Source organism: Desmodus rotundus, chromosome 4, assembly GCF_022682495.2.
Source record: "Desmodus rotundus isolate HL8 chromosome 4, HLdesRot8A.1, whole genome shotgun sequence".
In the NCBI taxonomy this organism is placed as follows: Eukaryota; Metazoa; Chordata; class Mammalia; order Chiroptera; family Phyllostomidae; genus Desmodus; species Desmodus rotundus.
In genome coordinates this window covers 166,632,444-166,775,706 of record NC_071390.1, presented here as the reverse complement: position 1 = coordinate 166,775,706, position 143,263 = coordinate 166,632,444, and the positions used below count along the sequence as shown (strand labels likewise).

At 47.2% G+C, this 143,263-nt stretch overlaps 2 protein-coding genes and 2 non-coding genes across 6 annotated transcripts in view; 2 read left to right on the top strand and 2 right to left on the bottom strand.

The window, feature by feature from the left end:
• SLC34A2 (solute carrier family 34 member 2) overlaps positions 1-10,753 on the top strand; it is a 14,676-nt gene extending 3,923 nt beyond the window's left edge. For both annotated transcript variants that reach the window (XM_024573664.3, XM_024573665.4), the window contains exons 4-13: positions 919-1,047; positions 2,148-2,291; positions 3,526-3,637; positions 4,745-4,940; positions 5,706-5,801; positions 6,198-6,318; positions 6,474-6,641; positions 6,989-7,105; positions 7,198-7,322; positions 8,484-10,753. In XM_024573664.3, coding sequence (XP_024429432.2) covers positions 919-1,047; positions 2,148-2,291; positions 3,526-3,637; positions 4,745-4,940; positions 5,706-5,801; positions 6,198-6,318; positions 6,474-6,641; positions 6,989-7,105; positions 7,198-7,322; positions 8,484-9,107 — 1,832 coding nt within the window. In that variant the 3' untranslated portion in view covers positions 9,108-10,753. The remainder of the gene's footprint in view (positions 1-918; positions 1,048-2,147; positions 2,292-3,525; positions 3,638-4,744; positions 4,941-5,705; positions 5,802-6,197; positions 6,319-6,473; positions 6,642-6,988; positions 7,106-7,197; positions 7,323-8,483) is intronic.
• Positions 10,754-26,013: 15,260 nt separating this feature from the next.
• On the bottom strand, positions 26,014-121,786 carry SEL1L3 (SEL1L family member 3). 2 transcript variants are annotated; one of them, XM_024573608.4, is made up of 24 exons: positions 121,382-121,785; positions 108,460-109,030; positions 97,509-97,635; positions 95,720-95,841; positions 95,252-95,367; positions 92,680-92,738; positions 86,763-86,895; positions 85,110-85,242; positions 83,488-83,616; positions 70,373-70,584; positions 69,005-69,184; positions 62,576-62,695; positions 60,655-60,795; positions 56,941-57,003; positions 53,011-53,187; positions 50,343-50,470; positions 49,131-49,214; positions 41,850-41,940; positions 41,632-41,716; positions 40,154-40,263; positions 35,173-35,300; positions 34,466-34,568; positions 34,312-34,384; positions 26,014-27,055 (listed from the first exon to the last, which is right to left on the bottom strand). In XM_024573608.4, exons 1-24 carry the CDS (start codon positions 121,547-121,549, stop codon positions 26,916-26,918), a joined length of 3,393 nt encoding a protein of 1,130 aa, XP_024429376.2. In that variant the 5' UTR covers positions 121,550-121,785; the 3' UTR covers positions 26,014-26,915. The 2 variants fall into 2 exon arrangements, with proteins under 2 accessions (XP_024429376.2, XP_045038702.2); XM_045182767.3 differs by lacking the exon at positions 53,011-53,187 and having other exon boundaries at positions 121,382-121,786.
• On the bottom strand, positions 72,693-72,829 carry LOC112316954 (small nucleolar RNA SNORA42/SNORA80 family). The gene has a single exon (XR_002976056.2). It is a non-coding gene; the product is annotated as a small nucleolar RNA SNORA42/SNORA80 family (small nucleolar RNA).
• An 8,015-nt stretch (positions 121,787-129,801) lies between the features above and the next one.
• On the top strand, positions 129,802-129,908 carry LOC112316947 (U6 spliceosomal RNA). The gene has a single exon (XR_002976052.2). It is a non-coding gene; the product is annotated as a U6 spliceosomal RNA (small nuclear RNA).
• The last annotated feature ends 13,355 nt before the right edge of the window (positions 129,909-143,263 follow it).

Sequence of the window (143,263 nt, the reverse complement as noted above, 5' to 3'; positions counted from 1 at the left end):
CCCTTCCCCATTGTCCTGCTGTCCTTTCAACAGAGGTCCTGGCGAGGGTTGTCACCCAACAGTCCAGGAGGCTTAGAGTCAAAGCGCAGTGTGATGATTGGGGAATTGTTTGTTCTTTCTTTCATTCATTTGCAAATGTGCCACTGCTGGGGTTATAACCAGGCCAGACATGGTGCTGCTCCTTAGAATCCATTGCGTGCTGACCAGGTCCTGGGTATTGTCCTGGGTGAACAGTCAGGGCCCCTACTCTGAGAGCTCCTGGGTGGGTGGTTGGGGTCCCCTCACCTAAATGTGAGCATCAGAAGAGGCTTTTGGAAGACAGAGACTGTACAGCCAGAATAGCAGGGCAAGCAAATGCTGCACTTTTCCTGATGGCAGGGAGTAAGGTCTGTCTGGATCACACAACTGGGAAGGGAAGGGGGTTGGGAGGGAGTAGATGGGACCCATTTTAAGAGTAAATAGCCATCAAGGATGCAAGCCCTCCCCAAATGGAGGCTGTGATTGCTACCTTGCAGCCACGTGGTAGAAAATAATCTGTGCTGTTGAGAAGGTGCTTAGCAGAGCCATTATCTCTGACCCCACCCTTAGCAGGTGATAATTGCTTTTCACTGCCTCACCTGGTGATACTGGTTCAGCTGGGAAGGGAGCCTGGTTTGCTTGTCCCCAGACAACCCTGAGCCCCTCCTCCCAAATGCAAATCTTGTAAAGACCCCTCACCACGGATTTCAACTAAGTGGACTCTAGTGGTGATCTCTTTGAAATGGCAGCCTTGGCCACCCACCACCTCTGGGCCTTGCTGTCCACAAGAGCTCCCAGCCCCCTGGCCGGGGTGGGGGGCGGGGAGAGCTCTGAGCTCATTGCCAAACTCCTCAGGGTTTCAGACACTAAAAGCCTTCGTGCCTTTTCCACGCCCCCCAGAGAGAGACACCAAAGGGAAGATTCTGTGTGTCTTCCAAGGGATCGGGAAGTTCATTCTGCTTCTGGGATTCCTCTACTTGTTCGTGTGCTCCTTGGATATTCTCAGCAGTGCCTTCCAGCTGGTTGGAGGTATGGCTGAAAGGGGCCAGGACGTGGGGGCGTTCCTGTTTGGTTCAGACCCTTGTGACTCAGCAAGCCCTCTCCTGCTGCCTCTGAGGCCTGGGAGCCACCTCATAGCACCTTCTGTTTCACTGAGGAGAAAACTGAGGCCTGTAGGAGTCTATGGCCATCTTCGGTGGCTGAGGCCAGGCACTAGGGCTGGAGCCCCTTCCAGGTGTTCAGCCCCTTTGTATCTGTCCACAAACCCTGGACAGGCAGCTGTTTGATGTAAATATCTATCTCAGGGATCCCATCTTTCTTTGCCCCCTGCCCTGCCAACTGAAGGGAGTATTGGATAAGACTCTTCTTAGGCCAGAGCAACCATGGAAATCAAAGCTGGACCTTTGCTGGAGAAGGACAAGGGGTCCCTGGCCTAGTGCACTCTTCACCCAGGGCTGAGTGTGGCTGTGCATTGTGAGGGGGCCCAAGTGAAATCACAGTGAGCTTGGTTGCCTTTGTACCCAAAATGGGTAAGAACACTGATAAGCCAGGTAGCACTTTGTGTGCCTGCTGGGTACAGATATTTTCAGGGTCACTGTCTGGGTTTCAGTCTTCATAAAATGGATTGGGGGATGGCTTGGGGGGTCTCATGTCCATACTCAGAAATGACACTCCCAGCATTCAATTACAGGCTGCGGCTAGGGCTCGGGGTTTGGGGCACGGTGGATAGATGAGAAGACCTACTCCTGGAGTGTGAACCTTATGAACTGGAATACATCCTGGAGATGGGACTTGGGACAGGAGGTTCACTGGCATCAGCCCAGGTGCAGAGTTGAGGCCAGATTCCTGATCAGAGAAGGTGAGGGCAGGGCTTGCTGATGGAGAGGCTGAGGACGGAAGGGTGCAGGACGAAGCCACATGAGGAAGGAGGTCGAGGGTGGGTAGGGCAGGCCTCCTGGCATCAGGGCAACTCGGGGAAAACCCAGAAGGAAGCAAGATGCCATAGGTGTGGGGGCCAGGCTGGGCTCCCCTACCCACGGCCCACGTTGGCCCAATGTTGGCTAGAGACTCTGGCACTCGGTGCCCACCTAGCCCCCTGTCATGTGGCCGTGGGTTTTTGTTTTTTCCAGGAAAGATGGCCGGGAAGTTCTTCAGCAACAACTCTATCATGTCCAACCCCATGGCGGGGCTGGTGATCGGGGTGCTGGTGACCACCATGGTGCAGAGCTCTAGCACCTCCACGTCCATCGTCGTCAGCATGGTGGCCTCCTCACGTGAGTCCAGGCGTTTCCCTTTGCAGCTGGGGTGTACTCGGAATGTGCCCGGGTGTGTCACCATTATCTCCCTATCTTGTCCAACTATGATGTCTTCCGCAGTGGAGCACAGACGGCCTCCTAGGTCTATCGCTATAGCCAAGTCTGAGAGTAGGCCCCGGTACATGAACTTGAACTGCCTAGAGCTGTACTGTCCAGCCCAGCAGTCCCTTGCGATATGGGGCTATTTCATATTATTTAACCTTAACTGATTTTAATCTAAAATAGAAAACTTAGTCACTCAGTTGCATCAGCTATATTTTAAGGGGTCAGTAGTCACGTGGTCAGCACTTGCCATTTTGAACAGCAAAGACAGCATTTCTGTCACTGTTTAGTGCTCGAATAAAGACATCCAGTCACATCACACGTTGGTTGGGGAACAACTGAGCTTGGGGAGCTGGCTTTCCAAACTTGAACGTGACTGATACTTGCCCTGGCTTAGTGGAGACAGACCCCCTGAGTGGAACCAGTGTGAACACATGAATTTTCAGCCCAAACCAGCATTTTAGCTAAAATTAACTAGAGTCTTTAACGGGCCAAACTGGAAAAAGGTATTACTTCTTTAAAGTACTTATACAGGGTTTGGCAGAAGTAACGCCTCCTAGAGTGTGGTTGGTGGGGTAATAATATGGGTGTAATAATTTATAGTTTTAATTTGAACATTTCACCTAAAATGTCATATGATGTGCTTGAGTGTGGTATTGTCATGTTACAGTGATTTTGTAATAAAAGATTCTGTAATAAAACAGGGGTGTTATTTGTGCTGGACCCTGTATATGCTAGAATATTGTGGCAATAAACTAATTTTGTAGGAAAAAGAAATTATACTGCCAGAAACTTGCCATAATAAACATGCAAGTCTGTAAATGGTGTCTTCTTGTCTTTAAGATGGTCTTGCATCTGAGGAATTCAGAAAGGCACTTTTGAACCAGGGCCCACCAAAGGGCTTCTTGGCGTCTGTGGATTCCCTGAAATTATGTGCTAAAATTTTTTTTGGTCCATGTGTCTGTTTCTATGGTGGACTGCCCTAGCTTTCATCAGATTTCCTGCAAGGTGCAGAGCCCTAAGAGGTTAAGAACTGCTGCTCTAGGGAATCACTAGCCTGATGCATTCAGCTGCCTGGGTCCCACCAGAAGCTGGCCAGGCCGCCGTCCCGCACTTGCTAGCTTGCTGACTTGTGTTCTCTGCTCCCCAGTGCTGACTGTGCGGGCTGCCATCCCCATTGTCATGGGAGCCAACATCGGGACCTCAATCACCAACACCTTCGTGGCGCTCATGCAGGCAGGAGACCGGAGTGTGTTCCGAAGGTAAGAGGCTCAGAACAAGCCCTTGCTGCCCTCAGGCCCGTCGGCTCTGGCCAGGTTGCCATGAACTACCTTGTAATAGCCAATGAGATAATGTCCGTCCTTCCTGGGTCGCTTATTACCGGCCACAGTGGAGTGCAACTGAGGGTAGGGATCACATACTTTGCCGGCCCCCGATCTGCATAGTGGGGATAAAAATGGCATCACCACTGTGCTGTCTAGAGGAGTAAACACAATCGTGAAGGTAAATACTTAACAAGGTGCCTGGCACAGAGTCAGGGCCCCCCAAATGCAAGTCCTAGCTGGAAGCTCACCTGCAGCAGGGCATAGTTAAAACAAGGCCAGCTAGGTTAGGACTTCCTGTCCTGCTTAGTCAGAAATAATTGCAACCCGAAGCTTCCATTCTTGGCCAGCTCAAACCCTGCCACTTCTTTGTTCTTCACGTGCCGGCCAATGACAGGCAGAATGTAGCTTCTGTGGTTGTGGGAGATACGAACGTGGGGCGGGTTGGATCCAGGCAAAGAGAACCCTTTCCTCCCAAAAGGTTAATGTGAAAATTAAGCACCTTTCCCAGCCTCTCTTCTAACAGGTGACAGCTTTTTCAGCTTTTGTACTTATTAAGGCAGAAGAGCAGTTTTCAGCTTGTGTATGTCACACTCGTGCTGTGTGGGTCACGCACATGGCTTTCAACAGGCTGGTTGGGGTGCCGCAAACACCCCCACCCTCCTTTGGTCCCTGATGAAATGCTAATGCACATTACCCAGGGGGGGTTGCTAAACTGATCTTCTCAAGAAGCCAACTAGGCTTTTCCACGCCCCATTTTACTGATGTAGAAAGGCAAAGAGGTTAAAGTGACTTCCCTGAGGCGCATGGCTGGGAATCTAGGTTTTCTTATTCCAGATTTTGAATTCACTGTTACACGAATTTTGGCCTCTGGATAACCTATGAACTAGAAACACATGCTCTCTGGAGGTGCCTGCACATAGGGATGTTACTGACTTTGCTCACCCCTGTTGGCATATGTTTAAATTAGACTGATCTTCCTAGACTATGCCCACTTGGTCATTGACCAATCTGGCTGCCGGCTCAGGATGGGGTTCCCACCTGTAGGGCTTTTGCGGGGGCCACCATCCACGACTTCTTTAACTGGCTGTCCGTGCTGGTGCTGCTGCCTGTGGAGGCCACCACCCATTACCTGGAGGTCCTCACCAACCTGATCGTGGAGTCCTTCCACCTGAAAAACGGAGAAGACGCCCCGGCGTTTCTGAAAGTCATCACGGATCCCCTTACAAAGCAAATCATCCAGGTAGCCTGGCTTCCTCCTGAAAGGGAAAGGCACGAACTCCCTCCCCCTTGCGCTTCACCCTGCTCAGCCGGGGATGGACAGGGCTCTATGAACACCACTACTTGGCTGCCTCTGAAGAAGGCCAAAAGAAGCGGAACGGGGCGGGGGAACGCTGGAGAGAGTCATTGGCCTTCTTTGTTTGCTTGACTTCAGTGTGCACAGCATGTTGGGGGGAGGGAGGAGGAGGCGGTCAGGGCTTCTCAAGACAGGCGCTGCCCACTGGACACTGGGGCCACTTTGTTCCCACTGCTGGCCTCAGCACCAGTGGGCTCACTGCTAAAGTACTATCCTACTTCTCACTGAAAAGAAAGGTCTCTGGCCTTCCCTTCCAGCTCACAGCTTTGGGCACCAGGGTCTGTCTGTCCACATTATTAAAGTGAAAGAAGGCTTTGTGTGTGCCGCCTTGGGGAGAAAGGGCCAGCTTAGACCTTGTGCTTTCACTCTCACTTTTTGATGTCCTTCAGTCACGAAGTGAACATCTCCACACTTTCTAGAGAGCAGCCCACCCACTGTTCACACGGTCATTCGTTTATCTGTCAAGCACTTGTTGATGTCCAGGTGCGGGGCTGCCCCGGCTGTGAGTGCAGAGAGGGGGAGTCCCAGCTCACCTCTGCAGGGCCTCCGTCTGTTCGTGTACTCCGAGCCTGTTTACGGAAGCCCCTGCGCATGCCTCCCCCGTCGGTTCTGAGGATGTGCTGACTCTCTTCTGTCTGTTGCCTTCCTCAGCTGGATAAAAAAGTCATCAACCAAATTGCAATGAACGATGAAGCAGCTCAAAACAAGAGTCTGATCAAGATTTGGTGCAAAACTCTTACCAATGTGGTAAGTTTCTAAGAACGCCGCTGGGTGGATGAACTCTTGTGTCTGTACTTTAAGCAAATTCCTGCATTCAAAGTGGGCAAATGAAAGGTAAGGGAAAAGAAACTGGGGACTTCTGAAAAATCGGAACTGGCTGGTGAGAGTCCGTAAAGAAGCAACTCCTTGAACGCTGGACGGACAGACAGAATGCAGTACAACAGAGACCGTCTTTTGCCCTGCTTGGCAAAATATACGTTATTCCCACTTGGCACTATTTCATGTCTCTTGGCTTATCCCTGGCTGCCTCTGTCCCCATTTCTGGAGGGACCCGCGGAGACAGGTGCACACGGTCTCCCCCGACTCCTCACCAGAAACGAGCGTTACGGATGACCCATGCCATTTCTCATGTTTGCCATCCAGACTCAGATGAATGTCACCGTCCCCTCCAAAGAGAACTGCACCTCCCCCTCCCTCTGTTGGACAGATGGTTTCCACACCTGGACCATCAGGAACGTGACCCACCAGGAGAATATTGCCAAATGTGAGTAGAGCTCACAGCATCAGTCACTGGGATGTGCTGGCGGGTGCTGGCGGCTGACAGCCAAGGTTCCACTGCTGGGAGACAGGAATAGATAACAGCCTGGCCCCGGGGGTCCCCGTGCCCTTCGATAAGGACTCCCCCCATGGTTTCTTCAGGCCACCACATCTTCGTGGACGCCAACCTCTCGGATGCTGTCGTTGGCGTCATTCTGCTGGCCGTCTCCCTGCTGCTGCTCTGTGGCTGTCTGGTCATAATCGTCAAGCTCCTGGGCTCTGTGCTCGGGGGGCAGGTAGCTGTTGTCATCAAGAAGACCATCAACACCGGTAGGTGCCCTGCCCCCTGTCTGGGGCTTTCTGGGGGGGGGTGGCATCATTGTCGCCACTTCAGGGGGGCCCCTTCAGCTTCTTGTCTAGCAGTGGCCTCTCCATGTGGAGTCATCTCAGATTTGAAAAGCTGCAGAAGATTTCACCCTTAGAATCTTTCTGGGTGTCATGGGTGGGACCTGGGGAGCAGGAAGAAGCTACCACCACCCGTTTGCAAGGTCCTGAGAAAGAGGTCTTCCTTCCTGGCAGGTTTCCCATCCTAGTTTGTGTGCCTCCCTACCCCCAGGCCTCCAGCCTGTGCCTTCCTAGAAGGATCGTGACAGACCTCTTTTCCTTCTGTCTTCCAGATTTACCTTTTCCCTTTGCCTGGCTGACTGGCTACCTGGCCATCCTCGTGGGGGCAGGCATGACCTTCCTCGTACAGAGCAGCTCCGTGTTCACGTCTACCATGACCCCACTGATAGGTGAGCTCCTCCCTGGCTTCTCGTCCTAGCCACCATTACCTTCTCCTGTCATCCCGTGGGGCTGATGTTAAGGGCTTTGTGTTCCCCCCCAGGTATTGGTGTGATCACCATTGAGAGGGCGTATCCCCTCACGCTGGGCTCCAACATCGGCACCACCACCACCGCCATTATGGCTGCCTTGGCCAGTCCAGGCAGTACGCTGAGGAGCTCACTCCAGGTCAGGACATGCTGCATGGGGCAGGGGCTCTGTGGGTGGGGCACAACCTCCTCCATGGCCTTGCAAGTGGACAGTCTCTAACAAGAGCCCAGCTTCTCTCTGGTAGGTCTGAGACTGTGATGTGGAGGAGAAGCAACAGGGAGACAGAGATAGTGAGGCTCCTGGCACGGGCAGCTATTTAACCAAAGGTGGGGTGGCCACCTGACAGCAGTAGGAGAGGTCTTCAGGAAGCACAGACCCCCATTTCTCTCCCCACTCCCCTCATGGGGACTCAGCCTGGGCCTGGCATTAAGAAGAATCAGGGGGACCTGCCTGGCTGCAGCAACTAGGCACCACATGTATTTTATACTCTCAGCACATCTCAAGGTGAAGAAGCCACATTTCGAGTGCTCTGCTGCCACATGTGACTTGTGGCTAATGTATTAGGCGGGGCTGGTCCGAAGCCCCTAGCGTGATGCCTGGCACCTAGTGGGAGGACACGGGACCGTGCGTGGCCGTGGAGCCAGGCTACAGCTACTTGCGTTTGAAACCCACCTCTGCCATGTCCATCTGCTTGGTTTGGGGGAAAAATAGCTTAACCTCATGGGTGCCTCATTTCCTCTTATATCAATTGGGGATGAAATTGATAGCCACCTCACAGGATATTGTTTTAGGGTTGAAGTAATTCACATAAAGTGCTTAGGACAATTGTCTCGCCCACAGTAAACACATAAATGTCAGCTGCTGAGGCTGCTGTCACCATCCTTCCTTCTCTCTCCTCTCCCTAGAATGGAGCACTGAGCCAAGAAAGCCAGCTATCCTGTGAGCCTTTCCTTCTGCCCCTCCAGCTCTTAGCCGCTCAGCTGGGAACAGCAGGGCCCTGATGCAGGCTAGCAGTGGGCACATTCATGAAGTCCATTGTTAGAGTTTGCCTAAAGGACTTTGGGCTCTGAAAACTGAGCTGTGATTCAGCTGGTCCCTTCCCCTCCTGCCTCCCCTCAACCCCAGATGCCTCCCCTCAACCCCAGACGCATCCTAGGCCCTCGTGCGATACAGGTCCCACCCATGCTGAGCTTTGGAGACAGAGGACCTGTGACTCTGCTGCCGATGCTTGCTAGGTGACACCCCTCTTCTTCCCACTACGCAACAGACCATTCACCTGTCTAACCTCTTGTGTTTCAGATTGCCCTGTGCCACTTTTTCTTCAACATCACAGGCATCTTGCTGTGGTACCCAATCCCATTCGCCCGCCTGCCCATCCGCCTGGCCAAGGGGCTGGGCAGCATCTCAGCTAAGTACCGCTGGTTTGCCATCTTCTACCTGGTCGTCTTCTTCGGCTTGGTCCCACTGACAGTGTTTGGCCTCTCGCTGGCTGGGTGGCCAGTGCTCGTGGGCGTGGGGGTGCCCGTCATTCTCGTGATCCTTCTGGTGGTGTTGCTCAAGCTCCTGCAGTCCCGCTGCCCACGCATCCTGCCCAGTAAGCTCCAGACCTGGGACTTCCTGCCTTTGTGCATGCGCTCGCTGAAGCCCTGGGACCGCATGGTCTCCCTGGTCACCCTTTGCTGCACAAACCCGTGCTGCTGCTGCTGCCGCGTCTGCTGCCGTGCCTGCTGTCTGCTCTGCTGCCCCGCAAGCTGCCGCTGCAGCAAGTGCTGCCAGGACCTGGAGGAGGTGCCAGACATCCACATCAAGGCCCCGGAGGCCTTCAATAACACCATCATGGTGGGAGAGGCACAGGATGGGGTCCCTAAGTCCCAAGCGAATGCCCTGGACACAAACACCATCTCCGGCAGCACAGCCTTTTAGCAGCTGCCCCAAGGCAGGAGGAGGGGCCTCAAGTCTCACGTGCTCCCTCCTGGTTCTGCATGCCATTTTCCACCTCGCTGAGGAATGGCATTGACCTCAGCTCTGACTCATTTCCCTTCGCACCTCCATGGCTAGAAAAATGATCCCAACATCCACCCACCCCTGCACGCAGATGGGTTGGCCAATAGAACTTATTTTCAGACTTGAACCATCCTTTTCCAAAGTCCTAAAGGAGGGATTTGTGGGGGATTCTCAAAGATGCATTCATACACACATGCTTTTCTTGTAATAAAATTCTCCTTTTACCAAAGACTGGCTTCAAGTAAGAGCAGCTGCCCCTCAGGTGTCCTTGCCCCAGAGCAGCCCAGGTCAGGGGAAATAGACCTTGGAGAACACAGGTGTGGGCCTTTTTCTCTTCCTAGTGCTCCCCACAGTCCCTGACAAAGTTGTCTCACCTGGGCAGGTAGGGCTAATCCAAGCATTTTACCAGCTGTGCCCTCAAGTTTCCACGTGAGAGCTGCAGAAAGATCCAGGGTGTGTGTTGGCTCACCTGTTGCTTCAGCCTCCTAAGAGGAGGGCAGTCCTGTTCCTGAGCTGGGCAGACAGAGGATGAGAGCAAGGCAGTTCTGTGGTGGTACACATGGCGGGCGGGGGAGAGGTTTATCTGCTAAAAGGGCTGAGGGCTCTTTTTAATATGGCTATTTTGGAGGCCAATTGACTGTCATAGCTAAAGCCTAGTGCCACTCTTGGTCAGATTAAAATCATCCCTGTTGAGTCTTCTGGATTCAGGTTCTGAGTCCCCTCCACTGTCACCACCGTGAATCCCAGGAAGCATCTGAGCATGGGACAGTTCTACATACCTGTCTCCTTGCTCTCTGTGCAAGATGACTGGGTCAATTCCATCCATCCATCCATCCATCCATCCATCCATCCACTCTTCCCAAACATTCTCCCATATCCCCACAGATGGATGAACTTGATTCCCTGCCCCGCTCCATGTCTGCAGAGCCAACTTTTCTCCGAGGGTGGAAGTGAGGGCCTGGCTGGACTCCCACAGAACCCTGGTCATCAAGTGGCCATAGGGTCGTGTGTGTCGGTCCAAGGGGTGTGCTTCCTGCCCCAGTTGCCTTCTGTGCCTTCTAGATCCCCTGTTGTATTTACTCCTTAACTCCCCACCGCTCCTCACCTCCAGCTCTCCCTGGGGAGTGAGCTTTTAACCAAGTCTGGAGGAGGCAGGGGGCGGGGCCACCATGCTCCCAATCAGCAGCTTGGGATACCAAACCGAGCCCTCCCCTGACCTTTGCTGGTGTAGACACAAATTCCCTCACAGCCACTCAAGCTCCGTATTTATAACCGTGCACCTGTACGGTGCTTGCTTTTTCTTTTTTTGTAAGTTATATAGTGAATGGCGCGGTATATTTTGGGTTCTCATTTGGAAATGTAAACGAAAAACCATCTTTGTATTTTTTGTAATACCTGCTTTTCAACATGCCTCTGTTAGCCGTGCTCCATGCCTCACTCTGTAAATACGTAAGCAACACCTGGGCGGGGCCCTTTGCACTCTAAAAATTGGGTCCTTGTGTCTGTATTGATGGTATTTTTTTAACGGGTTGTAGGAAGGGAGAAATAAAAAGATAAACCCAAAAGGAGTGTTTTGCTTTCAATTACAGGGAAATAAGGGCCTCCTGGGTCTATTGCCTAGAAATTGAGGCCATTTTCCTCACTTAATGTGACTACTCACCACCAGGGCCAGCTCCATAACTTGTTGGACCCTTTCGTTAGGAAGCAGGAAAGTGCGATTACAGGTATTAAAGGTAGAAAGCTTTCCTTTCTTCACCAGTCTCTCTTGACTTGTCTTTGTAAACAGTTGCTATTTACAGATCCTTCTCAACTTGTGATGGGGTTATATCCCTATAAACTTATTGTAAGTTGAAAATGCATGTAATACTGAACACCATAGCTTAGCCTCACCTACCTTAAATGTGCTCAACACAGTTTCCAAACAAGGTGGCACCACCATCCACCATAGAGTACGGGTGTTCGCCTCCTGGCCATGCGGCTGACAGAGCTGTGGCTCCCTACCACCGCCTGAGAGCTGCGTTTGGCTGGCCCATAAAAAGACCAAAGTTCAGGCTTCCAAGTAAGGTTTCTACTGAAGACATATCGCTTTCACACTGTCATAAAGTCAGAAAAGCATAAGTCAAACCCTTGTAAGTCAGGGAACATCTGTAATACTGTTCCAAGTAAAATTTAGATATTAGCCTGGATTTTCTGTTCATACTGTGTGATGCCAGTTTTAAATGCAGAATCGCTAAAGTCACACCACTCATATTTTGTAGCTCATACATGCATTTCATTCCTTCCAGAACAGCAGGGAACTGCACAGAACTAACTCGATTGTCTCGATTTCATTTCCTGGTGCCTGCACATTGCACCGATACTTCACCTTACTGATGAGTGAGGAAGAGTGAAAGGAAATGGAACCATGGCTGCCCTTGGCGTGGACACTACTTTCAGCCTAGGTTGATGACCAGCACAGGAAAGTGAGGAAGGATCCAATAAAGTCTGTGTTGTTCAAGGAAAGTTCTGGTTTAAATGGAAAGCGTGGCCTCGGGGTTGTCAGTGCCCAGCTCACTCAGTTGCAGACCTTGTACTTGGCTTCGGTCTTGCTGCCTTCCCACTAGTGGGAGTCTATAGGAATTCTGTACTCGGGCATTGCAAATGTCCAGCTTTCTCCCTGGCTCACTTCCCTGGTGCTCAGCCAGCTAGCTCCCTCCTCTCAGATCTAAGCTTCCTTTCGATGCCCCCTCCCCCCAGGCGCAGGGATCACCAAACACTCTGTATCCGGGGTGTCCTTGGAGGAAGCCCCAGATCAGTAAACATCCTAGCAGGCCAAGGCGGCACACCTATCCTTTCCTGCGCAGAATAATAGCCTCTTTCTTCAACAGGGCAGGTGTCCAGGCCAGGCCTGGGGATAAGCATTGCAGAGGTTCCTCTGCCACCAAAAGCAGCTCCCTCCACTCCCCTATCCGAGGATGACTCCTGTGAGCCACTTGTTCCGGAATGTTCTCAACTTTGCGGAGCTGGTTTGCCAAACCCCAGGCCTCAGCCCAGAGACCACGTTTGAATGGGCTAAGGGCTAGGCATCTGCGTTTTTAGAAAAATGCTTGGAAAATGTGATTCTGATGCAGGTGATCATCAAATCATGCTTTGTAAGAACTGTGCTCCAGCCCTGACTGGTGTGGCTCAGTGGATTGAGTGCCAGCTTGCAAACCAAAGGTTTTGGTTCGATTCCTAGTCAGGGCACATTCCTGGGTTGTGGGCCAAGTCCCCAGTAGGGGGCTCATGAGAGGCAACCATACATTGATGTTTCTCTCCCTCTTCCTCCCTCCGTTCCCCTCTCTCTAAAAATAAATAAATAAAATCTTAAAAAAAAAAACCCAAAACTGTGCTCCAGCAAAGTACAAAAATTAAGCCCAGTGTAAACACAGCTTCCCAGGCCTTCTCGTTCTCTCTCTCCCCCTTCTTCACTATGACTCTCCTTCTCCCCCCACACTCATCCTCCATTCCCACCCCCCGCACAAAAAAACGTTAACAGTCCTTTCTGGGTAGTAAGAAATATTTATTAAAAATGTATGTATGTACTTTTTGTCTTTATATATTTATGCTACATTTTTATAATTATATATATAGTTATATGTACATTAACCTAATAATAAAAAGCCAAAGTGAGAGGCAACAAGCATGTATCTGTGATGAGCAACAGTTTGGAAGCTGTGATTCAGGCAGGAACCCAGGGTCCTGATCAGGAGGCGAAGCCTAGAGGTGTTGACGAGGAATGCAACAGAAGGAAGGAATTTCTATGGATGTGAAGAAGCTGAGGAAGGACTTTTATAGGCACAGACAAGCTGACAGAGTGATCCAAATTCTAAAGGCTGCCTTTAGCTGTCAGCCCAATATTCATGATGAATAGTTGTCTGCAATACAACTTCTAAATGCTGCTCCAGACCCCGCCCACAGGTCGTTAGCCCAGTTCTAACGTCCAGGAGGCTTGACGGGTTAGATGTGCCGGCGCTTCCTGGGGAGGGCAGTTCTGACTCTATTGTTTTTCTTTAATAAATTTTGTAGCTCACCCAGCTTTTTAAAAAGGATTTTATTTATTTTTAGAGACAGGGGAGGGAGGAGGAAAGAGAGGGAGAGAAACACTGAGAAGTACATCAATAAATTGCCTCTCACATATCCCCAACTGGGGCCTTGGCCCTTAACTCAGACATGAGCCCTGTTCGAGAATAGAACTGGTGACTTTCAGGTCTGAGGACTGATGCCCAACCAATGGAGCCACACCAATAGGCCACCAGGCAGGGCTCTGGTTCTGTTTTGAAGGGACTCTATTTATTTTTTATTTTTAAAGTTTTAAAAATTTATTTATTTTTAGAGAGAGGGGAAGGGAAGGCGAAAGAGAGAGAAAGAAATATCAATGTGTGGTTGCCTCTCGCACGCCCCCTAATGGGGACCTGGCCCTCATCCCAGCCTTGTCCCCTGGTGGGGAATTGAACCGGCGACCTTTTTTGGTTTGCAGCCCACGCTCAATCCACTGAGCTACACCAGCCAGGGTGTGACTCTGTTTATATTATGTCTTACATGTATATACATATACAGTATAAGAAAAATACAAATACTTAAATTTTTCTGCTCTCCTCCCAGTATTTTGACCATGAACTTACATTAGTTTGTCACTAGTAAGAAAAAATCTAATGAAGAAAAGAAAAAAAAACCCTCGAATGACACCTCCAGGAACTGTGTCAACTGGGAGACTGGATTTGAACTGGGAGATTTCCCTTGCTGAAGGACAAAGCTTCGTCTCCTAATATCTAAGTAACCAGGAGGTTGTTCCTCTGACTCCAAAGGAACCTCCTGAGTGACTGTCAGTTCTCACCAAGAACAGCAAGTTCCTCTGGCTTTAGCCACGTGCTCCAAGCTTGGAAGGGAAAAGGTACTCTGGAGTAAAAGGGTCAAGGTCATCTGCCTCAGGTCTGCCAGGTCCCTTGGTTCCCTCCCTGCTCTGCCTGCCAGCCTCCTGCCCCACCCCAAGGTCCTGGAGCCTTTGTGTCAGCCTGGTGAGTTTGACCCCAGTCAAGCCTGAAGGCAAGACTCAGCTCAGCAGTGCCCACTGCCGGCAAGGCAGCAGGGATGTGGAGCCATAACCCTTTCTTCCCACGTGTGTTGGCAGAATTAAATGACAATCAAACCTTGTCCTGGAAATCCTCCTTCAGGCATTCATTGTTTCTGCAGAACTTCAGCAAATTCTGCTGAGGACTGACAAGGGCCCTGGGCCTGGGGTGTGTGTGTGTGTGTGCATGTGAGAAAGAGAGAGAGAGATAGAGGGAGGGCGAGAGGGAGAGAAACAGACAAAGCCAGTGTATGTGTGTGGGTGGAGCCAACCCAACCTGAGGGCAAACCCTGCCCCCTCCCGAAGAGTTCTGTAACTTGGGCAAGTGTTTGAACCTCTGTGACCCGTGGGCTTGCATCACAGAAATGTAAAGATCTCTATGTCGCAGGGTCATTGTACAGATTAAATGAGATTTCCCCAAACCTCGGGTGTTCGCATCTTTCTTTTATTTATTTGCTTGTTTTTATTTTGAGAGCACATTTATTAAAGGTGAGGACAGCACATGAAAGAGGGGCTTAGCACAGAAGAAACAACGGGGAGAGCCTGGGTGGGGCTGCTTTGGCTCACCGGGGAGTCAGAGAAAAGGGGCCTTGCAGATGGGTTCAGGGAGGGGATTAGCGGAGGACGAGCTGCCACTGCTCATTGCTCCCCTGGTTGCAAGTCTTGTGGGGACTCAGAGTTCAAGAAATGCATGCTTGAGAGGGAAGAAAGGCATGGGCATGCTCCCAGTAGGGAGAAGATGCCAGAGTCTTTATTTTAACATGTTTGCTGCAAATCCCTGCAACCTCTACAATTACAGTAGACCCTTGAACAAGGTGGGGTTTAGGGGTGCTTACCTCCAGGCAGTGGAAAATCCATGTATAACTTAAGTTGGCCCTCAGTGTACAATTCCTGACCACACACCCAAAATACAGTTGACCCTTGGACTGCCTGGGTCCTTTGTATGTGGATATCAGCGCCCCTAATGCCCAGCATGTTCAGGTCAACTATAGTTCATTGACAATGCTACCCACTTTCCTTTAGGGTTTTTTTTTTTATTACGATTTTTATTTATTTATTTATTTTTTAGAGAGAGGGGAAGGGAGAAAGAGAGGGAGAGAAACATCAGTGTGTGGTTGCCTTTCTCACACCCCCTACTGAGGACCTGCCCCGCATCCCAGGTTTATGCCCTGACTGGGAATTGAACTGGCAACCCTTTGGTTTGCAGGCCAGAGCTCAATCCACTGAGCCACTGCAGCCAGGGCTCCTTTAGTTTTAAGTTGCAATATTTGTGAAATTGTGGGCTTGATGATTGAATGCTGTTTTTTCCCCCCCTAATAAACAGTAAAACAAAGGCATAGCTATTAAAAATTTAGAAGTTCATTCAGCTACTTAGAAACAATTCACGTGCCTTGAGGGGTATAAATACTACACTTAGGGAGATGCGGAGATTCATCATGAAAGCACCCAGCACATTGCTTTGGGGTGGAAAGGCTTACAAGCAAATTTTGTTGATTCTGAGGAGCACAGAGGTGAGAGGACCCAGTGCCTTGGAAAGGGGAGGTGGGAGGGAAGAAGGGCTTCCCGGAGGGGTGGTGCCTGAACATAACACTGAAGCCTCAGCTGCCCTCAGACTGGTGAAAGGGCTGCGGAAGGGAGGAGGGGAAAAGAGCCTGGACCTTCGAACATTTGAAGAATTGCCTGCAGGGCAGCCAGGCTGGGCTATAAGGCGATGACCCTGGAGCCCATAGATAAATTGGCTCAGATAAAGAAGGCACTGCCTGTTCTCTGAGGAGTCTGAATTTGATCCTGAATGATATGGTGAAACACTGAGAAATCACGTGGTCCTATTTATAGCCCGAGAAGACCTCAGAATTATTTAGAAGTGGCTGCAGACAGAAGGTCCGCAAGGCTATATACCAAGGCTATATACCAAGGTTGCCTGACAAGTCTGTAAAAACACCTCTCATGCTTCTCATCCCTTCCGTCGATAACTGGGGCTTCCAAATAAAGCAGCCCATATGGAACTATTACTTCATTTCAGCAGAAATGAGCAGCTTCTGCTGTCCCAGAGAACTTGGCTGTGACAGTCATCGTTCACCCACCTGGTGGAGAAAGCCAGGAACCTGGGAGCTGTTGTTCACTCCTTCGTGTGCCCCGCCATCCTCAACCAGGTCAGCAGCCTATGAATTTCCTTTTTTTTTAAATTTCCTTCTCTACACGAATCAAATCCTGTACCTCCTCCACACCCCACTGCCCCTGTAGGTCATAACCTTTTTCATCTCTTGCCTCAGGGCTCTGCCGTAGTCTCCAAACTGGTCTCCCTGCTGGTTACGTCTGGATTCCTAGACGTAGATAGCTGCAAGATCCTCAGCAAACCCTCTAATTTCACTAACTCTCATTCCCTCATTGGTCAAATGGGGATAACAGGTGCATATACCTGTCTCCAAGGGTTGTTATGGGGACGTGAGATACTGAGTGTGAAGCACTTACTACACTGCATGACACATAGAAGTTCAATAAGGATTTGGTGGTGTTATTACAGCACCCCCCCCTTCTGCAATCTGTAGCTGCCTGAAATATGCCGACTTTTCAAGTGAACACGTCGGCCTTCTGGTATCAGTCACCAGCCTCCTGTCCAGGAGAGCCTGCCCAGAGGGTCCAAGGAGCCCTCTGTGTGCAGATTGCTGAGCAGTGGGACTGAGGATCAGCAGGGGTGAGACCAAGGTGAGGCAAAAGAGCCACCTGGGGTGCAAACTTGAAGGAGGCTCTCACTCTCCGGTCACGCAAGTGCTTTCCTAAAATCTGCGCTCTAGACGCAAAGGTGGAACTGCCATCTGTTTTATTTTCTTCCAGGTGGACGGCCCTTTACCTGAGAACCAGATTCTCTAGCTTTTAGGAAAAAGCAAGCAGGCTCCTATGGTCCAGGCCAGATTCCCCAAGACCCCAGGGGGTAGGAGGAAGAGGACTGAGACCAGGGGAGGGTTAGGGTCACAGTGACACTACGTGAAGGGAGTATTAGGGAAGAGATGAGTATCAGTGGCCCAGGCTCCCAGGCTGTCCAGGGACAGAGTCTACTCTGCCATCAACTCTGAGTATACACAGGCTGGCTAGTAGGCTGTAACTTTCAGTATAAAAGTCCTATACTTGAGTATTAAAGTATCTCTACTTTCTCGAATCCCAGCTTCACCTTCCAGCAAGGGAGAAAACACCACCTCAACTCATGATCACCCCAGCCCTGAGCTACTAAAGCACATGCTGATTAGCTTGAGCTCATTCTTCTGTGCTTTGACCATCATGCACTTTTTTAATTTAAAATTTTTATTTATCGATCTTAGAAAAAGAGAGAGAGAAACACTGATTATTCTTCCACCTAGTCATGCATTCATCAGTTGATTCTTTTTTTAAAAAGATTTTATTTATTTATTTTTAGAGAAAGGGGAAGGGAAGGAGAAAGAGGGGGAGAGAAACATCAATGTGTAGTTGCCTCTCGCACACCCCCTACTGGGGACCTGGCCCGCAACCCAGGCATGTGCCCTGACTGGGAATTGAACCAGCGACCTTTTGGTTCTCAGCCTGAGCTCAATCTAGTGAGCTATAACAGCCAGGGCTCATTGGTTCATTCTTGTATGTGTCCTGACTGGGGATTGAACCTGCAACTTTGGAAATCATGACAATGCTTTAAACAACTGAGCTCTCTGGCCAGAGCCTCTGACCGCCTTTTGATTGCTGCTGACACAGGCAACGCTAGATCCAGTAGGCAAGGTATGGGGATTTGGGGGGTGATAGAGGGCAGGGGCAAGGCACCATCCTCTAGGGGGGTGATCTGGGCAGACTTCTCTGTCTTGAGGCTCTCACACCATCATGAGTAGGAGCTTCTCTTCCAGTATTGGGTGATGCAGTGACAGAGAGATGTCTCAGGTGTCCCAGGCATCTGTCGTGGCCCATATTTTAGAACTTCTTTCAAATCAGCAGGTTGACGCACTGAGGTGAGGCCACATCAGGCAGGTCCCAGTCTGGTGCTTGGGACTAACGCAACATGAAAGGAATCAAGGATGTGGCTGAGGCTAATTAGAAAGCCAGCGGTGCTGGGACTCCCAGACAGCAGGGTTTGCACACCCTGCAGAGCTTTCCCGGTCTTCTGTGGGTTTCCCACGTGCTTGGCCCAGAGAGGAGCTTTGGGCAGGAGAAGCAATGCAGTGAACCAGGAAGCTTATGAGATTTGGTAAATGCCAGACTGGCTTTGATTTCTGGATCCACCATTCACCCTCTGTGAGGTATTGGTCAATTTCTTCAACCTCTTTGAACCTCAGTTTCCCCAGTGGCACAATGGGAATGGTATACCTACCCAGAAGATGGAAAAATGAATGTGGTCGTATTTGCAAAGTACCGGAGAGTAGATTCCACCGACACCAGGGACACTCAGTTTGTCCTGTCCCACCTTTATTTTTCAAATGGCAGGCTATTGATTTTTTATAATCTTAATAGGAATAAAAGAGGAAATGGTTTGCAGTAGAATTTTTTGAGGAAGTTTTCTAGTGGGTGCTGTGGGTAAGAATTAACAGCGATGACAGATAATGTGCAGGGAGCATTTACCTCGTGCACAGCCCTGTTCTAAATCCGTTACAAGGACGAACTCATCTATTCTCCCTTGAGCTCTGTGAGGCAGGAACTACTGCCATTCTTAACTTGCAGATGGGGAGAAACAGCCACGTCTCCTGGAGAGCATGCTCACCTCTTTATTCCTGCTGGATTGTTTGTGTGTTTATTAAAGAATGCCTTTGGCCCTCTCATCATTTAAACAAATAATAATTTATCGAGGCAAATTCCTGCAACATAGCATCAACTATTTGAAAGTGAACAATTCAGTGTCACTTCGTACATTCACGATGCTGTGCTACCGTCACTTCTGTCTAGTTTCAAAACATTTCTGTTCTCCAAAGTCAAACTAATCCTCACCCATGGGCAGTTTCTCCCCCTTGTACACCCCCTTTTTGTGTCCTCTCCTTATGGATTTATATATTCTGGGTATTTTATACAAATGAAATAATGTATGGTGGCTTTCTGCTTCTGAATTTTTCTGCTTAGCATAATGTTTTCAAGGTTCATTCACATTGTTTCATGTATCAGTGCCTTTGTATGGCCAAATAACACTCCATGTACGTTCATTCCACAATCTGCTTATCCATCCACCTGCTGGTGAACATTTGGGCTGTCTCCGCCTCTTGGTTACTGTGAGTCCTGATGCTGTGAACGTACCGTGCATTTACTTGTCTGAGTCCTTGTGTTCAGTTATTCTGGGTATATACCAAGGGGTAGAATTGTGGGGTCATACTATAATTCTACATTTAACTTTTTGAGGAACCTCTATTTTCCACATTGGCTGGTGGCTGACCCATTTTACATTCCATGAACAACGCATGAGGGTTCCAAGTTCCCAACATCCTCATCGACATGTGTTATTTTCCTTTAAAAAAAATGATGATTATCCTACTGGTGCGAAGTGGCAACTTATTTCCCTAATGACTAAGGGTGTTGACATCTTTCCACATGCTTGTTGGCCATTCGTATATCTTTGGAAAAATGTCTATTCAAGTTCTTTGCCTGTTCTTTCAATTGGATTGTTTGTCTTTCTATTGAGTTGTAAACGTTCTTTATATATTCCGAATACTAAACTGTTATCAGGTATGTGATTTGCAAATGTTTTCGTCTATTCATAGGTTGACTTTTCACTTTCCTCATAATGTCCTTGGATGCACAAAAGTTTTTAATTTTGATAAAGTCCAGTTAACCTATTTTTCCTTTTGTTGCTTGTGCTTAGGTGTCTCACCTAAGAATTCATTGCAAAAACAAACAAACAAAAAAGAATTTATTGCCAAATCCAAAGTCATAAAGATTTACCCGCAGTTCTCTGCTCGGAATTTTATGGTTTTGGCTGTTATATTCAGGTCGTTGGCCCATTTTTGAGTTAATTTTTGTATATGACGTGAGGTAGGAGTCTAACTGAATTCTTTGGCATGCGGAAGTTCAGTGGTCCCAGCTCCAAGTGTTGCAGAGACTGTTCCTTCTCCACTGGATGGTCTTTCCTTTGTGGTTTTGATCTACGTGGAAAGGCTATCACATCTGTAAAGTGGGAATCAGAGTAACTCTTTCATTGAAGGCAATGAAAGAACCACCAGGCTCCTTGGCCTTGGTCTGGGACCAAGGGCAGTGGTCAGGACAGATGGCTCGGCATGTCAAACAAAGGATGGGGAAGAAAATTTCTAGAGCCACAAGGCTGCTTGCAGGTGGAGGCACTGCTTCTTCTATGTGGTTTATCAAACACAAGCTGAGTGATCCTTTCAAATTTATTTGATTTATAAAATGCGATGAGAAGAATGAATAATGCACCTCATTGTGGTAATATTGAAGCCCCAAATCAGGGCTCTGAGCATGGGACACACAGACAGACAGGCAAGTTTCGCCTTTGCAGAAATGAGGTGATGTGATTTCCATCATTTGAGTGATTTACTTTGTTTGCTTTTCTAGTATTCCTGACTGGGAAGAACTTTATCCAAGCTGGTGATTAGAGTATAATACTTTATGGTTTTCAAAACCTGTTCACATTCTATTGCAGCAAATGCTCAACTCAAGTAAGACCTCACTCTAATACTCGATAGTCAATGAACTTGAGATTGTAAATAAAACACTTGGGAAGGATGGAATGCTTATAATACAAACATCACACAGAGCTGCTGCTGAACTGACAGAACAGGAAAAGAGCGTTCCTGCTTTCTAAGTATTTACTATATGCGGGGCACGCTGACAAGTGCACAGCCTTTGTTTTCTCCTAAATTCTTGCAGCAGCCAATGAAGGAGTTACTCTGATTCCCATTTTACAGATGTGATAGCTGAGACACAAAAAAGTTACGTCTCTCACTAAATGCAGATATCTAAAAAGTGAAAAATCCAGGATTTTAGCCCAGATTGTATGGTTTCCTTTTTTTAAAAAAAGATATTGTTTATTTATCTTTAGAGAAAGAGGAAGGGAAGGAGAAAGAGAGAGGAGAGAAACATCAATGTGTATTTGCTTCTCATACACCCCCCACACTGGGGACCTGGCCTGCAACCCAGGCATGTGCCCTGGCTGGGAATCGAACTAGCAACTCTTTGTTTCACAGTCCAGTGCTCAATCCACTGAGCTACACCAGCCAGGGCCAGATTGGATGGTTTCAAAGTCCACATACTCTCTTTTAAAGAGTGGAAACAGCCCTGGCTGGTGTGGCTCAGTGGACTGAATGCGGGCCTGCAGACCAAAGGGTCGCAGATTCGATGGAGCTTCAACCCTGGAAGCCAGAGTTACTGGGAATTTGGTTGGAAATCAACCATCTGAAGTAGAGTGGTCACACCAGCCCCTACCTGAGGTAATGAACAGAGCCAGCCACATGTAGCATTCATGGGTTGATTCTCGTACATGCCCTAACAGGGGATCAAACCCACAACCTTGGTGAATCGAGATGACACTCTAACCAATGGAGCCACCTGGCCAGAGCACAAGACTAGACCTGAAATTACCATCCCCGTTCCACAGAACGGGGTTGGTAATTACGTGCTGTGACGGAAGTGTTGGCAACACTATGGTAGTCATCATATAGTGACATACAGTATAAGCGTATCATCAAATCACACAGTGTACACCCGGGCCTTCGCAATGTTGCGTGCCGATTATAGCTCAATAGGAAAAAAGAAAGTGAGACTTTGGTCTCACGCCTGGATGAAGCATAACTGAAAATAAGGATGTAAGCCTGGATCAGGTTTTGTGTGTGTATGTTTTACGTCTGGTTTTAACAAGAAGCTGAGTTTTGACAAGAGCTGCTAATTAAGTCTGCAAGGAGGTTACAGCACTGATTAATCCAGCTGTACCTGCTGGTGGAAGATCCTCCGACATAATGAAGAACTGTCAAATACTTCCCGCGCTGTGGGCCACAGTGGCCAGCTCAGCTTTCTGGGCTTGTTTCATGTAATCTGCCAGAACGTCCCCGGTGGCACTCGTTGCAGGCTTCTTGGTAGGACAAATATACCCAACCCGTCCTGTGCAGTTACTTAGTGTGCTCCTTCTCTGTACCAGCATTGTGCGGGGCCCTGAGGGCTAGAAGGGCCCCTCACTTTAGGAATTCAACAGTCCCATTGGGGACACAAAGTCAATACCAAAGGATGGAGACCTGAACAAGACAAAGGCCTGTAATTAATTCCTCCATTGAATGGTAAAGACAGAGAGCCAAGGGGACTCATAGGAGGGGCGGTCAGCGAAGGTTGCAAGAAGGAGCTATCGCTTTGGTGTCTCACAAATGGCAGTTGACAGTAACCCCCCAGCCCTCCTCCACAGGAGGAATAGCTTTCCTGCCCACATGGCTTACCCTTGTGACTTGCTTTAGCCAATGGGACATGAGCAGAGTTGATGTGGGTGAAGGTTTCAAAAATGCTTGTGCAGTTGGATTTCGAGCCTTTTGCCATGAGATTGTTGGGGAAGACAAATTTCTCCTTTACCCTTTTATGTTCAGTAAATGGGGGCCTGTGGATTCAACTAACAGAAGACAGATTACCAGGAGAAAAGGCATCATTTTTATTAATATTTTACATGTATAGAAGTTTACAGAAAAAGAGAAACTCAAAGAAGTAATTAGACCCAGGAGCTTCTATCCCATTTTTACAAAGGTAAGGGGGTTTGAGACTTGAGGAATGATGAGTTGTGGGGAAGTCACTAGGAAATATGTGGGAACACTAATGGAAGATGAGGGCTAATTTAGCAAGGTTGATTTATGTAGCCCATCTCGGTGCCTACTCTCCATCTCTGGTGATAAGAGTTGCTCTCCTCTTCCTGGCACAGGAGACGAGAGAACACTTTCACAAAGGGAAATTTATGCCCTGCTTCCAGAATATGTGGACATGGAGAATTCTTCCTGTACCTGCTGATTCGCAATAACCCTTATGCCCAAGTGGTGTATTTTAGGGTTGCATGTCCTGATTCCATTCCATACGAACACTCCCCAGTTGCCTGCTGACCCCAGAATAAAAAGCTTGCCTGGACCCAACCCACAGCCTGGAACCAAGCCCCGCTGAGGCCAGCCTAGATCAGCTGAACCACAGCCAACCCACAGGTGCCTGAGCAAGAAATAAATGCTTATGGCTGTGTGCCACTGAGATTGTACGATTACTTGTTGCTTGGTATGCTTGCAACAATAGTTTATTCATCTGTAAAATGGAAAAAAATGTATCATACTTGCAGTGGTATTGTGAAATCTAATATAAATCTGATGTCTCAGATTTCAACATCCTGAGAATGCAACTGAGGTCACACTCGTATTGATACCCGCTTCCCCACAGTTCCTTTGCTTATGAGGAAATCCCCTCTGGAAGAGGGTCTACAAAGAGTCCAGATGCTTCTCACTGTGGTGTGCCCTGGTTCTCACAATTCTGCCAGGGTACCGTGCCCAAGCTCAGGTTCCACATCCATTAATCAGCTCAGACTGGTCATTTGTGGGGCTGCAGGGGAAACTCACCAACTAACAGCAGAGAACTTGAACTTCATGAGGCAGACAGTGAAACTCATTGATTCAACGACTATCTAACCCACACTGAGCCAGATTCGCGCAGCAGGAGGCTGAGAGAGGGATAAGGGTGCCCGAACGTGCCAATGAATTTAAAACAGCATTAGACAGGGAGTTGGGCTCCATCATGCCCCATCACCACCATTGTGGGCAAGACCCTGATCTTTTTTATTGTAATATTTTTCCTTTCCTCACAGTCCCTCTCCTCATGCCTGCCTCTGAAAACAGAACTAGCTGCTCTAATATATTTGATATAAAATTTGAACCAGTGGGTGTCAACCAGGGCAATTCCCCACCCCCCCTCACCCCACCAGGGGACATTTGGGAACGTTTGGAGACATTTGGGGTTGTCACAACTGAGGGTATGCTACTGGCATCTAGTAGAGAGAGGCCAGGGGTGCTGCTAAGAAGCATCCTAGTGCATAGGACAGCCCCCTACAATGAAGAACTATGAAGCTCCAAATGTGAATATTGCCAAGGTTGAGAGCTGTTGGGTGTATATAATATTGTTTGGAGGTTTTTTAATTTACATAAATAGCATTGAGATAGAGGTCTCATTCATGTACTTACTTTTTTATTTATCAATATATTTTTAAATGTCTTTTTATGTTGCTGCTCATAAATCTAGGTCTTTCCTTTTTTAGTTTATTATTTTCCATTACATTCATCTACCACATCCCTTCTCCTACCGAAGGACACCCAGTCTGCTCCGTCTCCTTGTTCTTCCATACAGAATAGTGGTGAACATCCCCCTGCCCCCATACATATATCCCATGGAACCTGGGCCGTCTGATCTCGGAGGTGAGCAGCATCAGACGACCGTCTCAGATCAGGGCGGCTTCCCAGGCCCGCCTGCCGGACCTGCACCAGCTTCCCATGGTGTCCACACTGCTGTTCTGAACAAGTTGAGTCCTCCCCACACTCTCCTGTCAAAGCCCTAACTCCCAGTATCTCAAACTGTACTGTATTGGAGGCAGGGCCTTTAAAGAGACAATTAAGGTAGAAAGAGGTCACTGGGGTGGGCCTTCATCCAGTATGACTGGCTTCCTTATGCGAGGAGGAGATTAGGGCACAGACACACACAGGAGGAAGGCCGTGTGAAGACGCAGAAAGAAGACAGCCACCTAATATGTCAAGGAGGGAGACCTCAGAAGAAACCAACTCTGCTGACACCTTGATCTTAGACTTCCAGACTCCAAACTGTGAGGAAATCCATTTCTGCTGGCAAAGCCCCCCAGCTTGTGGTACTTCATTACGGCAGGCCCAGCAGACTCACAGTCCTGTGTGAAAATGAGAAAGGCGGAATTGGGCAGAGACGTGGAGCCACAATGGGGTTGCCACCGGGTGGAATTATGGGGCTCATAGGGCCCTCCAGGGCTGTTCCAAAGTGAGGAATGGGGCTTTTGAGCGGGACCTTTGTTTTTTGCACATGGGTCTTTCTCAAGGTGAAGTGGGGTGTGATTTTGCCCCCTGCCCCCAGAAACATATGGCCATGTTTGGAGATCTTGATTGGGGGCGGGGGGGGGGGGGCGGGTGTGCACTACTGACATCTAGTGGGTAGAGACCAGGGCTCCCGCTGCTAAATATCCTGCAATGCAGGAGGCCGCCCCCCCACAACAGGGAGCCATCAAATCTCAGTAGTGCGGAGATTGAGAAAGCCTGTGCTACATCAGCAAGCCACTGGTCCTGAGCTGCTCTGGCAAGGGTGCAACCTTGGGCAGGTCCCCACAGTGATGGTGATTCCCACGGAGGGTGCCGCTGTGGCTGCCGGCAGCCTGTGGTCCCAGCAACTGAGGAATGGGTGTGTGTGCCATGAACAGGAGGCCTAGGCAGAGCAGAGGACCCTTGCCTGGCCCCTCAGGGCTCCAGGGCTTCAAAGTCTGGCTTGCATGCAAGCAGGAAGGACACGCTTTGTTATAGAACAAGAGCACGCATAGGAGAAAGAGGGTGCGTTGCAAACTTAGCCCAGAATTGATAGGAATCCAGCCTCAGAGCAGCTAGAAACCCTGAAGCAATGTCTGATCCTGCGCAAACACCCCACGATCAGATCCTGAGCTTTCTCAAGGAGGACTTACTTTATTTTTTTTGCTTCCTGAGGGAGATGAATAAACCTGAGGACTTTATACAATGACAACGGCAAGTATGAAAAAAAAAAACCACTTCTTGGGAATCAATGGTATAAAAATAATTTTTATTTACTACTGTAAATAAAGTAGTGCAAAGAGTAGTTTGGACCCACAATATTGCATCACCAATTTATTCACTACCGTAGCAGCGTCCAGTGCACAATCTCCCCTTCCTCTCCCTCTCCCTCTCTCTCTCACACACACCCCTACAGGGACTCGGGCATAAAGGGTGGGGTGCCTGTGAACTAAAGGCTTTTTTCCTGCATGTCCCACTGCTGCCAGTCTATTCTAACGGGTAATTCATGGAGAAGGCTACACTTAAATACTAAGAATTTTCTAAATGTTATTTTATGGATTGCAATTGAAAAGTAACCAACGTCCAACTGTGTCACTGAATGATCCGGAAGCACTACGACCCTAGAAAAATCCGAGGAGAAAAATGTAAACCCATTTACAAAGCCACCACCTTCCCCGCACTCCCAGCCATAACCTAAGCAGGGCTGTGGCAAATACATGTACTGGAATATTATCTAACCTGTAGAAAAGTCATAATTTTCTGTTACTGAATAAAAGGGAATGAACACGGGGCTAAGATTCTGAAAACGTGTCCCGTCCATAGGGAGTCGGATACGATGCAGGGCAGACTGTGACTCCCAACACACAGAATTGCCAGGGACAGTCGTTGCAGGCGTGCTAACCTCCCCAGCACGCCCCTGTGACCAGCATGTCCCTCGTATTTGTTTGAATGCCTTTAGTGTCACTGTCTGCTCTGGGTACTTCTCCATAATTTGATTAATTAAAAAAAAAAAGACACCAAGTGCAAATGTCACATCCACTTGACAAGTCGTTCAAGGTGTCTGTCAGTAGCACAATGCCGTGGCCCCAGCTTTCCAGTTCCACCTGTTGAAAGGCTTCTCTCTCACGGGAGACACCTGGAGTGCACACATCACCCACATGGCTCCGGGTTACTGGTGACGGGGGGCTGGTCCTGAGCAGAGGCATCTGCAGCTGGAGTCACAGCTGGACTTGCAGTGGGGGCGGTGGGGCCTGGGGAGGCTCCAGCTGGTGTCGGGTTGAAACCACTGGCTGCAGAGACACACACAACACACACAACAGGAGGCAAGGATTCACAACAGTGCACGCGGGGTCCACCACCACACCTAGGCCCCCGCAAGCCGGGAGAGATGCTCCTGATTTAGTGGCTCTGAAACCAACTAGATAGGTGACGTTGGACCCACGATCTAAGTACTTTAGACTTTGGTGTCCCCTTTCTAAAATGACAGACTGGAAAAGACACATGAAGATCTCTGCTGGTTCTGACATTGTGGGGCTCTAAGTCCTACATTGATGCTGGGACTTCCCGGTACATATTTTAATTAAAAACAAAACAGTCTCTGGTCGATGGTTCTTGCGGTCGTATCTCTTTTTTCCCCCATGGCGTGGATGCAATGCAAGCTATGAATTATACCAATCAGTTAGAAAGGAGTGTTGGTTTTATTTACATTATTATTCCATTTGGACGATGTACCAAATTTGGTTTAATTATTTTATTTAAGTAAATGTGTATAAGTTCTGGAAAATGTAATTACTAGATTTAATTATTTGTCAATTTACCTTTAGGTACGGAGTTGGACCACCATAAATGTTAGGGAGGCTTATAAAGTTTAGGTCAGTGGTTTTCAAATGGGAGCAATTTTGTTTGCCAGGGGACAGTGAGCAATGTCAGGAGGCATTTTTGGTTGTCACACTGGAGGGTGGGTGCTATTGGCACCTAGCAGGCAGAGGCCAGGGGGGCCGCTAAGCATTCCACAATGCGTGGGACAGCTCCCTACAGCAAAGAATGACCCAGCTCCAAACACCTACCGCAAACGCCAACAGCATACATAATCTCAAGCGAGGCCAAGAGGGGTCCTGCTTACAAGACTGTGGGCTCTGGAACCTGGTTGCTCTGCCCTTTACCAGTTATGTGACCTTGGACAAGTTTCCCACTCTCCTTCTAAAATAATGAAAGTATCTACACCCTGTTGAGCTGTTAGGCTTAAATAAACGAATGCACCTGAAGTGCTTAGTGTTCTAAGAGGCAGGCAAAGGTACTCCGCAAGTGTTGTTACTACCAGTGACCTGGTTTACTGTAGAAATGCTTTAGGGTCATTAATTTCTGGGGCGCGGCTTGCAGGCTGAAGGACAGAGTTGGTGCATCAGAGTTTCTGGGATGTCTTCTCTTGTCTTTCAGGCCCCAGTAGCCTAGGAGAACAGCAGAAATGTTGAAGCCAGAAGACCAGGAGTCGAACGGCTCTGATGTTTACCAGGACAGTGATTCTGAGCAAGCTACTTAACCACACCGAGCTGTAGTTCCTTCATCTGTAAAATGAGGGCAGCGGTTTGCAGGGACGGGTGATGTGTGCCTAGCACAACAGCCATCGTTTGGGCAAACAGTTGCTAGTTTGCTTTTAATCAGTGATCTTAATCAAGCTCAGGAATCCTGGAGTCGTACAGTTTTCAGTCGGTGGGACCGTTTTTTAAAGGTTCTCAAATGTCCATCCTGAAATGTATTGACTTTTAGAAGATGCCACTACATATTGGCAATCTGATTTCCAGAAAAACCCATCAAAAGTTGCAACTCCAAGTACCTATGGTCATCCCCACGGGGCCATTCTAAGAAATTCAACAATGGGCTCCAAAGCCTCTGGCTTTTCAGGATATATAAAGGAACCCTCCTGGAATTCCTTTCCATCCCTACAGGAGATCTTGTGAATCCAGGGACTGTTCTGAAAGAACAGGACAGTGGAGGGGTGAGGGTGGGGGGCCGAGGGTGTTCCCTACATAATGATGTGACATTTCCAGGTGAAAGCCATCACTCTGGCAGCTGATCTAACCGTGGCAGGGAGCAGACGGCCCAATGGGGTGGTGCAAAGACCCCCTGCTGGAGTCCAGAGACCCAGTCTGGTGGAGTATCACGTATCTACCACCAGGAGATTACTTCGGGGTAGATACTGAAAAGCACACATTTCATTTCTAAAATGCTCGCATCTCGTAGGCCTTGGTTTCCTCACCTGTGAACAGGGCAGCTTAGATGAGAGGGTCTTGGCCCCTCGGGCCCTCAAATTGATCTTTCTGATGAGCTCTGAGGAAGTAAGTTAATGAAGTACTAAGGCATTCATTTTTCCCTTTTCAAGCTTAGGGAAATGTTTAAATCACCATGGTAACAAGATAAATCAGCAATCAGTTTTCTGATTAAAACAAAAAAGTGCCAATGCGTAAATGCAGAAGGAATGCGTAATCAGCACTGCCATGTTTAAATCTTGTCAGAGCATAATGAAAATGCTCAATGTTTCTAGTGAGCTTGGCATTACCCACGTGAGAAGGCGCTCTCCCCCCACAGCCTGCCGTGATTTTTCAAGTGGCCTCTTTTTCTGTGTTCACCTGGGGTGTGCGCTAATTTGATTACTGGACTTGAATCAAGGTTACCAGGAAAATGGGCATGTTGTTTTAAAAACTTAGCGAGTATATTCTAGAGCCAAATATAAGTGATTTTTGGATTACCTGCTGCTTGGGGGACCATTCTCTGTACATTAGTGAGAATTGTTGAGAGCTGGCCCTGAGTCACGTGGGCAGACTGCAGCCCCCGGGGGGCCAAGTACGGCTCCCTGCCTGTTTTTGGATGGCTCACAGTCTAGGAATGGTTTTTACATTTTTAAGCGATTGAACAAAAATCAAAAGAAGAGTGATATTTCATGACATGTGAGAAGCGTAAGAGATTCAAATGGTCACATCCATAGAAAAGTTGGCTTGGCAACCAGCAGTACCATTGGTTTTCAGGCATCCTCGATGGCCGCTTTCGCATGACAAGGAGAGTTGCGTCGCTGTGACCGAGATGGCCCTCAAAGCCCCAACTGTTTATTACCTGGCCCTTCACAGAACACACTTGACACACTTGCCAACTCGGTTGTGGCCACTGTAGCAGGAACATCTATCTGCTTGCCAGGCAGTCAGGCCAGACGAGAGCATACCGGGAGGGAGGATACGAGGGGATATGTGGGGTAGGTCCTGAGACAGCGAATGCTTGCAAAGTGGGAGTTGAAGGGGGTGCGGGGGAAGCCCTGGAAGCCGCCTGCTATGAATAAGATCTAGCCTACTTCTTGGGGCCTCCCCATCAAGTGGGGCCCAGTGCAAACATGTGTCCTGTGTCATCTACACCTGTGTTGTGAGCGGGGCCCCTGGGAGGGCACCAGGGGAGTGAGACAGGAGGAGAGCGAACCCCCACCATTAACTGGCTCTGACTTGAAGGCTCCTGCTTCTTCTGTGAGCACCACGTTTCCTGACATTTACTGTGATTTCAGTAGAAACCTCATTAATTAGAAATGTAGAGGACAGGAAAAGGTTTAATTGATCTTGTTTATATCATTTTCCTCTTACACGAGGCTAACCACTTAGGCAGAAGGGATGAGTTGGCTTAAATTATGAATATTTTGAGTCGGCTGGCATTGGTTTCAAAGGTTACTTGTCATACCGAGGGGCTGGTAGGTCTGCAAATCTCGCTCCATGTTGTGTATTCTATTTAGACACAAAGTTTACACTAATACTGGGCAGGCACGACTCTTTCTTTGAAATGGTCATTTACATTTTCTCCCCTGTTCTTCCCTTTACCTTCTTTGAGGTAGCCAGCCAGGCTCCATGCTTTTTCTTTTTCTTTTTTTTGGTCTCAGGGGGAGATTTGTGGCAGAGCAGAAATGGAGATGTTTTTAGACATACTTTGCATTGCGGATTTTTTTGTTTTGTTTTTTTGAAAGCCTGAATCCATTTAAGCAATTACACTTGACATCCCTGGCAGGCAGGGGAGAGGGAGAGTGCTTTAGAGATGCACCGAAGCAGGAAAAGGAGCTTTTTTGGACTCCGGGAAAGTGACTGAGCCTAGCAGTGGGCTGTACCATCAGCGAAGCGCTCACCTTGCACCTCAGCCATCTGAGAAGGGAAGACTTGGGAGAAAAAGGCTAATGGTGCTCAGCTTTGGCAAAGATGATAGGACTCCTAGGTGACCCAGAAGCTGCAAAGCCAACGGGCCTGGAGGGACAATGCAGGCTCTGGGACACTGTGTGTGTTCCTCTATCAGACCTGTGACACACGAGTGTTCCTAGTGCCACCTGAGACCCAGGGACCTTGGCACTCCCCCAGGAGGCATCGGCCTCGAGAAGGACTGAGCAGCCTGGTGGAAGGGAAGCTCAGAGTCAAAAATAAGTTCCCTGAAAGGAAATAAAAAGGTGTGCATTATTTCTTGTGTACTTTTTTTGGTGCCTTTGATAGACTAGTCGAAATCTTTGTTTAGATGCCTTAAAAAGCATTTTATGTGTTGGACTGAGTCTACCAACCTAGAAAAACATGCTAGGCTCTGGACATTGCATCTGTTGGAGGTAAACCGAGCTCATATTTTGGTGCAGGCGCTACCAGGTGTCAGCATGCCTTAACTGCAGGTAACGTGTCCCCAGGACGTTACTGTTCAGGTGCTAATATTTGCAGAGTTCTAAACACTTTATGTCTGTTGTCCTATTTGGTTCCCACAACTACAATAGGAGGTAGCTGTACCACTTCTGCTGTTTTACAGAAGGGGAAACTCGGGCACAGATAGATTCCCTGCCCAAGGTCACACAGCTAGAGGCAGGGCCGGCATTGCAGCAGCCTGACTCCGAGCCTGTGCTGTTGGCTACTGTCCTGCACTGCAGCCTCCTGAACTCAGGACAACTTAATGTGGCAAAAGCAGAGATGTGCTGACTATACACCACAGGGCATGTAAGTGTGTGTGTTGGGGGGGGTGGGTGTTGGGGATGAAGGTAGTTGGAGCTGAACTCAAAATGGATGGACACCTCAATGCAAAGGTTTGACCATAAATCTCTAACTTTTACAAACAACTGACTGAAAAGTCCAAATCACAAGATGACAAAGATCCCGAATCCCACAATCCTTACACAAAGACTCCTGACTCTCAAATCCAGACCTGCTTCACTGCTGTGCTTGCTTCACGCTACCACGGCTGCCACCAGCATCTGCTGCGCCTTCCCCCTCCCTCGGGGCAGGTCATGGGGCCTTGCACCCGCTCATTGGGGTGACGCCAGGGGCAAAATCTTTGCCCTCTGAGGCGCTCCTTGAAGTGGCTTCTCTTCACTGTCTTGGCCTCTGTCACCCCCACCCCCATCACCCCGTTGCTGATGGAATAGTATCCTCTTATGTCAAAGTTACTGACCGATCTGCACTTAGGTTGGCAACCTGAAAAATATGAAAAAAATTTACTACATATTTTTACTCGACACTAGTTCTAACAGGGCTGGCAGGCAGCACGGTGGGGCACATTTTGGAAATATGTGAGTATGTGGAGACCTTTTCTTTTTCTTTTTCTTTTTCTTTCTTTACTTCTAGGCCCTTATGACTTAAAGTGTGGTCCATGGCACGGCAGAATGGACATCATCCGAAAGCTTGTCAGAGCTTGTGAATCTCAGAGCCCACCTGGACCTGCTGCATCAGAATCTGCGTTTAACAAGCTCCCTGGGTGATTCATGAGCACATGAAAATTAAGCACGGGCTAGAATTTACATACTGAAAAAGATATTATCTTATGATAATTAGTTTCTTTTTACTTCTTTATGTTGATGTTAGAGCAGTCTTTAAAAAAATAATGTATGTAGGCAGGTTAATTATCACTCATGTCAGGGTACCAAAAATGTGCCCCAAAGTATTTCTTACGTAGGGGGATAACAGAATAGGCTGGAGACAAAGTATTTCTTACGTAAGGGGATAACAGAATAGGTTGGAGACAAATGATAATGAGCATTTTCGAGTATGGCGAGTTGGGAAATGTTTACAATTCTGCTGCCCTACATCCTTTCTTGGGCTTTATTTTGTGATTATGGGGCAGGTAACTTCATCCCTTTGGCCTCAATGCTTCAGAGAATTAAATTATTTTTAAGATCTCAGGCAGACTTCTCTGAGGCCAGTCAACAGAGAGGGAGGGATGTTAAGGAAGAAGCAAGTGAAAGAAACTGAACCCCATGAAGAAAACGTGTGAAGGAGCAGAGGATACACAGGAAGGGGAAGTAGACGAAAGGGCAGGAGGGACGGGGACACAAGAATGTGGAGGGACTGGTAATGAAGACCCGGGAAGGGAAAAAGAGATGACTTCTGATAAAAGCAATTCCACCAGCCCATGAATTTTCATGGCTACCAGCTGGCATGAAATCATAAAGACAATTTTCAGCTCCTCTAACGGAATTGCATTTGTAATAATCATAACAATATTTCTACAGAGTAAAAATGACAAAGATAATTTGAAATGGAAAACACTGACAAGATGCAAAATAAATGGGCTATACCTGGCAACAAATTTTGGGACGGGGCAGAATTTGCATGAGGGAAATTTACAAGCTGGCATATACCACAGGGCATCCAGTCTGGAAGGGCTTCTGATGGCTCCCTGTCAGCCTCCTCAGGTGAGTCAGTGGGGATGATTCCATATCAGCCTCTCGTAACAGTGACTGTCTCGCCAGGGAATCTGAGGGGAAATGTGTTCCTGTTGCTTTTTGTTACCTGTGCCACAAATAATGGCTGCGTGAACGCTCAAATGCTACGTCTAGTCCTACGGATCCCCTTGCAAAGGTCCCCATTGGTCCTCGTGAGCAGTTATGTCCTTTTGCTGCCATTATTATAACCTCATTTAACTGATACAAAATTAGAGGATCGGGGGGTGAACTAACTTACCATAAGTCACACAGCTAATAAGGAGCCAAGGCTGGACTCTCAGCCCAAACAGAAGTGACAGAGGTGCCCATGTCCTTAGCTCCTGCCCTACGTTAGTACAGAGAAATAACAGCAACTAGTGGAAACCACACTACAATAAACGTTCACTTTACGTTCCTCCTCAGACCCTCCCTCTGAGTCCATGCGGCTGGGTATTTGATTCCTCACCATGCGTGCTTATGGTCCTATTGAATTTTTTATCCTTTGATTGGAATAAATAGGATAAGACCTCATACTGGAAGAGACCTCTGAGCTGGGTTTGAAGGCATATATAGGTAGAATTTTGCTGGCAGGTACTTTCAATGGGAGAAGACATTACACTTCAATTTCTTAAGCTTCTTATTAAAAAATTCTGCCTCCTTTGAAAACTGTAAGTCATTAGGGGCTTCCATCAGCCAGATATTATGATACACCCTGAGAAGGACCCCCACCCCATGAATGACCATCCTAACAAAGGAAACAGCATGACCCAGGTCATGAGGAGGGAGAGGGTGATTTTTCTGGTAAGGGAAAAGAAATGGTATGTTTTTATATTGCCCTGGCATTGCAGGAATCTCTACCTGAGACCGCCTGGAAGTACTGCAGGGTCCAGGCGATCAGCACAGACAGCAGGAAGGTTCCCAGGAAGTAGGTCTGCAAACACCAGAAGCACATGTCAGATGACGGACAGGGCCCGGGACCTCGGAGGCAGGGCTGGTGGGAGACGGCACCTACCAGAGCAGAGTGCAGGACAGCACTCCAGATGAGCCGGAAGTGCAGGTAGAGCCAGGCCAGGGCACAGGGGCTGAGGGACTCCTCACTGCTGTGGCTCCAGCACCTGCAGACACAAAACACAGGGTGCCTTGACATGCCAGCGGATGTTGTTGGCATCACTCATGACCAGCATTATCGGATCCTCAAACCTGCCTCCTTCAGCTTGGGGACAAGGGGGGACACTTGAGGTGAGAGACAAGGGAAGAAAGCCAGTTCTCAGGGGTTCAGGCCTGCCCTAACATTCTAGGACCCTGCCAGACATTTCAGGAAAAGTCACTTCTGTCCTTCATAAAAAGCCAACAGGTCAAGGAGGTCCATGAGGCATGGGGGCTGGCAGAGCACTAGCTCTGTCCAAGTGTCTGTTCAAAGTCCAGACAACAGAATGCCTCCCTGTCTTGCAGAAAAGCATGGTCTAACCATATGCATTATTTTTCCCACTCTTGTGGAAAGCCTTGGTCAGCATCTTAACCTCAGATCAAGTTCATTCCGTACCTTAAGCCTCAGAAACTAGAAAACGGAAGTAAGTTTGGGTCCAGCTGAGTGTTCTCTAATCACAACAAACCCTGAGCCCTTTTTATAACAAGTGACATTAAAAAATAAAAGTCAGGCTAACTTTAACCAAGATGGCAACAGCATCCAGATTCCAGTGTTAAAGAGGCTCTGCTCACCTTTCGTACAGTTCCTGGAGGATGGAGATGTTATTCGAATGGATAGTTGGGTCAATTTCCAAGAAATCCAAAATGTGATGTGGGATTAGAGCACCTTCCTCAATCAGCAGGGCCAGGTTAAAAAATCCCTGAAAACAAGCCACAAACCATCCCTGTCAACTCCTTATAATAAAACCCAGATGCATACCCTTCATCAGAATGTAAACGTTCACAACCTCTAGATACTTTTTTCAGTCCCTAGAGCCAGATGGTTTGTCATCTTCATTGATGAATTGTTTCCCTAAATATATGCATCTGAGACATTTATTTGCAGGAGAACCAGGAGGCTTTCAGAGGAAGCTGGGTCCCATCTGCTCAGAAGCCAGTCAACCGGCGGATCTGTCCTTTCCTGCTCACTCTCCAAAACAGAACTTGCTGGAAAACGTGCCCTGTGTCACCAGCAAAACCAGAATGCCGAGTTGAAGGCCATGTCCATCACTTATGACTCTGCTCTGGGTCACCATCAGCATGTCAGAAATCTAACAAAACGTTTTTGTGGCTAGGGGTGCCACTGATGACTGACATTCTAACGTAAGGAGTCTCACGATTCTACTTGGCACAGACCTCCACTCCGGTACATTTCCTCACATGCTCCTTATACACCTTGTTCTGACTCTCAGAGGTAGGATTTGCCTCATTGGGCTGTGCAGGTCCAATAACATAACGCAGTGAGGAGCCCGATGTAGAGATGCTTCATCAAGGATGGGAGCTATTATACTACCTGGAGGAGACGCACTGTCCATCATGAGCTAAGCATGTGGCCAGACCAAAAAATAAACAAAAGACGACCTTACTTAGCATTAGGACTTTACAAATTTCATTGAACTGCTGCCCTTCAAGGAGTTCAGAGTCATGTTCTAATGACATAGTCTCCTTTTGGTCTTTCTGTTCAGTTGCCACTGACAGCAATCTTAGTGGAAGCCATCGTCTGCCTGGGTGTGCATGCCAGGGCTCTCATAAGCATCCTGTGTGATAACCACGATAAAAATAATGGCAGCTAGTATTTTCTGAGTGCTCATTCTATTGAGGCATTGCTCTGGTTTTTACATATTCATTGAATATTCATAACAACAAATTGAGATGGGTACTGTTATCCTCCTCATGGTATAGATGAGGAAACTGAGGAACAGAGAGGTTAAGGAATTTGCCCAGGGTTACAGAGCTGGAAAGGAGCAGACAGGGTCCAGAGTCTTCAGTCTTACCCTCTACCATGCTGCCGAATAACCTCTAAATAGATGGAAGCGTTAAGTATCTTTAAGATGCGCACACACATGCAGAAAATAGAATATTTCTCCATGCTTTGAAAAGAAGGTACTCTTAAAACTTAACTTATTACAAGAAAAGAAAAAAAGTACCATGTAAAAATTTATAGTCTCTAAAGAATGAAAAAATAATAAGATTAAAATAAATAAGAAAAAAGACTAGGGGAATATTGATATGTAATGTAACAGCTTAAGCTTCATTATTTACTAAGCAAATGTATAAAAAAAACTAATTGTCATTTAAATTTTTAAAGTATCAGAACTCCAACAGCTCAACAACAGGCAAAGAACACAAATAGAGAATTCACCTAAAAATATGAAGAGTAAATTATCATAGACACGTATATGCAAAAAGTGTCCCTCCCCACTAGAAATCAAGTAAATACAATTCAAAACAACAAAGAAGTATCAACTTCCTATTATTCAATTAGCAAAATCAAGTCACCAAAACATCCAGTGCAGACAAGATTTCAGTTACCCTTCTACATGTAACCACTGCTGGGTGATGTATTAATTGGAAAACCCTTTCAGAAAGCAAATCAGCAAGAAACTATTATTAGGTAGCCATAAAACCATTTAGATTGCCTTTGACTTTAATATTATCCCCTCAGATTATAAAGAAATTATTCAAATGGAGATAAAAGATGGAAATATGAAAATGTAATATAGCACCAGCTACAATTACAACCCAATAGGAAAGCATCTCCTCATCTTCCTTTATGGGCTATAATCCCATGAAGGCAAGACTACTGTCCATTTTTTAATCTTATGTTCCCACCACTAGGCAGTGTCTCAGACATGCAGGACTGAGTAAATGTGCCAAATCAATGATTAAATTAGCAAACAAAAAATAAATGTCTACCAAATAAGATAAAGCTTAATACATTACAGCCTATTAGCTCAATAGAATATGGGAAGCGGTTAAGAGCAACAATTACATCAAGTGTGCGATAAAATGCACATATCCCTACCATGTGTGAAAAGAACTCCGTGTGCATGGGAGTTAACGCTGCAGAGGGGTGCTCACCTGTGGCAGGGACTGAAGGGAACATGCAGACATGAAGGAATAAGGCCTCTGCCATGGAATGTTTTTTTCTTTCAAAATTATCTTTTAATGTCTTTGTAACATTATCTTTCCAAATGATAAAAATCAGATTAAAAAAAATGGTCTGGACCTAATTTTTAGTATCAACAGACATCATCTAAGGGAGTTTGACTCTACAGCAAATCCTTTCAGCACCAATTCATATTTCGCTCCAGAAGAAATAATAATAGAATAGATAGATCACAGCCATCACTGGGCTCAGTGCTTCCACATCAAACATCTCATAAACGCAGAGTTGTATTGGGGACCGCCCTGCCTGGTTTCAGAAGCTGTAACCGCCCCCATGGTTAAGGAGTCAGAGTTGGGACCATAAGCCACTAAGGAGACAAAGCTTATCTCCCTGGCAGGGGCACCACCTCTGCCCACTTTACTTCACCCTGCTTGGTCCTGAGCATGACCAGTTAGCCAATGATGGGTAAGATTCCTCAAGGGAGGAACAACCTAAGACAGGCGTGGTCATGAAAAAGGCCCACAGGGAAGGACTTGGGGGGCTACAGAAAAAGGGGGTGATGGACCCTCACCCCTTGGCTTTGACATAGCCTGAGTCCTCATTCTGTCTGCAAGAAGTCTCCTAATCTCTCCACTGCCTTACTTCCCCTGCCTGACTTAAGCCTGAAACAATGACAGAGGGCGGTGCAGTCCTGTGCTGGAAAGGGTGGATTCCCCAGGGGTGATCAGGCCTAAGAAAGAATGCATAAAATCCTGTGAAACCTGCTTTGTTTATACCCTCGGCTTAAATGATAAGGGTCCAAGCCTGAAATGAGTTTGTTTCCCAAAGTTTTATAGCCCTTTAACTAATTGACCCTAACTCAGAATAAGCCCTTAAAGTTATTTATATGTTATCTATTGTTTGACCCTTACTGCCTGACAATGCTTGATGAGCTTTACCTGTATTTCTGTGCAAAATGAACCTAATAAAAGCCCATGGAGGAAAAGGCTCTTGACCCTTCTCCTTTGAGAGATTGGCCACCTCTACTCCCCAAGTAGATCATGTCTTGGTACACTTATTCTCATCCATGGCAGATGGGGGGCTCTGCAGTAAAGCTTCCCCACAGAGGTGGATGTTATTACTGCTCCCAGTTCACAAAGCAGAAAAGGAAGCCTCAGTGACTTAGTGACTTGCCATGTACAAACTGCTATGATGTGATACAGATAAGGGACTTTAACCCAGGTAAAGAACCACTCTAATGTGTGACTTCCTGAAAAAAAAAAAAGACTAAGACAGGGATGAGTTTCCAATGTTTGCTCTGCCGTTGAATCCGGAAGCACAACACCAAAACCTATTGCCTAAGAGAGTCACAACTGTTCCAGCTTCCACTGTGAAAATGGCCCTGAGATCCTCACGAGAGAATTCTGAGCAGCAAACATGCAGGAAATGAGAGAAACAGAGACTCATCATTAGTGCACTAAGTGCTGCAAGATCTATCAAAGGTACTGAAATTGGTGGTAGCAGTGTGAGGAGCAGTGAGATGTTCGTACAGTTGCAAACTGTCTCCTCCTGATCTCTCTAAACAGAAAGAGAAAAACACTAGCTTTTCAGGGGAGAAACCCAGCAGAAAGCTCCTTAACCGAGTGCCTGCAACCAAGCTCACCAGCAGCGAGACGCCATGTGTGCCTCCAAGAGTACAGTGAGGACACATCACTTTTGTGCTCTGCTTGCCCCAAATGCATAATCTCAATCTGTTCATGAGAAAACAGAAGCCAGACCCACATCGAAGGACATTCTACAGAACGCTTGGCTAGTTAATATTCTCCAAAAGTGTCAAGGTCATGAAAAGCAAGGAAAGAACTGAGGAACTATACAGATTGAAGAAGACTGAAGAAATATGACAACTAAATGCAATGGGGGATCCTGGGATGGAGAAAGGCCTTGAGTGGAAAAACTAGTGAAATCCAAACAAAGTTGGAAGCGTACTTTATGGCACTGAACCAATATGGACTTTGTAGTTTAATAATGGAATTGTGGTCAGGCAAGATATTCACATTAGGGGAAGCCGGACGAAGGGTATACAGCAACTCTCTTGGATTCTTTCTGCTACTTTTCTACAGATCTTAAAATATTCCAAAATAAGGTTAAAAAAAATCACTGAGAGGGAAGTCCTATCGCTGAAGTGTTGGCTCCACTATACAAGCCGACCAGTTCGCTTTTGAGCACACTTCCCATTTCTTGAGTTTCTACCAGGTGTTTATTTGATGGAATCTGGTAGAAAGACTCCTGGGCTTGGAGCCAGAAGCTCTGGCTGCTTCATCTACTCCTTGCTTGTTTGGCCTTGAGCAATGTGTCACCTTGTCGGAGTCCTGGTATCCGCTCCTGTAAACTGGGTATCAAAGCCCCCGCCCACAGGAGACTGATGTGAGAACAGTGGGGGAACAGAGCAGGGGCTCAATAAAGGCTCGCGGTCCTAATTAGTGTCCTCACAGGGTCTTGGTGAGGGGCTTGTGAAAATGGATGAGAAAGGATTTTGTCACCTGGGAAGCACATAGACAGAGAGCTGGTGAGAACGCAGGGCCTTGCGACCTCACAAATGGGCACCACCAAGAACTCACTTCCGTTGCTCTCGCTGTCGCTGCTTACCTGGGAGTCTCCATCCAGCGCCGCTTGGGCATACATCTGTACGGACAGTTCAAGGTCTTGTGACTGGTTTGGGTGGCCATAGTAGTAAAGGTCTCCCATTTTCAAATACGCTGCAGGACAGAAGGCACGGATGCATTTGTCAAGTGCTTTTATTTCAGAATGACATTTGAAATGATTGGCTCATTCCCATGACTGAGAGGTTTCCCTACCAGAATCCTAATACAGAAGATCTTTAGGGTTTTTATTTTTTCATGTGTCAGTAGGAAAAAAAAAAAAGGCTTTTCTGCTGAGTATCCACATTTCAGACACATTTTCTCGCTTTGCTTGGTAGCTCTCTGGAATAGATCTATTTGGGAGGATGGCAGCCCAATCAGCCAAGGATTGGTGGGGGGCACTTTATTCCACATCTCAAATTTTGCTGCCTAGATTTGATGACTAAAGAGTACTACTTCTTTACTCTACTTAAGCCATATATTTTATTTTTTCTTTTGAGGAAAAAGTTTTGTTTAACGGTGTATGTATTGGCCTGACCTGGTGTGGCTCCGTGGATTGGGCACCATCCCACAAACCCAAAGGTCGCCAGTTGGATTCCTGGTTGGGACACATGCCTGGGTTGTGGGTCAGGTTCCCAGCTGGGGGTGTATGAAAGGCAACTGATTGATGGTTCTCTCATACATCAATGTTTCTCTCCCTCTTTTTCTCTTACCCTTCTCTCTCTAAAACAATAAAATAAATAACATCTTTTTTTTTTTTAAAAGAATGTATGTATCACTCAGTGTCCATTGAGAAAAATAGAGTCCATGTCTGGTAGTTCAAAACAGGGATTTTCCAACTGGGAAGTGGTCCCCAGGGTGTTGGAAGAACTGAAAAGGAAAACGGCATCTCAGGTATCACCAACAGCAATGCAGGAAGCTACTGCCCTCCCTGGGCTAAGACTCAGCGGGGCCCACAGAGTGTGGATTCCCAGGTGGGAGCTGGGACCCTGGGAATGCACCACTGCCAGACACACAGCCCAGAGCAGAGAGAGAAGGACAGAAATATCTGGGCCCCTCCATAGCCCCCATCCTGCAATCTCCTGCCAGAGCCTCCCTTTGACTGAACTAATCAGGAGCCCCAGGGCAAAGGAGTCTGGGAAATGTAGTTCCTGGGGGTAGCCCCCTACCCTACAGAGCAGAGGAAGACAGGAACCCATCTGAGGGCCAAAGGGCACTGGCTCAGAGAATCTCTCCATCACAGCTTCCTCGGAGTCTCACTGACTTAAGGACTGGCGGGTCCAGGCTACAGCGGACAATGGGGGAGGAGACATCCATAGCATGAGGCAGAGAGCAGTATAGTCTCGATCTTAATAGCAGAGATTTTTCTCTCTCTCCTAATTGTTTAGAAATACCACACTGCACCCAAAGTTGTTAGATGTTTCCTGTTACTAAAGATCAAAAGCCTCTAGTGCTTCAATTTAGCACCCGTTTTTCCATACATACCAAATGAGGGGGCGTCGATTTGAAAAACAGAGAAATTATAGTATCTCCAAACACAGTTCACACCCAAGTACGTCTCAGCCAGGTCCTAAGGGGGTGAAAGGGAAGGAAAAGTTAATTCATTAATATTTCGGCCAAGTGACTAATTTTGCCTCTCTAAAACCCCAATTCATCATCCTTAACCTTAGAGCTTCTATTCTGAGAAGAACACATTTACTCACGGGCCTCTCCTCACAGATGTGTGCTAAATTCGTCTGCGACACTTCAATTCCGGTTTCTGCAGCTAAAACGTAATACAGCAAAGCTTCGTGCCTAAAAATAGATGATTAATAACAAATTTCATATAGGGGCTTTTGCTAATATTCACAGACAACTTGAGAGTCAAACATAAGGACACAAAATAAGCAGTTTTTTTAAAAACCACAAAACCATGAGTTTTTTAAACATTTTTTTTTTTTTTTAGAAATACTGTTGTTAAAAATACTGCATGCACTGATTTATTTTCTTTCTTAAGGCTGAACTGGCAGATAAGGCTGGGAGCTAGTTAATACAACAGCTACCTCTACTGGCCAAATGGTGTGTCAGCTGGGTTCTGGAATGCTTGCATCCTTCTTGGAGGAGATAGCAGTATTAAAAAAGGGAAAAAAAAAGTCCTGTGCCTTCAAGTCCTCTGTTTTGTGAAAGGCTTTATGGGACTTAGGATTCTGAACAAGTGTAATTAAAGCTGAGCTTTTGTGGTGCATGAGACATTTGGCAAAGGAGAGGCAGTTTACAAGGGCCAGAAACACATCTGAGTAAGTAAGAGTTCGACACCACTAGTAACCCAATGCTGCAAAACAACGAGACCACTTCTCGTCTGTTGAAAGGATGGCACACGACTCAGAATAGCAGGAATGGTGAGAGCTCGGGGAGTGACAGACACGTATTCCTACCACCACTGCTGGTGGGGGGGCCGACGAACGCGACGGTTCCATGTGCGAAGTCTTAAGAATGCAGAGACCACTTGCCTTCACAGCACTTCTCCCTGTGAAGGTTTATTCTAAAGAAACAATCACAGATGTGCACAGATTCTGTGGCAAGAGTTTATGGCAGAGCTTTTTCTATGAATGAAAAAATTTTTAAAAAATGGATAAGAACTTAAATATCTGAAAATCAGTGACTATTTAAATTAACCCATGGGGCAGCCTCTTTCAGATGAGGCCATGAAAAATGATGTGGAAGAGTATTCACAAATGTACAAAGACGTCTATGCAAAGTTATCTATTCAGTGAAAAAAATAGGCAGAATAAAACCCGTGCAATCCCATTTTTGTGTAACAGAAATAAACCCGAATACACACATATGCAGATAAATATATGCACAAAAATTATCTACCAAAATGCTAACTGTACTTATTTCTAGGTGGTGAGAATGCAAGACATTTTTATTCTTTACTTTTGACTGATCTGATTTTCTCCATTTTCTTTGTGCTACTCAGTTTATCAGTAAAAATTTATTTTAACCATAAAACATTATTTCAAAAGTAGTTGACATTAAGAACTCTCCCTTAATTTTCAGTCCACCCAGGAAGTGCTTTAAGGAAGTGTGGGGATGGGTGGGTGAGGAGGAATAAGGGACGCAGATTCTGAAATCACCTTTTCTACACTGCTAAAGCAGCTTCTGGCAGACCATCCCTTGGGGACAGACAGAGGTGACCGGGGAGTCAAATTAGAACAGCAGACCTTCAATCTGACATACTGCAGGTCACGGGCCATGTGGCTGCTGAGTGAGCTGATTCTTAGCCTCCAAGACACCCGAGGCAGCCAACCAATTAGCCGTGACTCATTCTAAAGAGACACAAGACAAGAGACTTGCCTGTGGGGCAAGTCAGCTAACAAGCCCACACTGCAGCCAGAACACCATGAAAGACTCACGAGCATTTTCTTACATGGACTGCAACATCACATTTGGCGACAAGGACCCTCAGATCAGACCGAGGATATGCGAAAGGCGCAGCACAAAGCCCGCATCATTCTGCAGTAAGGTCCTGTTCCCAAGGCCTCATAATCTGAAGTGTCTTCCGAAACACTCAGGGGTGCACCAGTGCCTCAGTTTCCCCTGAGGATGAATGAGGGAACGAGATGGTGTACATTTGCCAGCCCAAGGTCAAATATCAAGCGTGCTCCCTCTGCTGCGGTGACTGCATGGAATACGACTCCTGCTATTAAAATGTAACAAGATGAGCTTTCCTCAGACAGCGGTCAAGTACTGGCAGACTATCAGAACTTGCGGCAGGAGTCAGGGGCACGAGCTGACCCTCCTGTAAACCAGAGTCACTCTGATAAACTTTATAAAGACAGTGTCTCGTCTCTGAAATTACTCTGGTGGTGGTGGAGGGATGGGGTAAACATGTTTTATAGAAAGGCCTTCACTGTCCAATTGTTGTATAAGCTGGGAGGAAATTTCATAGAATCCTTGTGCATTTCCTTTGAAGAAGCATGGTAATCCATCAAAAAGATATCTGCAAACATCGATGGTCATGGAAATACTGAACAGAAATCCACCTCTGTCTTCCATCTTGCAGAAGCAATCACCAGAGGCCAGCACACTCTGATTCCACTGCCATCTATTTTCATGTAACAAAGCGTGAACAGTGGGCAAGGGTTCGAACACTGAAGACCTGACTTTCTCGGGTTATTAAGACTTCTGAGACTCACCACCTCTGCCGATACCCTGTCCCCACTCAGTCTCCCTCCCAGTGAGTTAATTACAGGTATTTCTATACTCATATTCATGGGACAATCATTTTCTCAGCGTTTGCTATGTGCAGGAAGCCCCCAAACAAGCCACAAAACTGTCCTGCCCTTCCAGTAATTTCCTCAAGGTTTAGGAAGCCAACCCAAGCTTCCAGTTTTACTTCCAATGCAGACAAGTGCAAGTGTCCCCCCACCCCCCAACACACAGTCATTCTACTGGGGAGGGGAGATGCGGAGAGGAGGAAATTCACAGAAGAGGAGGCGTCGAGGGGCACATTTGCTACCCTCCCACTTCAAAGTCGGCATATACGTTTACAGAGCTTTCCTAACGATGCTTTGTAACCAGTTCTTGGACTGCTGGCTGTGATTTGTGAATCTGACTACCTCTGAGCATGTTCTCAAACAATTATTTTCTCTGTGCTCCTTTCTAACAATGCCTGAAGCGGCTCAAACTGGAAGGATGAAGAACAATCCTGGGGTCTCAGTGGAACTCAGGGCCCCTCCTCCACAGCCAAAAGGTGAATCTCTTGGCTGGCACTTAGCAGGCCTACTTGTCTTGCCTCCAGCCCACCAATCTGGCAAACGTCCTGGGTTAAGTATTTGGGGTGTATTTAAGATAAAGGACAATAAAACACACAGTTCATAGATAAAGCACAGCAGGGCCAAGGTGGAGGGAAATGGAACCTGACAGCCGGCCTTTCTGTAGCCGACCTCTCCTGCTGTCCGCAGACAGCCTCAGGCGTGACAACGTTACCTGCCATATTACGCCTGTACAGCAAAAAGCCCTTTTCTCAAACACGCTCCTCTTTGAAGCAATCCCACATAAATCTTAGAGCCACACAGAAAAGCACAAGCTCATCAAACTGATGCGTATAATTTGAAAGTAACATCCAGAATAAATTCACTCGCAAAAAATGTAGAAAGGGGATGGGCTGGGGACATTGATGGATGATTTAGTTCTGTGGCAGCACAATAGATGGTACCCCAAAAAACAATGTTGTAGGAGGTCACGCTCTTATATTTCCTGTTTAACCCCCGGGGCAGGTTTGGGGGCTCAGAGAGATGAAAGCACTCGGCCTCAAATATGTTTTGACAGAAGTTTCCCATTGCAATGGGCACTGAGATGTTTCTGTGAATTGATATGAAAAGGCCTCAACTGCAGGTTGAGACTTATCGTTAACAATATTTTAGTGCCAGCGTCAAGACCGGCAAATATATGGAGGAACAGAACTGTATAGAGGATTGGCAGTAGAGTACATTGGTGAAATAATTTTGGAAAACAATCAGCATTATCTTTTTTAAAACATTATTTATAATTTATTTATTTACAAGATTTTATTTATTTTTAGAGAAAGGAGAAGGAAGGGAGGAAGAGGGGGAGAAACACTGATGTGCAAGAGAAACAAAGATGCATTGCCTGTCGCTCACTCCCAACCGGGGACTGGGCCTACAACCCAGGCATGTGCCCTGACTGGGAATCGAACTATCGACCTTTCTGTTTGCAGGCCAGCACTCAATCCACTGACCGCACCAGCCAGGGTACAATTGGCATTATCTTGTAAAGTCCAACACGTGACCCTACTCCTAAGTTTATATTCTTGAGAAACTACTGCTCTGAGGGTCAGGATATACATAAAAATGTTCATGGCCATATTGTTCTTAAAAACAAAAAAAATGGGGTCTTGGCCAGGGGGCTCTGCTGGTCAGAGTGCCATTCCATACACTAAAAAGGTTGCGGGTTTGATCCCCATCGAGGCGGTAACAGGAGGCAACCGGTGGATGTTTCTCTCTCACATTGATGTTTCTCCCTCTCTCCCTCTCCCTTTCTCTCTCAAATCAATAGACATATTCTCAGGGGAGGTTAAAAAAAATTGGGTAACAACCCGAATATGTGTTAATATGAGAACTGGTAAGTAAAATGTGGTCTATAACAGCAGTGAAAATGAATGACTTACAGGGACATGCGTCAAAATATATGAATCTCAGAAACATAATGTCAAGTGACAAGAAGCAGTTGATGATTCGTGTATAATAATATTCTAATAACAGAAACCTCAGAAACAAGCTAAACTAAATCTATTGTTCAGGAACATACCCGTAAATAGCAAGAACTATAAAGAGCAAGATTCAGGATCATGGTTACTTCTGGGTGCTGGGGGTGGGGGTGCGTTTAATCTGGGAGGGACATACAGTGCAGGGGGCTCCAAGAGTTCCTTTTCTTAAGTAGGGTGGTGGGTTTACAGGTGTTCGTTTTATTGCTATGCTTTGGAACTTATATATATATCACTTATGTATATTATTTCATATGTTATCAACTACCATATGACGAAAGAAGAGAAAAACAACCCAGCTGGCTCATGCCACTTCTCCAACCCAAATGCTCAGCTCCTTTTACTTGGATTCTCTCAGGCTGTCCCTTCTCTCCATCATCATTCAGTTGTTTGGTTAAGCATCTCAGAACCCCACTCTGTCCCGTCACTTCCCTCTCCCAAAACCACCCCCCCCCCACAAATTAAGTAAAAAGACAGAACCTTTCACTCAAAACTCCATAAAGTAGCACCAATCCATAAAGTAGCACCTCTTTGGTCTCGTTATGTATTACTCCCTTGTACAAATCTTACCCTCAAGGTAAACTGGGTGGCCTGAAATCTTCTAGATACTCCCAGAATTTTCCTCTCTCTTTGCTTTTCTATGATTCCCTTCACAAGAAATGCTGATCCCATCCCTCGAGGCCTCCGTCATAAAGGCTGGCCTAAGTCCCCCAAACCAGATAGCATCTTCCCCCCTCAGAATCCCCAATGTTCTTTATACACTGTTCGTGGCGCTTATGTTGTGTTTGTTCTATTTGTCCTAATTCATTCACACAGTAGTTTCTGAGCATTCCCCAGGGGCACTAGGTGCTGGCCACTGGGATACAAACCACAGGCCAATCAACAAGTAAGGTGTAATCATGACCCGTGGGAGGCCCAAAGGGGGTAAGAAGTTAGGCCAGACTTCCAGACAAGGGCAAAGGTCTGCAGGTCAGATAGAACGAGGCCACATGAGAAACTGCGGGTAGTTCAGCATTAGGAAGAGAGGAAGCAGCCAACTACCCTATCCTCCTTGTTGACACACCCCCCTCTCCCAGCTTATGGCAAGGTACCCACATGGGATGGACTCAGTCAAATCTGCTGAACTGAATCTGAATTCCAAACTCACCAACAGTGTAGGACACAATTAATACCCCCATTATTTTTTAATTCCTCCACCAAAAAAATAAAATAAAATAACTCTTGTGGCTGAATATTCTAAGAAAGACAGCAGGCCATAAAAATCTTAATTCATCTTGACATTCACAGAAAATTTTTAAATGTTAAAGTGATGTTAAATTCAAAAGGAGGCAGAAAAGCTAAGCTACTGACCGATCCTCTCTTTATGGAAAAATGTATCAGACATGTTGGTGTGCGTCTGTGAGTGTGTTGAGGCTGTTTACGATGTGCTCTCCCTTTGGGAAAACCCCACATATAACACTTTGATATCTGAATGTTTAGTTCCCCCTAAGAAGCTTGTGAGGAGCAAAGGGTGGGAAGTTTGGAGGGTAAGAACAGAATAGTTGAAGTCAAATTTGGGAGTTTTGCAAGATAAAACAGCACCAAAATTGTAAGGTGTATCAATTAGAAAATAATAATTTCAGAAAAAATTTCTTTCCTATTGTGCAAAGGGAGGCCATGGACAATAAACTTTCACAGGATGTTAATGATAAACATTTTTATTTGGTGCTTTGTTCCATTGGCCTCATTTCCCCTGCATTATCTAATTTCGGACTCTCCATCACCGAGACACTCTCTGTTGGCTACATGGGCACCCATGGACCAAAGGAGAAAACGGCGTTCTTTTGGACTCATATTTAAATTTTTTAATTAAGGTTCTGATCAGAGTATGATCGATGTTAAGTCTGGACTAATGTCTTTGAGGCAGTGTTCCGAAGAAATATGTGCTGATTTGCATAGCCTTTGTAGTTATTACTGAAATATCCAGATCATTTAGGCAATAAACCAGCCAAGAAAATGTAGCCCAAGGGAAAAGTGAGACGGAGTGCTAGAACTGACAGAAGAGATAAAATGATGAAGTCCAGCAGAGTTTGGAGAGGTGTGCCCCTTTTTGTACAACCAAGGAGCAGCAAACGGGGGCCCTTGCAGTTGGCATGTGCGCTGACCTGGGGCGTTCTTCGTCCCAGAGAGCCCAGGATGAGGTCTGCTAACCCCCCCTCTCATGTCACGTCTGTTTGGCTGTGACATGAGAGGCCTTGTGACTTCCTGCAACCCAAGGCTGCGGGCCACAGAGGATGCAATAAAATATCTGTGGAAGGATGTTGTCTGAGCCCTAATTCTTTTCCCACAAACACGGTGAAAATCCTGGACCTTCTATGACCTGCCAGCGAGAAGCAGAGGGTCGGCTAAGATCCCCGGTGGTGTGTTAGACTCTAAAAACCAAGAAAAACAAACTCGAAGGAAAGAGAAGTCAACACGTGCGTGTGTCTCTCAACTTGATGAACGTGGATGCTCCCCCCAGAGAACTAATTTTTGTGTATAATTAAACATGGAATTGCTATGTTTTCTAATCAACAGCCAATCAGTCAGTGATATTCTGAATAGTATTACTGAGAGGCCGTGATTTCCCTGCAAATTGCTTTTTTGGTTGCATTTTAAGTTCCATCTCATAAGATGACAGTGACAGATGAAAGGTAAGGGCTGAGAAACTTCGAGGTAACGTGGGGCCCGAGCTTACCAGGCGCCCTCCAGGTAGGCGTTGAGGCCTTTACGAATGACGTGGCCCAAGTAGCCATTTTTCTCAGCAATGTGCTTTGCCCATCTGAAAAGGAAAGGGAAGAGAAAAATATCCAAACTGTGGCAAATTAAATAACTGCTTTTTTCTTCATATGATTTCGATAAATCCCACTTGGGGAATATTTTCCTTGTTAGAATTTTTATGGAGCAACAAACCAGAACTGAATGTTAAGAAGGTAAACAGAGAGGCATTTTGAGAGCTTAGCGATGCTGAGGAGTTGTTGGTTTACAGAAACAAAGAAATTAAAGCCTCCTAAGGACCAATATCCACCAATACAGGAAAAGATCATCTTTTTTGACATCTGTATGGTAATTAATTGATACTAATTTCCTTGTAAGGTAAAGTACCTTTACTTTAGAATGGGGACTTATAATATTGGGGATTTATAAAATATTTATAATATGTTAGTTTTCTTTTTAATCACAGTTGACATTCAATATTATTTTGTATTAGTTTCAGGTGTGCGGCCCAGCGGCTGGACAACCATGTACCTTATTTACAAAGTGGTCCCCCCACATTTCCAGCACCCACCTGGCACCGCGCATAGTCAACCTAAGAATACTGACTTTATTCCCTGTGCTGTGCTTTCCGTCCTGTGACTATTTTGTGATATTAAGTTTGTACATCTTAATTCCTTCACCTTGGCAAAGATAATCTTTACCAAGAATTCTAAGTACTTCATTAAAACATTTTTACTTATTTTTTATAAGGTTTCCTTATTTTGTTTCTGCTCTCTAATTTATCCTGGAGGGTAATTTTTAATAGTTATTCTTAATTATTAAAAATAGTAATTAATAATAATGAAATAGCCTATTGTAATCTTTAGATTTACAACCACTGAAAGAATATTACAAAAATATATAACAAGCTAAGGAGATGGGATATAGAATAATTTTTAAAAATATTTGATTAATAATGGCCCCAAAGCACAAGAGTGGTGAAGCGGGCAATTCAGAAAGCCACAGAGAAGCCATGAAGAGCTTCCTGTAAGTGCGAAGGTCCGTATGTATAGAAAAAACCTGTTCTACAGGGTTCGGTACCATCTACGGTTTCAGCCATCCCCTGGGGGCCCTGGGACATACCCCCCTGAGGAGAAGGGGGGACGACCACAGATGCCTTTCCCTTCCTCCACAACGTCTGGCAGATGCTTACACGACAGCCTTCTCGGGGTCTCTGGGGAACGTCGCCAGGTTGCCCGTTATATAGTAGAGAGAGCACCACAAGGTCCCTTCGATGTGTCCGCCTTGCGCGGCCTTATGGAAATATTCACCAGCTAAAGTCTGTCAAGAGAAGAGATGAACCAGTGTCACTCTCCTCCATGAGGAGCCCTCCTGGCTGGGCTGATTTCAGCAGAGCCAGTGTATTATCACAGGCTTGTACCTTCTGATATCTTTAAGAAAACCAAGTCAAGTTCAAGGAAGACAGCCAATCACAGACACCAGCCTCTGGAGGTGATAACCCCGACCACAGCTATCCTGTTGATGAGGCTTGCCCCACAAGTAGGACAACATGTAACTATGAATGTCACTGTCATCTCATTTCGTCCTCACATAACCCCTGCCAGCAAGAGAGAAGACTGCATCAGAAGTCACACCAGGTGAAAATGCAGGCGTTTGCTTTCCTAACCTTGCTTAAGACCTTTCTCCAAACTCGTGTACAAAGACTGCATTTCCAATAGGAAGGTGAGAATTAGACAGTGACAATAAAAACCCACGTTCCCAGATGGGTGGGAGAATTTTTGCAATGCACAGAAATACACAGCCTCACACGTAGTCAGAGAGAGGCAGAGGGAAAAAAATGAAACACTTGGACATATGTTCCGCTGATTACTATTATTTTTCTGAGGCAGTTAACTGATGTTTTATTTTTGTTTTTATTTATTGATTTGTTTAATAGAGAGAGAAAGGAAGGAAGAGAGAGAAACATCAATTTGTTGTTCCATTTATTTATGCATTCATTGGTTGATTCTTGTATGTGCCCTGACCAGGGATCAAACCCACAACCTTGGCATATCAGGATGATGCTCTAACCAACTGAGCTACCTGGCCAGGGCTAACTGACATTTTTTAAGCATGGGCTTTGGAATCAGACAGGCCTGGGTTCAAATCCCAGCTGTGTTCCTTACTAGCTGAGTGACGTTGGGCATGTTAGCTGATCTCCCTACCTGAGAAATTAACTCAGTTTTTGCAGCTGAAAAGCGTGGTGTCTGATAAAGCCAAGTATGAAAGGTGTTGTGAGGACTAAATGAGAAAACACGTTCTTCAGGTTTAGCGTGGCACTACACAAAAATAACCTGATTCCCCGCCCCAGATATGCTGCTGCCCAACCCATAAATGCCCCTCCGTTCTTTCCATCTCCATAAATGCCAGATGCTCCAGCGTGGTTCTGACTCCTCTCCTCCTTTCACACCTCACATCCAATCACCGGCAAACCCTATCACCTTGACCTTCAAAATATATCCAGAATCCAGTCACATCTCAGCCCCGCTTGTGACATGGCCCATCCTCTCTCACTTGCTCACTTGGATTCAATGCGTTAACCACATACCCCCCTCCCCCCCCGCCCCCCACCCCCACCCCGAGCTCTCTCTCTGCAAGCCTAGTTTCTGCTGGTATCTGAGAGCCTTTTAAAACACATCCCGCCCACTTCAAAGCTGTGTGGTGCTCTCCCATCTTGCTCAGAACAGCTGAGTCATCACGAAGACCCGGACACCTGCCTCCCTGACTTCATCTCCCACCTCCCCATCTCTGCTTTCTGCTCCTGCCACTCTGGCCTCCCTGCCGCTCCTCGAGCTTATTCTCAGAGCTTTTGCCCTGGCTGTTCCCTCTTTCTGGAATGTTCTCCCAGATATTCACAAGAGTCCTTCAGGAGCTTATACAATGTCATATTGGTAGAGAGACCTTCTCTGATCTCCCTTCTAAAACAGCATCCCCCAATCTCTACCCTCCCTGTCCTCCTTCTCCTGCTTTATTTCTCCCCACAACATCCTCATATTATGTATTTAATAATTTATTGCCCTTCTTCCCCATTGGAATGTACGCTTCCTATTTTGTCTGCTGCTGTATCCCCAAGGCCTGGAAGAGTGCCTGGCACTGGGCGGGCGTTCAAGGAATTTTTTAAATGTGACGGTGCTCAGATCATTGTCATCATCATCGATGTTATTATTAATGACCAGGAGCCTCCACGTTACACTGGAGTCCAGATTCTGACTCCAACAAGTGTGCCATATTAGTTCCATGCCTTTCGGAGCCCTGGCTGCTTATTCTGTAAAATGGACTGAATAATAGTCCATTTATAGCAACACTCCAGAGGTAGGTAAGGTGACACAGGACATACACCCTTCGTCAGTGTCTGGCATAGAGGAAGTACCCAACCAACATAAAGATTATCACTGCTGTTTTCATTGTTCTTAAATCTGTTCTCTTACGAGACCACCCCATCTGAACCCAGCTCTCTTCCAGTAGGATCAATCTCTACACTGCCTCTTGGTTTCTCACTCATTCTCACCTTGTATAATCTCCCCCTCCTCCTTAGTTCAAGCCTCCCTCCTCCATGAAGACCTCCTGACTGCTTTGTCCTTCAACTTTCCCCCTTCCAGAACTGTTTGGGTCATATCAATTAGCACACACTTGGCACCTGGCTAAATTCACTATCTTATGTTCCTAACTGGGCCCTTCAGTTTTTGAGAACCTGGCCTGTGTCTTGGGTGCTGTCTGTGCCACCACAGGCCTGGTCTGGGCAGGGAACACAGTACACCCTCACAAAGACTTCATGAACAAGTGACCGGCCAGCCACCCAGTGTGTCTCAAGTCTCACTCACTTGATTCCTCCCAGGGACTCCTGGGAAAACACCATCCAAATACAGGACTCCAAGATTATATGAAGCATCCGGGTTCCCCATTTCTTCTGCTTTTAACCAGTACTTGGCTGCCTTGGCATAATTTTTCTTGAATTTGTGGTAATACCATCCTAGACCATTGACTGCCTGATGCAATCCCTGGATTTTAGAACAACAAGAAAGAAATTACTTAAAAAAAAACCCCAACAAATCCTAAAGAGAATCCATTATCATGAAAGCATTCTGCATGAGTCTGACCAAAACCTTTCCTGTCTCTTTTTTGGGGCAGATGGCATTAGAGAAAAGGTAAGTGTTAGAACACATGAGCCCGCCTCGGAGTGCTCCCAGGTAGATTTCCCGTGGTGGCTGCTGGGATGCCTGACCTCCAGCTCAGCAGTGATGCTGGCCCCCGAACCATCACTCAGCCCCTCTGGGCTCTGACACGATGCCCTTGCCTACAAAAAGCCTCTTAGTGTCCTGCAGTATCAACGGGGCCCTGACATCCATGAGTGCTCAGCTGCAACAGGCAGCCTGAAACCTGCCCTGGCGGGCACGGATTCAAGGTGACCTGTCTGACCATCTGTTAATGACTCTGCCCCAAACACCAACAAATCCTCTGAAGGAAGCAGCTGCAACATCCCACCTGCAAAGTATAGGTGATTTGTGACTGCTTACCATCCCAGTTTGGGGCTGAGGCAGAAGGGGAACCTCCAGGGCTGGTTTATGTGATTCTAGCCTCAAGCCTCCTTGCCCTCACTGAACGCTCTCAGGTGGGAGCCTCTGCTTTCCCCAGAGGCTCCCACCTGCTTCCATCGACAGCTTCCAGTCTTCTTGTTGAAGACGCAGATGCCCTGCAGGGATGCATGTGCCAGCCTGGGCACACAGCGCTCATTCCTCCCTTCCTGCCAGATCTACAAGACCACGAACAAGCAGCGGGAAAGGATTCGAGGGGCAAACAGTGCCCTCGCTTCCGTGAGGGGTGGTAAGTTAGAGCCCAGGTGTGGAACCCAATCTCTTCCACCTCTCTTCTCACAAGGGACGACCGTGTGTCCCTTAACAACAGATGCCAAGGTCCCAGCCTGCAGCCTTTCTAGTTGGCATAGCTCCTAAAGGCCTCACCTCCTAGTCTTTATGTTGGAATCTAGGTGCCAGGGAGACCAGGAGGAAGAAACTGTGGGAGGCAGTTAGACAGACATGCGCAGAGCAAGGATGATGGGCCAGGGACAGAAGGTCACCGGCAGGGAAGACTGGGTGCCTAACAATGGGCAAAAGTGGGAAAATAAGGATCTCGCCCCCCTCCCCCACCTTAACCATTCCCTCCCCCTCCCCAGTGTATCACTGGTCATGAGGTTTAGATGCCCAGCCTTTCCTTCCTAAAGATAACACTAGGCCTCAGTTGTGTTTCAGCTCCAGGCCTGAAGAGCAGCAAAACCAGACAAGTGATGCCAAGGCTGCCTCAGGACCAGCTGCACTGACTAAAGACACCCTGCCCTGGCACCAACCAATCAGTGGAGACCACGACCCTGAAAGGACACACATGGAAAGCTGGTGAATATTCTATTGAGATCCTCCCCTGGGAACTCCCCTTAGGTTCCCACCTGCAAAGGAGAGGGAAAAACCCACAAGACAAAGGACCCAGTGCGCACTCTCCCTCAGGGGAGCACTCCCACACCATTCCCTTCCTCCTCTTCTTCACCCACAGGCATGCATCTCCTAAACTCCAAGGTCCCCACAAGATTGCAAGCAGGGGACAATGGGCAGCAGCAGCAGCTCCTCCCAGGCTAACCCCCTGAAGGTGTCTCCAAGGCCCCCTTCTCTCTGACTTCCCAGTGAGCTGACAGCAGCCCCGCCTGGGCTCTCCTGTCACTTCTTCTATGCCAAGCCCTCCCTTGCTCCACAGCCCTGCGTGTGCTTCTGCTGCGGCCAAATGCCGCTTGCTGTGCTGCACTTTGTCTCTTGACTGAAAGACAAGAAGCAAGATCTTGTGGTCTCGCGGTAACAAAACTAGCAAAGCCCATTCACACAGGAGCTCCAGGAGGGCAGAGGCCTTTGTTTTGTACCCCAGGCACCAACGTTAGTGCTTGGCATAGCGTAAGCACTCCATAAGTATTTGATGAATGAATGAAAGCCACCCTTTGAATGCTGATGCTCAAGAAAACGGAACCCAAAGCCAACACCCTGAGGATCCAGAGGAGGGTTCGGATTTCCAGGCCCCCAAGAGAGCTGACACTTGGGAATGAGTCAGTGCTGTGGATCCAGTCATAGAAGCCTTCTCCTTGAGCTTCACACAGCACCAGGTGCAAGGCTGACCCTGATAGGTCTTGCGGAATGAGAAAGTTTCAATGGTGTGACAGACCAGGCCATACCACAGAGAGGTCAGAGCCAGCTCTAGAACAAACTCGCAGGGTGGACACATCCCAATGGCTTTTGTGGTGCTTACGTCCAGAGGCCACAGCTCATTCCAATGTACCTGTCATCACCCACATCATCCACAGAACTCCTTTATGAGCTGCGTTTGGACCCGGTTCAGGAACCCCGCAAGAAATCTTGTTTTATTTCTTAAGTGCTCATCCATTGTTCTGGACTTCACTGCTTGATCAACAGATTTGCCTCCAAGTGATTTCTGGCTTATTCCAAAAATGAGACCTTGTGCAACCTTCACCACAGGGCCTGGCAAAGAGTAGGGGCTTCATAACTCCCTCCGCAGTGAATGACTGAGAACCACTTACACTTTCCAGGATGTGACTACTCCAGGCCATAAAACTGCATTTGCCTCAATACTCATCTAAACCCTGCTAAAAATACATGCAAAAATACAGCACATCAGACACCAATTCACCACCAGAATGGCTAAAGAGATGCAAATTTCACACCTGCCAGGAAACCCCACCACTGGCCCATTTTAGGGTGCTCTGAAACCAATGCCTTCCATGATCAAAATTCAGCTGCTTTTCTAGTTCTGCCCTAGAATTTGCGCTGGGGTCGGGAGCTGGGGGGCACTTCAGTGGGTTCCCTTCTCCTGGGTCACATGCCCTCTCGACACAGGAAAGCCTCTTGGCTCTCTCACTCCCTGCTCCAACTTCTGGTACTCCAGAAAAACGTACTCTGAGTTCCCTGAAGAAGGGGAGTGACGGAGCCCAGCCTGGTTCCTTCAGGAGTCCGTGACAGGGCATCCTCGGGGTGGAGCTACGGTCACGAGCCAGAAAGCCTATATAGGTCCTGCTAAGGTGTAACATTACAAGAGTTCCTACAAAATTTACTTATCTGCAAGTCCGTCTGCATGCATGGGGCGTGTGCCTGCTGCAGGACTGTGTATGCCTGTGTCTGTGTGCGTGTACCTCCTCATAAGCGACACTATAACCTCCGTTCTGTAGTGCTGTACTGAAAATAGCTGCTTGATGACAACACTGAAGAGTAAATAGTGACAAAAGTGAAACAATGTTTAAACCCAGTAATAAACCTGTTCAACAGCCCCATTATTCAAGTGCGGAGAAGCAAACGGGGCCTGGACGTGGCAGGGTTAACCTTCCACAGAATTAGGCTTTTGGTTTTCCTAATTCAATGGCATTTATATCCATTTACTTTCAAGGAGCCCCCGCTGCTTGTTATCAGGGCGGCCTTGATTATAATTTTAGCCTTCAAACAAAATTGGCCCGAATTCTATTGACTGAAGGTGAATACAGCTTTTGAATTCTGCTGTTCCCATTGTGGCGGGTTTCTGTATGGCGTAGCTCTAAAAAAAGACTAATGTTGCCATTCTTCTAAAAAAAGACTAATGTTGCCATTCTGGCGACCCCTCCCGCCCCACTCCGTTTCTACCTTGGGGCTCTGTAGGGACACGCTGGCGTGTTCTCTCTGCAGTGGGTGTATGTAGTGCAAATGTTTTCCTCTGACAATATGCGAAAGTGTTACCTTGGATGCTGCTTTCTTCATCAGCTCCAAGGCAAGCCGTCTGTTCTTTTTTACTCCTTGACCCTAAACAATGATAAACAGTAATGATCACAAACAGAAGGAACCCAGTGTGCACTCAAAAGTACCACACAGATGGGCCCGAGTTCGACACAAAAGAACTTAGAAATAAAACCCAAGCCTTCTTAAGTATTAACCAAATGTTAAACATTTCTGTAAGCAGTGCTCTACATTGTCATCATCATCATCACCATCGTCATTTTGCTTATATCTGTGAAGCCGAGGCGACGAACCTCAGCCTCCCAGCTTAGCATCCGTGCACAAGTCCCCATTAATCATCGAGTGACTCGCCCGCGCATCAGCCCACAGGTGCTGTTGGGAGAAGCTGGGAACAGGGTTAAATGAGTTTGGTCATCCCGGTGTGTTTCTCTGGGCATTATCTAATTTGCTGCTCGCTACAGTACTTTATCTGTGTCCACAGGCCAGAGTTATCAGGCTTTGTCTGCAGCTTCCCTCGGTCTTCACTGAAGCCCCCAGGGTGAAACACTGTAGCTTCAGAACCAGCTTGAGAACCACCTTGGCAGGAGTTAGGACCCCTTGGAATCGGTTGTGTCAGGCAAAACCCGACAAGGTTCGTCTGGCAAATTCAGGTTCTTTTTTGCGGAGGTGTTCCGTGTGCCACAGAAAGGAATGGCCTTGGGGTTCTTGTTACCAGAGAGGAGCTCCGTGGGACCACGCCGAGACGTCTGCAGGACCATGTGGGGAAACGGTGAGTTTGGGGGTGGGGGGGTTCCCTGGGTCTCTCATGACATGGGTCTGACCATTAGGATCATTGCTGCCTCCAAACTCAGCCGGAGTCCGTTATGAACACACGTCCCCCCACCACGTGCCCCGTGGAGTCCAGGTCCCAGACACAGTGGTTGATGGGGTCACATGTACTCTAAGGTGAGCGGGCCTTGCAATGAGTCCAGCTTTTAACTCCACTTATGTAAATACTTGGCTCTACAGTAAATGAGACACCAAGAGTGAACATTCCTGTGTTAATTAATGTGGGTCAAGCACTATCCTGTCATTTTTAACCCTCACAACAACCCCGCCGAGGTGCTGCTATCATTCCCATCTGAGAAACTGGCTCAGAGTCCCATAGCGAGAAGTAGAGGTAGGGTATGAACCCAGGCTGGTGGGCTCCACAGTCCGAGCTTATAACCCCCACGCTATATTTTCCCCTGTATGTTTCAGTTGTGTGCGGAAATAGTGTAACGATTCATAACCTCCTTGCAGGATACAGAAAACACGCAGAGTATGCTTGTCTCTAGATTTTTCAGGACCCAAAATAAAACTGTGAATCCAGCTAAAGGTTAAATTACATACACCGAGTTGCTATTAGACTTTAACTTACCTATTTAATAAAACCAATGAGCCGAAGCAAAGTAGAAGATGGAGATATTTTTCAGAAGTGCACCATTACTTCATTTAATTAGAGAGGGAGAGGAGAGAGAAAAGGACATGAGGATATTGGAATAGCTGGAGGTGCCAACGGGGCAAGCTTTCCTGATTTCTGAAAAGGCACCAAGACCACAGAATGTTCAACCCAAACTTTATCCTTCATCCTTTTCCAACTTCTTTACTTTGAAGAAATAAAACTGAGGCTCAGTGAGCTTGACTTATCCAAAAACCTCACGGATGGATCTGCAACGAGAACTCAGAGACGCTGATTTCTAGGCAGGGCTTGTCCAGTGCACTTGTTATTGAATCAGAAGAGGGTGATGTCCTGCACAGAGACTGCATGATACCCAAGTCGGAGTTGTGCTGGAAGCCGTTAAGAGAGAGAGAGATGTGAGGTCCTGGAACCACATGGTACGGGCTCAGTCATGCTCACTGAACACATTCACTGAGGACAGCTGCGCAGTGAAGTCAACGCTCCATCCTCATGTGGATGCAAAACGGGATGGACTTGACTGTCCTGGGCAAACCACTGCCACCATTGTGGCGCCAATTTTGAGTACAATAAGCCGAATGCCCTCACAATACAATAAGCCAAGTGCACACTCCTGTTCTTCACATTCGGAAAGCCCATTTTCTGCACGGGGCTCTTCCACACAGAATACACTTAGAGAGGCTGTCTGGCCAAAGGTGTAAAGATCTTCCTTTGAAGGCTGATCAAGGGCTTCCCTCATCCCACTTAGGAATATCTTAGTTAAAAGGCAGGAAAATTGAAAAAGCTTTCAGGTTGGGGAAATCAGACCCTGAGGAAACAGTATGTCATCTGCAGAGTAGCTGATTTATGTGTCTGCCTCTCCCTCTGGACTGCGAGTTCCTGGTGGGCAGAGGTAATGTCTGAATCACACGCTTTGGGCGGTGGCCAGCCCCGGCTCCGGGGGACAGATGCCTTTCTTCTGTGCCGGTCTCTGTCCTGTCTTCCCCATCAGTGTACAAGCCCCCCGAGGTGGGGATGTGGCTCATGCGCCCCTGTGTCCCCCCATCTAGCACAGGGTCTGGCATTCGTCAGACTGAATGGGTGTTTATTGAACAAATACATGAATGCATTGGCATATGGCTAAGAGTCAAGCCATTTCTATGTTGATTTGACAACTGGAAAGAGAAAGCCCAGGCCATAAATTTGGAAACCATAACAACCAATAGGTTTTAAGGCTTTGGAAGGTTAGAAACGTAGCAAAAGTCATGCTGTTAAGCGGCGAGGGCCACAGCTGTGGTTCTGGAGCTGGGCCTGGCCACATGAACCCGCCTTTGTTCGGAGACACTTGCTGTGTGCAGGCAGCTGCCCTCTGTGGGCACGGACACAAGTCGAAGGGTTTCCTTCCCGGAGCCAACAGCTTTTTCCTTTTCCAGGACTGATGAATTGATGTCTGGCGTTTGGGAGTGAGAAGCACAGACTCTGAAGCCAGCCTGCCTGGATCTGTTTCAGGTTTGCAATGTACTAGCTGTGCGACCTTGGGCAAGTTACAAAACCTTTCTGTGCCCAGTTGCCGTGTACATAAACCACAGTAATGACACCCGCCATGCCCACCTCACCAGGTTGTTGTGAGGATTAAATGGTTCATACATGTAAATCAGGTAACAAACGCTCAGTCAATCACTGTGAACGATCATTATTTTGCATAAAACGCAGTGTTTTATAGTTCTCAAAGCCCACTCGTTATGTCATTTCATTCAATGTGTGGTCATCACCGTTGTCCCATGGGATCAGATAACTTCAAGGACACAGCAGAGGCAGGGCTTGACCTCCATCCTGTGTCCTGGGCTAATGCTCTTCCCACCTGTCCCCCTAGTCTTCTGTTGGCTTAAAACCAAGGTCTTTGTTGGTCCAACAGAGACTGTTGGCATCCAGCCCGAACACACACTTGAAGCTGTGACTGAACAACAACACTGCCTGGTGGCAACACTGCAGCAGCTCTGGGGGCTGGCGGCCACGCACCGGCCCCCCGACCATGGTGTCTCCTGCAGAATGCCACAGCTCTTGCAAGAGCAAAGAGAAGCCAGGTGCCAGACATAAGACTCATGATTAAAAACAAGACCAGGGGACCGCCTCTGACTCTGCCTTTTCAGCAAACATCCCTCTTCATGAAGAGTGACAGAAGGGTAGGTACACCAAGGTTCTTCGGTTCCAGACTCCCTGTCTGACCACATGCCTCCAGGAAACTGCTCAGAAGTCGGATAAGAACTGCACAGCCTCGGCACCAAGTGAGCGGTTCTTACCTTGAATAACACAATGGAATAGTCGTATATTAGAGCAGGGTCCTCGGTCTCCAGGGCACCCTTGGCGTACCACTCGATCGCCGCTTCAGGATTCTTGGCCACGCCTTGCTGCCCCCAGAACAACATCTGGGCCAAGCGTTGCTTCAAGACAACAGCAGTTTAGAATAGTGACTTTCCTGTGCAATCCTCAACATAAAGTTTTGAAAGGTGGGAGGACAAACCTGGCTCGGAATGTTTACATACCGAGAACCAAGAATGAGGCAGATACGTGTTATCTTCCAACCTGAGCCAAAGACCTCAAGGTGGACCTTATAAATACAAGTCCTTAACGTGAGCTGGAAATGGTGCGCCTCTGTGTGTGTGCATGCTCGTGGGTGTGTGTCCGTGTGTGTGTGAATACGTCAACTGCACCCAGGGCCAAAGCTAGATGAAGACAACCACAACTGTCTCCTCGCCTCTCTTCTCTGAGAGGTGCTGCCCGGCCTCTCGGCCCAGTGAGCCGTGTAGAGGTCTGTGCACACCCATATCCATTAGGGCATCTTTCTACAGCATTTATCTCCTAGCCCAGCATTTGTCCACCCAGCCGGCTCCACAGGTACACTTGAGGCTGGGAGCCTTCTGGGGGTAGAAACCTCAAGAAGTGATTGGTCTACCCTCATCCCCTCGGTCTCCACCCAGCAGTGCTCACAGAAACCCCTCAACAAAGATCTGCTGAATGAAGGAAGGAAGAAGTGTCCATGGCTAGGAAAGTTCGTGTAGGCTCTGGAGCACCCAGCACGGGGCTCTGGCAATGGCCTTTCCAGAACCACACACCGGAATTCCTTCCTGCCCTAGAAAGCGTGCAGACTGATGACAGATGCCCAAGAATGGAGCCAGAGGCAACATCCATTACATTCTGGCCCTAGGTGGGCCCCTGATTGTCTTCTTTCTGCCTCTTCTCTTATCTCCTTTCCCTTCCCTCCTCCCTCCAACTCCACCAAGTACTTGCACCTCCAGCAAAGTATCCCCTGAATTGCTAGGGAGACCTCTACAGAGGGCGGGAGATCTATTACTAGAGGGTCTGAAATGTGTGCTTGTCGATGCGTTTATTCTTCTGTTTTCTTTCTCTTTCCATTTCTGGTTCTTCTGCCTGCCTAGTAGCCCCAGAGGCCCTTCCCGACACAGTGAGCTCACCAGGAGCGTGAAGGCAAAGCTAGATCCTTTGGGAAGGAGGCCTCCCCCTCCCCGCCACAGTGCTATCAGCGTTAGCCAGCTCCCACCAGGGGCTCTTACCGTGAAATCAAGGCCAAAGGGCAGACAGAGCACGTTCTCCAGCCTCCTGCCCTTTCCAGTACCCCTTAAAAGTCCACCCAAAAGGCATGTTCAAGAGACAGGGTTGATCTTTTTGGCACATGGATTTCTATTATTCCAGCCAAATTCATGGCCTTCTCGATGCCCATCTAATCTCTCCCACACCTCCAGATACTTCTTTTTGTTTCTATCTCATGCACTAATGTCCCCTGGTAGCCTTTCAGACTGCCCATAAATACTGTGGCTCTTTGTCTTTCTGGGCTCAGGGCAGGACTACACTGCAGGCCACCTGAAGTCAAGAGTGACCAAGTGACTTGTTCTGGCCAATGAAATGTGAGGAGTGACTTGTGCCATTTCTGAGCAGAAGTGTTAAGAGCCAGTGTGGGGGGTCCTACAGCCATCACCCTGCTGTAGCGGTTTTAGAGACACGCGTTTTGATGAAAGCTCCATTAGCTTGGGTTTCTAGGGGACCTTGGCAGCACAGCCATGCCAACCCCCGTTGGACAGGTCACGGGAGCAAGAAATAAGCCAGCACTGCTTTAAGCCACTGTGGTTTGGGGGAGTCCGTTAGCGCGGCATGACCTGGTCTATCACGACAGAGAATTTCCAAGACAGTGGACCGTGTTTTTACCTGAGCTGCTGCGTTGCCTCGGGTAGCTTCATGCTTCAGCCACATAAAGACATCTCCATCTTCTTTGGTTTGTACCTTGAGTACTTCATCATCTCTTAGTCTAATTGTTTCAACATATGCCTAAAAAGGAAGCAAGGAAAGGAGGGAGAGAAGAAGGGAAGGGAGGAAGGGAGATAGAAAACACCTAAGTGATATGGGCATGCAAAAGACAAGGCATGTTCTTAAGCCAGAAATGGCTCAGGGGAACACTATATGAATAATTTAAATATGAAGGGGGTCCACTGTATCATCAGATCAAAAAGTATTTTTAAACAAATGCATCACATCCAATGTATCTAAATGAACATTTTTGTTCTTATAAAAGCATATTCCTTGGGAGGGCAAAATTTATTCCACTTCTACTTCTATTGCTTCAGCTTGTTCAGAAGTCAACTTCTGTGCCTCTGATTTCAGAGCCAGATTATACACAGCATCAAAAAAGGTATATCAATATTTTCTAAGTATAACCTTATTTTTTATCCCAAAGTGTTATTATCCTGCATGACTAACCCTTTTGATTCAGCAGGCTCCGCTTCAAATATCTTTTGGCTATTTCCAAAAATTAAATCCACCTTGCAAAGAAGAGGGCATGTTAACTCGGAGGATGCGAGCGAGAATGTGCTTAGAGTCGCCGCAGATGAACCCAAAGGGAAAGTTCACAAAGTGTTCGAATCTGTGAACAGCCTCCCAGGTCTCTGACTTCTCTGAAGGAAATAAGACTCATTTTGAAGCAGAAATTTTGGCTGCTTATCAAAAAGCCAGTTCTGTTGTCTCACAGTCTCCCCTTATGCCCAATGAATTCTACCTAAGAGGGCCGCCAGGGGTCCTGGAAAAGGCTTCTCATGCCGGCGCAGCTGCACGCAGATGGTGGAAAAGTTGGATCTGGGCGAATTTGGGAAAGAAGCCTTAGAGAACAAGGAGCTGATTTCCCATCGGACCTCTCTGTTGTTAGTTAAGAAAAGTACTTAGATTCACAAACTCTAGTCCACAACCCTGTTCCTGAGAAGGTCTTCCAGCTGCCTTGTCCACTGTGGCAGTGGCCATGTGGAGCCAGAGGTCCCTCTCAGGGCCACTGGGGCACTGAGACTTGGGGACAGTGGGAGCACTCAGAACCCAGCGGCTATTAATTCCTGCTGGACGTCTAACCTTGGGAGACCACAAAGCCAAGAGCAACAATGAGAATAATGATGCCCGCCCTGGCTGGTGTGGCTCAGTGGATTGAGTACCGGCCTGCAAACCGAAAGGTTGCAGGTCCGATTCCCAGTCAAGGGCACATGCCTGGGTTGCAGGCCAGGTCTCCAGTAGGGGGCACACGAGAGGCAACCATACTTTGATGTTTCTCTCCTGCTCTTTCTCCCTTCTTTCCCTCTCTCTAAAAATAAATTAAAAAATTAAAAAAAAATAATGATGCCCATGACCTTTCATTGAAACCAACTATATGGGTGTTTAACAAGTGTTTTTTCCCCCATTTAGTCCTCACAACAGGGCTGCAACCCAAATATCACTGCCCTCGATTTATACACAAAGAAAAAAATGCAAGGTGCAAAAGGTGACACCATGAACTCAAACAAGGTCACACTGTAGAGCTGGCCCTGGAAGCCAGGTCGGCTTGAGTCCAAAGACAGGGCTCTGAGCAGCTCCCCCATGATGTTCTCTAGGGAGAAGCCCCTGGAATCCTGCCTGGGCACAAGCCACTTGTCAACTCTGCCAAGTGCATGGCCAACGAGTGCTGCTTCCGCTCAGCCTCGGTGGGACGCAGTCGCCAGTGGTGAGTCTGCAGGGGGCTGAAGCTTGAGATGCTCCCAAAGTAGAATTCTCAGAGACAAGTTTTTTGTTTAACGGGAGAGTTTGGATTTTGAGTTGTTTTTCTTCTTCTCTTTAACTGTTTCAAAGGGAGAGAGAAAGAGAAAGGAGAGAGGGAGAAAGAGGAGAATGTGAGGCAGGGATAAAGAAGGGAGAGAGAGAGAAAGGAAGAGAAGAAAAAACAAAGACAGGAAAAGAGAGGGAGGGAAATAGAAGGTGGAGAGGAGAGAGGAGAGGGAGGGAGAAAGAGAGAAAGAGAGACAGAAACAGAGAAAGGATGGAAGACAGGGCAGGAAGGAAAAACCCTCCAACTTTGCAGCTGGGGAGCTCAGGCCCTCAGCAGCGCCCCTTTCCCAGAGCCTCTGCGTTCACTGGAGCTGTGAAGTCGACTGGTGCCAGCCTGGGAATTCAGGAGCAGGGCCCATTCAGAGCTGACACCTAAACCACCTACCTACCTCCGCTAACTTCCTCTGGGGCCTGTGGGAACCACTATGAGGAACCTGCCTAGGGGCCAGGGGAGGGGCTAGTGTGTGTGTTCAAATCAGCTATAATAGTTGGCTCCCAAAGGGGCCTGGTATGTATTCTTTGTTGAAATTTAACTAGGGATTTTAAAGTAAGAATGGGGAAATATTGGCAGTAACACAGAGACAGGAAAGCAAGTACCCAAGATTCCCCAAAAGGGGGTGCCGCTTCCTAAGGAAGTGTTGAACGCAACAGAGGCAGAGTTTACAGCCGATGCTCTGGGTACTGGCCATCGACAATGGACACTGGTCGCATCACAAAGCACCAGAGTGGACAAGAAATTGCAATCCCTTCATGTCCATCACTGGGCTGGAAGCGCTACACTTCCAGCCTGTCCGTCATCCCATTGATAAACACTGAGCACAAACGTAAGGTCAAGCACAATGCTGGGCACTGGGGTCACTGCTGTGAATACACAGGATGCCTATCTTGGAGCTCACACTCTAGTGGGGAAGCCAGACCTCTGACCCCGTAAACACCCATCATAAGAGCAATGGCAGGGAGGTGCCTGGCCTCACTGCAAAGGGGAGATCAGGAGGAGGAGGTGAAGTGTGAGCCTTGAGTTCAAGTAAGAGGAGGGGTCAGCAGGCAGGGAAAGGCTGGTGGGCATGGAGAAGGAACACCAGGCAGAGGACAGCCAGCAGGGCTGGGAGGTGTAGCCAGAAGCTTGGTTTCTGCAGGGTGGGCACGCCAGGCAGTGATGGCTGAGAGCCGAGGTTGGGGACACAGAGAGAAACTGGGTCAAGGGGCACCTCCTCTGCCCAGTGACGTGCTGGACTTAGTGCTTCTGGGTCAGTCCTTCTCAGCACTGGCTGCACCTTATCATTTGAGGGTCTTTTGAAACAGACACACGCATGTGTACACACAAGTAAAGATTATACGCCTGGGCCCCACCCTCACTTCTGTGAGACCCTGGGGTAGAGCCTGCGCAGATGTGTTCTCTAAGCTCCCAGGTAATTCTGATGCATAGGCAGGTTGAGGATCGCCCCTGTCGACAGCCCACTGTGGCCTTCGGGAGAAGAGAATGGGAAGGGACAAGACTCGGGACAGAAAGACCAGTTAGGAGGTATATTTGTTTGCTAGGGCTGCCATGACAAAATGCCCCAGACTGGGTGGTTTAAACCACCGACATTTATTTCCTTACACTCCTGGAGGTTTAAGTCCAAGATCAAGGTGTTGGCAAGTCGAGTTTCTTCTGAGGCCTCTCTCCTTCGCATGCAGGTGGCCACCTTCTTGCTGTGTCCTCACAAGGTCATCCTTCCGGCTGTTTTGTCTGCGCCCCAATCTCCTTTTCATGTAAGGACACCAGTTGCACTGACTCTATTTTTAACTTAATGACCTTTTTAAAGGCCTTATTTCCAAATGCAGTCACATTCTGAGGTACTAGGGGTAACGGCTTCAACATACAAGTTGCGGGGGCAGGGGGAGGTGAGCACAATTCAGCTCCCAACAGGAGGTTGTCACGGCGGCTCAGGAAGAGACGAGGAAGGACAAATGCAGGCGGCGGCAGCAAGGATGGAGACGGAAGAGACCAGAGGGCACGGGAAGCTGTTGGGGACTGTCATTGATTAGGATGATGGGGGTGTCTAAGATGACAGCCTAGTGGCCAGCATGGAAAGTGGTGCCATCAGTTAAGGTGCTTGTGGGGGACAGTGGGGAGGAAATGCGGGGTTTCCTCTGCAGCACGCTCAGTGCACACATGAGCTGCGGGCAATAGCTCCGCTGGGGACAAAGGGTTGAGTGTCATCGGATTTGGAGGACAGTTGAAGCTAAGGGTGAGGATGAGATGTGACCCCTGCCCTGTAGCAGGTGTAGAGAGGAGGCTGCAGCCCAAATCCCGCAGGAAAAGCAAGTTCTGAAAAGTGGAGGGCATGAGAGGAACTCCTTTGTGATTAAGCCACAAAAACAAACAAAACCCGAGAGCATCTTCTTTCTCTTTAACCTGAAGCCGAGGCCCATGAAATCATAAAGAAGTGATATGAAGTGGGATCACTAATACAGAAGATGAAGTGATGCCAACCACGCGTTACATAAACGAGAAAATGAAACAAGAACCAGGAAAAGAACGCCTGACAGATCCTCGGTTTGCTAATTAGAGGTCTGGCCTTCCACGTCTCCTCATCTGTTGCGTGCTGCTGGTGGAGTAATAGATTTCTCAGCAAAAGGACATTTACGTCAACATATGACACCTGCTTAGAGTCTCAAGAAGCCATTAATTACACATTCTTAAGAAAATGAGCTATGATACCACTCTTCTAACTGTGTAATTTGTATCTGGCATTCTTAATCATACGACTTTTCAGCTGCAAGACGGATCTTTGCTATTCAACTTTGCTGGTTCTGACCAATTAAACATTTTCTTTCATAATCATAACGTTTCATGTGTCAAATCTTCAAAAGAAAAGGAGCTTGTTAGCAACATACCATTTCCTGTTGCTAATTTATGCTAAATTAGAAATCTTAAAAGTATAATATATACATATAGGACATCATTAACACATCCAGGCTTGGCAGCGCAGTGGCAATATTATTTGGTGGCTTGATTGTGCATGAATGTTTTTCAGAATAATTTTTTAAAAATCTTTATCAATTAAATTAATTCCTGCCAAGTGGAGGTCAAATTTTGCACATAGCCTATATACACTGAGGGACTATATATGGTGATGCGAAAATTGCGTATGTTTATTCAAAAGAAATCACTTTCTAAAGGAATCAGAATGTCTGTACCTACAGCCTTGGGCGTTTTATAGCTCGACTCCTGTTTAACGTTTGCCACCAGCATGTCTTTCAGTCACTTGCTTCATAACCAGGCAGCGGCCACCGCAGATCTCTTTCCGGAAACCGCCCATTCCCAGTCATCGGAGCAAGCGGCTTCGCTTCAATCCGGAGCCGCGCTAGGGAACAGTGAGAGGCCTCGCCCCCATTAGCTGCTCGGCTTAAGATTCCACAACCCTGACCTAGCCAGGCCTACCCCTAGGCTCCCTGAGTGCAAGCAGGGAAAATCAAGAGCTCATGGCCTAGGTCAAGGCCAAATCCGGCAAAGCAGTTTACATTTCATTCATACACTGTCTGGCAGAGTCAAGTACAGTCTCTCTCATCAGAGCCTGCATAGGCAAAGCCTGTATTTACTATCTGGCCCTTTACAGAAAAAAGAAATCGCTGCCTCCTGGTATAAACTACTTGCACTTCCTCTCAACTCGCCCACCTCCAGTGCTAAGACCATCAAAACACTTAAATCCTTTCTGGAGGAAGAGGATATATAAAACACATTCCGAAAGGCTAACCACATTGTGGTCTACTCCCTGGATACACATCTCCATCATCCACAGGCAGCTTCCCTTTTATTCTTACATTGTCTCCTTTGCTTGTGCCCTTTCATTCACTGTCACCCACACAAGTATGGAAACAAACCATCGGCGGTCTAATGTAACACATTATGTCTCGTGAGTAGATGTAAGCCATTGATACCTTTGCCCAAAGACTCAAAAAGATTTAGAAGCCTGCAAAGTTAGGGGGTGGAGTTAGTGCAAACATCACATGCTGTCAATCACCGGGGAGCCCTGGGCCAGCAAGGCTCACGTGATGTGAACAGATGCTTCTCCAGGTGTCCAGCAGTGGGAACAAAGCTCCGACGGAGTTTGCTTCCTCATATCACTGACCCTGCTTGCTCCTTACATATTGATAGGAGACATTGGTTTACTGTTCCCCCATTTGACTCAATTTCCCCTAACATCTCTAGACCCACCACATCACCCGGTTGTGGAACAAAGACAAGACGCCTACATTTCTGATACACATTCTCTTGCAAAATCATAATCTGTCCTGTATACGAGTCCTCCCATTCATGAAAAGTTTTTCATGTGTAGATGGAGAATTGTTCCTAGCCTGAGAGCACAGGCAGGAAATGCAAATTGGAGAGTGTAAGAAAGTTTCTCTCTCTATTCAATGATGCTCGTGTTCTGAGCCAGCAGATGTAGACAGTAGCAGGTGTAGACACTTCATTAAAAAATCAAGAAGTCCTGGTAAACACGGCCATAACCACTTCCTCCCGCCTGGCTTTCGTACCTGATCTCCCTGCAGCGTGTGCTGGTCAAGGGGCGTCTTTGTGGCAATGTTGCTATAGTAGGCATAGGACAGCTCCCAGTCCAAGGGGTAGTTATCAACGCCCTGGAAGTGTTTGTAGCCGAGATTCATTGAAGACAGCCTCTCACTGCCCTGGCCTCCAACCAAACTATACAACATGCCCTGTTAGGAAGAAATGGACAGTGTTCACAAGATTAGAGGTAAGGGTCATGAAATCCAACCACTGACCGGTCATCTGGCCCCGCCCCTATATGCAACAATCCTAGTCATTCCCAAACACGTTAGCATGCCTTGAAAATATCTTTAGAAAACAAGGTACAGCAGCTTTCTAAAGGCTTCCAGATTCCCAGCTACCTGCCGTTCTAAATGTCTGATAGCTTAAAATTCCTTGACCTTTGCCCTTCTTCAGTGACAGCGGGGGGCCTTCCCCTGACCTCTCACAGTATCTTCGTGTTCCCACTGACTGTTCTAAGGGTCCCTGGTCTGCTTCAGCCATGCCACCTATGGCCAGATGGCCCCAACCTCACACTCTCAGAATGTTAGTCTTGGGAAGCGTCTTTTGAGATTGACTGGTCCAAAAACCGTATCTCACAGTTGAGGAAACAGAGGCCCAGAGAAGTAGCATCATTGCTCTATGTCCAACCAGCCACTTTGTGGCAGAGACAGGGCTAGAATCTTCTAGACTATATTCCACCTCTGTGGGGACTCCCTCAGGGACTGGGAAAGCATGCCATCCATCACGAGCTTCTCTAAGCCAGAGTCATGCACGAAGAAGTCGCTGAGAAACACAGAGCCACCTGGGCGCGTCCAAACAGCACAACTCCCCACACCCAGGATGAACAAGTCGGAAAACAAGGTGATCAGGGACCATTCGGCAGTACTTCCACAAACGTGATTCCAAATATTACGCAAGTTACATCATCAACTGGTTCCAGAACCAAAAAGGAAACCGCCTGGTACAGCTTTCATTTTGAGGCCTGGATGTGGCAACACTTGGCTTCGAGGCCCCAATGACTTGACTTAGCTAACAAGTCATGGGGTAACGGTCCCACAGCCGGAGCAGTTACAGGAACTGGGTAAGAGGCACCTGTTCCTGAAGGGCTGGGATTCGGGTAAGCCGAGCCCAAACTGCCCCTTGGCATGTACCGATCACGTCCAGGGGCCCAGCAGTGGGGGGTGGGGCTGAAGGCAGGAGCCCTCTTTATCACAGCCCTAGGGTGTTGTTCTGGACTGTTCAAGATTCCATTCTTCGGATCATGAACTCAACCGGTTCCACCTGGGGCATGACAGTATCACTCTGCAAACAGAGCGTGGGTGACCAATACCCCAGGATCCCCTGAAACACTCTACCTGCAGCTGATCCCGAGGCACGTTTAATCCAGTTTCATAAAAGACCGCGAGGTAGTAGGATGCTTTATGATATCCACAGCAGCTGGAATCCATCAGGAAGGGGACGACAGAACTCATCTGGCGAAGACCATCCACGCTGGAGAGTCTCTTTACAGCCTTTTCAAATATCATCCCGCCGATTTCAAAAAGAGATTCATTCGGGTGCCTTGGCCCTGTAAGCAACACAAGTCACAGCCCACACAATTAATTACCACGGGATCGACGCGGCTTTAGAAAGAAGAAGGAAAAGCCAATTAAACCACCTAAGCTACTAATGTGGATGGTTCTGCAGTGCCTTGAAATACACCCCCTTTCAGGTAGGTAAATCAAACCCTCTGGGGATGCCACACTGTCATTCTGTAAATAGCTTTTTCCTTTGGCACCGAATGACAGCCTAGCATCCTGGGAAAAAGGATGTGCCTTATTTAGCTGAGACAGCGCCTCGAGAGAGTAATTTACTCGGTGTAACTCAGCACCAAATCAGGACTACCTAAACTTCCAGAGGCTTTTTTCCCCTCTAAAACTCTCTGAAGAAGAAAGTGTTTTATTTCAGAAATAGTTCCTAGGTACTGCTCTAAAAAGTTGAGCAAAAGAAACTTATTTTGAGATGCTTCCCTCTCTTTGGCCTCCAAAGTTTCTATAAATACAGTAACAAGAATGAATCAACTTTTACTGAAGGCTTACAAAATGCCAAATACTGCGTTAGGTGTCTTGTGCGAATTATGTCAGGTAAGCCGAATGATTTTGTGAGGGGGCACTGTTATTGGCGTCCTCACTTTTTCAGAGGAGCAGACTGAAGTGTGACGAGGTCAACCAAACCCTCTAAAGTGACAAAAGTTGGCAAGTGGCAGAGCCAAGCTCTGAGTCCAGCTTTGCTGGTCACAAAAGCCAGAGTTCCTACTCACTCTGCTACTCCCCCCCCCTGCCCCCCCCAGTTCAACAGGCAACCAGGTGTCTCAGCAAGTTCCTGGCCACCAAGGTACAGCCCTCATTAGGCAACTGCTTTAAGCTATATGATACTTCTTTTTACCTAATCCTCCCTAAATATGATGAACATTTTAAGCCCAAGATAGCTCATTATATGGCCCTATCATGTAAGTATTACAGTCTTCTAAAGTCTGTCCCCACTCTTCCTGTCTCTTGTTTATCAATTCAGACAATGAATGTTTGCCTTTGATTCTGTGCTCTGTTACAAATGACCACATAGGAGCGCACAGACACTACTGACATTGAAAGAGAGATGATCAATTTATTTCAGACCCAAATTTTAACTGCCTAAAAACTATGTCCAACATTTTTCTTTGATTTTCTTTATTCTATCCAAAGTTAAATAGTATTTACAACTTTCAGGGGGCAATAAGAGATTTATTCTATGAGCACTCCGTAAGGGAATGGAGAGAGGGGAGTTTCCAATGGGTGGAAACTTGAGTGGGAAGATCTGAGATTGGGCTTCTTTAAGGGCAATTCCCTCGCAGGGGTCCAAGCTAAACACAGACACCAGTGGGAGCCACAGATGAAACTGTGAAACCCAAGCTGTTGGCTAGGAGCTGGTGCCAGTCCCTCCTGGCACACAGGCTGGCTGTCCCTGAGAGGTGGCATGTGCCATTTATGGCTAAGCTGGGGAAGGAGCCCACCCACCCCCTACACCCATTGCTAAGAAGTACATCTCCTGGAACTCTCTGCCCCAGCCCTCTCGGGTTCCCCAGACATTAGCTGGGTCTGCCTTTACTATCTCCATCCCAAGTGGTAGGTGCTGAGAAAAAAAATCACCCTACTACTGAACAAATGGAATTTACTCCTCTGTCTGTATTTTTTTAATCCCAAAAGAAACAGTGGCATTTTGTTAAAAAAAAAAAAAATCAAACAATACCGATTTGTATAAAATAAAAACGGAAGTTCCCTCTCTCCCCATCCTTCTCCCCTTCTCAAATTAAAACACATTTGTTCCCAGAAGATTTCAAAATAGCACACTTTTTATCATTAGAAGTAGTCATTTTTATATGAATTTTGCTTCAAAAGTACAATAAACCCCATTAAAGTTTTCTTCACTAATTTTAAAATGAGCTGTAAACAAGCAGAATATATTATTGTAATGAAGATTTTGAGAAAAAGTTGCTGCTTCTGGGTATTTTAATAAGAATCATTATAAAATAAGAATTTTTAAATAAACAGTCAAGTAATTCAACATGTTTTCATGTCAGGAGTAGCAAAATAATTGTCATAATTTTAAAAATTATTCTCCCAATCCTTTTTTTATTTGTTTTTTCTCTTTTTTTTTTCATACTGTACAACCCCCTTCAGTGCTCACAGCCCACAGATAAGGAGGCTGGGCAATGGTTCAAGGCTGCAATTTACTCTGGTGTGGCTACACTATGAGGGGCCCACAGGGAAGGGCCCACCAGAAATCCATTACCATGCCCCCAGTCCTTCTTCAATAGCAAAGAGAAATACTATTAAAAGCTTGGTGCCCTGGCGAGTGTGGCTCAGTGGACCAAGCAGCAGCCTGTGAACCGAAATGTCGCAGGTTTGCTTCCCAGTCAGGGCACAGGCCTGGGTTCCCAGGTCCCCAGTTGGGGGCGTTCGAGAGGCAACCGATTGGTGTATCTCTCACACGTTGATGTTTCTCTCCCTCTGTTTCTCCCTCCCCTGCCCTAAAAGCAAATAAAAATAAAATCTTAAATCTTTCTAAAGCTTCACTAGTATTGGGCTCTATAGCAGTGCCGCTGCTCTAACCGGTCCTCTATTTTTAGACTCCTGGATTGCGTCCAGTGGTTTTGCTATAACCAACAACACGGTCGCGAACATCCTCGAACATGTCTCCCTGCTCCTCTGTTGGGATATATCTGAATAACAACATCCCCTCCCCCCCATAGGAGTCTGCAGACCTCAGGTTGGATTTTCCCTCTGCAGAGCCGAAAGCATTCCATCCTACTCAACCGTTAGACGGGATATGGGTCTTCACTGGATGCAGCGTGCCTGCAGCACTCCGATGGCTTTGCAAAATAAATCTTACTTCTGCTTATTCACATGTTTACTTTTAAATACATACTATCCCAGACGCCCCTCTGGGCACATTCAGAGAGAGGCAACATTAGTGTTTCGTTAACGACTCCTCCCTGCCTCACTTGCTCTCCCAAACCCCTAAGATGATGAGTTTTGCCTGAGTTCCCACGAACATGGACCTTGTGGGCTCACAGGAGAGAAGCGACTCCACACCAAATGAAGCTCCAAATGAAACACTTGCCCTGCTGACCCCTGGCACAGAACCCCAGAGATCATTAGCAGGAATGTTCAGGTAGCTGGGCTTGCTGGAGAACCGGGGGCGAAAGGGAAATCCTCCCCAAAGCTCTAAGCCTTAGCACAAAAATACTTCGCAGACTGAAATGTAGGCGGGTTGAAAAGGCTTCATGAGTTCTTTTACATATTAAAATGAACTCCTCACCCCAAATATTACCAATCAGTATTTTCTCTGTAAAAGAATCTAAACAATTTTCTGTACTAGTGAACATAATTTTTAAAAAATACATCTAAAGTAAAACTGCTCCTTTTCTAAATATTTTAAATTTATTGATTTGAGAGAGAGGGGAGAGAGAGAGAGAGAGAGAGAGAGAGAGAGAGAGAGAGAGAGAGAGAGAGAGAGAGAGAGAGAGACAGGGAGAGAGAAACCAACTGAGCCACCCAGCCAGGGCACACCCACTCCGTTTTGCACATTCTTTAAAGTTCAAGTTCTAACTGTAGCACAAAATTAAAGCCAGGATGACACTGGTGATATTGTAAAACTGGTAATTTTAAAACCAGTTTAATGGGAACTATTAATTTCACCCATCTGGTTTAGCATATGCATTTTTTCTAGCCGGTCTGTACCTAAAAGAAAAGCATGCCTCGTTTATGGAGATTAATGGTGTAATGAAACGCAAACAAAATAGAAAAAGGAGACATTTTCCCATTTTCCTGTTCCTGCACCAGAACCTGAGGAAACAACAGGCAAGGGCGCTGTGAATTAGTCCTCAGTCTTTTCCAGGTCGCACGGCGTTGTTCACTTTCCTCTTTGTTCTCCGTTACAGCGTTGCCATAAGGCAGCCATGTGCATGCCCATGGTTAAAAGAGGCAAAAGGCAGAAAATGAGAAAGTAGCCAGTGGCTGATGGTGCTGGCGTGGGCCCCTGATTGAGATTCAGAAGGAGAGAGACAGACTCACTTCTGGGGAGAGGAACGGGGACATCAATAGGAAAGTCATTGTTAGTTTCAAGCTTCCAAAAGGTGGAATGCATCCAAAGCAGAAGTTTGAGAGTGGGAAAAAGAAGTGAAAGGCGAAAATGTCATTTAACAAGAAAAGGAAGATTTTCACCAAGTTTACTAGTTTAAAAAAAAACACAGGGCGTTCCTCATTTGCATTCCAATCAGGTGAGCCCCGCTGGCTTCCCAGAGACCTAAGGAGGTTGGCTTATTTCTACCTCAAAAGTAAGCTTTATTTGTACTTTTCGGTACTGTGCAAATTTTCTGGTTTTATACATGGAATCTCTCCCCTTCCTTCCCCCCTCCCTCCATCCCCTCCTCCCCAGCTCCCAGTACTGTCATCAGGAATTATCTCGGCAGGAAGAGTATGGCCCTTCCTTTGTGCTTCTGTGAATTAAAAAAAAAACAAACTATAATGTATGCTTTCTTAAATAAGAAAAAAATGATGGTTCTGCAATGAACAACAATGCAAATAGCTCTTAAAGGACATAGCATCCCGGCATTATTAAGTAACATCATTTCCATGCTCTGTGTTTCAGAGTCTCCAAATAAACATTGCGATTGTCGGCAAAAATGAAAAGAGTTAAAAACAAATCAGAGCAAAGCTAATGCAGCCAGCAACCCTCCGGCACACTCATCCACTGCACTGGGCACAGCGAAGCCTGGGGCGGGCGTCGGGCCCTGGCCCTGCCCGAAAATACAGATGGTGTCAGCCCTGGGAGGTGAGCCCATCCCCAGACCTGGCCTTCTTCCGAGAACCATTTGCTGGCAGACCTTGGAGTTCCTGGGGCCACAGTCACCGACTCTGTGGGCTCAGAGGTGCCTGTGTGGGGTAAAAGAGGGGGGAAGGGAGCAAGCAGTTCTGGCCTCGGGGAAGATGTCCGGAGAATCTGGCCTGCTCACCTGTCCTTCCCTGCCTTCAAGTCCCCCCTGCCCCGGAGTCTCTGTGTCCTTCCTCACTCCTTCCACTACCAGCTCTCTGGCCTCAAGCCACATACCTCCAATTGTCATTCCAGCCTTTTACCAGCTCAGTTCCCACCACCTCCTCTCCCTAGATGCCAGAGCCCCATTCAAAGGGTTTTTGAGTTCAAAGCATTCCATTTTGACAAAAAAAAAAAAAAAAAAGTGACAGAAGAGCAAAGAAATAGCCAGCACACCTCTTAAATAGTGAAAAATCATGCATACTGAAATACTACCGTCCTAGTATTAGAAAAAGCCAAATGCTAATAGGGCGATTTCTATGCTCTGCCAGGAGCCATTTTCCTGAAGAATTGGAGGTTCCCCAGGAAACACCGAAGAGGTTGACTGACCGGAACAGTCCCCCTGAAGACCTGAATGTGGGGTCTAGTGTTAGATGCCACCCAGCACCTGGCCAGTGGTGAACTTGGGGACAGAGCTGCACAGGAGAACCCCCATGCCAAGCAAGGAAATTGGGATGCAGGGCCACAGCCCTGGGAGGAGGCAGGGGACTCTGCCGCATCTACATGCACTGTGTATAGCTAGCTGCCCTGAGGAGTGCTGCCACCTTTAATTCAGAGGCATGCCAACTCTGGGAGGTGAGGAACGGTAAGAAGCCTCCCTCCCCCGCATTCCCTAGCACTTGGCAGAGGGCTGTGTGTGGGCTGATCTGTGTTTTTAGTTATGGTCGCCCCAGGGCCCAGCATAGTGCTTGGAGGCACCCCACATGTGGGTGCTACGTCCTAGGGGCTGCTTTACATGTGGGCACCAGCACACCTCAGCAACTGGACTGCAGATGTATGAAAGCGAGAACGCTAAGGGCCGCGTTTTGAGAGCTCTTTGGTAATGGGTGTGCGCAGGCTAAGAAGTCTGGTCTCCTTTCATCGCCGGAGAGAGCTGGCAAACAGTGTTCTGAGAAACAGAACTGTTTGTAGACATGTTTTCAGAGCCAGGACAGCAGCTCCTGAGAGGTAACAGGCTAAGGAGTATGTAAGAAATGAGAAAAATAGAGAGAGGCAAATAAACCTACAGAACTCTCAGTCTGGAGGGGTGTCATGGCTCGGTTAGTGCAGACCTTGAACTTGTGCCTCCCAGAAGTCAAGCTCATGTTCCTTTAGTGACTCACTGACCCAACAAAGACTTTTTTTTAGTACTTACAATAGAATCGCTTATTCATTCAGAGTCCATTCAGTTACTCAACAAATATTTACTGAGGGTCTGCAAAGAAATCCTAGCTCCGCTCCTGCTGTCCCCACTCCTGCTGTCTAAGCTCCACTGTGGAATCAGATGGACACATCAACTCTAAGGTAGTAAGACAGGTGCCGTACAGGGGAAACCTGCAAAATGGCAAGGACAGCGGGGGCGATGGAGCCGTCTGCCCCGGGGGACAGGAAAGATGCCATGAGGAGGCAGTATCTGAGTTGGGACTCGAGGGCTGTTTGCAGGGCAGGTGAGCTGAGAAGTGTGGGGGTGGAGGGCAGCAGTGAGGTATGCTCTTTGAGGAAACGGTGCAGAAATATGCTGTGTAGGGTCCTATGGAAGAAGAATGGACAACTAAGCAGCTAACATATACCCAGCCCCGTGCAGGCATTGTGCAGAATGAGAAGTGGGCTACTTCCACTGCACGCACTGCTGTCAACGAGCTTGCCACCGAGCGAGTGACAGCGTCACCTATAGCATCAAACGGCTGTGAATCAGGGCAGAGTGAGATGAGCTCTGTTTGGGCAACCCTGTGCCACATATCCATGTGGCCTCTTTCCGTCCCTGAAGCTCTTTCAGAGACACATGTCACTGTATGACAGTATTGTTCTTAAACTAGACTTTCCCCAGTATATAAGTTATAACTTAAGTTACACCTCATATCCATGAGGCTGGCTACTATTAAAAAAAAGAAGAAGAAAATAACAAGTTTAGCAAAGGTGTGGAGAAATTGTAACCTTTGTGCACTGCTGGTGGGAATCTAAAATGATGCAGCTACTATGGAAAACAGGATGGTGGTTCCTCAGAAAATTCAAGGTAGAGCTTCTGGCCAAGATGGAGGCACAGGTAGGTACACTGTGCCTCCTCGCACAACCAAAAGAAGGACAACAACCAATTTAAAAGCCAAAAACCACCAGAACTGCCAGAAAACTGAACTGTATGGAAGTCTGAAAACTAAGGAGGTAAAGAAGAAACATTCACCCAGACTGTGCCGAAACAAAGAAATATGGTCCAAATGAAAGAACAGATCAAAACTCTAGAAAAAGAACTAAGCAGTGAGGAGATGGCCAACCTATCAGATGCAGCGTTCAAAACACTGGTAATCAGTATGCTCACAGAAATGGCTGAGTATGGTTGCAAAATACAGGAATAAGTGAAGCCTTTGTAAAGTGAAATAAAGAAAAATAAGCAGGGAACCACCAGTGAAGGGAAGGAAACTGGGACTCAAATCAAAGATGTGGAACAGAAGGAAGAAAGAAACATTCAACTATAACAGAATGAAGAAACAAGAATTCAAAAAAATGAGGAGAGGTTTAGGAACCTCTGGGACAACTTTAAACGTTCCAACATCTGAATCATGGGGTGCCAGAAAGAGAAGAGGAAGAGCAAGAAATTGGAAACTTATTTGAAGAAATGATGAAGGAAAACTTCCCTAATCTGGTGAAGGAAATAGACACAGAAGCCCAGGAAGCTCAGAGAGTACCAAAGAAGTTGGACCCAAGGAAGCACACACCAAGGCATATCATAGTTACATTACCCAAGATTAAAGATAAGGAGAGAATCTTAAAATCAGCAAGAGAAAAGGAGACAGTTACCTACAAAGGAGTTCTCATAAGACTATCAGCTGATTTCTTAAAAGACACCTTATAGGCAAGAAGGGGCTGGAAAGAAGTATTCAAAGTCATGAAGGGCAAGGGCCTACATCCAAGATTACTCTATCCAGCAAAACTATCATTTAGAATGGAAGGGCAGATAAAGTGCTTCCCAGATAAGGTTAAGTTAAAGGAGTTCATCATCACCAAGCCCTTACTATATGAAATGTTACAGGGACTTATCTAAGAAAAAGAAGATCAAAAATATGAACACTAAAATGACAACACACAACTATCAAAAACTAAACCTAAAATGAAACAGACTAAAAGCAAACAACTAGAACAGGAACAGAATCACAGAAATGGAGATCACATGGAGGGTTATCAGTGGGGAGGTGGAGCGGGGAGAATGTGGGAAAAGGCACAGGGAATAAGAAGCATAATTGGTAGGAACAAAACAGACAGGGGGAGGTTGAGAATAGTATGGGAAATGGAGAAGCCTGAGAACTTATATGCACAACCCATGGACATGAAGTAAGGGGGAGATGCTGGAGGGAGTGGGCGTGCAGGGCAGAGGGGGATAAAGAGGAGAAAAAAATGAGACAACTGTAATATCATAATCAATAAAGTATACTTAAAAAATTCAAAGTAGAATTATCATAAAATCCAGCAATCCCACCTCTGAGTATATACGGAAAAAAACTGAACGCCAAGTCTTGAAGAGATATTTGCACACCCATGCGCACAACAGCACTATTCACAATAGCCCAGAGGCGGAAGCAACCCAAATGCCTGTCAATAGGTGTGGTTTACATACAATGAAATATTGTTCGGCCTTAAAAAGGAAGACGGTCCTGACACATGCTCAATGTGGATGAACCTTGAGGACTTTATGCTAAGTGACAAATACTATATGACTCCACTTATATGAGGCTCTAGAACAGTCAAGTTCATAGAGACGGAAAGTAGAATAGTGGTTACTAGGGCCTAAGGGGGATGGGAAGTAGTTGTTTAGAGGGTACAGAGTTTCAGTTTTACAAGATGAGAAAGTTCTTGAGAGCTGTTAAGCAACAATGTGAATGTCCTCAATACTACTAAACAGAACACTTAAAAATGGCCACAACGGGGAATTTTATGTTATTAGTACTTTCCCACAGAAACCATGTATATATTTTTAATTACAGTCCTTAGAGAGTGAGGGTGTATAAATACTCGGCGATTGTCTCTTGGAGGAGGATGTACGGCTCCACCTTTGGGACTGCTCTTGACCTCACTTGGCTGGAGTGTAGAGGACACCCCATCATACTCTTCCTGCCAGTTGCTGACGAAGCCCAAGCTTCTGACTCTCCTCCCCCCGTAATGTGCCCACGGCCCCTTTGAAGTGTGCTGCTGGCTCAGAGTGACAGCAGATGATCCGCTGCAAATCACACCATGCGGGGAGAACACAGTCCCGAGCCTGACACATGCATGCGTGCCTGGCGGCCTGGAAGTGGCGTCGGCCAGCTCGCTGAGGAGAGGCTGCCAAGGAAAAAGATGACGCTGTCGCAGAGAACCAGAATCACAGGCCACCGTCTCACACTGTCTTCTTTTTTTTCTTTCTTCAAAATGCCAGGAAAAGACAACTGCACACAGTGATTCCCTCTGTACAAATGAGGGGAGCGGGTATTTTCCTTATGGTTACCTATACATAAAGAGGCACGGCCCCATTGCTGTTCTGTCCTGGCTCGCAGACGGCGCTAGGTCAAGACCTGTTCGGTGAACGAGTGCATGGAGAGCTGTCACAGGAGGGACCAAGAAATTCCTCACACAGTCCAGTCCCTTATCTCTGGGACAGCACCTACTGGGTTCCCACAGCAAGAATTCCAAGCCTCAAACATCTGATACTCGTATCCCCTCTCACAGCTTATCTCAGATATGAAAACTGTAAAATGAGGAGGATGAACTTTATGAAAAGCCCACCAGCCAATAGGCTGGACAGCTCTGAGCAGCAGCAGAAAATGAGGCAAACACAGTTCCTGTTAACTGGTGTGGCTGAAAACACTCCAAAGCCAGCCAGCCACAGCGAGCGGAGCCCGGGGGGAAGGGCATGGGAGACACCAGGAACAGAGGCATCGTCACACCAGTCTTACTACTATTCTTTTTATAGATCACACACAGGAAAGGCATGTTAAGAAATATGTGCTTATTTTTTTACCCTCAGTTTATGAAATCAAATCTTCAGCATTTCTCTCAGCCTCGTGGGAAAATGGGCTCAGTGTCTACCACGCACCTCGCCAGGGTTAGGGGGAGGACGCTGGGACAGCCCCAGGCCAGGGCAGCGTGCCAGGCAGAGACGAATTTGAACGAGGTCTCTGTGCCCTACCTCTGCAGAGGCCGCCCCAGTCCTCATGGACAGGACGGCGTAACCCAGAAAAGCGGGGTGGAAGGCAGAGTGGGGGGGGCCTGGGGTCACAGTGTTGGTGGCCAGCCTGCGGTGGGGCAGTGTCGCTGCACCACAGCCCAGGAAGTCTTGGGGACTGGGAGCTCATGATTTGGGTTTTTAATTAAATTCCATTTCCAGACTTCCACGGAGAAGAAAAATGATTCTAAATTCTTATAGACAAAACTTCTGAGCTGGAAAAAGAACATGAAAACATTCCGTTGAGAGTATTTACTTAGAAAAGAAGCGTGAAAATGATTCACTTGTGTTCCCCATCAGCAGAACCACATTTAAATATGATCAGAAATCTTATAAACCCCATTTTGCCTGCATTACCCAGCATGGCCCTCCCTCCCCTGTTCGCTTGTCTTGCAAGGCGGCCCCACCACCTCGCAGACGACCAACAAAACCCAGAATTGCCTCTGCCCTGCCATGATATCTCTGACGCTTCTACGGCAGCAGTTCTCTACTGCAGGTGGTCTGGCGATGCCGGAGGACGTTTTTGGTTGTCATAACTCGGGAAGGGAGTTGTGGGAGGGAGGGAGGAAGGGAGGGAGGGAGCGCTACTGATATCTAGTGGGTAGAGGCCAGAAGCTCGGCCAAACATCCCACAATGCACAGGACAGACCCCACACAGCAAAGAATGGTCCAGAACGAAATGTCAATAGAGCCCAGGGTCAGAAACACTGCTCACAAAGAGCTCACTCTGTGTTGTTAGACTGTCCTCACAGAGGTACCACTGTCACCTCATGGTACAGATGAGGAAACTGAGGCTCAGAGAAGTAGAGCAACTTGCCCAAGATCACACAGCTAGTAAGCGCGAAGCTAAAATCAAGAGCCGGGCCAGCTGGGCCCAGAGGCTGTGCGGACACACAACCTGCACCGCCTCCCCTGCCTGACTCTGAGGGAGTCCTTCAGGGCCAATCTCGTTACAGCCTTCATTAACTCTATCAGTCCGTCCCACTCAGGCCTGTGTCTTCTCCCCCTGGATCATCACAGAGGACTTCCTGCTTCCAGCTTCCCTGCTTCCCCCAACCTTCCACTGCTGCCAGAGTGACCTCAAAAACCCAGAGCTGGTCCCACCTCTACCCCCTGCTTGAAACCCTTCCATGGGTCCTTGTCGCCTATAAGGAGAAGCACAAACTCCTCAGGATGGTGTCTGTGCTCTAGGGGGGTCCTCCTTCTCCAGGCCTTCTCCTGCTTCGCAACCCCCCTGCACATCATTGAAACTGCTGTGCCATCCCCACCTCTCTGCAGCTGCTCTGTCTGCAATGCCCACCCCCACCTTCTTACCCAGTAAACACATACTGACCCTTCAAGCATCAGTCTCGGTGCCAGTTCCTCCAGGAAGCCTTCTCTGCACATCCAAGCCCTCCTTATACCATCTTTCCACAGCCTTTATTCAATGGCATGACCTTTTGCCTTTGCATTCAAGGGCAGGGACCTAGTGTTGTCTTACCTACCTCTGAGGTCTCGCCAAGTAACTAAGTGGCCACTCAGCAAGTATCAGATGAATGAAAGGTGAAATATCCTGTATGAACTGAATTCTTTCCAGACAGGGGAGGCGGGGTCACTATCTGCAGTGGAAATCTATCCCATTGAACACTGCCATTGTTAGCAAGTTCTTCCATGAAGAAGTCAGTTTCTGCAATGCTGTATAACAGGAACACCACTAAGACAGTTACCATCACCGCAACTTTGCATCCCCTTCCCCAGGCCGAACATCTCCAGCTTCTCTCCTCTTCCTAACAGATGTGGTTTCCAGCAACCTCGTGGCCTTACAGGGTGTACTTAATTACTAAGAAAAGCCAAATCACAACGGGAGAAGCTGGCCACGTGTGGGAAGATTCTCAAGATGCTACATAAAGTGTACTTCAAATCAAGGGTCTCAAGTTCTAGTGCCTATGGGCCAGGCAAGTAAGATCCGTGAAAGAGGTAGGCAGCTGGTGCTGGAAAACCGAGAGGAGAGGCTGGGACGGCCCCTGCAGGCCTGTGCCAACCCCGCATCTCCAGCATTGCTGCCATGTCGGCCAGGTGGCCAGGTCTTTGGAAATTTTTTTTTTTTTTAGAAAAGCTAAAAATTTGCATTGTTACACAAGGCTTTTGAATCTGGTAACTTTTTTTTAATTAGCAACAATGTGTGTGCCAAACCAACCACATTTGGGGGCCAGCTCTTGCTGTAGGCTGTCCACTCATGGCCTGGGCTTTAAAGAAGGAATTGCTCGAGCCCTGGCCAGTGTGGCTCCGTTGGCTGGAGCATCATCTGGTCACCAAAAGGTCGTAAGTTTGATCCCCAGTCTGGGTGTGTGCCATCCCCAGTACCAATCGATGCTTCTTCTCTTTCACATCAATGTTTTTCTCTCCTGTCCTCTCTAAAAGCGATGAAAAAATGTCCTTGGGTGAAGACTAAAAAAATTTAACTTAAAAAAAAAAGAATTGCTCAAGTGATTCCTAAATATAAGTTTTTGTATCTAGTGTTGGAAATGTGCATAGATATATTGAGGGCTGTGGACAAGGCAGAATTTAAATTTAAAGTTAAGCTAGAATACTAGGGTTAAAAATAACTTGGAGGCATAAATCACCAAAGAGGGCGAGCGAAACAGTGGGAAAACAGGGAGTCTTCCCAACCGGCATCCAAATGCAAGGCAAAGACACAATTACCCATCAACAGACCTGTCTCCAGCAAGGCCTGGAACAAGCTGGCATGCTGGGCTCTCTGCTCCTGCTCCCAGGGGAAGGCTCTGCATGTCGAGGGTCTCCCGTGCCTGCGCCTCAGGTCCAGGTAGGAGTTCTGCAGGTCACCTGCAGGAAAGGGAAGCATAAGTCTCACCTCTCTCCACCCCTTCGCCCTAAGCGGAACTAGAAATAAGGGGTCAGACGTGATGTTACTAGCTATGGGTTGGGGTGCGTTAGGGATTTGAAATTGGTACGATGCTTTTGCCTTGAGGTCACATATTCAAAGCCAAGTCCAAGGGAAATGTGCCAAAGTTGCTGATGGCTGTTGAATAATTCTGCAGAATGAGCAGCTGGCCTCGGACTAGTCCCCGGGAGGCCAATATCTAGGCCATTTTGTTGGCAGTGTGAGCTGAGGAGCAAAGCCCAAAGACCCCCAGGGAGGCAAGGCAGTAGATGTTAGAAGAATCTCCCCAAGGCCCCCAAGCAGATCAGCATGCAAGTCTGGGCTTCCAACTCAGGCCATCTCTCCTAAAATTTCATCAGTTATCGAAATCAGTTTCTTTCCCATTCAGGATATTACTATTCCTATATATCTTCCCCCTCTCTGACAGCATCGTATTTTCTGGATGACTCAGCGGTGAGAGCAGCAGCTGGGGACCAGTATAGCCTGTTCTTAAATTGAATTGCAGAAGCGCTGCCTTTCCACGTTTACCTGTCACCACCTCTAATCACTCCCTAGGACTGCTTTTACGCACACCCTATCGGACTGGGGTGTGTTCAAGATGCATCCTTTCAGTCCTCCGTGGCCTGAAACGGGAAGTTCAGCTCTGGAGATGGTGAGATATGTGGGCAGGACTGAAATACTCAATTTGCTTTTGCTGATGGCAAAGGCCCCACAGGAACTTCTGTTCCAGAAGAAACATATGTGACTAACTCTACTGCCACCCTATCAGGCAAGAAGATCCACAACACAGAGAAATTGATAAGTGCCAGACCCAAGCTGGAACAGTGGAAGACAAGACCGAGTTTTGCGACAGATAAACAGCCCATACGAGTGAGAAGATGTCCGTGCAAATACGAGCAGGCATGAAGGCAAGCTATTTGAAATTCCTTCCTTCTGTTGCAAATTACCAACATCTTCTTTCCGAATGAGTCGATTTCAAGGATTTAAAAAATAAAACCGAGCCCCGAACAACAAAGTCATTGTTCAACATTTCTGAAAGCTAATATTCAGATATTAATGGTCCAAGACAAAAGTGCACCGATGGGGAAACATTTCTAATGATTAATTTATTTTCCAATTCATTTTTATTTTCTTAGGTTGGCCTAAGATCCCATTATGAATGGGAATAATGAAATGTGAGGCTCGAAACACTCTCATTGGTATTCTTAAACTAAATCAGGTCTGCTTAGAGGCAGGCTGGGCTGCTGTCAGCTTCGGGTCTTGCTGGAATCCAGGTGGAAGGTACACTTTCTTGCATCTACCTGTGGAGGTCATACATCTCCCCATCGGTCAAGTCACAGACGTTTCCTTTCAGCCCCGTTAGAAAGAAGCCAAACATGTTGACACGAACAAACGCACAGAGCTAAATACTGCTCTCCTGAAGCTCAATACTTACAGGCTTCTTGGCTCCCGGCCCCTTCCTGTACTGTGGATGTGTACACGGACACTATTTCTTGAACCTCTGCGCACCTTTCATAATATAGCTCGATTTGTTCAGCAAGTTGCTTCTCAAGGAGGGGATTAAAAATCTACAAGAAGGCAAGAAAATCGAATGAGCAGGTGTAGTCATGCAATGCCCTTTGGCACCTGGGAGGCTGTGTCAGGCTGACGTCCTTCTCCCGCTGATCCCCCAGCTGGCTAGTTTGCAAAGGGAGGGTGTAATCCAAGGATGTGCTGGCTCTGGCCACTTCCTTCTCACTCCTTTTTGGGCCATCTTCTCCACAGAGCTTCTTAAATGTCAGGATTTCTCAGAAACAAGGCCTCCCCCTCTTCTTGCTCCCCACTGTGTGCTGTCCCCAGAAAATCATATGCATCTCCCCTTCAGTTCTCAAAGGACACTAAGTCTACTTGTGCTGAGCCAGCTGACTGGGAACCCTTCTTCCATTTTCTTCTGCTTGGCAGGCTCCTACTCAACCTCCAACAGCCAGATTCTAGGTCATCACTTTAGGGCGGCTTCCCTAATGCTGAAGCCCACCCTCCCCTGTTTGCCCATGTTCTCACCTCAGAGCTCCTGAGCACTGTGCTCCCATCTAAATTAATGCAGGTACCACATTCTTCCATGACTTATCTGCCTAAGAGAGATTGGGAAGCTCCTTAAGAACAGAGGCCTTATCTCAACTCAGTGGTTTTCAAAATGCAGATTGTGACCCATTTAGTGGGTCATGAAATCATTTCAGTGGGTTGTAACAAGCAGTGTATTTTTTTTGTAAAGTAGAACACAAAGTATCAGAGTACACTGAACATAGCAAGGGTATGTAGGTGCTCAATATATAGCAGGTCTCTCAACAGGGGTACTAAGGTACACCCAGGGGTGGTAGGGATTCCCATTTTTCCTCAATGGCTTTGTCTAGTGACTCTTGCTTTTCCCAGGACAACCCCCACAGGGTCACAGGAATCAAAGACTGCTCTTTGTTCAGGTATTCAGTGATCTCCTTACCCAGGCAGAAAAAACCACCGCTGTGAAGGCTCCTTTGTGGGGCAGCGCTGCTCTCTGGGCAGCAGCTTGCTGGCCTGGGGACCTGGCCAGCCACACCTGTAGGTGGGCTTTGGATGTGAGACCATCCACAGCACACGCAGTTCCGAATACAAGGCCCTCTAGGCCAACCGCCCAAGTGTGAGTGGGGCCCGTGTTTCTGAAGGGAGCCGTGAAGAGAACCAACAGTCTCATCTGCTGGAGTGGCTCCTCTTCTGCTACTTTAAATAACAGCATATAGAAGAAGCTTTACCAAATAACTAAGACTCTGTCCTTTCATTAGCTTAATCACTGGATAGGCAACAGCCTGATAAAAACCTACTCTATAATTAAGCCAGTGGTTATTAAAACAGAGGAAGTAAATGGTTTCCATTTTATGAGTACTAAATGAACCAAACGTTAACAGAAATCTGTTATCACGTTAGCTAGGGGGAAAGACTCAATATTAATAATGTTTGAGGACAGAGCCGATGAGAGATCCAGCTTAAATAAATCTTTTGTTTACACGGGGTTCCGGGCCCCTGAGCCACATGCCCATGAGCACCCCCAAACTTCACCTCGATCCCCTGGGCTCACCTGTGCAGGGTGTAGTGTGCGGAGGCGATAGTATTTCAGGGGTCCAAAAAACCCTGCGACGCCAGCCACATGCCTGCTCCCTCCGACAATGAAGCACCCTTCGGTGTCATTATAGTGGAGATCCTCCCGGAAGCTACAGGGAACACAAAGCCTTCATGTTTGAACCAGATTTTTAAAAAGAGACTCTTTCACCGACTTACCCCAAATTTCCACCAGCCCTTCACTCTGAGCTCCAGCAGATGAGATGGTTGTGGGGTCAGGTGGAGTTGGGCTAGGATCCCGACTCTGCTATTTACCAGCTGTGTGCCCTTGGACCAGTCGCTTAACATCTCGGAGACTGTTTTCTCATTAGTGAATTAGTTCCTCACTGAGAGGACTGTTTAAAAAATTAAGTGAAATATAAGACATAAAATGTCTAATCAAGTGCCTGGCTCACTGTCAAAAAGGACCGGCTGTCGAGATTAGTGAAATTGTTTGGAATTATTATTTGCAATTGCTGGTTGTAACTGGAGCTATTATGCTCTAAAAGGAAAAAGAAATTGGTGAATGGATAGAAGATATCTGTGGAGGAAAACCAAAAACATATCCTACTAGATAAAAACCTATGTAAACTCAGACTCAGGTGGAAGAGGCCACAGCAAGGTCAAAGGTCTTGGCCAAAGACAAGAGGTCAGCAGAGGGGACCCACTACAAGTCCACTTTGTCCTGTAAGACTCAAAGGGTCAGGAAGGAACGCTGGGTTAGCACAAATAAAATGCCCAGAGTTGCTCCTTGCAGCATGGATTACATTCACCAGGGCCTGGGAATCTCCGGGTGTTCTGTCCATGAAGGCTGACCCAGACCCAACAGGCTTGGCCGTGAGCTTCTTCACTACACAGCTTCAGAGGCCACGGGGCTCTGAGTGCTGACCTGGACAGATCTCCAAAACACACTGTTAAGTGAAAAAATAATAATAAAAGTGCAGAATGAAGTGTATACTTTTTATCTAGGAAAGAGGAGAATGGATATGTATGTGTATGTATGTGTGTGTGTGTGTGCATTTGATACTTGCATAAAAAACGTTTAGTACATACAAGAAACAAATCAGTATTTCCGCATGGCACGGGGTAAGGGAGTTAGGGGATGGAATAGATGGGGGCAGGGTTAGAAGCAAGACATCTACCTACACACCTTTTCATATAATTTTGATTTTTTAAACCATTTAAAAATTCAAATAGGAAGGTGTGATCAGAGCATATGTAAACGGAAAGGGGGAGGGGCGAGATAGGCATCAAGTGAGAAGCCGGGCAAAGAGCGAAGAGCCAGGGACTGCAGAGGGCAGATGGAAGTGGAGAGAAAGAGCAAAAAATGTCAGGCAGGTGGCCAGGAGCCTGGTGAGCCATAGGGGCAAGGGGCCAGCGGGACGCCTGTGGGGACAGGGCAGGCTACCAGAGGTTGGATCAAAAAAGCCAAGCAACCCGCGGTCGTCCCAGGAGAGGTGATGGACTGACAGTTAGCAAGGAAGCTGCCCCGTAGCAGGTACCCCTGGCTGGAGAGGAAGACGAGAGAGTGACGAGAAGGGCACTTGCAGTTAGCATCAACTGACGGCAGCCAGATGAACCCTTAGAAACACGCTTTAGACAAGCAACTCACACGGAACAGAGGCTTCCCCTCCTGATAGTTCTCTTTGCAGAATTGAAAGGCCAGGAGAAGAGACGATGGTCTCCCCTCACCCCCCTTTTTCCGGTGGGACCTCAAAGTTATTATCAGAGCTGTGAATTGATTCTGTTTTTCAAGGCCTTGGAAAGACCTGAACCATCCTCCTGAGACCACACCTGAAACTCAGTGGATGTGAAGAGATGCCTCTGCAGTGAAAGGTCTCTTAACGGAACTCCGCTTAACCAGCCCCCCAGCTCCCCTGACGGCTCATCCCTCAACGTGCTAGGTGCTTGCTTACTGGAGCCTTAGTCTTCTCATTTTATCAGTGGAGAGAATCCCAGTAGCTAGCTACAGGTTGCTGTGAGGATTAAATGAACTAGTATCTAAACAAAGCACTTAGAACAGTTCCTGGCACACAGTAGGCTCCATAACTTCATGGTTATTACTACTGACCTAGTCCAGTGTTGAACTTTTGCTACCATCTCTTGAGTTACATGCTTTTTACGAGTAAGATGTGTATGTTCCCAAGCCTGTTAATGCCAACTGTATGGTCATTTAATTGTACCATTTAATGAAATATGTTATCCAATAAAATATGGGTGGGGCAGAAATCATTCTGTAAAAACTGAGTTGAATACTTTGGGTAGACTCATTAAAATAATGGTTACTAAAAAAATGTATTGGGGAATTAGGACAACCATTTGGAAAAAGAAACCGAAGCCATCTAGATGGATTTTGGGCTCTGATAGTTTCACAAGCAGTCTCGTTTTCTTTTCACTGGAAGAAACGGAGATTGCACGCCGTTTATGCAAGATCAGAGAATATGCCAATCAAGAGATTCACACTCACAGGAAAGGCTCCACATAGAAAGAATGGCAAATGAATGTACATTTCTCCTTCTTAATTAAAATAAAATATTTAAGGTATCATTTGTAAATGATCTTTGCTTTACCTGAGGTTTTAACTGACCAATAAATTACTTGGTCCCTCTTGTGCTGGACTGTAGGTTTAGTTGTTTCTTATCATTATTGTGATATAACCAAACAGGTTTCCCCAGCATGGTCTCCAACATCTCTCTCCTCTAAAACCCTCGGCGGCCACAAGAGAAACTGCTTGTACTGTGGATGCTCAATGACCATCCATTTCGCTGACATCGAAGCTGAGCTAGACTCTGCCACAGCCCAGGACGGTCCCTTCCAAAAATGTCTGGCGTGCTGGCACCCTGACTCCTGTCTGGAGATCGGAGCCTGCCCGGTTTATTACTGCGGAGTACCGGCAGCCTGGAAGAATGTGCATGGGCGACGCTGTCCGGCAGACATCACTCGGAATCAGGAAAGAGCTGTCCCCTTCACTTAGACTAATTCTCATCTGCAGTGTCGTTTCCCCAGGACCTGCTCTAAATGCTGGCCCCCTTGGCATCTTCTCAGGCTGCCTTATTCCTCTCCTTCCCAGCACTCACCGCAACTTGTAATTTTCCATTTATTTGTGAGTGTCTTCACTGAAGAGCAATCGCCCCCACTAGGCTATTTAGTAGGGGCTGACTGTATTCAATCCAAGACTCCAGCACTGTGCCTGGCATGGGACACATGTGCTGGATGTGTGAATATATACTGGATGGAGAGACGGATGGACGGATGGATGAATTCAACACTACAGGTGTGCAGTTGCTGCCTGCCGCCAAGCATCACTGGCAGCCTCTCATTCGAGAGCGGCACCGCACTTTTTAGCCCTTAGTGAGGATCGCCCTGTGCCGATGCTGTGGGAGAGTGCTACCACTGCGTGTGCATTTTAAGAACAACTGGAAAGGAGGTTAAAAGGCTTCCCTTGGATCACCTATGAACATCTGGAATATTCAGTTCACCGGCTTGGCCCGCTCTGAAAGTGGGATTCCAAACATCCGATCACAGGGGACCCTGTGGGCCCGGTGCTACCTCTTCGGTTGCTCTGTTGATGGGGGAGGTTCCAGGGAGTGGGGCCGGGCCGCTGAGGTGGTGGTGAGGGCACCCTTGGGTCTGGACAATGCCAGGGTCCCCAGTGGAGGAGTCGCTTCAGCCTCTACCTGGGATGTAGAACTGCTGTGTCCCTGGCAGCCGGTCCGCATCTCTGTAATCTTCTGTGACCATCCTGATTTGGTCTTCTCTTAACATGGTGACATTTTGTTCATCACAGATTCCTTACATTAATTTTGATTATAAAAAAAAATTGTAGGAAATGTTATTTACCATGATTACTGTCATGAGATGAATTGTGCACCCCTTGAAAATTTATATGTTGATGTCTGGGCTCCCAGGGCCTCATCACGTGACCTGATTTGGAAATAGGGCCATTGCAGAAGTGTAGTTAGTTAAGAAGAGGTCATACTGGGGTCTTGAATCCCATGTGACTGGTGTCCTTATAATCGGAGGACATTTGGACAAAGACAGACATGTGCACGGGGAGAATACCACGTGAAGACTGGAGTTATGCAGCCACAAGTCAAAGAACCACCAGGACCTAGGAAAGGCACTGGGATCAGACCCTTCTCTGGGGCTTCAGGGGGAACACAGCTCTGCTGATACTTGATGCTGGACTTCCAGTCTCCAGAACTGCGTGACCATAAATTTCTGTTGCTGAGGCCGCTTGGTTTGTGGTACTTTGTTCCAGCAGCCCCAGCAAACTAATACACTACAGGGTTTTTGTAATTTTTGCCTCTCTCACCTCACCCTGACCCCAGCCCTGGATCATACTGTGATCTAGGATGGAGACATCTATGATTCACCACGTCAGCCTCCAGATTTCTAGGATTTAGGAGAAAAGGAAGCTCTTACATAAAAAGACAAAAAAGGGCCCATGAAATTCAATCGGTTGTCATAAATGTCCTGGGGTTGGAGATGGGTGTCAAGGGAGGCAGGGGAAGGTACTACTCTAGACTTCATATCCTGAAACACAAACCCCTAATTTCTGCTGCCTCCTTAGCGAAATAGGGCAGTCAAGGGACTTCCAAAGAGCCACAGGCATCTGTTCGCCCAAAGCAAACTCCTCAGAGGAGAGCCCACGGCCACCTGCCACACAGGGACACTCAGGCCCGCCCACTCCTGTGGGGCGGGTGCAAACCCACTTGGTGCGCTTGAAGACTTCTCTTCTGGTCTGAAGCCTCAGTGTCCACGCTACAATATAGATATCAAGTTATCACTGACCTTTTCTTTGCAGGCTAAGACCACTTCTTCAGCCTTTCCATATAACTCTAATCCTTTAATCGGGCCATAAAAATAACAATTGTTCTACGTACCCAGGGCCTAAAAGGAATCTGTTTGGTTTCACTGTAAACAGGAATGGCAGGCGGTGGGGAGGGGAGGGGAGTAGAGTAGATGCCCTTTTACTCCCCTGTCTCCCCACTGTTTGCTTTCCTTTCTGTAATGACTGGCTTTCAAGGACACGTGGGTTGTGAGGGGACTTTGAGTGAATTGGAGCCTGTTTGGAAAGGCAGCTCTGTGCTTGGGGGGGTCAAATGACCACAGGAAGGAGGAATGACCCGCAGCCCCGCCCAGCCCAAGTGCCAACATTCCTGGCACACTTATGAAAATTATACATACGAAACTGGTCATTATTTTCTGTTCTTCAGACTGTCCTTAAGCATTTCATTATACATTCATTTATTATCAAGCTATGATGAGGTATCTCGAGTTCCTAAAGAAGCTTGCCCTCTGGTTCTGCCACTATAAAACCCACTACTATACAGGGATAAAGAAGCAAATTCAAAATAATCATGCAATACAAGGCAAGGGACCCAATTCTCGGTTTCTGTACCTCTTGTAGAGAACAGTTCTATAAAGATGAAAAGTTACACCAATATCAATAGTTGCATACATTTCAAATTTAGATTATGAACATAAATATGAAGACTGTCTGCTTTTATGCTTTATACTAGGCCAACGTTACCAACCATTCTCAATAAGCAACATTAATATTTTGATTTATTTTTTGAGAATCCTTTGTAGAAGATAATTTTCAAAGAAAATGAATTACACAAAGTGCCACGAAAGAAAGAATTTACAATGAGATCTGGAGAGAGGAGTATTTTCTCTTGCTTAGAAAAAAGGTTGTGGGGGAAGCGGGGGAGTTTGCGGACAGTAAAAAGGAAGAAAAAAAGTACAAAGACCAGCCACAGGGCAGACTAGTACATGCTTGGAAAAGCTGAACGAGGAAGTGTGGGCAGAACATTAGGGTTGAGGGCTAAGGCATGAAGATCCCTTAACCTCCACGCAACAAGATTTTGAATCGGAAGAAAGATCGCACTTACCTAATGGTCTGATTGTGGTGGCTTCCCAAATCCTGTCCGATGCTGGTGGTCACTACTATCTGCGATGGGAGAGAGAGACAAGAATCGGCTATGCCTCAGCGCCCCACATCCTAAATACAGTCCTGGGCATAAGTTAGCCAAAACGTGCTGCATAGTCTTTTGCTTGATCAGTTTCGGCAAAAATAAATTTAACACTTTACTAGCCCTGTGTCTATTTTAAGACTTAATAAATATAATCTCTCCAAACGACTTGTGGTAAAAAGACCTATAAAGCAGTTTCACCCAGTGGGTGTCAAGGTTCATTTGGTGGATTTGTGCTTCAAAGCTTGTCATACAGAAAGACAAGGAAACGTGTAAGATACAAGGAGTTTCTGAAACTTTACTTGAATTCTACGAAAGCCTTAGGGAGGAAAACAAGATTGGCACTGAACTTTCTCTATGCACTACTGTTTCCCCGCCTCTTTCCCTAAGCACTGAGAAGCTGCGTCACTGTCATTTCCATGGTGACGATGTTTCTGTCCTGGATGTTATCCGCTGTCATTAGTTGTCCCACATTCTTCTCGGTGTCTTGGATTAGGACATAAACTCCTGGCATTAAGGGGCTCTTGTCATTCTCCCAGTACTAGCCCAGGGCCAGGGCTGACCGAGCATGTGCTGGCCCAGCCAGGTTCTCAAAGACGCGTCTACAGAGCTGTGTCTGTGAAAGGCAAACTAACCCGGAAAAGCCGACCCAGCTCAGCCACGTATAGTAGGAAGAAAATGACTCAAACCAGTTGTTTCTCTAAACCAACCATCCACTTTAAGTCAATTTGTCCATTTAGTCAAAGCAATGAATATGGTAGTCCCATCTCAGAGGTGGATTTTGTGTAGAAAAACAATTAAGTATTGTTCTGGGACCTATATTTTTTAGGCAGACCAGATGGAATGGAAAAAAAAATCTTTTTTCTTTCCACCCCATCTGGTCTGCGTAATTCTTCTCTCCTGCTTGATCAGATCATGTGCTCTGCCATTGAATTCCTCTCTTTAATTAAGAACTACTTTGATTTACAATTCTTCTGCTCCAAAAGCTTCCAGGAGGCCCTGCTGCTTTGCAACTAGAAATCTAAATTCCATGATATTCAAGATTTTCCACATTCCAGCCCTAAAGACAGTTTTTTTTCTTCGATTAGTGTCCTACAGTCTGCAAATTTCTATTCTGGCCAAACTGATTTATCCTCTCCCCGCAGTGCTGGGCTAAAATGCTCCCCACACTCTTCTCCATCTCAATGCTGCCCATCCGCAGGATCCTTCTCTGTGAATCCTTCCCCCCAAGCATCTCAGCATCCCAGCACCCCAGCATTCCAAGAAGCGCTTCTCTGCGCTTCTCTGTGCTTCTCTGCGCTTCTCTCTTCTCTGAATCCATATGAATTGTTTGGCAATGAAGCTCTCCTCAGGCCATCCCTTCACCTGCTTAATGTTAATTCCCTAAATAGTCTACAAGCTCCTGGAGCACAGTGCCTTACATACAGCAGGTGCAAAATATGGCCTGGGATTTGCTCTGATGATCTCACACCTGTCTAAGTGACACAGAGAAGCTGACCGTCTTAGGAGAAAAGCAGCAAGCAAGCTAGAATGCCATCATAATCGTCACATATAAGAAGCTGAAACAGGGACCACAGCCCCGTCACCTAACGTCGTTAAAGAAGCAAACTAACGTACAAACAATCCCAGCTACCATTTCACAGACTCTTCTCAGGAAAGCAACAAGGACTGACCTGATTTCCTTTCTCTTCAGAAAAAGGAAATGTGATAAACCTGGCCACAAAGGGAAGGCTGGGTATCATCTAATAAAACACAAGACAAACACGACGTCTCTTCCAGTTTTGTAGCCAGAAAATCACAAATCAATAAGAAAAGCTGATGAGAAAATGAAGTCACCAGAAGAAAAGTAGCATACTGACATTGTGTAGATTGAAAGATGGGATTGCCTTTCATTCTAACAACAGATTTGCCGTAATCCATAAACTCTGCATTACGACAGCTGGAAACAGTTATGCATAGTGTTTTATAGTTCAAAGTAGATAAAGACCCTCCGTCCCACCAGAATTAGCACTTAGGTTTGTTAATTATTATTTGCCGGTTTATGCCAAACAGAAGCAATTGTTTCAACTGCCAAACACAGTCAAACCATTTCTCGACTCAACTAATAAATTTCCTGAAAAAATAAAAGTTGTAGCTCGATAACACTATATAAACCTGGCTGATGTTGTTTTACCATTTATCTCCACAAAGACTATCTTGCCAGGGGAAAAGCACTGAATTCTTCAGATAACTGTAGCTATATAGCTGGCTATTTTATTTACTTACTCACAATATGGTCAAAAGCAGCACTATAAAAGCCAATTAAATGGAATGGGATTCTTATGATTTAAACTTCCATCTATAAAAGTTTGATTGAAAAAGTGTACAGCTGTAAAGAGTTTATCATTTACCACAAATTTGTTTTTAGAGATTTGCTTGCTCCCTGGCTTTTCAGCAATGCCGAACTACAAGCAATGACGCTGGTGTGGTCGATGGAGGAGAGCACGGATACCTGGCCTCCGTTAAACGAGATATCCAGGCGAAACCACTCCTTCAAAGGTAGGGTGAACTTAGTTTTCACAGCAAGGTCTTCTCCTTTGACAAGATGCATCTGAATATGCAAGAGGCCTAAAAGGAAAATTAAACATTATGAAAGTGACAAAAAACACCCAGGAGTGAATGAAGTGGCCACCCCTTTGCAACAATGGTCCTAAGGAGCTACCAGACTAGACTATGTTCCTTCTTCCTTTAAACAAAACAAAGCAAAACAAAAAATCACATAAATGCATTCCTTTGTAAAGAAGACAGTCATTGTAAGCTTCCGGAAAAAAGTTTAACCCGAAGCCCACATTTGAAAACCATCACTCTCACTCAGTTGCCACGTTGACAGTATCTGCCTTACTCTAGACAGACATAGTGGCCCATAGTCAGAGCATATGAAATGACAACATATCGTTTTCAGATTCTGTTTCACACTTACCCTCTTCGGTAAGAAATACAGACGGTGTGCCGTACATCTCATTGGAGTCCACGAAGTACAGAATCCCGCAGAGACTGGCCTTGCAATAATGGAGTAAATAAAGCCACAATGAAACAGTAAACCTAGAAGAGTGAGGGGGAAAAAATTCTGCAGATTGATATCCAGGAACAGGTAATTATAGTTAACAAAGACCAAGTAAATTGCTTTCTTCCCAAAGAAGGGATGAATATGGCTTCGTGTTCATCATGGGAGATTAGCTCACACAGTTTGATCTTTGAGACAAAGATAGTTACGGTAACTGGAACAGACAGGAGTTAAGCACCATTGTACAAAACTAGCAGACGCTCCAGCTTGCACCTCAAAGTCAGTTTCTGTGCCCTACGAGAATCTCATGTGCCTGCCGTTCGAATTCTTGATGAAGGCTTATAAAGCCAGACACAGAATGAAAAGCTGGAGTTTAATAAGAGGCGATTTGATAAGAAGCTACTCTAATTTTGGTGATTAAAAGAAAAAACATAATTAGGGCTTTTTGAGCAATTTTGTTTCTTTCAAAGATAAAAGCATAAGGTGGAAAAAAAAAAGCCATAAGCTGCAAATGGCTTCACTATATACTAACTGGGACACATATATACTATTTTAAGGCACATATTAGGTTGCATATCACAGTTCTGGCTGACCGATATGGAACAACTAATCTAATTGTTCCATTTCTGGACTGGGGCTATTTTAGTTGAAAAAAAGCTTTTGTGTATCTGTGATTTGTGGAGGGAGAATAAAGTAACAGTCATCAACTTAAGTAGGACAGATTTAGCCAAGATAAAAGATCCACCAATCACTCAGCAAATACTTGCTGAGCACTTGCTTGGTGTCCCACATTGGCTGAGTGACCAGCAGCTCAGAGATGAGGCACTGGGCGTAACTGCATTTTGCCGGTGAAAGAGCAACCGAGGCCAAAACAAATGCCAAAACAAACGCACAGAGTTCTTTCTATCACCCCAGTAACCAATTCACAATTTGGGGTTATAGGGCAAGTGGCCTCAGGTTCTTTGGGGAGTTAACCAAATAAGTTCTTTAGAATATTCTGGGCTTTGTAATGTGGCCTCCAAACCAGTGGTATGATGCACAGACAGATGGTGCCACACAGCTCCCTCCTGACCCACCCAGCTGAGCAAGCTCATGAAGATAAGTTATTACAAGGAAGCTTAGCAAGAACATACGCTCAGTAAAATGACTCAAGATCTTTCTACAGCCAGCAGCATGGGAAGAATTAAATCACTCTGCTAAATCCATCCAGTCTGAGGTGCACCAGGAACCGTTTTTAGCATCTTTAATTCAGCAGAAGGGGGAAAAAAAACCATATCTGGGTTTTGCTGAAATCAACAAAGATCAGAAGTGGTGAGATTTCCAGCAGCTCACCCAATCTTCCAGGACAGAAAAGGCAGGACAAAGCCTGCCGTCTGGGCTGGCTGTGGCTGGCCGCACTTGCAGCCCTGCCAAGGCCTCAGGCTCCAACTCCTTGCACCCGCCTCGTGTCTTTCCTGGGGCCATGACACAAAGTCTAAGGCAAGTTGAGAGTTGCTAAGTGCAAGAATAACTCAAAAATGCTGTGAGGTGTTTGGGCCCACAAATTCTGCCTAAGCCATGTAGGTCTCAACGTTTTTACAAAGCCAGTGACAAAAGGTTTGTCCTGTTAAAGGAATCCACCAGCCTGCTCTGATGCTCAGATTAAGAAAAAAAAGCATGTCCCCCCCACCCCCCACCCCTGCCCCCCGCGCCTGCCCGTTCTTACACAGGGTAGTCTATCCGCTGGTGTCGGGTGGCCTCCAGCTCACGGTTCCGGAACCTCGGCAACGTCTTCACAATGCCTGTGTTCTCTCCACTGGAGGCATAGACAAAGTCCAGGAGGGTGACCACGTCTGCAAACGACAAGACGCTTGCCTTTCAATGATCTCCGGAAAAGCACTGCTTCCCGAGTCCATTCCTCCTGGAACCCTCTGCCTAGCTCCACTCCAACCCTGAAAGGTCTGCAGGTATTACCAAACACAGAATGCATGTGTGTGCCAGGCACCCCTGCCAAGCACTTTACAGAGTTATCCCCATTAGTCTTCATAGCAACCCCGTAAGGTAGATTCTGTTATTCGTCCCATCCTACAGAGAAGTGCGAGGCGTAGAGAGGGAAGGCAACTTGCCTCAGGTCACACAGCTAACATGGGAGAGCCGACGGTCACGTGTCGAGCTCACCTTCCCGGTGCTCGACCATTTCCCATGCTGCCTTCCCAACATTAAGAAAAGCATTTTGAATTTGTGTCATGAGGGTAAGTGAACACTTGAGTAGCGCACTGCATGGTCCACACTGCTGCAAAACGATAACTGAATGGAAAAATACACATAGATTCATTTCCTCCTCATTATTGTCCCTGGTTTACAGATGAGGACATGGAAGGATAGCTTCCAAAATAATAACTAATATTTATTTAACAGTTAGACTGTGCCCAGGCAGTACGCTAAGCACATTTCAGAAAAAATCTCATTTAATTGCACAACAATCTAGGACATGGGGTCTATTATTATCCCCGCTTAATACATGAAAAAACTAAGTTTTAGAGGAGGTTGTATAATAAGAGGAGGAGCTGGGATTCAAACTCAAGCAGTTTGGTTTCAGAATCCATGCTCTTAAAATTGCAGGATTTTCTCTTCTTCTGTGTAGACTTTCCTAATATAGTCAACACCATATTTAGCATATGCAAATATTACTAACCATACTCCTTAAAACTAGAGAGAGCGCCTTCTACTTTACTTTGCAAATGTGGGAGAATTCTGTGGCTCTGGAAAAAAGGGTGTCCGTAACAAATTTTAAAGGGAGAACAGAGTTATTTCATCTGTATTGAATACCTATTGCTTCAAACAAGGCTAATGTCAATTTCTTATTTCCTATGTCTCCCTACCCCAAAGAGAAAGGAATTCACTGAACTCAACCTGTTCAACCTGATAAAAATCAGTTTTGATTTTCTTTAAAATGCTCCTTGGTTGCCCTGGCTGGTATGGCTCAGTGGATTGAGTGCTGGCCTGTGAACCAAAGGATCACCTGTTTGATTCCCAGTCAGGGCACATGCCTGGTTTGCAGGCTAGGTCCCCAGTAGGGGGCATGTGAGAGGCAACCACCACACACAGATGTTTCTCTCCCTCTCTTTCTCCCTCCCTTCCCCTCTCTCTAAAAATAAATACATAAAATCTTTAAAAAATGTTTTTAAATGCCCCTTGGTTTAAATGTCCAGATTAAATGGTAGAAACAATCTATTTCTCTGGGCTCCTTGGAGACAGAAGGGTTGGTTTCTATGCAGGTTACCAAGTGCCAATAAGGGCACAAATTATGGGAGGCTCAGCCTGGGATGCTGAATACCCCAGCTCTCACTTCTCTATTGGAAAAAAATGTTTTATTATAGAGAGAGGTACCTCTATTCGTTATCACTTGGAAATCAGAGGAGCAAAGTTTTCATAATCTCAGACTTTTGTGTGTATAGCTAATAGAATTAAGCAAGCCAAATTTCCCCCAGTGCCCACCAATCTATCTGTTCGGTTATGCAGAGATGCATTCAAAACCCAAAAGGGTGGAGTATCCCTTCCAACAGAAACACTTCAAACTTTTTTCTTTATAACTTGAGCTCAGTTTGGGCACATTAGACTTGCTGGCCTGTAATGGGGGCAGGGAGGGGGGATTGCAAGTGATGGTATGGCAAGCATGTCTTCGGAATCTGGAAGGAAAACAAAATCACCGAGAGGCTGAGACCAGCCCAGGCCTGGTTTGGCCTCCACAGCGTTGAGTGGAACAGGACAGATGAGATGGCCATGTTAGCCCCCCGCCTTCCCAGGAGGCCTGCTGCTAGTGAGTGCTGTTGAGTTATCCTGTGTGTATTAGAAGCAGTTATCAAAACAAACAGGATTTGATGTTCCCCGACCTGACTCCCGTAAAGAGAGGCTTCACAAAGGAGATTTCCAAAGGGAAAGGAATGAAAAGTGAATGCTGATGAGCCTCTCCCTTCTTTGGGGATCAAAGTAAAGCAGGCTGAGCAGAACTCGCAGGCAGCAAAGGACAGTGGAGGGAAAATCTAAGACCCAAATATCTAAAATCATTTTACAGAACATATACCTTCTGTCACCAACAAAACCAAAGTGATGGTGGTTTCCCATAAAACCGGGAGCTTTGAGAGTTCTGTGATTGGGAGTTCTATTGCAATTGTCCCTCGGTATTATGGTTTTTACAGTTAATTAGAAATAATTAATGAGAATGAAATTTTGTAGCAGGAAAGGACTTCAGAATTCATCTAGCCTAGGAAGACATAGAGGCTTATTTTCTAGTAACTGATTGTGGCTGCCTGGAGTGCTGTAATTTGGTAGCAATGGCTCTCCTAGGCATAGAATGGGGAATAACAACCAGTGTCAATCACCTAGAAAGAAGTCACAGGCAGGCCCTGACTGGTGTGGTTCTGTTGGTTGGGCATCATCCTGCAAAGCAAAAGGCGCTGGTTCAATTCCCAGTCAGGGCACACGCCTGGGTTGTGGGTTCGGTCCTGGTTGGGGTGTGTGTGAAAGGCAACCAATAGATGTTTCTCTCTCACATTGATGTCTCTCTCTTTCTCTCTTTCTCCCTCCCTTTTCTTCTCTCTTAAATAAAATCTAAAAACAACAACAACAACAACAACAAAAAAGGAATTCACAGGCAGGAAGCCTAAGGTCCAAAGAGGTAAACTGGCTTGCCCAATTTCCTCCAGAATGTACGCTCAGAGAGAGCAGGGACATCACTCTATTCATTGTCCATTCCCAAAGCCCAGAACAGTGCCTGCCACTCGAGAGAGGCTCCAGAAACATTTAGTGATTGAGTGAATGGATAAACTAACAAATGAACATTGTTGTGGCCAAGTCAGGATTTGAACCTCTCTTTGGCCCAACCCATTCCACAATTCTATAATGTGCCCCATGCTATCTAAGCCAAATAATAGTCTCTTGTCTTCCAGGTCCTTCCCCCAAGTTCATTTCTTTGGCTTTTCCGGAATGAGGAAGTTAGACAGGAAAAAGGCACCATCATGACATAAACATAAAATGCCGGGAAAAAGTTCAGGTTCGTCTCTCACCCCCTTGAGTGTTTTATTTCCTCCACTTTTAGAGCAAGAAGAGGCATTAGACATCATGCAGTGCAAACTCTTTTCTTCAGAGACAAGAAAAGTGTTAGGTGTTGTTGAAGGTTCTATAGCTAATAATAGACCCAGGTATGACTCAAACCTGGTCTCCCCCTGCAGACCAATGGGCTTTTTCTTAAACCTCATCACACGTCACAAGGCCTCCCTGAGGGCTAGGGCGGATATTCAGTAGGCATGCCCCTGTGACGCCACACTGGCTGTTAAAAACTGAAATATGCCCACATTGGTTAGACAACTGGTGCGGCCTTGAACCTCCAGGGCCCCGTCACCCACCACCCACCCTGGCCTCTCCTTCCGGGCTCAGCAGGGACCTCCAGCACCACCCTGTTTCAGCATTAGGGCTAGCACCAGGGGACACAGCCTGAATCCTGCTCCTCGCCCCCACCCCTTTCTGGTTGTTAGGTACTTTGAGTATCACCCTTGAGGGAGGTGGCTGGGAGGGTAACACAGCCCACTGCCCAGTTCAGCTGAGTGATCAGAGCTGTGACACAGAACCTGCTCTGGGAAAGGTCCCGTTGCCCCGTAACAACCCCCCACTCCGATGTGTGTCGAACGCGTCACGATAATCTGGCTGAGATCCTCAGCCCATTTGTGGAGAAGTTAAGAGATAGTCTTATTGCAAGGAATAACTGTGACTATAAATCTATAAACAGAACCTAGAGGACAATATGCTCAGATTTCCCAACCTGGAGAAGGAAAGCTAGAGCGCAGGCAACTCAATATGCTTTGCAAACACAGAACATTAAAGAGACAGTGGTGATCGGAGGCATTATTTTCCTTAAAGCCACAGGCTGAGACAAACACTGTACTCCCTAGAAAGCAGGATCTAGGACAGAACTTCCCCCTAAAAGGTGCCAGGCAGGCAAGTGAGTGACTAAGACAGTCTGTAGAATATTCAGTACTAGGAGTCTTAAGAATAAAATAACTCCACTCCCAGTAATTTTTCCTCCAGACTTACCTACATGTGTGCACCAAGACACACGTACAAGGATGTTTGGCGAAACCTTGCTGTGAATGGTAAAAGACTAAAAATGACCTGGATGACCATCAACAGGAGACAAGTTACATTGTGGACGGTCGAGCAGTGGAATGCCAAGCAGCTACCGAAAGGAGTGAGGTTGTGTAGCGTGTACTGATACAGAAAAATCTCCACTGTACTGAGCATGAGTGTGGGACAGAACTTATAGTGTTCTTCCTGCGTGTATGCAGAGACGGGCCATCAAGGTAACGTTTACAGGTGCAGAGAACATTTCTGGAAGGAGACAAGAAATGAGTGTTACTGAGTTTGCCTCTAGGAATGGCACTGGAAGAGTATGGTGGGGGGTGGGGGGCAAAAGCCCTTTCACATTCTCTGAAGTTTTTAAATTGGGGACATGTATTACTGTCCTGGCTAAAAGAGAGGAGAACAACATTCTCCGGCATTCTGTGCAGGCAGGGAGAAGGAGCTGGCCACATTCAGAGGTCTCCCCACCCTGGGCCGCCACGAACGTTCAGTCTGCTTCCAAGAGACAAAGTCCAGTGGGTGAGGAAAACAGGATGATTCACATGGGTAAAAATTCAACTTAAAAAAAAGGGTATTTCTTCTAATTTAGATCCTGGGTTAGGACTGTATTAGCATATTTCAGCAAAAGACGGAAATAGCAAAGTCAAAGGAATTAGGAAGCCTGGACTCCAGTTAAACAATCACGGTGAGCCTGGGCTTCTCCTCCATAAAGAGAAGATGAGAAATAATACCCTTTCCCATGGGCGTATTACGAGGCTTAAACGAGACAATGTGCATGGGAACAGTGTTTTGAAAATCGTAAAAGGCAATGCAGAGACGAGACATTAATTAGTGTTCTTACAGAAAAATTCAGACTACGTGATTAACTCGGGGAAAAACAGGAACTAAGTCTTTTTTTTCTAAAAGTGCCAAATATATGGTTCTTATAATAACAAAAAGTATCATCATGTCATTGATTTGAATAGTCCTGTTGCATAAACTGATATTTTCACAAAGACAGTAATCTGGCTTCAATATTTGACTTAATCTTCTTAGTTTGTTATAATGGAATTTTGTTCTAAGAAGTCATTCTTCCAATCCAATAGATCTGCAGATGAGAATACATTTTTAGTGAAAGGAGAAGAGAGTGGCAAAGAAGGAAACTGCCATGCTCCCCAGGTTCTGAACTAAGAGGAAAGGTTAGGAAAACGTTCACAGAGGGAAACACTGGAGCAGAATGTTTAACACTCCTTGGTGAGCCTCCAACCTGCCTCTCTAGTCTGATTTCCTGAATCGCCCAACTCCGCTTGAGATTCTAACCGAACAAGTACACAGCTCAAGTGCCGCTCCTCTGTATGTCCGCCCTGTGGTGGACACTGGTGATCGACCCACATGGCTCTCTCCCTAGGCACAGCCTCAGCCTCAGAAGCCTTCTCAACCCCACACTCGAGGGGGCCACACCACACCCATCACTCGGGGTCGACAGGCAGGACAGAACCTCTCTGCCATCCCTCACATCAAGGGAGCCCCCATCAGGCCGTGCCCACCTCTGTGCGCCACGGCTCATGCTTTCCCTCCTGCCTGGATGCCCTTCCCTCTGTTCCTTTTCCACCTATGAAAACTCTACTCATCCTTCAAGTCTCTGTTCAAATGCCACCCTCTGTGAAGTGTAGCGAAGCACTGAACACACAATGACTACTCAATAACTGTTATTCAATGAACGAATGAATTAAATTAGTAGTCCCATGGCATCACCCCACAGTGTAGACTCATAGTTAAGTGTGGCATCTGGGAACCAAACTACTTGGGTTCAAACCTCAGCTCCATCACGAATAGCTGTGTTACCTTGGTCAAGCTACACTACCTCTCTGAGTCAGTTTCCTCCTCTGTAAATATGACCTAGAACACCGGGCAGATCTAAATTAGGTACCCACCAAAAGCACTTCGCACAGTGCCCGGCAGTAATGGAAAGTAACTGTTCGCATTGGTAGCTTTATTTGCCTCTTGCATAACTGCCTAAAGAGAGGGAAGCCTCATGCATGTCTGCATCTTTGAGTGTGCAGATTTAGTAAGGAAATTGGTACATAGTAGGCACTCGATCAACCTTTGTTTAATCGAATTAAACACGACACACGCCCTACGGGGTGGTGGGTAACAACAGAGGGCTGGGGGAGCCAAAGGGGAGACTTAATTTCTGACTGTGAGGAGAAGGAAGGAAGGAAAGGAAGGAGGGAGGAAGGGAGGAAGGAAGATGTCTCAAGGGGGCACTGGGGAAGGGTTGAAATCTGAGCTGGCTACTGAAACATGGGCATAATTTTACCAGGAAGACAAGGCAGGCGGCAGTGGAGCGGGAGTCAGGGATGGCAGCTATCCCAGGTAAAAGGACCTAGAGTAGCCAAAGCATAGGGGTGCAGAATCAAACCAATGAGACTCAGACTACAAGGGCAGGCGCGCAGGGTGAAGGTGAGCTCATGTGCAAAGGAGGCTCGCTGACCAGGAGGCTTCAGCCTTAGCCAGGACAGCCCAGATGGGCTCTACCTGGGAAACCGCAGTGTATATGTATGTGTGTGTGTGTGTGTGCACGTGTATGTGTGAGCGTGAGCCCCAGGGAAGGCACACAGCCACTGCCTACCCCCACACGCTCCCTAACGATGCTGTCACAGTGCGATGGTCACACATAAGCATGAGACAGAAAAAGGGCCTTGCCCGTTGGCTAAAGGCATTCATTCCTGTCTCCTGCCTCAACGGACAAGCAGTCACTGCATCCCGACACGTGCGGGCGCTGCACTAGGCACCAGAGCAACACAAGCCAGGCCCCTGGCCTTATGGAGCTTGTGTTGCTAGGATGGAGACACTCAGCCAGAAAAAAGAATTAAATACAGTTCACAATGTTCAGTGGCACTAAGGCTATGAAGGAAACAAAGGTGACAATCACGGGGTGGGGTGGCTGGGGGTGGGGCTGCTGTCTCAGATAAGGCGGGCAGGGTAGTCGTGCCTGATGAGGTGACATTGGTGCAGAGGTAGGAAGGAGGTAAGAGAGGTGAACCAGGGAAGAGAATCTCAGGAGGAGGGAGCAGGAACACAAACGTCCCAAAGTGGGAATGAACTTGGGATGTTCAAGGAGATGCTAACAGGCTCATGTGGCTAGATCTGGCGGGCCAGAGGAGCATGGCAGGTGATGGAGCCGGGCAGGGCATAGGGACAGATTCCACAGGCCGCAGGAAGGGACATAGGCTGACCTTTTATAACTTCTATGGGAGTAACTGCCTGTAGGAGGTGATGTTACCTGCTTGCTATGGCTGCTGTGTGGGGGAGGAGGCAAAGCTGGGAGGCCACCTGCAGACAGAGTGCAGACAGTGGCTTAGACCAGATGACAGCAACACATGTGGGGAGAGGCGACTGAACATGCGTGCGAGTCTGAAGATGGAGGCAACAGAACTAGCTGGCCTCCCCCAATAGGACGTGCCGGGAAGACCAGTCTGTCGGCCTACAGTTACTGGCCTGGGTGGGTGATTTCGTTCTTAGTGAGTTCACCCATGAGGCAAGCACCTATGTGACAGGTGAGGGACCACAGCTAAGGCCTGGTCCCCTCCTCCAAGGGAATGCACAGCAGTAAGTGGAGTGGCAGGCATGGTGTGCCGGGCCACCTATGGCCCATGCACCTGGAATGCAGCAGGAACAGGTGCCTGGAATGTGGCAGAAACAGGCACATCAGGCAGCAGGTGAATAAGCCAGGGCACACACGTGTCCTGAGAAGCTGCCCGCTTCTGACCCAGGGTAGGTGTATGCCACAGCGCCGGGCCAGAGTCTGCTGCACTTCTACTGGAAATCAGACCCCTGGCCTGGCCGAGGGCGGGTGCAGGCAGAGGGGACACGCCGAGGGCTGTGTGCGCGGGCACACACTGGGTGCCCAGCCTCAGCCTTTGGCGTGGGGTTACTCTGGCCACGCTCACACAGCCTCTGTGCATGGGGACTTTGGCTCGCTCTCTTCATAAAGGAAAAGGAAAGCAAATCAGGCGGCACTTCAGTTCAGCTGCAGAGCCCTCGTAGGAAACCAGGGGCTTGACACAGAAAATGTTCCCCCACACCCGCCAACAGTGCTGGCTGCAGACCGGGACCAGACATGAAAGGCGCCCCCACGGCTCCCTAAAGCCATCTTGTTGTTCCGACTTGACTCTTCTTCATCAAGAGTCCCTGCGAAGAACAAGCCAGAGGCCTGGCCTCTGTCCACCACACAGCCGATGACAAGAACAAAGGTCACGGACACTTTTCACAGAGCTGCTGCAGACGCTCTTTTGATTTGGCTTTTCAGGAGAGGGAGCAAATCACAGCCGCGCAAGCAGAGCTGGTTTTGAGGTAACACAAAGCGCCCCCCTACGTTCAGCGACTTTGACTGTTAGAAAACATTTTCCTCTGCGTTACGCTTGTATTAGATTGGTTCTCACCCCAAAAGTAACAGCCTGAAGGTGGGGAGAAAAACCCAGACCCTGTAAATAGGGGAAGGGACAAGAAAAGAAAGAGAAGACATTTCAAGGGTATGGTCAGGTGTCCCAAGAACTCAGCCAGCTCGTAAATGACTTCATTTGAAAACTTCCAGCTTGCAGTTCAGCCATTCCTTAATGAGGAATGTGATTTGGCCAAACATGAAATGGAATCATTAAGCCCTGACAAAATCAGAGGCAAAGCAAAACTGCGGCTATGTGTACTCGGTGCCTCCTTCTCCTGAACAAATGGGCCCCCCACGTGGAAGGCATTCCAGACGGACACTAGTGTGCGCGTCTGCCTGGCAGAGAGATGCACAACGATCATCAAAATGCACGCAGCTCAGCGATATCAGACGTTTAATTACCACCCCCCATCCAACACACACATGCAGGAAGGGAATTTGCCTTCTGCTTCTGCGTATCTCTTACTTAAAGCACCACTCAAACATGGGATAAACCAGACACAGGACACGGCTATTAAACCAAAATGTGGGATGAAACTGCACAGAACACCGCACATACACGGAAGCGCCTGTAAAAGGTGGTGGCCTCTGGGTGAAGCCCGTAGTCGAGCTCACAGTACTAGCTCCACACCAGTTTCCCGGTTTGGGTACCATTCTCTAGTTATGGATGATAAGCCACCACGAGGGGACTCTGGGGGAAAGATACGCAGGACTCGCTACCATTTTTGCAACTTCCTGTGAATCTATGATTATTTCAAAATAGTTTTTTTAATGCCAAATGTGTTGATTCTATGGTAAGTGGCTTCTGGCTAGCTACAGTTTGTAGCTGCACAGGCCTTTAAGTTCTCATTATATGCGTGGCTGTTGTGGGGCTATTCAGGAAATATTCACTGGCATTGTTCTCCCCATGTCCTTAAGTCACCTTGCCCCAAGCCAGTCCCCTCAAAGATGAGGAGGTGTCAGGCCCTTCCTGTGGAAGGGGATGCTGTCACAGGCCCAGAGATGTCCTCCACCCACCAAGCTTGCCTGGTGGTCTGACCATAGTCACTCTAGATCAAAGTGCCACCAGCCCCGCCCCTGGTACAGAAGTTCTCAAGCTTTAGGGTACATCAGTCATGGGAATGTGTGAATGCTGATTCCAGGGCCCTGCTCCCACAGGTCCTGTCTGAGTACTTAATGGGTGGGGCCTGAGAATTTGCATTTGCAACAAGAGTCCTGGCTGATTCTGTTACAGTGTGTCCCATGGCCACATCTTGGGAGATGCTACCAGAGCCGGGTGGTTGCAGGGAGCTTGACCAGGATGGCTCCCCACTGCAGGGCAGGGAGAAGAGCCAGCAGGTACTCAGCATCCACAGAGCAAGGTGCCCTTGCACCGATGCAGAGATCTTCAGACCCCTTCTAGGTGCATATAGCCAGAGAGCTCCAACCCCAGTGCTTAAGGGAGACACACGAAGGAGCCAGGAGCCTCCCGTAGGGATTCCTCAGTGGCTGTGATCACAGGGCACTGAGGATAAAGTCCAGTGTTGGGACTCGATCATCTATCATCAGGGCTACTTCTCACTGAGTGCTGACTATGTGCTAAGCAAATTACATGTCATTCAATTCTGACAACAAAGCTCTGAGGGAACTATTGTTTGGTATCCCCATTTTACAGAGCGGGAAGCTGAGGCTCCGAGAGTTCCAAAATCACACAGGCACAGAGAATGTCGGACAGCAGCAGTGGAAGGGGGGGTCTGCTCGCCCGAGAAGCAACGCTGCCATAACACTGACATTGGAGGGATTTTTGAGGGGCGATGGGAGGAAGACTTTCCCGCTGTGTTTCAGTAGCCTCGACGTGCCTTTGCAACTTAAAGCAGGTCAGATCTCTCAAGGTAGGTCCCCCTCCCATGGCCCCGCTGTCCCTCCCTCCCTTTCATCTTCAGTCCTGTCCTCTCCAACTCTTTCCCCTCTCCTCACCTTTTTACTTTTCCCCTCTTGTCCCCAAAGTCCGAAATTACAGCCTCCGTTTTCCTTGTCTCCCCCACTGCTAATGTAAGAGCGTTCTCAGGCCCCTCTCTGACAGTGCAGGCTCTCTGGAGAAATGAGAATTAGGTCCCTGGCCAGCCAAGTGACCTACCAGTTTCAAGAGGACACTGAGGGATCTTATTTGCCCGCAGGTTCCAAATATAATCCATGTTCCACTCGAGGCACACTTGGTGGTCTTTGAACGGGCGCTCAAAAGGTGGGACCGTCTTCAGCAGAGTGTAATTCTTCGCGACAGCATGTAGCAAGTTCTCGTCCCACTTAACATACATGTCTCCGCCCCCGTATGTGTGAGTAATCCAGGCGCGGAGAATCACCACCGACACAGATATGGAGTGTCTGATGAAATAGTCATCTCTGTACACCATGATGCTTGGAAATTTCACCCGGACGAGGTGTGTCCTGCTGGTGTGAAGGTGTTTCTCGTTCTTCCACCTTTTTTTGTACACAGGAATGCTACTTCTGAACTCAGATGAGACGACAGCTTCCAAACTGACGACACAAGGCTGAGAGCACAGATACTCAACGGAGACTTCAGAGATGTTGCGCACGTTTCCTTCAGCGACAGTGAAGTAGATGAAGTCTTTGTAAGCCACGCTCTGCTCCGCTTTGGGCATCACCGCCGTCGTCTGGGAGGTCTGCCGGCCCCAAGACGGGACGAAGTTCTAAAAAGAAAAACACATATATAGGAAGTTTTAAAATGATCACACTGCCCTGGCCAGTGTGGCTCTGTTGGTTGGAGAGTCGTTCTGTAAGCCAAAAGGTGTCAGGTTTGGTTCCTGGGCAGGGCATGTACCTGGGCTGTGGGTTTGGTGCCTGGTCAGAGTGTGTATAAGAGGCAACTGATCAATATTTCTCTCTCACATTGATGTTTCTCTCCCCCTCATCCTCCCTTCCCCTCTCTCTAAAAATCAATAAGCATGTCCTCAGGTAAGGATAAAAAAATTATCATATTGCCCTGGCTGGTGGGGCTCAGTGGATTGAGTGCCAGCCTGGAAACTGAAAGGTCACCGGTGTGATTCCCAGCCATGCCTGGGTTGCAGGCCAGATCCCCAGTTGTGGGTGTATGAGAGGCAACTGATAGATGTATCTCTAGCACATCACTGTTTCTCTCCCTCTCTTTCTCCCTTCCCTCTAAAAATAAATAAAATCATTTTTAAAAATTATCATATTAACAGATACATGAATCATGATTTTCCCGGGATAAGAAAAATCCACCTCCATAAAGCGGCAAATGTGGAAGATAAAGGATGTCAAAACCACTACTGAACAATTGGAGAAAAACCAACACACACACACACACAAATGAAGATTAGGCGACATTAACTGTCTCCCCAGACTCAGTAGCATCTGCTGATCTGAACGTGACTTTGAAACAACGTGGCAGCCGCTCCAGAGCTGGTTTCCAAATGGAAGCGCGAGTTCATAACACAACCAGTCACAATGAATCTGCCTTCGAGTGAAAGAGAGAACAATCCAGCTTCAGACATTTCCAAACTATTGTCCTGACTTCAAATGCCGGAGAGAAGCAGCCAAATCAGAGGGCGGGAGAAGAGTTCAAAGTGCACCCGAGAGGGAACATGACAGGGATGCCAACCGGGCCTCATTTTCTCTGGTAAGTTCTGAGCCAAAACAAGCACGCGTGATAGATGGACCAGCAGGAGGTTTCTGTTGCTCCAAATCAGGCACCGGCAGGCTGGGACCACAGACTGTGTTGTCTGATTTTTTTGTCATGGATGGCGCAACCTGTGCCAAGAAAGATTTCATTTGCCTGTTTATTTATCTAGTTCTCTAAATGACCAAGCCATCTCCATGTGGACATGGGTTCCAGAAAAAAATCTGTACAGTCTGGTCGTGAAGCCAAAGCACTGTTCCCAGCATACCTTATGGGTGCTGAGAGAGCTCCGAAGCCTGACCTTGTGACTCAGGCATCCAAAGCACAGTCGCAAAAAGGTTACTCGGGACCACTGCACACCCACTAGTAAGGCTATTGTAACAACAAACAAACAAGATAACAAGCGTTGCAAAGGATGGAGAGAAAGGAACCCTGTACACTGTCGGTGGGAATGAAAAACGGGCAACAGTTGTGGAAAACAATGCAGCGGTTCCTCAAAAAATTAAACAAGAATTACCATATGATCAGCTATTCCACTCGTGGGGGTACTCTCCCCAAAAGAGATGAAAGCAGGGACTCAGAGAGACATGTTCATAGACATGTTCAGAGCAGTATCGTAACAGCAGAAAGGGAGAAACAACCCAAAGCCCATCAACAGAGAAATGGATAAACAGATGGGTCCATATACACGATGGAACGTCAGTCAGCCTTAAAAAGGAAGTTCTGACACATGCTACGACTGGATGAACTTTGAAGACATTCTCCTAACGGTAATAAGTTAGTCACAAAAGAATAAATACTGCACGATTCCACTTATGCGAGGTCCCGAGAGGAGTCACAGTCACAGACCCAGAAAGCAGAACGGTGGTTGCCAGGAGCTGGGGGAAGAGGGGAAAGAGGAGTTACTGTTGTCAGGCATAGAGTTTCGGTTTTGTGAGAGGAGAGAGCCTGGAGATGGGGGTGATGGTCGCACAACACTGTGAATGCACTTTAATGTCACTGAGCTGTACACCGAACATGGTTAAATGGTAAAATGTTACGCTAGGAATATTTTTACCCAACAAATTTTTTTTTCAAAAGGTCACTGTTGTCTTCTCAAAAGAAGGGAGACAAGGAATCCTTTCCTCACTTCTGGTTTAGGGCAGTAGGAGAGGCCAAGGTGGCAAAGACAGGAAGACAGGTGTTCAGGAATCGTGTTCACAAATACCAGAACCTTTAACTACAAACCAGCCCTACAGGAGCACAGTCCCAGGAGAGAGTAACTCCACTGGGGCACCAAGGACAGGTGCTATGGAAGGAATGGTATTCCACTTGGGCTTTGAGGGATGAAAAGAAGTTCTTTAAGTAGGGGAGCAAAGCAGAGATGCTGCAAGTGGTGTGAACAGCCTAGGTAGGGGCAAGAAGGCAGGGAAATGCAGATGCACTGGTGGGGGGAGGGCGGGCAAGCAAGAAGCTTGGTTTGGCCAGAGAATAGAAAGGGGGTAAAATACATGAAAGGAAGTAAGAATATGAGGTTGAAAAAAGGCAGGGTCCTGGCTCTGGAGGACATTGAATCCCCGCCCAACAAGGCTGCCTTCTACTCTGCTGACAGCAGAGAATCGATGAACATCTCTGTAAAAGGGGATAGTGTTTCTATTTTAAAGCACTGACACAGTCAATGAGAATCCAAGCTGAGGATCAAGAAAAAGGAGCAAACGGCAGAGTTCATTGATAAGTAAATTCTCACTCACAGTAAGGGAAATGCCCATTGGAACTATCCTGAGGCACCATCTTGAACCTAGTAGAGTCACAGACGTCAAAAAGCCCAAAAAACACGTGGTCCTGGCCAGAGCAGGGAGGTAGGGAGGCCCCTTGTGTCCTGCCAGCGGGAATGATCTCCCTGGACTGCGATCAGGCAATACCAGCAAACCTCTGGCCCAATAATTCCTCTTCTATGACTTTATCCTGCAAATATACTCAAATTTGTGCAAAGGCAGGAATATACGGCTTTTCACTGCCGCACTGGTCACAGCAGCAAACGATGGAAAACTTGAATGCCGTCAAGACAGTGCTGGGTAGATAAATTACATTGCTTCTGCTCTTGGAGCCCAACACCACCGTGGACACAGGGCAGATCTTCACGCACAGACAACGGGATGATTGTCAAAGTTTGTTTTTTTTCCTGAACTTCAGAGTTCAGAAGTACCACTTGGGTTTAAAAAAAAGAAGAAATAATTACATATTTCCCTGAGTGCACAGAGCACTGGATGGCCACGTGAAGGTAAGATGCCCAGGACAGGGTAAGCCAGAGACCTGCCCTGACCATCCCTACTTATCTTTTGAATTTTGTACGACATAAATATTCCCCCAAAATGGGGCTGGGAGGGGAGCCTCAGTCCTAAAAAATAAAAATGGAAAATACAGTTTCTCTACATTGCAGAGGGAGGAGACTAGTGTATTAGTGATAGGCAACCCGGGGGGAGAAATAAGTAAAGTCCAAACTGTCCACCCCCTCAGGAAGAGGCTGAATTGTTTTATGTCCTCATTTATACTTGCAAATTAGAAGGGGGGAAATGAATATAAAAATAATGTTCGCTGTACAAGTAGGGAGTGTTAGAGCGGACAAGCCCTGAGTGACGAGTCAGCCCACCCCATGGTTCGAACAACAAAATGGCAACCGAGAGAGTGGCAGCCTCGAACACGGCCCGGCTCCTTTCCTCGATCCCCGCCCGACAGCACACAACAGCAAGGCTGAAGACTTGTCATTTCACGGCTGCCTGAGAGCTGCAGGCTGAATTCCGCTTTCCCATGAAGAGAGCTGCACCCAGCATTCGTCCACGCGCGGTGGTTTATTCACTCGGCAGATGTGCCGAGGTGTGGCCTCCTTCTCTAAATGGGAATCCAGCTGGTTGCGCCCCCAGCAGACTTCCACAGAAGCCAGAGAAGCTGGTGCTGGGGAAGCTGGACCAGAGCAGCGGCTGGCACACCTCCCTCGAAATGCCTTGACACCTCTCTTACTGGGTTTCACAGGAAGGAAACATTTGCTTAGTGAGTGAGACAATGGGGAGCAGAGTCCGGGGCGTGCTGTGGTATATTACATATCACATTGTGTTCTTTTCCAGAGAATGACTTAAAACCTCTCCCTCGTTCTTTCCATGTACAGGATACCTTAAAAACTCACCGGGGCCCAGTTCTCCACTTTGATTTTTTTTTAATCATGTTTTTATTGCTGATGCTAGGAACGCCCGTGAAAACCGGGATGCGGGGGGGAGAGGCTATTTGATTTCACTGCAAAGCGCAGTTCATAATAATCGTGTTCAGTATTTTACATCTTATTGCTAAAAGTGCACCGGCCCGCTTTTCCATGTTAGTACGCGCGGTGTGCTGAGCATGGTTTCAGTTCTGCTTGATGGCCCACAACTTTCCAGACCTCAGCTCATCATTGCAGAGGTCGGTGGTGACAGCTGAGGATGAAGAAGGCACAGGACACCTGCCCACATGCCCTCTCCAAGGCCTTTACTTGAAATTGTTTTAAAGGAACCTCCATGTACTTACATGAAGATTATTTTATTTTCACCTGCTTCAAAGTGCGGTGAAAGTAGATCCAAGGTTTATGGACTCTAGACATACGCAATCCAGTGCAGTGGCCACGGCAAGCACCCGGAATATGGCCGGTCCGAACTGAGGTGTGCTGTAAGTGTGAAATACACACTGGACTCCACAAACAATGTAAAAAAGATGCAGACTATCTCATTAATAATTTTTATACCAACTACATGCTGAAATGGTATCAGGATACAGTGAGTTAAGTAAAATATATTACTAACATTAATGCCACCTTTTTCAGTATACTTTTTTTTATGCTGCTACTAGAAAATTTGAAATTACATATGTGGCTTGCATTTGTGGCTCACATCATATTTCTACGGGATGGCACTGTTCTGGACTTGAGGTCAGCAGTTTTCCTGTAAAAAGGGACCACATGGCACATGTTTTAGGTTTTGGGGCCACTCGGTGTCCATCAAAACTACTCACCTCTGCTGTGGTAGCGAGAGGGGCTGCAGACAGCTCATGAGCTACTGAGCTTGGCTGTCGCCCAGTACAACCTTGTTTACTTACAAAAACAGGCAGCTGGCCGGGTGGACTGGCCTGTGGGCCACAGTTTGCCCACCACTGTTCTAGCTTTTCAAACTTTTGTTCCAGAGAGAATTTTGAAGAACACAAAGTGACGGAAGGCACGCTTTTTAAAGGAATTATCATATAGGAGAAACGAGGTGAATGACCCAATTAGGTATAATTTCAAACATGTGCAGTGGATGGGGCTTGATTTGTCATTTTGCTAAGGTTCCCTGGTGGTGGTGGTGACATCTTGCTATTGTTTCTTTCCAGAAAGATCTAAGCAGGATGAGAAACTAGATCTCCATGAGATCCAATTGCCTGGACCAAGAGAGATTATTTGAGAAGTGGGAAAAACATGAGTGGCAGCTAGGGTGGGAGAGAAAAGCAACCTCAGGGGCTGGGCAGCGTTTTCTGAGCATGATGGAGTGTGCTGGCCTCAAGGAGGCTGGTCGAGACCCCTCAGGAAGGCACTGCAACCTGCGGCCCCTTGGGCACCTACCCAATGTAGGAAGTTGGCATCTCGTGGTTGGTGCCGAGCCAGGGGGCAGCTGTTTCACTGTGAGTTGTGGCTACCTCTGTTATGTACAAAACCAACATCGATTATCAACACATCACACTCTAAATATTGATTAAGCTGAAGCTGATTTCCTGGATCAAGTCATGTGTGTGGTTGTGAGCTGTTTCCTGCCAGGAAAACAAGGCAATTAACTTGAAGAGTTCCAGTTACAGGCATGACACGGGTCCAATCTTCATAGGTATTTTCACATGCCAGGTTGCATTAACATAAGCTAAAAATTACCCAAACATTCCTTTGTTTAGAAATTATGAGGTCAGAATCCATGACATAGTCATTGCTATGTCTCTGGCTTAACACACAGGTTTCTGGTGTTTCTTGCTGATATGAAGTACCGGGCAGGGACATTTCTACCAAGTACCCTGGTGGTCCTACATATAAACCGAAGGATTTGATCCAACCGTGGGTCACCCCAACACTCTTTCCTGACATTCACAAGTTCTTTTGTGGGGGCGGGGGGCCTGGCCAATTCTCTATTTTCCACCCAGCCTCATCAACCTCCTTTGGAAAAGCCCTTTCCTGGGGGCATCTCACTGGGCCCCTGGCGGTCAGAGCTGAGGTGGGGGACCGTGAGTGAGGTCAGGGAAGGTAGCACTCTGGCATCCACCACACCCACATGGGGTGGGCTTCTCCCAGCTGTCCAGTCCCTCCAGACCTTCAGACAACCCCCCTATATTCTAGAACTTTTTCATTTCTCCACACCAAAAATACAGAGTAAATCTTTAAAATGACTTCTCCTTCCACCCCCATCGGACTGCTGTTCATCTGGCAAGTTCATCTATGTTAATGTGATAATGACAAAATGCTGCAGTAATGGCACATCTAGGCATTTCTATGCCAGCCCGGTGGAAACAATGCCTTCGATGCAAAGGCCAAATGCACTGCAGCAGTAAGCAAGGTATTTGAGGGGGAGGGGACCATTTCTGTGCCCCTCAAATTATGCCGTTTAGGCAGACGCATAGATGTTCCACCTCGGAAGCTCCTGATCTGCTCTGCACACAGTGGCGCTGAGCTCTGAGAGACGTCTGAGCCCTCAAACATCTGTTTCGACCAGAAGCAAGCCCTAATCAAAGTCAAGTTTGACAGCGTCACAGGCAGTCACAAAACACAGGTTCCTTTGTCTTTGTGTAACTGTGTACTTCTTGCAATTTTTTATGACAGAAAGAAATGGGTCAGTTAATGCGTGTTCATGATAAAAGTCCCCAAAACTGAAGATCTCGATGCACTCCGTTCAGCCTGGGAATTGGGAAACAGATGAATTTAGGTATCTTGTGGATGGAGGGAAAAAATCTATCAATCCTGCCTAAACTTCTTTCAGGATGACTGCATCCGATTCCTTTAAACGAAATCAGTAAGAAGAAACTCTATACCCTCCCTTATTCTAAAGAGCTGAGGAAAACTTGGCTCTTTTCTCCACACGATCCTCTTGTGATCTAAGGAAGGGACAGAGATTGGACAATCTTAAATCATTCACATCTTACTGTGGGAAGTTCATTCACAATATACGTGTACGTGGGTATGTCTGATACGCAAACCACAACCAACTGACTGTTCTTCTCACTCCTGCCCATTCTGCCCCATCAGTCACCTCAAAAACCGTGGCTTATGAGGTCTTTCCCTCCAAGGTGGTTGGATCAAACTTTCCATAGGTCAGAAGGGTAATTGGATTGGCTTGAAAGGCCTACTTTTCCAATTTCTGCTGACTAGAAATAAGCAAAAAATTTGTTTATGTCAACAAAGCATGCAATTAAGCAGAATGGGTGATGATGTCAATATGGGCTTTCAAAAATCAAGATACGCCTAAGGAAACATTTCCGAGTCACCACGTACGCCTTCCCAGACCGGAGAGCTGGCTAGGGACACACCATCGCAATCACGATCAATACTCCTGCTGAGCGGGATCCTCTCCCCTCTTTAATGTGGTTTACTGTGCTATTTCTTTCTAGCTCCAATCATACGAGGGCACCACGGTTTGGATTGGTTTGGTTTCTGTGAGTAACTCCTGTGTGCCGGGCATTGGGACGGCTGTGGTCTTCCCCACTCAGGTTTAACCTTGTCCTGTCACACTGAACTCCATCAAACATCTCCCTTCCAACCTAATCCTCACTACAGCCCTGAGAGGGACAGAGAATTCCAGCTGAGGAAACGAAATGGATTCAGAGATGGTGAGTAACTTGCCCAAGGTCAACCAGCAGAACCAAAAATTCAAATCCACATCTGCTAACTCCAAAGTCAGCCATGGTGTTCTTCTTGCCTCCCAGAAACACCCAGAATGACACCCTCAACTCACCCACTGACTGCTACACCTTTACCACTTTCTGGCTACAGGTAAGGGAGTCTCAAGACTTTCTTCACTCCCATCTTGAAAGGGGGTGGGGGCGGCTAAAATTCTATGGGGTCACTATGCCTGTGTCTGAGGCGGGAAGATGGTTTCCACAAACACACACACCACACTGAGCCACCTCCCCAGCTCTTTTCGGGGTGAGGATGGGAGACAGGAGCTGCCAAGTCAGAATCTCCACGGCCATTCCTCACACACTGCACAGCCCTCCTGCCCCTCGGTTCCTTTCTCAGGGGAATGGGATGCACCAAGGAACAGGGTAACTGAATCCGCTGTAGGCTAGTTATGGTCTACTTGAGTCTATCCATCTTCTCCATGAAATACTTCAGTTCTCTATGTCTTCTGGTCAGCTAATTCATGGCTCCTACACTTTTATCCACGAGACTAGAAGGGCTAGAAGGCAAGAGGCAAATGCCATTGCTTGGGAGATTTTAGGGGCTCTGGTCAGGATGAATGGGGAAGCTGTTGGCTGACGTGAAGTCTGAGGATGATCTCTGCATTTCAGCATGTTCATAATCACTCTCGCACAGGCTGGACAACTGAGGCTCCTTCACTCTGTTCTGCTCTTCCAGGTCCTGTGTGACATGCATGGTTACTTCTGGAGAGATAACCAATGGCCAGCACAGAGAATTCTACACAAGACTGTGGCCGCCGCCACCCGCCAACAATCCTCACATCCACCTGCACTGCTGATGTCCTCTTATTTCTTTGTCCATGGTTGTTTAATGAGTACTAACGTCTACAGCCAACCATCAGTAATACTAGACAGTGTGAGATTTGTTTTCTCATTTAAGAAAAAATTATATCTTTGAGATACGAGTTCAGAAGGGACAAAAATTGCCTTCGACGAGTGCCATTGTCATAGATGGGGCTGGGGAAGCCTCAGAACGTTCTGGCCAAGTCTGGAGGCAGGTAAGAGTTAATGATGTGAGAGAATGGCAAGGGGGTCTGTCTGCTGGGCACAGCAAGTCCTGTGCGGACCACACTGCTCAGCACCAGTGAGCTCAGGGGAATCGATCTCATTGCCTTTTGCTTTTGAGGCCCTCACCCTCTTTGGGGAGGCTCTCTGCATCTTGACCTTTGGTGACCTCAGAATTTTCTGGCAGCTACTAGAACCAAGGATCATCTTTTCAGAAATCTGCTTGGCACCACTCCGTGACTTATCTTTCAGGCCTCGTCACAATTATTCATGCTTTGGCAGTATCCTAGCTACAGTCACAGTTCCATTCTTAGGCTGTGACTGAAGGTTACTCTGTCCCAGCCAATGGAGAAGGAGCAGCCCATTGCCCCTGGACCCTGGCTCCAGGATGCAAGCTTCCCACGAGGGCAGGGGCTTATAGGCATCTGTTCAGAAAGCTGCTCTCAACCACAAGCTTCATGAACAAGATCGCTGGGGACCACACAAATTGGGAATTGGTCCCCAAATCACAGAAAATCAGCTTTGGAATGGACTCCCAGGCATACTCAGCTCTATACTTGAACACACATTCATACGAACTCAAGTGCTAAACTTCGCCAACCAGCTGCTTCTGGACTGTATAAAGACCCACTCTTATCTCTCCATCACGGATGGCAAATAATGTCTGGTTTAATCTTTCTCTTTAACATCCTGCTCCTATTCTGTGGCCTGTGCTTCCTGCTTTGTATATTTTAGGTTACTTTAGACATGACCTCACATCCTGGCCAATTGCACAGTAGCTGCTAATTGCAAAAGCTTTGCTAATGGCCCATGCATCTATGCATGAGGGGAATGGGTTACAAGAAGAAAAATCTAGAAGGCAATTAGCTAGCATGGCTGAAAACTGGGGCCCTGGAATAGGTAGATTTGGGTTTCAAGGGTGGGCTACCTGTGTGGCCCAGGACAACTTACTTATTATCGTCTTTGAGCCTCAGGAGATCATAATAGCTCCTGCTTCAGATGTCATTGCTAAAATTAATATTAGATAATGCATATAAACAACTTTGTACTATTATTACTATTATTATTTAGCCTTCTAAATTATGGGATAGCTTTCTTCCTCTAGGGTCTACACATTCCTGAGATCCCAGCTATTCTGCTCAACCTCTACCCTCCACTTTCCTGCCCACCCCTGCCCCTTCCACAGGCTGACCACACTTCCTCTAGGAAGGATTCCTTGATGAGCAGAATGCATGCAATTAACATTTTCTTCTTGGCTGTTTCATGGTTTTCAGACAGATGTTTATAATTCCCCCAATTCATAGGCTAAACCTCTTCAAGGTCAAGCAGCCTTCCTTACCTGTTGTCAGTATCTCAGGTAGCACATACCTCTAGAGCAAAATCCCTAGCAAGTGGCTAGACCTTGGTGGGGCAGGGGGTTGGGGGTACGCCCACCTGCCAAGTCACACTTTGCTTCCTCGGGTTTTGCAAAAGCTTCTCATTCAGTTGGAAAACGGTTTCCCTGGCTATCAAAGTCTTTCTTTTACAGTAGCATACCCGAAGCCCCTCTGAAGGGAACACACAGAGTCAGGAGGCACTGACATTTCCCTCTCCGTATTGGTTCCAAAACCCATTTCGTCCCTCTGCCAAGACATTCATCCATGCTCTAGTCATTCCCCACACGGCAGTATTTTCTATTATCTCCCTTTCTGGAGCCCAACCGCTCACTCCCCTACCTCACTCCAGTCTGCCTGACAGCGTCATTTCCCCCTCTCTGTCATGCTCTCTCAGACCCCCTTGGTCCACACAGAACTCTAATACCTGGTCCACCATCTGTCTCTGTTCCCACCAACCATGAGGCCTCTAGGCTCTGCTCTGGTTACTCTGATTTCCTGGAATTGTCAAGAAGTGGTCTCTTTTTGCCAGGTGTGAAGATTTCCCTGTGGAACTTTCCAGACCACCTGTACATTAATGGTTTACCCAGTACCCTACTCCATCATTTCTGCCTCTGTGGGTAACCAGGGCCTTGCGGCCGGGGTTTAAACTGGGAGCCCTGGCATTCCTCAATATTAAACAATAATATCTCTTGGGTAAAAAAAAATCATTCATGTTAACCGACAACTTCTTATGAAAAAATATGAAGTAAATCCAATCACAGAATTTGGTACTGGCTAATTTTAAAATATAAAGAAAAGCACGGAGCACTCAACAGGTAGATGCAAAAGCAGAAATACGACTTGCCTTTTCACACTCCCTCCCTTGCTGCAAAGAAATGAAACACCCGAGAAGTCAAGAATGTTCAAAGAAACTTGGGAGGCAAATTTCCTTGGAATCAAATTCCAAGTCCTGCAGTGTCGCCTAAGCAGTTTTGAGCTCCTGAGAAGAAAGACTCCAAGTAATGACAATGCCACGTAAATGAAAATAATTCTGGACGATGACACTGCTCCATTTTTTTCACATTCTGTGAATTTCCTATTACATCAGTTTCATGATTCAGCATTTTCCATTTCATTTATGTGCAGTAATGTGCGGCGAGACAACCCAAGGGCTCTGCAGGACCCTGGAACGTAAGGTGGGCTGAACAGGAAGGGTGTCACCTTCGGTACATTTATGTTGCTTGGAACTCAAGGCATAAGGAAAGAAAAGCCATCAAAGGAATGGAGAGAGAGTTCTCCCGCCTTGTTCTGAGGGTCTAAATGACTCTGGTATTTTAAGTGAGTTGGTCTTGACAAATAGGTTACTGCCATTTAGTTGATGACTAAAAACAGAAGCCAAGAAGTGTGAAAACTGTAACTGATGTGCATTAACCCAAACGTATTCTCAGAAATGACAATGTTCAAGACACAGCTAAAGTCACCACTCTGGCGGTAAGCGTGTTAAGAACTAGATTTCTTTCTGGCACCGGCAACTTGGCTAGAGTGGCCATGGAGGAGTTGAAGAGCTCCGGAATCGGGAGATTCATCGCCAAGTGCATTGGCTTTAAAGGGTCGGGGTCCTGACGACAGGGTGGAAACTAAAGGAGGGTTGAGGCGGGTGCAGGCGGGTGCCAGTCGCGGAGAGAAAGAGGAGAAGTTAGGCACGAGGAGAAAAGGATCTACGAGAACATTGTAAGGGAAGCCCAGGACGGTAGGGACGGGGCTGGAGAGCCGTGCGCGGTGGGGTCGGGTAGGAACTCGGCTTAGCAAAGATCCCAGGTGGAGTGGGGGACAGGCCGGGTCTCGAGGGGAATCGGACTCAGGTTTGGAGCGAGTCTGGGAGGGAGATGAACAGACTCGAGAGAGAGCAAAGCGCCGCAAGTCCGGTCCACGCACCGCTCTCTGCGCCTCCGGAACCCATCCCAGGTGCCGGGAGCGCCCGGGGCACAGCAGCCAGGAAAAGAGAAAACTAGCAACACCGCACCCACTCCGCTCATCGGAGGTCCCCGGCCCCACCACCCGCGTCCCCCGGGCCCCGCGCGGAAGGGAGGACCGAGGCAGGGTCCGGTGCTCACCAGGTAGCAGAGCAGGAACAGCGCGCAGGCTGGGCGGCTGCCGAGGTCCTGGGGGACGCTGCCGCTCGGGGGGGCCATGGCTACGGCTCGAGGACCGACCGCGGGCGGCAGGGGTTGTTGCTGCTGCTGCTGCCGCGGCCGCCCGAGCCACTCGCCACGCCGCTTCATGGCGAGGCCGCCCGGATCCGGGCCGGAACAGGTCACCTGGTGCAGGGACCGGCCCCCGCCCGCGGCGCCACCTTCCCGCCCGCCCCCGGCGGGGCCGGCCGCTGCGCGGGGCCACCTGCCGCCGCCGCTGCTGCCGGACCCGCCGCCGCCACGGCGCTTGAGCCGAGCCTCGCCGCCCCCGCAGCCCCAGCCGAGCGCCGGCTCCTCCCCGCCTCCCAGTCCCCGTCCTCTCCCTCCCCTCTGCTCCCTACCCAGCCCGCCTCCCGGCGCTCCCTCCGGCCACCAGGATTCCACCCCTCCCGACAGCCCGCGCCCAAGCAGGTGGGGATGGACCCGGTCCGCCCTCCGGCCGCAGCCCCCTGCCCGCGCAGCCCTGCCCCGGGCCCGCCTCTCCTTTCCCTTTCTTTCCTCTCCTCCCCCGCCCGGCTCACCCGCTCTTCGTTTTCGCGAGCCTCTGCCCTCCCTACGTTTCCCTTTTTTCCCTCTCCGCTCTTCCTCTCTCACCTCTCTTCCGATTCCCATCCTTTTTTTCACTTTCTCCTTTTCTCTCTCCCGATCTCTTTCTATTCCTCCCTCCGGCATTTTCCCAGTCCCACCCACTCCTTTTGCAGGGCGCGCAGCCCAGTTCCCGCCGGTGCAATGGGTTTTGTTCGGTTGCTTTTTTTTTTTTTTTTTTTTTTTTGGCAAGGGCGCCATTCCCGCTGGGCGCCGGGCGAGTGTGCCCCCTGGAGTTGCGCCACGCACCGACCCAGCTTCTAGCCCTTCAGGGTGGATTTTGACCCCTGCCAACCTCCACCTGTCCACCTGCAGGGGTGGGGCAGCCTTCCTGCTGGTACGTTATTAGCTCGGGTTGCGCCGCGCCCTGCCCGCTGGGTCGCGGCAGGTTCTGGATGTTTCCCGAGGGTTTTGTGCGGGGCTGCCGCCGCCCCAGCCGCCGCGCTCTTTGTTTTAGTTGTCCAGAGTATCGGCGCCCAAAGCGGATTGGCATTTAATTTGTATCCCTGTGCCCCGGCTTCCACTTTGGACGGAAAAGAAAATGAATTAATTAGGCCAATGCAATTGTCCTCAAGCCCCAAATGAGAGGGGTGAGGCTCTTCAAGTGCACAAACAGCTTTAAAGAGAAAAAAAAAAAATCCAGGCACATCTTGGCTTTGGGGACGCAGATTGGGACTGGCTGCTCGCTGACCAGGGAGGTATCGACAGGCCGCACAGCCAAAGCCGGACCCCCTGCTCTAGACCCGCCCTGGCGCCCAGGGAAGGGCCCTGCTCTGCCTAGCGGCTCAGACGACAGCTTGGGCCCGTGGCCGCTGCCCGGAACAGTTAAGCCGCCTTCGACAATTAGCAAAAGCTTCCCTTCGGCACTGGTGGATTTGTGCGGGTTGGAACTAATAATGTACTGGGAGTCTGAGACAACACAGCCCTTCCCCTGTGGAGGTGCTACCACCGTAGGTCAAGTCGCGAAAGGCGTTGGAAGAGGCTGGTGGTGAATATGAGATGCCCAGGGCTGCGTTTGACCAGCTTCGGAATGCCCTGGGTCTGGGTACGCCCTCGGCCCCTCACTCCACACTCAGCTCCTCCGCTGAGTCATCCCTCAGTGTCTTTACGTCACCTGAGGGCTGTGGCCCCGGGTCAGGCTCTTCTTGGCCCAGAGTCATTCCCTGCAAATGACGCCTTCTATCACTGGTTCTCAGACTCCAGCCTGCATCCCAGGGAGCTTGTGAACACACCTGCGGCTGGCCGACATCGCTAGAATTTCCGAGTGGGTGGGCCCAGGGTGGGGCTTGAGAAGCTGCCTTCCTGACTAGCTTCCAGGTAAAGCAGTCACCCATGGAAGCATTTGAGGGTTTCCTTGTTTGCCAGATGTCACCACTGCCCTGTCCCATTTCCTCAGGCCCAAAGAACTCTAATGCCCCTGTGTGGCGTGGAAAATCGTTTGTTCTATCCAGTGCGTGAGGGGATAAAGGGCTTGGTGACTTCAGCGGAGAGCATGCCTGTATTTTTCCTGTCAGGCCAAAATAGAAATGCTACTTTTTAGTGCATGGGGCAGGAAAACTGTGGGCCAGTTCGGGAGAACAGGGAGTCACAATATCTGTGGGGTTTCCACTGGTGTTCCTGGGCCGTTCTGCAGAGTTTCTCTCCGTCACGCCTGGACTTGGTTGGTCTTCAGGGAACTGAATGGTTCCCTCAGCTTGTTTGTAATCGGGATTCACGGACTTGTAGTCTTCCAAGCCTGTGAGCTTTCGGGTGTGGATTCACCTAACCGTAGTCAGTGCGCAGGGCCCCCCATAGGGGACTGGGCTATTTTTAACCTGGCGTACCCAGTCTCTCACTTGCTCATCTTCCATTGCTCTCCTACTGTGCTCAGGCACCACCCCAGACCGCAGGAACCCAAAGGTGGCAGGACCGTCCCTTTCCATGGGGTGGAGGAGTGGCAGGAATGCAGAAAACTGACTTAAAATACGCTTTGGTTCTCTAAAGCCACCTGCAGGTTGCTCTGTGGCGCCCGGGGCAGGGGGTGGCAGTAATGACTGATTAATTCTGTATTAGGGAGTGCCAGAGAAAGAGAAGGTGGGGATTTCTATTCACAGTGCAGTGTGACATTTGATCCAGGGACAGAATGCTATGGCCCTTGCCTCTCTGGCCACTTGTGTCAGTAATTTGAAGGGTGTGGTCTGATTTCAGAAGAAGGCCCTTTATTTAAAAAATATCATGCCGTCCCATTGTAGTGTGGAAGGGCTTAAAATTCCACCATTGTAATGTATCGGTTTGATTTAAGTTTTAATACTCCCCTAAAATATGAAGGTCCCCGGGGAGACTCTCATTACTGCCTAAGTGAGTCAGTTTATCACATCCCCTCGAACTTCACACCTCAACATGGAAGAGGGCAAAGGCGCCTGGGTCCTAGGGAGGAGGGTGACCTCCCTTAGGGAAGCTCAGTGGAGAAGCCTCCAGGGCCTGGAGAGATGAAGCAGAGCCTGCTCTGCATCTGCTTGCTTGGCGGGCACTCCACGATATCTTAGACCACGGTTGTCCAATGCTAACATGGCTTAAAATCAGTACATCTCAGGGACCAATGCAGTTGGCCCACTGTTAACTTCAAACAAGCAAAATCAACCCCCAGATACCCTTACAGTATCTTCTGTCAATATTATTTCTTTAAAAAGTCAGAGCATTTCTAAAATTAGAAGTCCAAAAATTAGGAAGGACCTAATAGCAGAATAAAAGACAGTCCTTGAAACTGAGTGTAATTTGCTTGTGAAAAACTCCTAATTGGTCCTTGTCTCATTTTGCTCCGCACCCATGGGAACGTACCTTTGGACAGTCACCGTCCATGCTGACGCTTGGAAACCGCATTTGTAGGGACCAAGGATGGGTAGGGTACAAGACGTGAGCCTATGGAGACAACTGACCTCTGGGGGTTGCAGGAGGGGAAGGGAGGGCACTACCCCTGAGAAACACTCATTCTTCCCACTTCCCTACTACATGAACGACTGGCGCCCTGGCAAAGCCACCACTCTAGGGAGCCTGCCCTCATGACCTCAGGGTCAAACTTCATTGGCCGTTTCCCTCTGCCCCTCTGGGCATGGCCTGTAGCTGCATGTGGCAACTGGCTGGCCCTGCCTTATGTCTCGTTCACTGTGTTGGCCTTGCCTCCTCCTGCAAGTAGACTGTAAGCTCCTTGAAAGCAGAGGTGGTTTCTTAAATTTTTTCTTTATTTTTTATTTTACAGAGAGGGGAAGGGAGGGGGGAAAGAGAGAGAGAGAAACATTAATGCAAGAGAGACGCATTGATCAGTTGCCTTCCATACACACCCTGACTCGGGACCACACCTGCAACCCAGGCACGTGCCCTGACTGGGCATCGAACTGGTGACCTTTCAGTGCTCGGGTAGACGCCCAACCTACTGGGTCACACCAGTGGGGGCCAGGGTTGTTTCTTAATCAGCTCTGTGTATTCCCTTCATGCAGTGTATAGAAGTTCTTATTCCCTAAATAAAATTGAATCTACCATCTTCCTTTTTCATTTTTTCTTCCATCCTTCCTGTCTCCCGTCTTACCTTCCTTCCTTCTTTTTCTTTTTTATTCATGGTTATCTCCCCCATGCTCTTCCACAGTCAGGGTTCTCAGGAATCCTGGTACCTTCTCCTCTTGGCCGCCCCCTCCTCCCATTCTGCAATTTCAGATATTCAGAACAAAGATGACTGAACTGTGACATTTGCCTTTTACATCAAACTAGAAGAGAATAAAACAGAAATAGAAGAGAAGACTGCTCTCAGACCACACACTTTCCATCTCAATGGGAAAACCGTGGTCCTTCCTTTCCTGCCAAGGGCGACCTTCAGGGTCGAGCTAAATCCTGCCCTCCAAGCAAGGTGTGCGGTGCTTCCATTTTTCTCATGACACCTATCTTTCCTGTCCCTGAATCCATTTCCTGTCTGTTTGCATCCTCCATGTTAACCAGCTACTTCCTATTTCTGTCTTCCTTACAGAATCCCATTGGACACCATCCTCACGTCCTGGCCCCCAGAGTCTGTCTTTTGAGCCTCAAGGGCCCGACTCTGCACACTCTGTCTACGGGCCACAGAGCCCGTGCTCTGGGAAGCTGTAGCAGAGAGGGGATGGGAGCTCCTGTGGAACCTAAGAGTTTTTCCGGGTATTTCTAAGGGAATGCTGTAGGTCCGAGAATCACTCTCTCTGTAGCCCTGGTGTGCTCCGAGCTGTATTTCTGGGCCTGTCAGATGAAATGCTGTTGCTCTTGGTTATTTTTGGCTCTTTGCCTTCCTGGGTAGGTGCATATCCAGCTCACTTCTTCCCCAGCCTGAGCTGGGAAAAGGCAGGTGGCTTCCCTTCGCTGAGCCCTGTCTCGCGTCAGCAGCACGTGTCCCTCAAGCAGTGGCTGTCGGATGCTCGCAGGCTGCACACAGGCTCTGTGCTGTGTCCAGGTGGGCAGCAGGGCAGTTCCCTCTCTGGCCACTAATAAAGAGATTTGTGAGCTGAATGCCCCTGGGCAGGTGCAGCCAGGTGCCCACAGCCTCCCCACTCAAACACAGGTCTGAATCCTGCCCTGCGGGATGTCTGTAAAAACTTCTCCTGCCATCCCTGGGGGCACCTGGGATGAGAGGGGGGACATTTCAGATTCAGTGAGCACCGAATTCTACATACTGAGGGTCTGAGGAAGGAAGTTACACCAGAAGGCGGAAGGTCAAGGGCATGTGTCCGTAGGTGGGAGGAAATCTTTGGGTGAGTGTGTTGAGAAGAACCCTTGTGTGAAAAGGAGTGGAATGGAGAGAAGTTGTGTGTGAATGTGCATATCCACTTGGGACAGAGAGTGAGGGGAGAGCGCGGCAGGGCGCCGAGGGAGGGAATGTCACTGTAAGTAACTGAGGAGAGAGAGTGAGTGCGTGTGACAGCTGGGGGAACACCGGTTGTGTCTACAAGCCCTGACAGTGTTTTGTAGCTGTGTTCTACCCTGAAATCGGGATGCTCGGGCAAACACCAGCATCGAGTTAGGCCTTCCAGTCTATCGGTCATATGCAATATCAAGGAAAATGAAATGTCGAGATCATCTGTGCCTCTGTGGACGCTTAGCAAGGTCCATATAAAATCAAGAAAAGCATGCAAAAGGTAGAGCTAGAGCAGGGTTCTCCCAGTAGCTACTTATCTCCACAGCTTTTCCTGAAAGACTTCTTTCTAAAGTTCTCATCAAGCATTACTCTAAGTCATTTAATCCTTAGGACAGCAGCAGCGGCAGCCTCATTTACAGATGCAGAGACTGAGTCACTGGAGAGGCTCAGATCCGGGTCCTGGAGGTGGCGGAGCCTGTTTGGATTAGGCACCTTGCTCAAGGGCTCGGGCTCACACTGCTACCCCGGGCTGCTGCTGCTGCTGCGAAAGGAGGGGCTGGCCAGGCAAGCGGGCGTTGTGCAGCATGTGGGGGAGTCACACCTGGATTTCAGGCCTAGGTCTCGTCGGTGCTTTGCCAGGTGCTTGTGGACACAGATTGTCATATCAGACACACCTGTTGAGGGCCCAGCCCTCCATGTCCTAGCTGTGTTACCTCAGGCAGCTCACTAGCCCTTTTCGAACTTAAGCCTCCAGGTCTATAAAAATGGGGATAAAATCACCAGTCTGCCCATTTCCACGGTGTTGTGAAGGCCAGATAAGGCAGCATGGTAAATATCAATCCCTAGACAAAAGCACAGCATCATTTGTATATTATTCACACTTACCTGCTTCCATAAAAGGCTCCATAAAGAAAATAACATCCCTGGTAAGACCATAAAGAACAGAAGGATGTTTATGTGGTAGCATAAACCCCACCCATGAGCCATCTCCCATTATAACCCTCAGGAAGGTGTTTCCCCTGGGCGAAGCCAGCTGCCACGTGTGAACTGTGAGAAAGCTCAAGCTGGCCACGTGGAGGGAGAGAGAGCTCCTCGGCCAGCCTCCAGCCCTGCCAGCCATCCCAGACCGGCTGCCAGACATGTGAACGAGCAAACCCTCTTGAACATCTAGCATAGGTGGTCCTTTAGATGACTCCAACCCCAGCCACCATCCAACTAAAGCTGCACATGACTCCCCAAGCAAGGACTGCTCAGCTGGGTCCTGTCAACTCACAGAACCATGAAAGGCAAAAATAAATTGTTTTGAGCCACTAAGTTTGGGGGTAGTATGTTCACAGCAAAAGCTAACTGAAACTGTGCCCTAGACTAATAGTAACATTTTAACTGAATGGTATAGTTAGCTTTGAGCTTCCTGGCATTCAAAGTGAAAAGGGGAGCAGGATGGATTATATGCACTTAATTATCTTGAAGTACAATGGTTTACCTGAATGGATAGTTTATCTGACTTGCCTCCTTTGCAGTCTAATGAGAGTAAAAACTGAATGATCTTCCTTCCATGAAAATCTCTCCTATATTTACCAAAATTACAGTTTTGCAAACCAAGGAACTGCAGTCATCACTAACAAGAAAATGCCCCTCACGTCTGCCAGAATCTTTCAGGCTGTAGCTCAAGCCCATTTTCTCCTGTTTGGTTCTCAGGGGATCTTCTGCCTCCTTCCTAGTTCTCATCCCAAATTAAGTTACAAAAGGGTTTGGTGACTCCAGAGTCCTAAGTGGCCCAAAGTAGTGCTTAAAATAGAAATGCTGAATATAGTTGAAACTTAAGCAGATTGGATGATTTATTCAAACCTTCAGGAAAAAAATCACTATGCAGCCTGGAATTGAAATGTAGACTTGTGGTTCCTAATCAACTAGAATGCAATACTTCCCTGGTGGTAGCCCCCAAAAAGAGAATGGAAAAAAAGATAAAATCTTGGGTTGGCCTAAAAGTCCATATGTTTTTTTCCATAAAACAAGACACATTTTTTGTTTTCACCAATAAGTTTATTGATTAGGATGTTTTGAGCATGTCGGCTGTCTCCTGTGTGGTATAACGTTGACCGTTTTCTATCAATGTCTCGATTGGATTGTTACCAACGTCAACCCCTCTGCCCGACTGTGGAGCATCGTCCACTGAGAGATCTCCAGCACGAAACGTCACAAACCACTTCTGACACGTACGATCAGTCACAGCACCATCTGTATACACTGCACAAACCATTTTTTGCCTTTCAGTTGCGTTTTTACCTTTCAGGAAATAATAAAGCATAATGTGGCAAAAATGTGGCTTATTTTTTTCTGTTTTCAATATTAAAATGGCTACACAAAAACTCACCAATTTTGATAAATTTTTTAATTTTTTAAAATACTTTATTTCCAGAGAGAGGGGGAGAGAGTGAAAAAGAGAGAGAAACATCAATGTGTGGTTGCTTCTCACACGCCCGCAACTGAGGACCTGGCCTGCAACCCAGGCATGTGCCCTGACTGGGAATTGAACTGGCGACCCTTTTGTTTATAGGCCTGCACTCAGTCCACTGAGCCACACCAGCCAGGGCTTGATAATTTTTTTTTAAATGCATACTGATTTGATAGCTGTCACAATAGAATCTAACAAAATTATCTCAAATGAAGTTAAAGACAACTAAGCTCTCCTAGAGCCATCATATGGAAACAACCAATGAACTTTTTGGCCACCCCGATACATACAGGACTGTGCTTGTGTCCTTTAGAGCCGGAGCCTTGGAGGTCGGGGACCACACCTGTCTTCTGAATAGTGTGATGCTTACCACCTTACCAGTGCTCACTAAAACTTTTCTGCATTAAGTGACCGTCCGAGTCTATGATAACAAGAGACATAAAGACGAGTGTGGAGCTCGCTTCGGCAGCACATACACCAAAATGGGAACGATGCAGAGAAGATTAGCGTGGCCCCTGCACAAGGATGATACGCAAATTCGTGAAGCGTTCCATATTTTTCTGGAGAGCATTATGCTGAGTGAAACAAGCCAGGCGGCGAGGGACAAATATGATCTCCCCTTTAACTGGAACATAATCAACAAAAGAAAAAAGCAAACAAAATATAAGCAGAGACATTGAAATTAAGAACAATCTTATAATAACCAGAGGTGAGGGAGGGGACAATGGGGAGAAGGTTTCCAGGAACTACTGTAAAGGACACTACTGTATAGACAAAACCAAGGGGGAGGGTGGAAGCAAGGGAGGGAAGTGGGTTTGGCTGGGGTGTGGGGACTGGTGGGGGGAAAATGCAGACAACTGTAATTGAGCAACAATAAAATAAAAAAAAAGATGAGTGTGAATGGGTGGTTTCCATTCTCTCCAGTGTGGCCTTGTGAATGGGCCTCATGTGCCTGCTGGCCCTATTCTGGGATGTCTGGGTTTACACACAGGTATTTGAGGTCACCTCACTCGGGGCCTGAACGAGGTCCAGGCAGCCATGTGAAGGTAGAAACTTTGTCTTTTTGTGCCCTTGACCTCATTTTCTATAACGTCCCCCTTCACTGGCCTTCACAGTCCTTACGCTGAAACCCTTTGTGGGTAGTCTAATGGCTGGGAGAAAGGGCCACACTGAGGTCCTTGTCCTACATTTGCATAAATACTTATCAGTCATCGAGAGCTGTCACACCCACGTTCCTCTGCATTGTGAGTTACGGGTTGGATTGTATTCTCACTCCTGGTATTTAGGAATACGAGCTTATTTGAAAATAGGGTCTTTGCAGATCTAACTGAGTCAGGATGAGAACATAGGAGGAGCCCTAGTCCGATATGACTGAGGTCCTTACAAGAGGTTGAGAATTTGGACAGAGACATGCACAGAGGGACAGCATGTGAACACAGGGAAGACAGCCTATAAAGACAGAGGCAGAGACTGGAGTTTTGCTGCCACAGGCCAAGAAACACTTGGGCTACCAGAGGCTGGAAGAGGCAAGAAGAGATCCTGCTTCACCAATGCCTTGATTTTGGACTTGCACCTTCCAGAACTATACCTGACAATAAATTTCTCTTGTTTCAAGCCACCTAGTTTGGAATACTTTGTTCCAGCAGCCCTAGAAACTACATAGGTGTCCTTTTTCTTATACTTTTGAATCTAATGTTACAGGGTACCTACTGTGTGCCAGGCTCTGTGCTGAATTCTGGAAACTGGCCCCAAGGCTTCAGGTTGATACAAAGCAGACCAAAGACCCCGAGCCTTCTGGTGAATTTCCATGCCCATGCTGTTGTGACTCCAGCTCTTACAGGCATCCCCCACCCATCACTGCCTGGCTTGTGCCCATTCCCACAGCTGTCTTAGAAGGAGACAATGCTGGGACTGCAAGCAACTTGGAAGGTCTCTCGATCTGTCCACCTGCTTTTCCGGGTGTGCCAGCCAAGGTTCAGAGGAGCGATGCTACCAGCAGAAAGGCAGCACTGGACTCCAACACGCCTGCTCACTCCCTGCCTCTGATGAATTCATGTTATGAATAAATTCAGCAAACAACAAATGTTTGTGGAATGAACACTAAATTATTAACGACTAGTAAAGAGAATGTGTTATACCTCCCAGAGGTACTGGAACGTGGAACAATACCTTAATCCAGAGAAGTGAATTTCAGATAGTGGAAAGTGGGGCGGAGGTAGGGGTGGGCAAAGCAGGGCAGGGAGATTTGAGGGGCGAGGGCAGAGTTTTTTACTGGCCCTTGTCTCATATCCCTAAAGCAACTTCTGCGTCTTCTGGAAGTGAGCGGAGGAAGTGCTTGCTCTCCTCCGTACTTGGAGACGCCGTGCAGGGCTGTGACCAGGGGCCTCCTGGATTCAGGAGGAAGCGCTGGCCTCATTATATGCATCTACCGTGAGTGCGGTTTTAAACTCCGATACTGCTGAACAGTTCAGAAACAGATCCATTATAGGTCTGCTGTAGCCCCAGGGCTTTAACACAGGTCACTAGAAAATCCAAGATTGCACAGTAATTCAAACTCTTGAGAGAGAAAGAAAAAAACCATCTTCAGCACTCCTCCTGCCCCCTCCCTACCCCACTTCCCAACATAACAGAGAGCATCTCTTCATGTCTGTAGTGCTTTACAATAAATACTTCTTACAATGAACTTGAAATCTACATTGTTCTTCAGCTATTAATTGATAAGAGCAGCTCGTTTTACCTATCAAGCTCTGAAGTAAGATTACAGGGTAAATAAACTGGGTCAGGTTTAGCAGGATGGACGCGAACCGTTCCCTAATTCCTCTTAATCTCCGGTAAAGGAGTAACTAGGATTTGGATGTCAACATTCAATAAACAATTACGTCACTCCTTCAAATACGATCTCAATTAGTCTGCTCTTCCCTGAAAGACAGTCCAAGGAACCTCCAAACGGTGCCGTTCGGCTGCAACCTCCTTTGTTTTTTTTTATTCTAGCCCATGAGAGAAGCAGAGGTTGTAGAAGGGATCTGATTTCATTTACATTAATTTTTAGAGCATCAGGATCTCTTGTTGTACTTGAAGCAGATCAGGGAAAAGGGGTCAGTTAACAAGGGTTTTCTCAACTACTGATCACCACGCCGTGCTCAGCATTTCATGAGCCCGGCGTCTCATTTCACAGCACATGAGAATCATTATCTAATTATTAATCTCACCCTAGAGTTCTGAGGAGCTTATGACGCCCGTTGAAGTTAATGAAGGCTTTTACCTACAGATCTGGCGTTAAATCATTGTGATTGACTGAGTGCTTGCAATATGGTAGGGGCTGATAGAATTGACAGAAGGGAGAAAGAATTAAACAGAAGGCAATCACGAAGAGGAAAGAGAAGGTGGCAGAAAGGAGGAGGGGGCAAGAAAGCAAAACTAAGATTGTAACTTCAAAACACCTCATTAATAAAATGGGGCAGTTAAGGAAGAACTCACCAAGTAATCTGTTTCAACTTTAATTATTCATTTATAGATATTTACGTGGCACAATTTCTCTAGGGAACTCCATGTACTTCGCAAACATATTAAATAATTAACTCTCTCAAGTCTGAGGGAAGTGGGGAGGCAGCAAAATTATTCCACGAGAGGCCGACCTCGTTAGTGAGTACTGACTGCGTGTCTCCCTGTGGCGAGGTAATCCCGTGTGATGCCCACCAGAGACCACTTCGGAGGGCTAACAGACACTCTGCTAACCTGTGCTGGCACCTTCCAGAATAAGCAGTTTTAGTTTATATGGATAATGATAGGTCGGTAGGTAGGTAGATAGATAGGCAGACACATAAATAGCTATGAATTACCATAGAAACCCCCTATATTTTGAGGGAAAGGGTTATTAGAAGACAGTTGAATGGGGTACATTAAAAAAATACTGCCTTCAAGACAAAAATCAAACTTAGGAAGTATTTCAAAGCAAGAACATCAATTATGGCATTGCATAAAATGAAACCGCAAAGGTCAAAGGCCAAATGGGGAGCAATAACATTTACTACGGTGCGTTTAAACATGTTTTGGGTTCCTAAAATTGTGCTCTCTGTACTGTTGACAGGACACAGGGAAAGCACAAAACAAAACGAAAAAAAACCCCTGTAACACAAATGGCTTCAACATCTCTCCGGAGAGGATAAATGTGTCCAAATCAGTGGAGGACAAAAACAAACAGAACACTTAAGAGAGTTTTTAAAAGAAGAAGTGAGAGTGGCAGCTGTTGAGATGCAGTGAGCAGTGGCTGCAGAGCAAGAAGGGCGGCCACCTCGTCATCAAAAGATTCCTGCCTTCTGGGCTAAGACCTTTCCATCAGTTACAGGAACAGACTTCTGTTCAGTGCGTCTTAAAGGTAGTGCACTGGAACGCACACGTGTAGGAGGCCAAGATGGTCCTTGGAGGGATCGTGGTAATTAAACCGCGAAACGTGTGTGTTCCTGTCCGTGTCACCCAGCGACGCGTTGCCAGCAGCTAATGTTGAGATTTGGCCAGCCGACCTACGGAGGGTTTCAGTGTGGGAGAGAAGTTGATTAGCAAGAAGACAGGTTTTCTTACCTTTTTAAAGTGAAAAATGACCTTACTCAAACCACTAGCAAGGAATTAAATTTAAAAGGGAAGGGAGATGCATTGGAAGGGAAGAAACTTTTTTAAAAAGCAAACAAAACCACTCTAATTGATTTTCAACTCCACCTGGAATCCTGGTGGCTTTCAGTTTTTCTTTTATTTATTTTATTTACTTATTTATTTATTTTTAAAGAGAAACAACTTGGTGTGTGGGATAGAATTGGTTCTCCACTAATTCCCCACCATGGCCTTTGAGAAAGTGGCTTGACCCTTCCTAGCGGCTTTATCCATCGAAAGTAATGACAGCCACTCGGAACTGTCCTGAGGACGGCAAGAAATGGTGGCTGGGGAAGTGCTTTGCAAACTACATAAATGTGGGGTTATTAGTGTCATTCTGGACAGAAATGAAAGCCTTCCCTGTCCGGGGCACACACTTCTGGGTGTCGGGATCGAAACATGCACCGGTCTCTTCCTCCCACCCTCTCTCATGACACAAACACCTACTGCTACCACGGGAAGTTCCCGCAGTCATGCTCCGTTTCTGGAGCCATTGGTCCCACGTTCTCACGTCCCTTCCCCCTGGACTAACTCAGTTCAGCTGACTAATGTCCACATCAGCCGAGGATCAGTCTCCAGCCTTAATGCAAACGCACTGATAATTTCCCATCCGAATCCTCCTGCTTCCAGCAGCACAGCCCGCGAAACAAAACAAAACAAGTCCTCTCTCCGTATTCCTTCAGGGGCTGTGAATCCATTCTTTCCCCCAAAAGAGACATGCAGGCTGCCTGGAGTCACTACTTTCTAGGGCTTTCTGATAGTCACACCAACTGAGTTTTCTGACTCCATTCACATATTTTAGAAGATATGGCTTATACCTTCTAAATCTAAAAGATCAAACATTTTCCAAATCACCTAAGCTTTGGAATAATATTTTTAGGTAATATTTTATTATAATTCACATTTTTAATCTATCAGAGAATACTTGCTTTTTCTAGTTTATATATATATGTACATAAATATGTGTGTGTGTGTGTATATATATATATATATATATATATATATATACTGTATTTTTTCAGACTATATGATGCACCAGACCATAAGATGCACCTAGGTTTTAGGGGAAGAAAATAGGAAAAAAAATTTTGAAGCAAAAAAATGTGGTCCTGCTCCTGCCTCCTGTGCCCCTGCTCCACTGCCGCCTGCCCACCCCCCCAGCCTGCCCCCAGCAAGCCAGGTAAGCTACATTCAGACTATAAGATGCACCCCCATTTTCCTCCCAAATTTGGGGGAGGGTGTGTCTTATAGTTCAAAAAATATGGTATATAATTTGAATCTATATTATATATTCTATAGAGAGAGCAAATAACTACATGTATTAGAATGAGCTTAAATTTATTTTCCATATATAATTAGTTTATATAATTTATATATTTTGTATATACATAAGTTTCCACTTGTCTATACCCAACCTCAGCTCACCAGATTTTAATTTAGGTTGGTTAGCAGGTCCTTCCATGACATTTCTAAATCCTGCGTCTTCAATTCTGTAAAAGAAGCATCTGCCTACCTAACCAACTTGACAATAAGTAGTGGGCAAAGTACTGGGAAAGCCCTGGCTACATCGAGGTGAAAAGTAACACTCCTCAAATGACAACCCTGGACCCCCAGTGTGATTTCAGTTGCCCTCACAGCACAGACAAGGATTCAGCCTCTGCTTTTATTTTTGTTTTCAGAAAAAGGACAGTGGTGATGCAAGGAGACTTTGCCAGTTTTCAAGGTCACTCATGTACAGAATGGTAAAGAAGCTGAAAGGCTAACGCTGTCAGGTCTGCTGGGTTTCCGCAGCCCCCGCTGGCGATGTCCGTCCCAGCCAGGAGGTGAGAGGGACGTCGGAGTCCTGTCAAAGCACTGCACTCTTGGGAAACTTTACAGAGCTTTTCCAATTCCTCCAAGCTATGGCTACGCATCCCAACGATTGTGTTATAGCTTTTCATACCGTCCCATTGCCCACCAAAGCTGAGATGCGGAGAAATAGTTAAAGTCTCCAGAGCATTGAAAATGCCAACAACCAATTCCTTTTTTGTTCCTCTGCAAAGGAAGAAATGGCAAAGCTGCTTTTGCATTTCAAACTTAAAATTACCAAGTTGACTTACAGAATCGTAAGCTCAACTCTGCTCCGTGAATAGAGAGGGATCTGCCCCAGAGTGGGAAGTCTCCCAGAGGCTCCACTGAACTCATTTCCATACACATGCTCTGTGTCTAAATAGTTTGAGAAGGAAAACTGATTTTAATTTGAAAAACCTCTAGCCACAGTCTATAGAAAATTAAAAACATTTATGTAAAACAGTCTTCAGATTATTGACAATCCTTGTTTTTATTTCACAAAACAACTGTACCAGGTTTGTTAATTATGTATCAATGACAGTGGTTCCAAAGGGGGGAGTTGTCCCCAGGGGACATTTGGCAATGTCTGGAGCAGTTTGGGGTTCTCACAACTGGGAGTCGGGTGGTATTGCATCTAATGGGTAGAGGGCAGTGATGGTGATAAACATCATACAATGCATAGGACAGCCCCCCCAGATCATTCTTTGAATGACCCAGCCCAAAATGTCAATCGATAGTGCCCAGGTTGAGAACCCCTGCTCTACACAGTCTCAGTCAACATTCAGGAAGTAGTTGCCTTTTCTCTTCCCCCACCCGCCCTCGCCAGTATTTTTGCCCCTCCAAGGTTTACTAGGGGCTTAGCACGCTACGCATGACAGCAGCTCGAACTGAAAATACTCTTTTCAGATCTTCTGAATCTGTGAATGTTGAATGCCTGGAGTATGAAAATCACTATTGCAATGTATTTTAGTATTAGCATTATAAATCGAGTCTAGAGCATTTATATTTTGAATTTGTCTACATTTAATCCCAGTTATAAATTGAAGCCCTAGCTCACCAAGGCTACACATTACCTTTTGAGGGAGAGATTATGGCAGCTGGTTGGGTGCCTCGTGTTCTATTAAAGTTGAAACCTGGCTTCCCTGTCAGATCATTACAGCTAAACACGTTCGGATCTGTGAGCAGCAAGCACCGCCTTCCTGCCCAAATGGCTCGTTGTGCGCAGAGAAGACAGCAGATCTGGACTGCCAGAGCGTGTCCCTCTGCCATCCCTGAGCATCCTCCCTATTATCCACTCAGGCCTGGGAGAACAGCCTGCCAGGCAGCTAACAGCTGTCGGGGGACACCCGTGATTGAGTCAAGCTGCCGACCAGGGGCTGTGTTTCTACAGGAACCAGAAGTTCTAAAACCCTCTTCCTTGGATGTCTCTTGAGTCCCACAACCTACACTGTGAAATTGGATCCGTTCCTGTCTTCCACCTGTTCTTCCCCGTGTATCAGCTTTGCTCTTAAGACAAGGACAAAGCTCCTTTATGCCCCACCAGGTCCTGCCCACAGCCTTTGCTCTCTCCACTCCTGCCACGCTGACCTTCATATGAATAATCATGCAAATAATTCTCTCTCCCACCACAGGGCCTTCTCATGAGCTGTTCCCATTTCCTGGAGCTCCTCTCTCCACTCCCTCCCCTCCCTTAACCTAGTTAAGGTACCTGCTCACTTAACAGATATAAGCCCAGTGTCACTTCTTCAAGCACATTCCCAGGCCTCTCTAAGTGAATTCCTCCTAACACATGCTTCCACCACAACATGCTCTTCCTTCAGAGCACTCCCAGTGACTGTGTGATTATTTGAATAATGTCTGGCTAGGACACATCCTTGTATTCTGAACACCAAGCACAACACTTGGCATGTAGTAGGCACTGGGTAGGTATCTGTTTCCTGATCATTTAATTAAAGAAATGAATGAGAGGGTAAATGAATAAATGAATGAAACTACCCTAAAATTGAAAATCAGAAGCAAAACCATAGGCATGAAACTCTGTGTGTGCTTAAGTCCAGGTAACCATATGGATTGTCAATATTTGGTATTTAGATCTTTGGAGGGAACAGAAGAGAAACTTGCCTATAAACCATGCAACTGAGAAAAAAAAAACAACAGTATACCTCTCTTAGAGCATCATTAAGTTAGAGAACCACTCCCCCACCCTGCTCTACGATGAAGCCAACATCCAGATTATTGTTGCAAACTTGGCTCTCCCCAAATTCTCTGTTCTTCTTTTCCCTGATCCCACCACTTCCTAACGTGAAATATCTACAACTGCTCCGTTTCTTTACTTTTGTTATTATTATTATTATTTTGTGAAGTTAACTTTCTTTCTTGCACGTTGTACAATACCCAGGAGGGCAGCACTACCGTTTGAGATATTTAAATGTGACTTTGAGAAATGAGCCTGCCTTAGATGTAAAAGCTTACAGTCACCACGATGAACATGACTGCAATATTTAAAAATCCCTAAACAAGGAGACACAGCACTTTCTGCATATTCATTGCTGAAATGAATATAATATATGATTCCTGTTTTTGTAAGCATTCAAATAAGGCAGTGAAAGGGAATGTAGATTTACTTATTTTTTATCAATGAAAACAACTTTCCTCGGCCGAAGGAAGAATTGTTTCCTGTAGTATAAAGAGCAATGTGTACAGGGAAGGCAGTTGTTTGTGTTCATCTCTGAGCAGAGCTTTATTTTTATATCATTATCGTGTCATTTTATGCACAGTCCCCAAGTGCCTTGTCAGTGACAGCCACTCATTAAATCACTTAAACTATCATATAAATATAAAGATGGATTTTAAGCCACACTGAGCTAGTCAGTTGGTTAGCAAATAATTATTGCTCCCCATGGGGTCCCAAGAATTCTTGCAGGTAATAGAGTTATATATTAAAGAAGTATATGGTCCATTACCTGGAAAAGACTTAGAGAAGAATCTTAGTGACAAGGGGATGAACCTGTAATCAAAACAAAATTATGTAGATAAGTACTGTCTTGGCAAAATGGACCGAAGTTCAGCAGTGGATTCCCTTCCCACTCAGCCGATATGGGGCGGGTGCTGTGCAGGGCAGAGGAGGGAGGCTGTTCTGTGAATACGAAACAATCTGGTGAAAGGGTAGGCGATCACGATTCTGAGTGAAGAACCACTGAGAGGTCAGCTCAGTTGATTGACAGCCGAGCTCCTCCAACTTGGGACAGGTAAAATCATAGGATAAACTCAGTGCATCTCCCAGAAGCAACATTTTCCTCTTTTGGCAAAAATAAATAAATAAATAAATAAATAATTGTGTAACAGTTTTCAACACAGAAACAAGCCTGGCGATATCATGGAGAAGAATTTACAATGAAAACCATAGGACAATGTGGAGCCACCAGAACTCTCACAGACTGGAAATGGGTGTAGATATTGCTTCAACCCCTCGGGAAAACAGTTTGAGAGCATCGACTGAGTTGAAACATGCAAAACCCGTGATCCGGTAATTCACTTCTAGACACATACAGTCCAAAATTCATGCTCAAGGACACCAACAGATATTTCCAACAATGTTCAGCAACAGTACTAGTCATAATAAGCAACAGCCAGATACAACCTAAATGCTCATCAACAATAAAGTGTATGAATAAAGGGTAGTGAACTCATAAAATGGATACAAGTCAGTGAAAATGAGTGGACTAGAACTACACATGCATCGCGGATGAATCTCACCAACATATTGAGTGAAAGAAGCTATGCACAAAGGAACGAATAGGTCTTGATTCCATTTGCACAAAATCCCAAAAGAGGAAAAACTGGACAATAGCATCAACAATCGGAATGGTGGTTGGTTTCCTTGTGGGAGAAGGTAGTGAGACACAGGGGCAAGGGAGCTTCTGGGACATTTGTTTGCCTGGTGGTCATGTGCCTTCTCAATCATCAAGTTATGTAGATGTGTTTTGTGTCATTTTTGGAATGCATGTTATACATGAATCATATGATTAAAACTGTTTCTTAAAACATGTGATCCTTTGAAAATAAAAATACTAAAGTTCAAAAGATATATTGCTTGTGGGTGGGACTACCTCCCCCCCTGTCTGCCCCAAATTTGCTAAAGTACGTGTTCATTGTTTGTGATTAAATTCAGGAGGCAGTAGCATGGGTGGGGTGGAGGAGGCGGTTATCATATACAGGGATCTGCAACCTCTGGGCCAGAGACCAGGACCGGTCCGGGCCTGATAGGAACTGGGCCACACAGCAGGAGGTGAGCTTGAATGTAATGTGCTTGAATCATCCTGAAACCATCCCCATCCCCTGCCCGAGTCCGTGGAAAAATTGTCTTCCATGAAATCAGTCCATGGTGGCAAAAAGGTTGGGGACCACTGTCATATAAGACCTGGGAACTAGAAGGTAGGTGGGACTTAGCCAGGTAGCTACAGGGTAGGTAGAACTTGGCCAGGTTCTGCTTCCTAGCCCTTAGGGGAATCCATCAGGGACGCCATTGTCTGGGGACTGTGCCAAATGTAAGCACTAGACCCACGTTATCTGAAGTGACTGGAAACAGATTAATCAGCTGTAGAAGCAGAATTTGGGTTTAAGTACAGAAACCAGAGGGCAGAGCCAGACAAATGGCACCAAATGACATATAACTAACTGATGAGGCAGTAAAGAGGAAGCAAGTTGAGAGCGGTTGCTGTGGAGTCCAAGAGCAGGTCAGAAAGTAGAAAGACGGGTCAAGAGATGAGAAACGGGGACTAGGATGGACTCCCCCAATTTGCCATGTTCCGTCATTAAGATCCCAAGAACCTGGAAAATTCTGAATTCGAATTTTGGCTTCTAGGTGGTAAGGAGGTGTATTTGTCAAATAGGAGGATAGAAAGGATAGAATGCTTTTTGCCTAGCTCTTTGTTAGTTTGATTTATTAACTTCTAAGTACTTTGACATATGATCTGGCCTCCATTTCTACCCCCACCCTAGGGCCATGAATGCCAGGGGTGGACCTGCTGGAGCCTTACATTACTCAGCTGGGAGAAACCGCGTCTCTGGCCAAGACCACATTTTAGTCACTGCTATAGCTTATCAAGAATTCTTTGGAACACTGACATACTAATGCCAGTTACTAGCTGTTCCCCATCTCCCAGCTATGGGCAAACTCCACATTGATAAACATGGCTTCTGATCTATTCGTGCCAATAAGAATGCTGAGTAGGACAGAGGAATATACGGAGTTTTGCAGAAACCGATAGAGACCGCCCCAAGATCGATGTCGGCCCATGAATCTGCACATTTTGGGGAGTATTGTATCACCACAATACAACCCCCTAATCAGCTCTGCTCTACACGTAAGGGCATGGTGAAAGGTCCTTGAACTCTTGTAATCAACATATGTGGTGTTCGTGATAGGCTGCTGACCTCATACTTGGGGGCTCCTGAAGAGAGGAATTGGAGTGTCAAGTCTGGTCAAACACTGGGCCTTGCCCGGTTCTTGGCGCTCACTGTCTTACTGACTCTTCTGGACATGAATCTCCACTGTTTCCCACTACTCGTTTGAAAAGTGCCATTAAATTAGGCTACTTAATAAAGGCAGAGGTGAGCAGTACAAAAGGGAATGAGGCCAAGGTTCAAGGTTATCTCTGGAGTTTCTAGTTTTAATGGGAAGGATGGCGATGAGTTTGGAGAACCAAAGTGCAAGGGTCAGCAAACTTTTTCTGTAAAGCACCAAATCATAAATATTTTAGACCTTGAGGATCATACACTTCCTGTTGCAACTACTTAACTCTGCTTTGAAATTGACCAAAGTGGGAAAGCAGCTATATCCAATAGTGAGTGTGTGAGCATAGGTAGTTAGCTAGTTATTAATGAAGAGAGGAAGCAAAGGGAATCAGATGTTATTAAGCATAGTCAACTAGGGAGCATGAGCCTGCTTGCTTTGCCAGGAAGTTACAGCTTCACACACTCTCCAGGGAACCACCAGTCTGCTCCCCACAGATCACCTAGGGAAGGGATAAAATAATGAAAGGGAAGGTAAGCACAAGTGCGATAGGTGCCAAAATGGTGACCTTAGAGGCCTGTCAGTCCAACCTGGGAAAGGGATCATTTGGTTGGAAGATGGACCCGTCAGAAACTTCCCGTGAAACCTTGGGAAGTTGAATGGTTATTTTTAAAAAGCTCCTGGTCGTTCCCAAGCCCAAGATAATATAACCCAGCTTAATAAAGAAGCCGCCTCTCTCTCTCTGTCCCCACTCAGGAACACGCACTCATCCCATTTGTTTGCGCATTATTTCTGTAACTACCATGCAGGTCTAGCAGCCATGCAGACTCCAAACCCAGGCCCCAGGTGGGAGCCTGGGTAGAACAGTGAAGCAGGACACAGCACTAAGCTATCTGGATGGGGACTGAGACTGCTTAGCAGCCACCTGCAGGCCCCAAAGGACTAAGCTTTAACAATGAAAGAGAAACTCTGGACATTGGCCTTTGTTTTGGCCTTGCTAAAGACATGTTTGGACTTTTTCCACGGGGACACAAATGGAGATGGGACAGCTTTCTATTTCTATCTGAATAAATCTTGCCACACCACGAGCTCCGGTGCATGGGTCTTGAAATACTTTTCCCGCAATCCCATGAAAGAGCCACACTTCCACCAGAAACAAGTGGAATGAGGTGGTTGGGTTCCAATAAAACTTTATTCACAAAAATAGGTGGTGGGCTGGCTATAGATCGTAGTCAGCAGCTTTCTGTTCTAGGGTACAAACACTCCCTGAGACTAAGCAAAGAACTTTAGGAAACACATTAATTCTCTGAGTCAGTGAGAAAAATGATGCCAACACCATGTATCATCCTCAAGGTGAGTCTCATTGAGAGGCTCTGCTCTGCGGGTAGAGGCCATCAGAAGAATCCATCTATGATACTGATCTGCTCATGCCTTTCTGAGCCCTAAAACCTTTGCGGTTCACATCCACACCGGGTCTGGCCCAGTCACCCTGCCTTCTTTCCCAGCGTCATCTTTTGTCACTTTCACACACACAGTGCTGTCCAGCCATGCAGACCTCTTCACTGTTCCCTGATGAGCTAGGCAGAGTCATGTCTCCAAACCTGTGCCCCTGCTGCTACTCTGCCAAGAAGACTCCCCTTGCCACTTGCTAACTCTTATTCATTGTCTGAGACACTGCTCAAATGTCTGCCTTGATGTTTCCCCTGAACCCTTGAGTTTATTTCCCCTTTCTCTGTTTTTTTATTGTTATTCAATTACAGTTGTCTGCAGTTTCTCCCCATCCCTCCACCCCACCCCAGCCGAACCCACCTCCCTCCCCCGCCTCCACCCTCACCCTTGATTTTGTCTATGTGTCCTTTATAGTAATTCCTGTAATCCCCTCTCCCCACCGTCTCCTCCTCACTCCCCTCTGGCTATTGTTTGATT

What these genes read in the sequence shown, in the direction of transcription:
- SEL1L3 (XM_024573608.4), bottom strand. Translation starts at nt 121,549, where the DNA reads ATGAAGCGGCGTGGCGAGTGGCTCGGGCGGCCGCGGCAGCAGCAGCAG. An exon ending in GCACACTACACCCTGCACAG is followed by an intron (nt 85,243 to 86,762) that starts GTGAGCCCAGGG and finishes GCCTTCTTGTAG; the next exon opens with ATTTTTAATCCCCTCCTTGA. An exon ending in ATTCCATTGTGTTATTCAAG is followed by an intron (nt 57,004 to 60,654) that starts GTAAGAACCGCT and finishes ATCATTGTTTAG; the next exon opens with GGTCAAGGAGTAAAAAAGAA.